General features: G+C 44.9%; 1 protein-coding gene and 1 pseudogene across 3 annotated transcripts; both read right to left on the reverse strand.

Annotated features, from left to right (window-relative positions):
* Positions 1–548: 548 nt before the first annotated feature.
* On the reverse strand, positions 549–109583 carry LOC137766391 (kalirin-like). 3 transcript variants are annotated; one of them, XM_068546595.1, is made up of 27 exons: positions 109421–109583; positions 70080–70360; positions 68581–68685; positions 65096–65191; positions 55215–55345; positions 50664–50730; positions 48758–48861; positions 48507–48576; positions 48103–48189; positions 47170–47262; positions 46351–46401; positions 45403–45480; positions 42042–42227; positions 41499–41670; positions 37779–38017; positions 35674–35927; positions 31968–32091; positions 30807–30866; positions 17064–17091; positions 16385–16556; positions 15079–15200; positions 14264–14395; positions 12582–12746; positions 10715–10793; positions 5103–5303; positions 1686–1824; positions 549–1094 (listed from the first exon to the last, which is right to left on the reverse strand). In XM_068546595.1, the coding sequence occupies exons 1-27, from the start codon at positions 109503–109505 to the stop codon at positions 549–551; spliced, it is 3867 nt and encodes a 1288-aa protein (XP_068402696.1). In that variant the 5' UTR covers positions 109506–109583. The 3 variants fall into 3 exon arrangements, with proteins under 3 accessions (XP_068402696.1, XP_068402698.1, XP_068402697.1); XM_068546597.1 differs by lacking the exons at positions 549–1094; positions 1686–1824; positions 5103–5303; ... (7 more) ...; positions 31968–32091; positions 65096–65191 and having other exon boundaries at positions 35670–35927; positions 68581–68682; XM_068546596.1 differs by lacking the exons at positions 549–1094; positions 1686–1824; positions 5103–5303; ... (7 more) ...; positions 31968–32091; positions 65096–65191 and having other exon boundaries at positions 35670–35927.
* LOC137766657 (protein MEMO1 pseudogene) lies at positions 78742–79329 on the reverse strand (annotated as a pseudogene).
* Positions 109584–144179: the final 34596 nt, after the last annotated feature.

Here is a 144179-nt window from a genome sequence, read left to right on the forward strand (position 1 = left end):
TACTTATGATTGATTTCATATATATCTCTATATTATAAAACTCTGAAAGCTGAATGTGATATATTTTACTGTATGTGTACATGTATCCTATTAAGAAACTATATCTAAGTAATCTAATCCAGTATAGTTGACATACATGACATCTCTGTTAAATAGAACTTTTTGCTTAAAATTTCGGCAAAGGTGGAAACGTTTTATACTCACTTCAGTGAGCTGAAGTTTTGCCCAGTTAACCACTCATTTTGGAACACGCAATTAAAATTTCATAACAGCTGCTATTCTTCTTATCTTTGCCTCTCTTTTGAATACTTTCCATGACTCTTTGCATCTGTATCTCTTCCGGATGACCTTCTGAAAAGTCCCTGGATTTAGGGTGATTTTACTGCTGCTCAGACCCTGAAAAACCACTGAAGGGGTTTAAGAGGTACATCTCTCAATCCAGAAAACCACGTGGAGTGAAATAATGAACAGAATTATTTACAGACACATTCAGTCTTGCTTTGGTTCACACTGCACTTCCATGTGAAACCTCGAGGGCTGGGAGATGGCTACGTCCCTTGGTTTACCCGGTTGACAATGTAGCTCTTGACGTTGGGAATAGGCCGAACGTCGTTCTGGTGCTTGCGGCGCTCTATGAAGCATGCCAGGCGGGAGGTGTCTAGGGGGATTTTGGAGTAGCTGCCGTTGTGGGGCTGCAGCCATGGATGCTGCAGGCAGGTGGCTGCCGTGGGCCGCCTCCGAAAGTCTTCCTGTAGGATCACATTGATGAAATCTCTGGCAGCATTGCTCACGCCACAGAAGTACTCATGGGGGAAGCTGAAATCCACCCTGCATACGTTGATACATGTCTCCTCCTTGCTCTCATCCAAGAAGGGGGAGACCCCGCTCAGCATGACATAAGTCAAAACCCCGATGCTCCAGATATCAGTGCCCAGGGACACAGGGATGCCTTGGATCACTTCTGGGGCAGCAAACTCAGGGTTCCCAAGCAGGTGGTGGATGTGGAAGTGACCTGAGATCTGGACAGCGTCCTCTAAGTCAATGAGCTTCACTCGAGGCACTGGAATCCGAAGGTCAATGAGCAGGTTTTCAGGCTGCGGAGATCCAAGGAGGCGGGGATAAGAGAAGGCAAGTTCAGCTCTCTGTTTTGACTACCAGTAGGACTCCATCCATTCAGACACGGTTCTGCCATTCTTTGATAAAGCCTGTAGTGTATGGGACATTCCCTATGTTCAAACTGAACTAAACTCTGAGGTTAAATGGTGCTTTAGGGAAGTTGTTTGACATTGGAAATCATGTCTTCTTAATTAGCCCTTACTTGCCATTAAATCAAGAAAAGAATAAATTATTTATTTTGCACTAAATCAAGAAAAGAATAAGTTATTTATTTTGGAGAAGAGGGGTTTCTTTTTGAAAAAGATGGTGACATTTAGTGGATTCCTTCTATAAAGTTAGACAAAGTGGTTAAAGCCTCCCTACCTTCTCTAACCCCAGGTGTCATGTGACTCTGGAGTGTTCTCACTAATTCACGAATAACACACTTAAATTGTGACAACCCATTTTGTGTTTAATATTCATAGGGATTCTAATGTAAGTAAATAAAATGAGAATTTACCCCCCTCAAGGGTAATGACTGGCAGGTTAGACTTAACCATTTCCCTGCTAGGGTTGCTGCTTCTTATTACCTTTATGTCCAAATGTGCAACCCTGCAGTTGTGAAGGTACTGCAGGGCTTCCATGATGTCTCGTATGTAGAAAGCTACTTTTTCTTCCATCAGCTCATCATGATTCATAAGGTAGTCTAAGAGTCGGCCGTCATCCATCCTGAAAATAGGGAGGAAAAGACAAAGGAAATATGTTTATAGAGAAAACAGAAAAATAACGCACACAAAAATCTGTAAGTTTGCTAACATTTCTCCTACTCCCTATTATAAATGAAGATCAATGTTGCAACACATGCGTGTTTTAGTTAGAGCCCAAGTTAGTGCAATGTTCAGAACTTATATGAAAAAGATAGATAGATAGATAGATAGATAGATAGATAGATAGATAGATAGATAGATGCATGCATGCTTCAGGGAAGAAATCTGTATAACCTTAAGACACATTATGTTTCGTTAACTTTTGAAACTGCTCACAAGGAAAAAGGTCTGACACCCCTTTAAGAGAGGTTAGATTGCAAAATAGAGAAAGGAGGGAGAGAGAGATCTTGCAATTGTCTGAATAACTGGAATCTGGTGGCTTCAAGGAACCTCATATATGTCTTGCAAATAGCTTTTACTTGTTAATTTTTAGTTGGGGAAAAATAGAAACTAGGCAAAGTTTGATCTTGGCATTCTTGACCCCCCTTTTGAATCCCATCCCTCTTGGGCAACTTTCCAATCTTAAAAACTATATCTGAAAGCCTGGTACAAGGGGCCAGCCAGACCTGGATTCAAATCCTGGTTCTGCCACTAACAGGTTGGCGGCTTGGAGCAAGTCATTTAAACTCTCTGTGTTTTGGTTTCTTCATCCTTAAAGTAAGAGTAACAACAACAACAATAATAATACCTATTTCATTATGAGGACTGTCCAAGGATCAAGTGAGACAATGAGGCATTTAAGCATAATTCTTAGCAATAGTAAGTGCACAATAAATGGCAACTATTTTCAGGTGCTCTGGGCCCTCTTTAGCAGGGAGTGACCAGATGTCAGGCAGCTGGTCTCTAATATGCATTGGGCCATTAAGGCCCATCCCCAGGAAAGGCCCAGGCAGAGGAGCCTGAGCCAGAGTCAGAAACTACTTTTGAACACAGCTGACATCCCCCTGCCAAGTTTCCATTCTCTTTTCTGGCTTGTTCCTTCCCACAAACTTGTTCTCTTCTCCTGCTTTCCTTGACAGGATCAAAGGCTAGGTCCCATGAAGGCCCCCTTTGCCTTCCTCTGACCCTGCCAGGGTGGGATAGGGGTGGTGAGCATGGAGTGGAGTAGGACTGGGCTTGTTAGATGCAGCCCCCTGAACTTCTTAGGGCATTTTAGGGAGAAGTTAACAGTAGCTCTACTCTGAGACCAGAAAGTCTCAGCCACCAAGTTCATCCTTAGAGCTCTTAGATAATGCAGATGCCCAGGTCCCTCCATAGACTAGGGAATCAGAACCTCAGTTGCCTGGTAGAGAAAAGCTCTACCAGCAATTTGGATGGCCACCAAAGGGGTACGCACAGTCATGGCATAACCAGGGTTTAGCTCAGGTACTGCCTCTCCACAAATCTTCCCTGAACCTCAAGTCCAGCCAAGCCCCTCTCTATGTTCTCACACAACTCTCTCCAAAATATGCATTTACCAGACTATGCTGAAATCATTCATTTACCTATGAACTTTCTCATTAGACTTCTAACTCCTCAAGGGCAAGAAATGTAACATTTCATCTTTGTTCCTGCCACCCAGGCCCAGGTCTACACAGTGGGTGGCACATAGTGAGTGCTCAGTAAATGTTTGATAAACTAGTTCAATGCAATATTCATCTCAGTTAACCCCTGCAACATCTCTGAGAAGCGGAAACATCTTCAGAATTCACAGATGAGGACCCTGAGGCCCAGGAAACTAAGTACACTGCCCCAAATCACAGAGCTGGAATTAGAACCCAGGTTCTCCATGCCAAGAACAGCTTCTTTCCATTACTCTGTGGCAGCCTGGTAGTCAACACCTTCCCTCAGAATGGTAATTGACAAGTCTGAAGAGGCAAAGGTTCTGGGTCTGCTGTACCACCTTGGTTGGTACACAAGTGACAATACCTTTTATTGGAACTCAAGTACAACATGTTGTCACTTGTAAACAAACATAGTTCACTGTCAACAGAATGTACCTTTTGAGTTAGGAAGCTCTTAACAAACAGGTTAGGCTCTGAAAGGCTGTTTGTAAATGTATTTATGAAATCCAAAGTGACACTCTTAACTATACTCCAATAAAAATTAAAAAAAAAAAAGAACTGGACTAAATAGCAAAGCATGAGGTCAGAATAAGTGGTTAATGTGCATATAAATTAAACTTATTTTTATCAATTAAAAAAAAGAAACACAAAGTGACAACTTACCAGCTACTACACAGCTATAGAAAGTTAAGTATCACAAAAGGATTACAATTACTAAGTGATGGTTTTGTCTCCTCTTGTTTCTTTTCAACCAGTTAAAAACTGTAGCCTAAGATGTCTGCATTTTGGCTTTCTTTTTTTCATCATAAATAAATTTACAGAAAGTTACTGCTTCGAACCCCTCCCTCCCCCACCACACACACCTAGACTAACAAGCACACAAGGGCAAGACTAAAATGACAGTTGAAAGGTGTAAACGGAGGTGCTTCTCTACGGAACGTAGGTTCATGTGGAGCCAGACACAGCACTGGTCTTCGGTGTAAATGTCTATCTCCTCTCCAGGCACAGGGCCTCATCAACACCAATCAGACAACGTTTCTACGAGGGCTCCATACTTCTGAAAAGATTGTTCTCTTTAGCCTCTGTAAGATCTCCCTAAACCACAGAGCACGATCTCTGTTCTTAGCTTGGGAAAGAAGTGGGAAGGATGTGACCTTACTGGTCTATTCTGGGGCCCAGTATGTGGCCCCAAGTATATGGCTGCCTGAGTCCCTAGAAAATCTGGAATGAGTGGAAGGTTTTGAGGGTAAGATTCTACCCTTAAAGGAATTTCTTGGGTGGTAGATTGAGGATGCTATGGCAGTGGATAGATGCACAAACCCCTCTCTTTCATTTCAACTCCACCCCTGTCAATAAGCCCATTGTCAATAAGCTTTTCCTAAACTCCTGCCCAGCCCAAGAGTCCATAAGAGAAAGAAGATGAAAACTGGAGTGAGAGAGATGTGGGTTCAAGTCCCAGCTTCTCCATTTCCTAGTTTTAAGGAGCTACTTTTAATGATCTTCCTTATCCTTGATTTTCTGATCTATAAAATGGGAATAACATTTTTATACAGTGGAGGGGAGAGTGCATGTTACATACAACACTCTGTAAACTAGAAGACACTGTATGAAATGTAACTGCCATTTCCATTAATTGTGGGCAAGAAATAACCCAAATAGCTGGGGACCACCTTCGAGAGATGACGTCTATACTTACAGTTCCAAAATCAGGATGTAGGAAGTGGGGGACTCATAGGTGTCATGGAGAGTGATGTATTGGGGATGCTGCAGGTGCTGAAGTAGGGCAGCCTCGTGGGCAGCCTGCTCTTTTTTCTTCATTTTTTTGCTAACAAATTTCACAGCAACATCTTTGCGAGTAGCTTTGTGAATGCACTTCTTTACTATGGAGAACCGGCCTCTGGAAAACAAAAGGGAGAAAGTGTTTTGCCAAGATTCCTCAATCAGCTAGGTATAATTTTATTCAAGGATATGAGAAGTTTTATCCGAAGTGGTTAGACAGTAACATTTTATTAGGAATCTACTTTTCTGTATTTTTAATTATAATGTTATCATTCAGAAAAGCCATCTTTCCTTTCTTAGCATTTTAGGGTTCTTTGAGATGCAAAAAACTAAATAATATTTTTAGTCAGTATATTTTTCTGTCATTTTGAACATCAACCACAGGTTCAGTTTTCTCTTCTGAACAGAGTATATTTCTATAAAATATAACAGTGACAATGTTAAATAAGGAGGAATTCTGCTTTATGGTAATTTCAAAACATTTTCTAAAGAGGCAAGTTTTTCATTTTATTTTATATTTATGATCCTTCTGTTACAGAAAATTTCCAATATACACAAAAGTAGAGAGAATAGTAGAACAGATCTTCGGTGCACCCAGCAGCCAGCTTCAACAATTATCAACATTTTGCCAACCTTTCACCTATTCTTTTCCCACCTCCTGCCCTTTTTTTTCTGGAGTGTTTTAAGTGCATGTTATTTCTTGCATAAATACTTGGTTTGCATCTCTAGTTGACAAGGACATTTGAAAATATATAACCACCATGCCATTTTTATATCTAACAAAATTAACTGTAGCTGAAATAGACAGAATGGTTCCCAGACTCACCTGTAGGCCTATGGAAGGTAGTAAGAGAGTGAGATAGATGGAGAAACTGGTCAGCAATGGAAGCAGAGAGAGGGAGGGTCAAAGAGGTGACAAGGCAGCATCATCCAAAGCCTGTTCATGAGGTGCCCTAACCCAAGAGCAGAGGAGTGAGCAGTCCAAAGGGCAGTCCACTCCTCTAGCAGAAACGAATGCATCAGACACCATGGCCACTACTAAGATTGTCCAACAGACTCCTTGACCTGGCTCTGTGTTCACCAAGCAACTTCCTGATAATAATAATTTTTTTTTTTTTTACTATAGATTTTCCCCAAAGAAGAGAAAGCCCTAATTAATAAAGCAAGTATTAGACAAATATTAATCAAATGCCTATTACATGTCAGACATCATTCTTGGCATAGTGAACAAGTATTTGGTCAGACTGGCAGTTCTGTTTTACATCATCCATTAATAAACTGCCATTCTGGGTTTTAACAGCACCCTCTCTTGTTTGTTTATTATAGGTCACCTCCTTCCAGAGGACTTTGGATGCAGGAAAACAATTGATTGCTGAGGAGAGATCTCCTGAATTAGTGGTTATGTCAAGGTACTGCTACCTTAATTTTTAAAATATATTTTGTGTGTATCAAAGTTATGCATCCCCGTGGTTTAAAAAGTCAATTAGCTTTAACAAAGTTTCTTATTAAAAACAATAGTGTCTCATCCTCCACCTGTCCCCATTTTTCTTCCTCTAGAGGCAGTTTAATACATCACTTCAGTATATTTTGCTGATTATTTAGGTACTTACTTCTATGACTCTAAATATAGTATGTCTTGTATGGCTATTTCTTGATTTTTCAGTTTTAGTTATTATCTGTTGACATCCCACTATAGAAGATGAGATTTTAGTCTCTTTCCTTCCTTTGTCCCCATCACATAACCACTTTTCCCATCCCCTGTCCCCCCAAGAGAATTATATTGTAATCAATATTCAGTGTTTCCATTATTGCAACTATGTCAGTGTTGGTCACAGTTAAACCTCTAGTAAACTATGACTATTTTTCCTTTTTGTGGTAAAATGCATTCGTCAATCTTTTCTGAAAAAGAGTGCATGGGAAATAAGTTGTTTGAGATTTGCATATCTAAAACATGCTTATTCTACATTTATACTTGACTGTTAGTTTTGCTGGGTATAATTCTAGGTTGAAAAAAATTTTGAGGAATTATTCTATTGCCTTCTAACTTCTAGTGTGATTGATGATGTTAACTGTTAATGTTCAAAGCATTATTATTCCTAATCCTTTGCATATGATTCTTATGAAAATATTTAGCTCTCTCCTCACTGAGATTTCTCCCACATTCTTTGGCTCAAATGGACACTTTCTATAGTTCCGCTGGCCAGAAATATGGGATTCTGTCAAGAGTTTTAGCCTCTGGCATCCTCATACACTTCCACATGAATGCCCTTGTGGGTAAAAGAGTAAGAGAAAGAAGAAAGGGGAAAAAATAGGAATCCCCCTGCTCTCTTCCTGTCTTTTGGCCATAAAGATGGATTTCTCTTGGAGATTTTGCTCTCTGTGCATGCTGCACAGTTCACTGATTTAGCTCACCCTTGGGTTAAAGCTAAGAGATCAGGAGAAAAACAAAAAACCAAAAACTCCTCAAAACAAAAAACCCCAGAAAACTCACTGCCACTGCCCTTGTCTTTTTTCAGGTGTTAACTTCCCTCCCCAGTCTCTCTGTTACTTACTTTTCAGAATGCTCAGATAGTTGCTATCTGTATTTCATCCACGGATTCTAGTTGTAGCCAGTGGGAGAGAAAGGCTACAATGGGCTTACTCCATCTTGGCCAGCATCAGTGGTTGGCTCATTTTAAAAGCTGGGGACTAAAACGCTGTTTGGAAGCTCTGTGTGTGTGGGTGGAGCCTGTCAACTTGACCTTCACTGTAGGGTGATCTGAACCGACTGTTTTGTCAGGGGAAACTCCAAAGTCAGTATCTTTAAGTCTTTCCTCTTGAGCTGGTCAGATTCCCCAAAGACCCTCCTACTTTCTGCCTGGAAGGTGAAGCCCTGGCTGTCCACCTCTGGAGGCCTGGTGGGTAGGACAGCAGGGGTCCTCAGAATCTAGCATTTATATACTCTCACAGTGGCCCTGTTTGGAGTATGGTTCCATTGCCCTCAGTTGGGCTGGTGTCCCTGAGAACAGAGGCACTCTGTTTCACCCTTTCCAGGGGATAAATCTCCAGTCTTTTCCTTGATTGGGAAGGACAATCACACAGCTACCTGAAGCTGGGGAGGAGGTCTGGAGCCACAACTTCTTCTCACACAAGGTTCAGACAACCCTTCCAATTTTAGCATCTTCTTTACACATATTTCCAGAGGTACTGGATGCTGCCAGCCCCTGAGCCTTCCGGGAATTCTGCTGCAAAAGTTACACTGGCTCTCACTTGACCCCACAACTGACTTGGACTGAGTTTCTCAGGTCTCTCAGTCATTTGTCACTTTCACCTCTTTTTCTGCTTCTAATACTTGCTATCTCTTCTTCCAATGTCCTCATCTTTACGTGCCTGCTTAAAAAAAATCCTTTACTGTAGATTCAGTGAAGTCTCAGGAGGGAATGAAAATGGATGCCTGTGTCCAACCTGCCATCCTTATCTGGAGGCCTGGTACTGCTACCTTTTTGGATCCTGTACAGGTAACCAGGTAGCATTTCCAAGGGATAAGTCTTTGGCTTCTTTAAGCTGCAATGGTGCCTATATAGTTTATTTCTGGTTAAGTATGCCATGCTCAAGTGCTCTTTGCGTCTATGGATGGGCTATAGGAGTGAAGCTATTTCTTTTTTGTTTTTTGTAATACTTAATTACTGGAGAGCTATCTTTAACAAGATAGTCATATAGATCTAGAATTTTAGGTTTAGGTGTGATGGAGAAAGCTGACTCACTTACATGTCCCTGGCACAGATATCTTTTATGTATCTCATGTAAGTATCTATATGTTTTATTTCCATTCTGTTAATATATAGCATTTTAAAGGATCTGCTAAAAATATGAAGACTATACTTGGGAGAGAGGGAAAGCTTCAGGTTATTGGAGATGAAATTAAAAAAAAAAAACATCAATTGCTTTGAACAGATCAGAAAATTGATTTCCCCTTAAGAAATATCAAAATGTCCATCTCTTCTAGGTAAAACATGCCTTAGCCTATGACTATCAACAGCAAATACATGCCTTGGGGAGGAATTAACCGGTACATCCAGGTGGTGGAACCAATTTCATTTAGAACCAGATGGGGATTTGATTTGCTTATTATTGGGGTCATACGTAGCTTCACAATCTTTAATATCATGGAGCAAACTAGATTTCAACTACTAGAACTTACTTTTGACAAAAGTTGCTATGATGAGAAACAACATATATTAGTAAAACAAGCACAGGCTTAAAGTCAGGTAGCCCAGGGTTTGAATCCTGGTTCTACACGTACTAGTTGTGGGACCTTGAGAAAGTTACTTGACCTCCTGAACCTGAGTTTCCTTTACTGGAAATCTACTCAAACACTACCTCATGGTGTTGTAAGGATTAGCTTAAATAACTTTTGTATACTATCTGCATGGTATCCAGAATACTACATTACTCGACGAGCTTCATCATCACCATCATCATCATCATCATCATCATCATCATCATCATCGCCATGTAAATTTCCACTGGCTTTTTTTTTTTTTTTCTGTTTGGCTACACAAAGAAGATAGGAAAGTAGAGCTAAAGCTGGTTTTTGATGAGAGGAGCTGTAACAAAAGGCAGGGAATTACATTGTTACTCCTGCCTAAGAAATGGGAATAATGAACATTTTTGCTCTCTCCACAACCTCTGTCACAACCATGTAGGAAATTTTACCCTTCATTGAGAGACGTCAATCAGAGATGGAGAGGATGCTAATGGCCCGTTGCTAGTGAGTGCTCTTTTATTTACACATCACAGGAGGGTGGGTGACTTGTAAGATCTACCCACATTCTCTCACCTAGACCTCCTGGAGACCAATACATCACAGGCATGTAAAACCTTCCCATCAACGATTTTGTGAGACAGGTGATACATTATTTTTCACTATTCTGTTAAAAGTCACATTTCTATCCTTTTCATTTTTGAGGACACATTCTTCTAACCAAAAGAGAGAGAGACCTGTACCCAACAATTAGTGCTTATATATTCTTCTCAAGAACACATGGAACTTCTTATGAAAATTGACCATATACTACTCATAAAGCAAGTCCCAACAAAAATCAAGGAATCAGTATCATATAGACCAAATTCTCCAATCACAAAGCAATTAAATTAGAAATCAGTAGTAAGAAGACAATTTTTAATCTCATACATTTGGAAGTTTTATAACAGTTCTACAGTTGGGTCAAAGAAAAGAAGCATAGTTGAAAGAAAAATACCTAGAACTGAATTATGAAAACGCCACATATCAGGGCTCAGGATTTAGCTAAAATTGTACTTTGAAGAAAAGATTGAGCCTTAAATTCTTATATTAGAAAAGTAGAAAGGCTGAGAACCTCAGTGCAAGCAGTTAGAAAAAGAACCATAGAAAATACACATAAATATGTTAGTTTTTTCTTAGTATAGAGAAAATGCACCTAGTGAAAGAAACACAAAACAAGAAGTCGCCATTATCATGTGATGTTTTTAAGTGTTCATGAATAAAGGAACAGAAAACTGGGTTATTACCTTCCAATTTCATTCAGCTCCGTATAAGCTGAATCGAAATTTTCCTTCCAAGAAATGGTGGCACCATCAGCAGCAGCATCTTTGGAAGAGAAAGAATCCATGTATCGTATTGAGAAAGCCGTGTAAGAATAACGAAAAGGTTAACAGAAAAGCTCCAGCATCACCCCCAAAGCAATTCTCATGACTAAATATGGAATCTTAACTCAGTGGGAAAATGCCCCAATTCTCTGAAACGTTATCTTAAAAAAATATTATCCAAGGGGAAACTGACATGACAGAGTCAGACTCCCTGTACCATCTCCATAAACCAAGGGAAAACTCCGAACAATCAGAAATGTAACTTCTGGGTGTTGTCAAATAGAAATCTGCTAGAAAAAATTAAAAGGGAGAAAGGAAAACACTTTGAAAGGCCTAGAAAAGCCAGTGAGAATCAGGGCTGTAGGGAGGTTGCAGCAGAGAGGAAAGGGGAAGAGTTATACGGCCAAGGAGAAAAGGAAAGGAACGTGCTCAAAACATTCTAAAAACTGCTTTCTCACCCCTTTGTTCTCAGCATTAATGAGCTTATCTGGTGTATTGAGTGATTTAGCCTAACCCAAAATCTTCGGTGGTATTACCTTGTATGATGCATTAATTCCCTGGCAATGATTTACACACACACACACACACACACACACACACACAAGCACGCACACCAATATCTATCTGTGTTGACTGCTGGGGAGCAAGGCTCACAAAAAGAAGCAAAACAGAAGCAGCAGTCATCCCTGGGCAGGATTTAGGCAGTGGCCTGGGAGCAGAGTAGTCAAGGCTGCAGCATGTCTCTTTTGACCCCGGTCACCTCAGGCTGCCCAGAGCACAGCCGGGCTGAGCCTGGACATGGCTTACCCATATTGAGTTCTCAGGAAATAGAGAACCGGGGCCAAGGTTTCCCAGTGAGTCACAGGCCCCTGGGAGCAGAGCTGAGCCGGGCTGGCAGTGGGGAGAGGCCTGGGGAGCATTTCCGGAGCTAACCATGGGGGCGGGGCTGCAGCCTGGGGCCCTAGAGGGTCCACAGCTCCTCTTGAGACTCCAGGATGCCCTTAACCCAAAGACGCACATTCACTGTCTTTTAACCACAGTGACCTCCTCTCCCTGCCCCAACATACGCAGTCCACTGCCCTGCACTGCCCAAAACCTTGCTATTTGGAGATGTCTTTAGGTTAACAAGTTTCCTCTTACCAAATGTCCCAGGGACCAAGGTGGCTTGATGAGATAATGAATAGGGGGACCACGTTTGTAAAATACTCATGTGCAGCTACTTAAATGCATATCTTAGTTATTCAACACATCTACGTAAAAACATATCCATGTTGAAACAAGACATTCTGGGAGGGTTGGGGGTGGAGAAACTACTGAATACTCATTTTGACTCAAATCCTTCAGGCAGGTTGCTTTCCTCTCCCCGTTTTAAATTGGTGAGTGGGGCTGAGGTACACTTAGGCCGGCAGGGGTTCCCAGGGAAGAGGTGGCTCGGTGTTCCCGTCTCAGAAGAGGGTCGGTAGCATCCATGTGACTCACGGCCCCTGCCTGCCCCTCTTGGTTCCTGGAGACACACACAGGTGCCCGGGAACCTGGCAGGCCCAGGGTAGACATGGGTGGCGGCTCTAACTTGAGCCCTGTACTTTACGGAAACACTCTTCGTGAGGCCTCTGAAATGCTACTTGGCAGAAGCCGACAAGCAAATCCAGGTCACCTCTAGCTCAGTGGCCTATTGACACTGCCAGTGGGCAGTGACACGCCAGTGGGCAGCCAGTGCCATTGAGTATGTGACAGTCGGCCAGGTGTCTTGTCTCTGTCGCCTGGGGTACTGGGCATGGCTGGGACTCACCGTATTCCGGAAGTCGCACGAACTCTGAGGGCTCGCTGGGAAGGCTGATCCCCCAGGGGTTACTGGCACTGACTCTGAACTGATAAGGACTCCCAGGACTGAGGTCCTCAATGACAAGGTAAGTGTCCAAGGTCGACGCGACCGACTGCTGCCAGGCCTGGGAACCTAGGGCACAATTTCCGAGGAGAAGGAAAGAGGAAAGGCCAGAGGCACATTGTTTCAAAGACCTTCAGCAAACAAAGAAAGGAAAAGTGACACATTCCATTCAAGGGACAGTTGTGGTCACTGCCTCGGGCCTTGAGAGCCTGTGGGCTAACTGTGGCAGGTTTGGGTTCAATTTCCTAAAAGACTGAACACGTCCTGAGAGCGGTGCAAGCAGCTGGCCTGTAGAGTCTGTTCATTTTCAAATGGGCACATGGGGGAGTGAAAAGACATAGAGCATGCAGAATTTACAGAAGCACACATGGCAGGCACACTTTTAATAAGGCCAGAAAAGTATATTGTAAATTAATAACAAAGTGAGAGAAAATATGCATTTGGCAATTGAAACAGAAAGGAAATGAACATATATGGAGCATTAGGTACATGTAAAATACTGTGGAAGGAGTCTTCCCATAATTCTCTCATTTAACCTTCTCACTTAAATCCTCAGAAATCCTATGAGGTTGGGAGCATTAATCTCACTTTACAGATAAAGAAACCAAGGCTCAGAATGATTAAATAACTTTCCCGAGAGAACTTAGTTCATCTTATGAACTATGACCTGAATAATGCTAAGGGAAATACAGGCTTGGGGAGATAACGTCTCTCAGCTCAGCATCGATCGATACCTTTGTGCTGCGTTGAGAGACACAGTGAACAGCTAAAGAAAGGGGCAAACATAAATACCTTTATAACTGCAGAGGGCCTGTTTAAGAGAAGATAGAAGGGTTAAAATAAGAAGAGTAACAGAGAGTAAAACAGAGGATTCTGGTTCCAGGTGCAAACAGTTGCTTTCAATTCAGGTGTGTGACTCATCACACGGTTCAGAGAGGTGTTATTAGCAATTAGAGCTACCTGGCAGCTTCTCATTTCAACTAATTCTTCTTGATAATAGTTGCTTCTAACTGCTAAGGAAATGTATGCACTCTTAGCATGTAAATGTAACAAATTTAAAAACTGAACAACTTGAAAAGTCATCATATATATATAGTGGCCTCTAAAGTCTGTCTGGGGGTAAAGTTGGCGGGTGGAGGTGGGGTAGAGCTCTGCTTTTGCCACCTTAGTCACTTCTCTGGGAGAAAGATCACAGATTAGCAAACTAGAGACCTGGGTTCTCATGCCAGCCCTGCCTCTTATGAACCCCAGCCTCGTGTTTCTTAACTTTCTTTAAGCTTTAGCCTCCTCATCTGTAAAATGGGCCCAATGGTCCCTGTCTGGGTGATCGGGCTGGTTAAGTAGAGAAGTGCACGTGAAGGTACTTTGCAACCTGCCATGAGTCGTTGTCATTCTGGCAAGAAACCCTGCTCGGTGTTTGAGATCAAAGGTGGCTGTAGCCCCGCACTGAGGCCTTTGTGCTGAGTTGGGAGACACGAGAAGGAATAGCTGATGAAAGGCATAGAGGCAAATAGTTTTATGACTCTGAGGGCCCTCCTTAAGAGAAAGAGAAGATAGAAAAAGAAGAGCAGGGGGAGACGGCGCACCTTCCTCTCTGTACTCCACGGTGTAACCAGAAATAGTGCAGTTTCCCGTGCTGGATGGGGGCAGCCAGCGGAGAATCACGGAGGTGCAGCTTCTCTCCTGGGCAATGGGGCGGTTAGGGGCCGCTGGAACACCTATGGGGACAGAAATTAGGGTCAAATGCTATTTCTGCAGAACTTGGCATTTTACACCAAGGCTGAAAGTCACCTAGGGAATGCTGACACCTAACCTGTGTCTCAAATGTTTCCTATGACCTTCTCCACCGAGTGGCACACCTTTCCCTAGGCCCGAGGGAGAGCTGGGAGATATACCTTGTTGTCAGAAGTTCTTCCTCGGACTAAATGCTGCACCCTGGAGAGAAAGCTTGGTCAGAGAACTAGGCTTGAGGAGGTGTACAGTAGGGCACGGACAGCTCTTATCAAAGATTCATTCTGTTCCCATTTGCTGGAACTATGCTTTGGAACTTTCACAATGTACCTCTTCCTTCCCAGGTCTCAGGGATCCCTTGTAATGTCCAGTTAAAATGTTTGACTAACACAAATTCATAGAGACAGAAGGTAGAATGGTGGTTGCCAGGAGCCGGGGGTGGGGAGGAATGGAGAGTCATTGTTTAACGGGTGCAGAGTTTCAGCTTTGCAAGATGAAAAGAGTTCCAGAGATGGATTACACAACAGTGTGAATGTACTTGACACTACTGAACTGTACACCTGAAACTGGTTAAGATGGTAAATTTTATGTTATGTGTATTTTACCAGAATTAGAAAATGAATATTAAAAAGAAAGCACAAAAAATGTTTGACTGTCAAAGAGACTGTACCTTGCACTTTAACAGTAGCAGACGTTGATGTGGTGCCGTGGTCATTTGCTGCTATGCAGGTATAAATACCGCTGTCTTGGGGCATCAGATTGCAGATTTTCAGGGTGATTTCCCCGGAATCACTAGGGACACGAAAAGGATGCCCTTCAGACTCCAGTAATGAGACAAGTGACTATAAAAGTATAAGGGGTGCTGAGCTGAGTCCTTAGGACCAAGGTCTAGTCCCTGTTCTGTTACTTTCTTACACACTTGGGTGAACACCTTGCCTCTCCATCTCCCCAATGCCATACAGAGGAAGAAAATTCTTGCCATGCCCATCTCTCAAGTTGGTTGTAAATGAGGCTTAGTAGAGGAGTAAAATGGGATAAGAATCAGAACGTGGTTTGAAATATATCAAGTCCTATGCAAATACTGGTCCCCAATATTACTAGTGTCATTGCCACCTAGCAACTTGGTCCTAAAACATTTTCAGTCCACAATCAATAACAAGTGGTACAAGAAAATGGAAAGAGAATGAAATGTTCAAGTATTTCACATTCTACATGTGGGACCCTCAAAGTAATTAAGTGACTTAAGCAAAGGCAAATTCCTCTACAAAATAACTTCCCCAGTAGTCCCCAGCCTGGGGTCCAGGACATCAAGGGGAAGAACTTCTCTGAAAGGGTTAAATGCAGAGGTCACAGTCAGCCCCACTCCCTTCCCACTGGTCACGACAAAACCTGGTGATCTTCATGAGCCTCACCATGCACTGACTCTCACGCTAAGCTCCCTGGGTCCACTGATATTTCAGGACCTGGCCGGGGAGTCTCTGCTGGGAACACCATTTCACATGCAAAAACATGAAGTTAAAGGATGAAGTGTCTTGATCCTAGCTGTTTCTTCCATAAATGTTTCTTAAGCATCTAGGGCTTGTTACGGCTTTCCTCTGTAAGCAGTACTGTGCAAGAAAGTTCTTAATTAGCCGCAATAAATACTAACAGAATAATTGGGAGGCAGTCAACCAAATTTGTTAAATAGTCTTTGTGAGAAGCATGCTTGTGGCTGGATTTTCTGTTTTCTATTGCACACTTTGGAGTAAGTCATTTTTTTTTTCTTCTAGGAAATTTGTTCTTTAGTTAATGAAGGAATTGAGTATACCACTGTTTCACAAGATTCCGAGGGGCCCAAAGGTTCTGTGCTAGGATAGGCTCCAGGGCAGCTCTTCTCTTGAGAGACCAAGTAACCAGAACAGGAGCTACATGCCAGACCTAGCCTCCGGGTACCGCACTGAGGTGCTGGGGTTGCTGACGTGGAGACGTTAGCTTACCAGGAGGAGACGGTGTACGTAGCTGAGCTGTTGTCAGTGTCAAGGATGTTCTGGTCTGGACCCTTCCAGGTGATGGTGGGCTTTGGCCGCCCACAGACTTTGCACTGCAGTGTCACTGTGTCCCCAAGCAAGCAGGTCACATCCACTAAGGGCACAAGGAATTCTGGCGCCACTGTGGTCAAATCAACATCGACATAAATTTGCATCATTCAGAACAGACAGAATAAAACAGCTATTTTATGACACAGCCCTCTCATTCCCCACCCATGTTGTGTAACGATTCAAATAACCTTCAGCTTAACTCTGTAGAGTCACCTGTGTCCCGTGAAAAAGTATTTTTAAAGTAATAAATGTTTATTTTAGATTAAATTAGGAAATATAGATTAAAAAAGAGAAGAAAAAAGCTCCATGGTGACATCACACAGGGGTTACTGTGAACAGTCTGGTATATATCCTTTTGGACTTTATATAAACACATATTTTCTTACAAAAAGTGGATCCCATTACACACATTACAAGGTGTGGTCTTTTTCACCCTAACAGTGTATCCTAAACATTTTCCTTGTCCGTAAGTAGAGAACTGTATCACCGTTGTTTAAAGGTGTTACCTCAGTGCTGGATTTGCCATAATTTATTTAGCCAATCGCCACGTACTCAGTTCTGTCACTTTTTAACTCACCTTCTTGGATGAAATTTGGATTTAAGATCTGAAAAACACAAAGAAACAGAAAATTGCTTAAATCTTAAACTACTAAAAGAGAATGGGAGACTTCTATCCTAGTGAGTAAAAAGCAAGTACAGTTTGGGGCGAGAAGCGTGGAGCCCAGCTCCTGCGGCTTGTGACTGCATCACTATTGCAGTAACAACAAGGCACCTGGTTTACTTTCCCATCTGCTCTGACTGTTTACATTCCCTCTGGGCAGCCCGGGCCGCAGGCAGGTTTACTGTGACTGCAGAGCTGGGCTGGCCGCAGCCGGCCTCGTTACCCTCCGTCCCCTCGCTTGCTCTTGCTCCCTGCCATGTGCATAAAAACCCATTCTCCCCCACCTCAATATGCACTCAAGCATCGTGATGGCACTGATTCCTCCCAGCATCGGGAATTTCCAAAAACAGAGCAACTGACATCTACAGAGCAACTGACATCTACTAAACTGGAAGAGTCATGGACGTTAACCAGCCCAGTGGTTTCCTTCCAGCAGCTAAATGCAGAGCTTGTCTGGTTGAAGGGGGAAGAGGGGAGTCCCAGCTGTCCATCCTGCCCCCCTGAACTGCTCCTGTAGCCCAGGCCTCCACAGGGCAACTTGAAAAGCACTGCACAGCCCTTTTGGCTGCATGGTTGAGGAAGCAGAGACTTGGGCTGCCCTAGTGACCTATCTGGTCATGTGGCTGGTTGGCAGAGGCCGTGCTGGAGCCCTCTGCACACTACAGTGTCTGCTTTGTGACACCATGGATCTTACAGAAGGGAAAACCTTCCAGCCGACTGGCCATTACCCCTTCTTGAGAAGATGTTGCCTTGGTTTTTCTCCTATCTTTTGTATTACCTCTAATCCTACAGTCTGGGTCATAAAGCTGGGTGGGGTGAACAAAATCTGGGCTTCCCAGTAGGAGAGGCTGGGGCCTACCTCTTTTGCTTAATGTGATTTTATCCTTGTTTTTAAAAACTTACTATCATCACTTTCCTTCACTGTAACATGGTGATAACTAATACCTAGTACAAAGTGTTATCATGAAGATTAAATGAAATATTGTATGTCACACAATGCTTGACAAATAACAAGTATTCAATGACTATTTAAATAAAGATTATCTAATTCTAATCATCTCCCTTCTGCTAAGAGGCCTATTGTTGCAGGGGCTTATCTCTAATAGTTTATCTTGCAAAAATCTTCTTTCCTCCATAATGAAGCTAGGAGGCTCGTGTGCCTTGCAAATCGTCTGTTGGGGCAGTCACACTTATCTCCCCAGTTTACCCAAGTCATAGGTGAACTTGGCTTCTGTGTGGTTTTACCTGACACAGGCATCCATACGAGCCCCTTGGAAAAAGATATTATTTCCTCCTCTGAGTTCCCCTCTGCAAACCGATTGCCTGCATCTACCACCCAGGTTTTTCACGAAGCAGGCTGCAGAAAACTCTTGCAATGCCAAGTCCCAGGGCTGAGCGTCTCAAGACTCTGACCATCACGGTGCCCTATACTAGTCTTCAAAGGCCACTCACACCGCTGCCCGGCCTGCTTTTAAATCAACGGTTCTCAATCCTTGACCCAAGTGGCTTTAAAAACACACACAAAAACCCAGTGCCTGGGCCTCATGCCTGGAAATTCTGTTTTATTGGTGTGAAGTGGGGTTGGGATCAGCAGTTTTAAAAGCTGCCTCAGGTGAATCAACATGCAGCCTGTTGAGCAAAGCTGCTGAAAGTTCCCCTCCATCCAAGGGAACTGATCTCAGATAAACCACCTTCCTGCCCCTGAGTCTTTTCTGGGGGTGGGTGTGGGGGACGCATGGGGCATTTGGTGAAAGCGACTGCTTTTCCCACACCTTAGAAATCGCCTCTGTGTGAAGAGGCCCTGGGCCATGGTAGGCAGAGAAGTGTAAAGAGTTGTTCCAGTTGAAAAATTAAACTACCAGTACACATGGTGGGCAGTCCAGCATCACTTGTAGGGGGTGCTAAGGAGGCCATAAATTGGTCCACCTGACTTAGGTGAGGCGGGAGAATGACATCAAACCAGTCATTTCACGGTCAAAGAAAAGGAAACTAGGAATATTTCTTAAACGTTAATAGTGGTTTTCTCGGGGTGATGAGATGAAGGGTGGCCGTCCACCCACTCAAACAACGTTGCTTCTTCAGGCTGGTGTAAGATTTTGTGGATACAGAGATGCTAAGACATAGGCCCTGACCTCAGGATTTATAAAACATCTGCACATTGGTGATTTTTTTTTTCTTTTTCTTCTTACCTGGGCTTTCCAAATATTCTGCAGTCAGTATGTCTCACTTTTGTAATATTTTTTTTTTTAAGGAAAAAATGGTTCACTTAAGAGCTATTAGACCATAAGTTCTTCAAAAACAGGAACCATTTGTTATTCACCTTTGTACCTCAGGCCTCTAGTCCCCGGTCTGCCACGTAATGTGCATTTAATACATGTTGGTTGAATGAGTATTTGACCTATGTCCACATTTCAGTTCTCCAACGAATTTAGGACTGATTCATACATAGAATCTGGAAGTAGGACCAAAAGATCTATAACATAATTACTCCTGGGTATAATACTATTTGAATAGAGTCTATTTTCAAACACAATGGAATGCAAACGTTTTGGAAAATGATTAAAAAACAATAAAATCCATGGCCTCTGAGAGAGGAGGGTCTTAAGAGTGTGGGTTGCAGGAGGGACTGTAAACTCTGGCAGCAGACAGAGTACGTAGTATCCAGACCCTAAGCCGACATACTCCCTTGCCTTGAACAACATTCTCAAGCACCTGAGGCCTCGGTTTTATCTGTAAACTGGGGACAATAATGCCCACCTGGAAAGTTGTTTGACTGAAGGGCTCAATCTATTTCACGAAGATTTACTGAGCTGACCCTTGGTTAGGTGGTGGTGGCCTGCCCTCACTGGGCCAATGGTCTAGTGGGAAAGATGGAATTAAATGGCTCACAGTGTCCAGGAGGGAGCCTGGCTGATGGCAATAGCCAGCCTCCAGCGAACACGGAGCACTGCCCTCTCCCTCGTCCTACCCCCACTCAATCATAAGGACTCCAGGGTAAAAAAGATTTGGGAATGCTGCCAGCTTTGTTCGATGGCCTGTATTTCCCATCTTGATGGGAATCCACAAGGGAGCAAGACATCGAGTCCATGCCAGGAGACACAGAGAGGAGAAAGATGACAAATGGAAGAGACAAATGGCAGTTTCCTACGTTATAAAAATTTAAGTGGGGTTTCGTAAACATGCACCGTGGCAGTACTTTTATAAACATCCCAAACGGCTGCTTAGAGAATTTCTTACCTTATTCCTCTTTCTCGTCACAACCCCAACCGTGTTAAGTATATTGTTAAACACAGGCACCGTTTAGAAAGAAAATCTTCCTAGCTTCCATGTAGACCTTAGTGGGGACTTTGGAGAGAAAGGCTGCTGATACGGCTTAACTGCAGCTTCTCTCTCTGGAGGCGGCTTGTGGAAGGCACCCGTCTTCATGCCGCTGCCTCTTGGCTGGCCTAGGTGTTGCTGACAATGGTAATACCACCACTGATTTGTTTAACCTCGCATGGCCTGCATAAACTACTCACAAACTCCTTCACTTGCCCCTCCAAAGCCCTGGGAAGAGGTGCCGAGCAGCTGTTACTTATTCCCATTTCCAGAGGAGACAGGGAAGTTAAGTGCAGCCTTACGGAGACAGTGACGGGGGACTGGCCCCCAGAGCTCTTCCCACCTCAGTGCTCAGTGCAGAGGCAAGGTCTGGGGAAAAGCATCGCGAGACTTTGTCATCGATGTCAAAGGCCTGCCTGCTGACCTTTAATCTCCATCCTTGCTCTACATCTCATCTCTACCCAGTCCTCCTCTGCAAACTCCTCCAGCAAGGACCAAGAGCCTGGAAAAAGTCCATACCAATGTTTTTCTGACCGTGACTCTGGATTATGCCCATAGGACATTCTTCCCTCGTTTTTTCTCTTTCTGTTTTGAAGCAAATCAGAGTATGGACTGGAGAAGAGTCATGCCAACCTTCTCACACTGTATCTTGTATTTGCCTACGGCTCTCTATGGACTACAAGGCCCATGCAGGCAAGGGCCATGTTTCATTTCATTGTCATTGCCTCAGAGCCTAGCGTAACACCTAGCACATAAGTGCTCCGTTGATATTTGTTAAATCAATGAAAATGTGAAATGGTGAGGTCCTAATTTGGGGGAGGAGAGTTGAGAAAATGCCTTGCTGTGAACTTGGAGTGTTTCCCGATTTCCATTAATCTGGAACTTGACTTGTTCTGGAATCTCGCTGGTCAGTCAGGGTCTGAGATTTAGCCAACAGTGATCTTCCTCTCCTCTCTGCTCTTCCAGAGGCCGCTCCCTATGGCTCTGATCACGTGCTGCCATCTATCAACACATCTTCCCTGCATGTTAATTGCCCCACCAGACTTGTGAACCCTTCGAAGATAGTAACCTGTTCATCTGTTTTATGTACCGTTTGTCATGTTGCTTAACATAGCACCTTGCACATAGCGAAGATCAAGTAAAATTTGTTAAATCAAGTTAACTGAGGCCAATGAGTAGACTAGAATTTGGGTCTCCTGACCACCTTGTCTTATGATCACCGGTGGTGTGGGCAGGGACCTGAGGCATCAGTCTGGGACCCAAAGGGTTAATCATAAGATGCACCTATTTCTTAAATCCTAACATTTTCCTTCCTTAGAAACAGTCTGGGGGCCATGTAAAGTGGTGGCTGGGCAGGAGGAGAGATCTGGAATCTAAAATGGAAGTGGCCGTGGAGGGAAGAAGACATTTACATAAAAGGCACGCTCTCTCTCTGGGAGACCCAAGTACAGGAGGAGGAGGAGGCTGGTACAGGCCGGGTGGGAAAGAACTGCTGGGAAGCCTGGTTTTATTTGAACAGCAGAGGGCGGCAGGAGGTAGTGCGTCCTCCTAGAACCACCGCGACGCGGTCCATCAGCAACCCAATTTCTTCCTTCCGGAGAGAATTCCATTCGTTTTCTTGATTTTTCTTCAAAATGGCAGGGCAGTGAGGTAACAGGAAAGAATCACAGGCGAAATCAACCAGCAATGAATAACACGCTGAGCTTTGAGGAAATCTGGAGTCTATTTTTCTTGCCACTCAGTGTCTAAGATTCTGACTTCAAGACCTGAGAGTGAGGGTGAAGTCCCATCTGCCTAGAAAAGCAGGTGTCAACTGACTCCAGAAGAAAAATACCTGTTTTTTTCTAAATCCCTCATCACCTGTCACAAAACACAGTTCAAAACTACATATCGAGAGCGCTGAGGGAATAAAAATGGTCAAACGAAACTCAAATGTCCTGAACTCAACTCAGAGCTACCTTGAATAAAACAACATTTCTGTCGTCTGCCTCTTCTTTCTAGTCTCTTTATGCTTGTTTCATATGAATCTGTGTTCAGAGGAGGAAGGAAAGGGATTTTAGATGATGAGATTTGGCAATAAAATGAACAGATACCAGAAAAACACTTTCTAAAAATTGAGGTATGATTTCTGGTTTGGAGGTTTAACCCTTCATGTTTCCAATCTGGCCAAACCAGACACGATTTTCTAATTTTTTAGAAAACATTTCTCTAAAAATTTAGAAAATATTCCTACCTCTGCTCATCTCTTAAGAGAACATAAAATAAATTGCAGTTAAAAAAAATACATAAATGCAGCACAATCCTGAACAGCAATAGAATTCTCTCTTTGAACTAGTTCTGTACCTCCCAAGTATTTTCATTATCATTTAGCTCTAAGTATTTTTCTTCAACCATTTTTCTTTGACCCCATTGTAATAGCATTGTTTTAAAATTTACAAATGTATGAGGTTTAAAAAAAATTATCTTCTTGCTGATTTCTAACTTAATTGCATTGTGGTTGGAGAATTTGGTCTATACAATACTGATTCCTTGATTTTCGATGGGATTTGCTTTATGAGCAGTACATGGTCACATTTCATAAAAAGTTCCATGTGTTCCTGGGAAGAACGTATAAGCACTAATTGCTGCGTAGAGCTATGAATGTCCATGTGTGGAGCACACTGTTTCACGGGGACTTCTAGTCCAACCCCCTCTCCTATTCCTCCTCGGTGTTTTGCTTAAAGAACATTTATTGTGTTCTCAAAAATAAAAAGGATAAAAATGTGACTTTAATAGAATAATGAAAAAAAAATCTATCACCTGTCCCACAAAACAGCAGAGGGGAAAGGAACGGAAAGGGAGTTTACTGCTGTGCATGCATTGGTCTCCCGGGGCTGTCAGCCACAGAGAAGTCTGCCAGGACAGGGCTGGGGTTGCAGGGTGGGATGGTGCAGCAGTGGTGTTATCACCTCCCTTCTATAAGTCACGTTTGCAACTTGGAAGCCAGGATCTTGACTTTGAATATTCAAAGTCTTTATAGATGAATGTTCTGAGGTCTCCTCCCTCAATGATTTGACCTTGATCATACCCCTATCCCCTAAGCTTCTTTTATTGAGTGAAACACCCTCCCAGGGTCTGTGGACCCACGACAGGTTACAGTGTGTTCCGAGGACACGGGAGAGTGGAAGGTTGATTTGTGGGAACTCCCACGCCCGATGCTCCTTCCCTGACATCCCCCGCTGCACTCAGCCGCTGTCATCTCTGCTTCCCCCACTGCTCCTCCTTTGCCTTTCGCTAGCGCTCATTCCTCTCCCTGTCCCGCCCATCAGGGTCAGGTATTTACCACCTTTCATTAGATCGATGGCAACAGCCCTCCAGCGGGCCTGCCTGTCCCCACTGTTCTCAGTCAGGTGCCAGTGATCTTCCTAATGTCCAGAATGAATCACCCTGACTCTGCCTAACAAGCTTCGACTGCTCCCCGCTGTCTACTGGACCAAGTCCAGGCTTCCTAGCAAGTCCCTTGAGGCCTTCAGAGTCTGGTTTCAACGCACCGGCCAGGCTTTATCTCCCACCACTCTTCCCACATACCTAAACCCCAGCTACCCAGACCGTAGTCTCTTCTCAAAATGTGCCAGCCACTGTCATACCTCTGGGCCTTTGCTCAAGCCCTTTTCTGACCCTTCACCCTTTTCCAAGACTGTTTCCATCCCATCAGTCCCTCCAACCCATACCCTGCCATCGTGTGAAGCCAATGACCATGCTCACGGCATCCTCGGAGACAGGCTGTGAATACACAACCTTGGGGAAGTTACTAACCTCTCTGTGCTCTCTCACCTGTAAAACAAAAATAATGATAATAGTACCTACGTCAGGGTGCTGTTGGGAGGAAAGGACTCAGCACGGAGCCAGGTATATAGGAAAGGCTGATAAAGAGTAGCTACTGTTATTAGCCCAGGGCCTGAGTGGGTATCTAAATATTCACTGAATGAGTACATGAATGGCTCCATGCCTCCATTAGAGCAAGTTTCAAAGTCTGCTGTATAACGCAGGCGTTTAATCAGAGCTGCCTCCCTCATGTGACGGTAGTAAGCACTGGGTGGGACCAGATCTTACATAATTCTTTGGCCCTCCATAGTACTCGCTGCAATGCCTTGTCAACTGAGTTTTGTTATATTGAGTTGATTAGGAAAACACGTTGAGTGAGCCAGTAGATGGATCTCGACAGCACGGGGTGTGGGCAACGGAGGTGGTGACCTCTGCCCCGCTGATAGCTGGCTCTGAGAGCGACTTCTCCTGGGTCAGTGGCACCTAGTAATCGTATTGGTGTATGACCTAAATGAAAGGGGCTAGGCCTGCAGACGAGGGTGAGGGTGTGCTGAGTGACTGTGCTGGTCTGAGAAACCAATTCAGACGTTTCCGGCCCTTGAAATTGGACCTCTTTCTTGGCTTTTGTGGCTGGACTCCTGAGTCATTGGGAAAGGGGTGTGGTGAGGCCAAATAATTAGCCCAACTGTCAAGGGATTAAAAAAGTTGTTGAGGAAGAAATTCTCCTCTAACAAGCAAATATGCAACAGGGGAGGGCCTGAAACTGACCCTCCTTAAGGAAAGTACCTGCGCCTCCCTTGGGGAGCAGACGTCCTATCACCTGCCACGTTTGGCATCTCAAAGCACCACAGTCAAGACCTGCCCTTTTTCCTGGTTGTATGACCATGACCTTTCTGAACCTGTTTCTTCTAGGAGGGTAAGAAAACCGAATTTCACCAGGCGGTTGGAAGGAACAGAAAGCATGATAGACAGACTAATGCTGTAGAAGATTTTGTAATTAACCTCCCGGGAGGGAGAAACGCCAGCTCCAGTCTGCTTAGTATCCTTCTCCCAGTGGCAGAATATAAATCAACCTGCATGTGGAGTTAGAACAGAGCTAGGCAAAGCAGAGTCAGTCTCCGGGCCCAACCTATCAGGTCTATTACAAAGAAAATATTTTGTAAAAATAAAACGAGAGGCGTGTGATGCTTCACTTGTTCTCCAAAGAGTTCTTTTCATAAAAAAATTCTTTTTATAAAATGCAGAAACAGGCACCGGTAGAAACACTGGTGATGCCAGGAGGTCAGTCACCCGACTAGGGGTGTAAAAGTTTCCTTCAATCTGTCTGGCCAGGTTATTTTGAAGCTCCGAATCTGGGACAAGGCGCCAAGGCAGCTGAGGTGGGAGCAGCAGCCTAGCTCTTTGAAGACGTGGAAGCTGGGCCTGGGGAATTGTGGGTTTGGGGAGGGAAAGAAAAGTTCAGCTCTGGCCACTCAAGCCCTTCCCAGAGCCGGAAGTGGACGCTCCAGCTGGGTCTCGGGAGGAAATGTACCCAGGCCATTCCCGCCACACCCCCTGCAAAGCAAGTTTCTGGGGCAAAGCACAGAATCTTCTATTTGCTCTCCTGTTGGGGTCTCACTGTTGTCAGAGTCAGACGTTCAGGAGAGCAAAGTCTTTGGATATCACACCTTAGATCTGCACAAGGCTCAAAGGGCTCATGTCCCTTACATAAACACCCGTGCCCGAGGAGCTGTGCGACCTCCCACAGAGAACCCCGAGGCTCAGAAAGGCTGACTGGCCCGAGGTCTCATAGCTGACAGGGCCCAGCCTGCAGTCCAGGTTTTCTGGCTCCCGTCCAGTGTTCTTTCCATGTGATACTGCCTTTGTGTGATTTTTATCTAAGTCCTACTTCAGCCTTGGAGGGCTGGGATGGGCAGAAAAGATATTCCTCTTTGTTGAGCTGGAAAGTTAGGTAACAAATTCACAGAGGAAAATTGGCCCTGGAAGGCACGTCTCCTTGTCTGCCAGAATCTGTGTTTTAGATTAAAACCAACCTGGACTTGGAGGTGGGAGGGGCTCCAAGAGAGGAGCAGGATGGTGTTGGGTGGGGAACAAGGGCTAGGGAAACCAGAAACTGCCTTCAGGGCACCTGCTCACTTTAGAACAGGAAGTTACAACTTCCTCTGCCTCAGTTTCCTCTTCTCAAAGTCTTGGAAGGGGCTGGAGGGATGGAGAGTAAAGGGGAGTTATTGTTTACTGGCTACAGTTTCAGTTTGGGATGATGAAACAGCTCTGGAGTGAATAATGGTGACGGCTGCACAACACTGTGAAAGCATTTAATGCCACTTAAAAAAGGTAAAAATGGTGCATTTTACGTCATGTATATTTTACCGCCATAAAGAGTAAATAAATAAAGGGGATAGGGTTAACTAAAGTTTTCCAAGTTCCCATCAACTCTGAGAGTCTATGCATCTTACCCTAATTGGAAATTTCTTTCCAAATTATGCTTCACCTTTCCAAGTGCCTTCTCTCCCACAGGATCCCAAGCCGGTTCTTACACAGCAAGCACCCCGACCTCCATCCGGAGCTAAATACCTGGGGGCTGGCATCATGACCGCACGCAGCCTGTGCCGTGGGGGAGGCTGGCCCTGCGTCAAATGGCTGGGGCAGAGATGCAGTCTTTTTGGAATCATGACAACCTCTTACTCTGATGGATTGACCATCTCTGCTAAAAGTGGTATTGGGCATTAACAAAACAATTAAGATGCATTTAATTAATTGGACTTGACATAAAAGCTGGGCTGAAGACCGAGGCCCGGGACTGGGAGGCTGGGTCAGGCCTTCCTACTCCAGTGTCTGCTGCGGGCAAGTGGCAGTGCTGGGGTTGGAGGGTAGATGCCAAAACCCAAGCATTGACAGACCACGTTTCAGACGTGGCACGGATGTGGGAACCTTCCTAGCCTGGGTCCTGGGAGAAATCCAGTACAGCTCAGAAAAAATCCATGCTTCTCAGAGATGGGTGTCAGCTAAGAGGGGGGATTCTGAGCCTTGAGCCTCCAGCCCTGGCTCCAGCCTGGGCAGGGCAGGGTGAGAAGCTGGCAGGTGGGCATGTGGCGTCCAGCCCACCATCACGCCTGCCTACCTTGTCAATAAAAGGCAATCAGCAGTCTAAGCTCTACTGGAAAAAATGAATTAATATTCACCCGTTCCCAAGAGAGCCTAGTGTTTGATTTCCAGCCTGATTTGACTCTTCTTCCGTGCAGAGACATTTCTCTCATATAGAATATCCCCCTCCACTGCCACCCCCAAAGTGTAATCAGTGCAGGGTAAAGAAGAAGGCTGAACTGTGCACAGATCTGTGTCATTTTTAGAACGGTCCCCTCTGAGGTGTGCCCACGGATCAGCAGGAGGGAAGGGGGTTGTGGCCACGAGGGGATCGCGTAGACCCAGAGCCAGTCCTGCAGCAGCTGGTGGTGTGGCTTGTGGTGCTGGGAGTGGGAGGTGGGTCTGTACTTGAGAATATTCACGAGCATGTCTCTACAGGGGAAGAAAAAGGATGTACACATTAGAGCAGAATTGCCTCCCTTTATATAACTGGGTGTTCTCGGAAAGCTTTGTAAATCAGATTCCTAGGATTCAAGGTGCTTTATTCTCCTCTTAATTAGCTTTCAAGGATGTGCCTATATATCTCCCTAAAACAGTATGTTGGGACATACGCCAGCCCTGAGGGGAGCAAGCAGCTGGCGTGTAAGCAAAGACCCCAGGAAACTGCTCCTTAAAGGAGCCCTTCAACCCACCAACTGAGAATCAGAATGTTTTGGAAGTGATATTCATGCAGAGGCAGGAGATAAGAGCCTACACACGGCTAGGCTTGGAATCAACGTGCTGGCATCAGGTCAAGGGTGGGCAGTCAGCAGGGCAGGACTTAGCATTCGGAGATCTAACATTGAGCAGTGCGCAGGGTATGTGGCAGGGGTGTCAGCTGGGGGACCAGGCGCAGGGATCTTAGCACAGGCCACAGGAGTTGCAGTTCAGCTCAGCAGGGCACAGGGACATGCTCCCAATGAGACAACACCTATTGCAGTCATCAGGTTCAAAAGACAAGAGTGAGGTTGGGGGCCAAGCTAGGCCTGGTAATAATGCCCAAAGCTATCAGTTTAACAGCAAGAGTCCTTTATGAGGTGGCCATACCACCTATTTCTCAAACCGGGTCTTTAAGGTTTAGCTCTTTTCAGTAGGCACCCCCGGCCATTTTCTTCTACAATGGACATTGCAATAAAGCGCTACCTACCTACCCCTTGAGAAAATTCTCAGTTCATATTGAATAGGTTGACTTTCTATATCTTATTTGTTATCCGTGTCTGAAAATACTAGCAGTGCCAAGATGCCTGCTTCCCCTCAGCACCTGCTTATGTGCTCAGAGTTAATTTCAACATGGCAACACAGTTCAGAAGAGCTTGCTGACCCCTACAAGGATCCATATGGAATATACAAGGGCTGCAGGCACACCTACTACAGAAACCTTGGGTTAACCAGAATATTTGCAGCTTCCAACCACATGACCCCCTCAAGAGTTCCAGTTCTGCCTCAACTTATTATATTTGAAAGCTTTTCAGACACGCATCGATACAGTTTTCGGCTTTCTTCTGTTCAGCACTGACATCCTAACACCTTTCCTTATGCACCCACAGCACCTCCCTGGGACCCATCTCACACAGCTCATGCAAAGGGCAGCAAGCCCTGGCTGAATAAGAACCCTAGAAACGTGTGCAATTCACAAAGCAGGGCTAAGACATGCGCGCGTGCAAGCTTTTGCTTATCTAAATGTTGAATGGAGCGTCGGAGTGCATCAGTTAACCTTCTCAGTGTATGTTGCTCATCTGGTCCCACATCTCCCTGGGCCCAATTCTTCCTTTAAAGAGCAGAGTGGGAAAGTCCACCAGAGCTGAAAAACGTCCCAAATTGCCTTGTGGAACACAGATACCTGGCTTTCCCTCTCCCTCCATGTATTTGCAGATGACATTTTCAGTACATGCCAGCAATACTGAGGTCTGGAGATACAGGTGCCATGAGGCATCTACAGGCTGACAGATGTGGGCTTCCCAGGAGCTGGTGCCTATCCTACGAAATGCAAGGAAAGCAGAGCCAGAAGTTTCCCCCGCCTTCCCCATTCTCTAAGATACATTTAGGCTATGAATGCCATATCCACCTCCTCCCACAGGGGAGCCCTGCCCTGGCCCACATCTGCCAGATTTCGCTCCATGGCAACACCCACAGCCATAGGGGACTATTTAATTCTGCCAGAACTCCCACTTTCAACCACTGGTCTCTGGCCTGATTCAACTCAACTGGTGCCTTCCACCGCTGACTTACCCCTCCTGGAGCCACATGGTCTTCCTTGGGTTTTGTGGTGGTTGTCATAATATGGTGGTGGCTTTCTTTGGGATTAGGTCAAATTAGAATAAGAATAATAAAGGTCCATCTAGTTAAGTGAAAAGCGTAGGGCTATAAAAAGGAAAAAGTTTTAAAAAAATATTCTGTATTTTGTGCACAGAAGAAATCTCTACACTTTTATCCATTATCGGGGATGTGGGTACAGATTTGGAGAAAAGCATTTCAATTTACTCTGAAAGGCAAAATGGCAGGGAAAGCCAAGTTTGCTCCAATTCTCTAGGTGTTGTAAATTTATGATGCTTGTCATTCAGTGGCAAGCCATGTGAGAGTCCTATTTCTATTACCCCAAAGAGTTCCTGGCCTAGAAGGACCTGGAAGTTGACTGGATGTTCTTGTTGGTGGAGGTACTGGTTTCACTTCCACATCTTTGTAACCCTGGAGTATGAGAAAGGCCCCCGGGCAAGGTTTCAGCCTTCTTGTCTCTAGAGAGGCCTCTGCTAGGCCTACAGGAGGGAGGTGGTGCCCAGGGCTCTTTTCCTTCGTGGCAGGAACAGCCACTGCCCAGGAGCCCTGGGGGCTGGAGAAGGGGGGCTTCTGGAGTTGCTGCGGTCACTCCTCATTTGCTATTGGCCAGCTATACACAGTGACTAGGGGCCAGGTCATCCCCCCAAACCATAACCTACTCCATGATTTTACTGGAGCCTTCAGGGAGGAATAAGTCCCAGAAGAAAAAGAACATAAAGGGGAAAGAAAAAAAGAGGGGAAAGGGAGGAAGGAGAAACTAAAACAAATGAGTTCTTATCTTTAGCTGGGAACCAACCACTCTTTATAATGCTATTTTCCATGAAAAAAATGTTTTCTAAGTTTCCAATTACGAAGTTGGATATTTTCTACACAAAGCCAAATCTGCCAAAGAAGAAAATACTAAGCAAGCATTCAAGAGAACCAGAAGTTTTAGATAATGCACCTAGGAAAAGTTTTCTATCAGAATCAAACTGAATTAAGTTTTGTTTTGTTTTCTGTAAGTTGGATGGGACACCGAGAGATGCCCTAATATCACAATGTATCTTTGACTGGCTGGTCACTTTTAGCAAGGTCACTGTTACAGAACACATCAAAAAAGACAATCATTGTAGGAAAGAGGACAACAATAGCTGCTTCTACCTCCATGCTAGTATTAGGGTCAAGATCATCACACTCTGACTCCTCGGAACTGTTCGTCTCCTTGATGGGCAGCATGAGGAAGGGGGAAGAAAGAGAACACAGTTAGAACACAGGCAGCTTTGGCTAGAGGGTGGGGAGAACTTGAAAGAAGCATGGACAATGGGAAATCGGGCAGAGAAAAACCAGGTGCTGCTAAGGTGGGGTGAGGATCACCTAGGGCGGCAGCATGCTCTTTTCAGGGAGAGGAGGTTGGGATCGTGTAAGCTGCTCATCTCACAGGAAATAGCAATGGAAGCAACCAAATGAAGCATGAGCGCTGTCGAATTTAAATTGTTGTCTTCTGTGAGGCTGGACTTCCCAGATGAGGGTGAGGGAGAGAGTACAATTTCTTTTCCCCAAGAAGGACATTAGAATGGGTTTTGATTGTTCTTATTTTGCTCAGGAAGACTCAGGTAGATAATCACACATTATAACGATATTAAACATCAGCGGTCTAATTTCCATTGTCCAGAGCCATGACTTTTCTGAGCACCCAATGTAAAGAAAACAGATCACATTGTTTCAAGATGGGGGACAAGGGTCTGTCAAAGCTTAGAATCAGTGAGTTCACTATAACATTTGGATTGTTACGAAGCAATAACTTGGGCTTCATCAATGTGCCTCCCTTCTCTGCCCATGCATAGGCCTGAAGGTGATGGCATCTGAATTCTGGGGAAAAGAAATGAAACTTCACCAAGGACACAGTAGCCCTTAAATTCCAAACCTCAGACTTCAAAGGGTTGGAGGTTTGGAAAGCATCTCTAATCTCTTTACCCTGCATGTATTTTCAAACCTAGGATACTGAATGGGTGGCTTTGAGTACTTTAATATGAGTCAAGCATCTTGCATTTTTAAGAGAATAAACAATACTGCAGATAATTTTGCTATAAAACATCTGCACAGTATAAGGAGGAAGGTATAAAAGAAAAAAAAAAGAGATACTTACTTATTTGACTCGAAGTTGCCAGGAGAAATAAAAAATAAAAAATAAATTGATCTCGCATGCAAAATCCTACTAAACTACTTCCCCTCTGGTCCCCATCCACCCAAGTTGCCTCGTGAGAATGCTGCAGGGTGGGAGTAGATGAGAGGTCGGACACAGCTCCGGAACACCTTACTCACTTTAACAGAGACTTTGTTGCCCAGAATATCCTTGGGTTTACGAGGCCCTGTGGCTTCATTTTTACCCGTGTTCTCCACTTCCGCCCGCTTTCTCATGCGTAGAGTATGCCATGAACATGACTTCCTGTTGTACCAAAAAATGCACCAATCAAAATGGCAGGTCAGGGCAGAGTGAGGCGGTGGGTGGGCTTGCCACCCTTGGGTGAGTCAGTAGGTGAGGCGCTCCAGTCAAGCCCCTGCTTCAGAGGCCCCAAACCTGCACACCAGCTCCTGTGGTGGCTGGCAGCAGATCTCACCTCCAACAGGAAATGAGTGAGGATGAACTCTGACCCCTCCCAATAGATGTACAATGCTGGTTGTAGCATTTGAGGCAAGTCTGAGTACTAAGTGATTAAACTCTACCGAGGGAAGTTTTCATATACTGATGAGGCCTTATAGGACTCAGGAATTCCTTTCCTGAAGGGTATGATGGATGGGAGAAGACTGTGGGGAGGGGGCGATAAAATAGGAAAGATAAGGGAAGTACATTCTATAGTGTATAAGCTATTGGTACTTTCCCAGGATCAGATATAAAGACCCAACAGGATGCTTTTGAGGTTTTCATCTCATTATTTGTATTTAGGCTGTGGCCACTCCCAAACACCATAGTACAGATAGGAGGTTCTAGGGCATTTGACTTTATAAACTCGTGGGCGCCACTCATTTATCTGGATGACTTAGGATGAAGGGTTTCTTGGTCTATGTTCTCCACATCACTCAGTGTTTGTGAATACAAGGCTTTGTCTGACAACCACTAAGAGGTCCTAGAGTTTTCCTGTTGGGAGAAGACCCAACACGTGCTCTCAGGGAGGTGAGGGTGGCAATGTCCCTTCACATTATCTTAACTTCTTCCTTCTCACAAGAGGGTTGGGAGCTATTTCTTCACAGACCCGAAAGAGAGGCTCAGAGCAGAGCTCTTGAGTTCCACATATGTTAGGACTCAAAGACACCAAAAGCCAAGTCTCAAACAGCATCAGGGACCCTGGGCAGGCAGCATCAGTTTCAGGTGTGGTCACAGAGTTTGGATGAAGTTTTGTCATGTCTGGAGTAAGTGAGGCTGGCTTCCCTTCAGTGTCTCCTTATCAAATTTAGGCCTATGCAGACAGGGCTCAATGAAAAGAGAATCATCAAGGGAGAGAGGGGAGAGAGAGAGGCCTATGAGGTTTAGGAGGAAGGGAGATGCTCCAAAATGCGTAGCATCTCCTCCACAAAACTCCATAAATGTCAGGGATTTTAGGATGCCCTGGGGAAGGTGTTCTCAAGATATTTATCAATAGCATGGAGGTTTAGCAATCAACTTTCTGAGTAGGAAAGAGCGATAATAGTCATGTCCTCAAATTTTTTTTGGAAAGCGGCTCCTTCAAAAGGCAAAAAAGAATCTCTTGGCCAGCCCTTCTCTTGTACCTCCTAAAGAGGCAGGCTCCCTGGGATTCCTTGCATACCAGCTCCTCACTCCAACTGTTGTTTCTGAGTGAGAACGGTCACCGAAATGAACCTCAGATAATATCACTCTTAACTGCAGACTTTCATCCCTTATCTTTACCCCCAAAGCCATGTCCCTGGCTCATTCTGAGAACATCTTGAGTCAGGGAGGTCCCTGCTGAAAAGACTCCTAGGGCAGCCGGCACAGTGTGTGTGTGTGTGTGAGCATGGGGGTGCATTCCTATGTTTATCACAACCCTCTGGGTCATTCAGTATGATTGGTGAGAAACTAGAAATGCTACAAGTAACACTGAGAAGGAGACTCAGACTAGTACAAGTGGCAGGACACGCTCAATTTCGTATTCTTCTTCCCAGAAGAACGCGTCATCATGGTTTGGGGAGCTTCCATCTCTTGGCCACAAGCCTGGGGACTGATGTGGAAACAGGGTATCAGTGACATTTATCCCATAGGCATCACAACCAACTCTGACCCTTGTGGTCATAGCAGCCCTGGGGAGGGTGCGGTGAGTGTCCTTCACTGATAAATAGTGACAACCACTTTTAGTCCATTGCTCTGCTCCACTCCCACCAACCCTTGTGCAAGAGCCACTGACAAGGAACCGAATGACCAATTGGTATTTGAACCTGCTCTCTTCTGCCCAGCCTGACACCCTTCCTACCAGTCCTCCCATGGAAGGTATGAAAAAGTGACCAAAAGATGCAAGGGAGAATGCTGAGTGCCTGGATAATTAGATCACAACTCATTACGAGTTAGCTAGCTCTGTAAGCCATTGATTAATAAGAACCTCAATGCTTTGAGGGCCTTTATATCCAAGGCTTCATAAAAGGTACTGAAACCAAGTGCCTTTAGGATAAAATGAATCAGGCCTGTTGCCATGTAGGGGCCACTGCTGATTTCCAGCTGGGCCTGCGGTTACCTAGAAAGGCCAGGGTGGGGTCAGCAGTCTCTGTCCCTGAGTTAGAGAAAGCTCCAAGGAGGTGCAGCTCTGTTGGTGTCGCTGCTCAGATATCTCATGGGAGCTCCTCCACCCCGGCCGCCGGTGACCACACAGCGTGGAGAGCAGTGGGGGCCGCAAGCCAGCTCACCGCCTTCTACACTAGCCACTGGTTTACGTCAGCACCTCAAGGTCGCCCAGCTGGACAGCATCCGATCTGCATCATCCCTCACCTCGGAGGTTAGAGAGAACCCACACGGGCTGCTTAGAAGGGAAGGCTAGGGTTGGACCTCTGGCCACAAAGGCACTTCTTGTGTAGGAAAGAACTGCCAATGCATTCAACCAACTCTTCAAGAAAAAAAGAAGAAGAATCATTTGTACATTTAGAAGTCCCAGAATAGTGCACTGAGGAAAAAGGGTCAACTAGTCTTTAACCTCATTAAAACATGCTCGCGGTGAAAATTTATTTTACATATTTAAAATAGTACATTTAAAATTATTAGTTACATTACAGGTACAATGATGAACATTGTGACTCTCCATTATATTGCACAGCCTGACTTCATCCATGTGGGTTTCTTTAAATAGTGCAAAATACTTTATACAGGAATGTGTTTGGAAGGGTCTTCGCAACCAAAATAAGGAAAAGAAATATCTTACAAATGACCATGAACATATATTAAAGTGACAGGGGAGGGGGGAAAATCAAAAAAAAAAAAAAAGTTACAATCTGTACAGAGGAATTGCCATAGACAACCAAAAAGTTCCCTCTCTCCTGGGAGAAGCAGCAGGCCTCTGACCTATACAGGTCTGGCATTTATGCTAAGGTAATTTTTTGGTGTCAATCAAAAAAAAAAAAAAAAAATATATATCAGTAACTTAATACAATATAAATAGAAGTCCAGTCCAGTGAATCCTGTGGTGGGTCAAATGGAGCAACAGGAGGCATGCCTTTTGTCACCTAGGGTTTCAGTAGGGTTCTTTTCTTAACAAGGGGGGGGGGGGAGAAAAGAAAAAAAAACAAACAAACAGAAAATTACAAATGAAAAGGAAAGGAACACCACCACTGTTACCACCACCACCAAAAAAAAAAAAAAAAAAATCGGAACGCTCCAGCCCGGTTGCCCCCTGCTGCGTGTGGTTCCAGCACTCAAACCTTGGTTCTGGTGGCACTGTCGAGAATAAGCAGCAGTAATTCCCTACCGTGTGTTTGCATTTTTGTGTTCTTTGCTTTGAATTTTTTTTTAATCCACATACTCCTCTCCCGGGGAAGCCAACGAGGCACTTACTTGATGCTCCCGTCACTATTTTCTGCGGCTGCCGTGGCTTTGGTGAGGGGTGCCAGGATGTTGCCTGGGACCCAGCCCTCGGCGGCGGGGGAGTGGTCGCTGGCGGGCTGGTACACCAGGCACATGTTCTGCTGGTTGATGGCAAGGACCTGGACCACCTCACCTTGGCTCACACAGATTTCGTTCTCCTTCAGTGCATAGTAATCTTTGATCACGGCCATGGATGAGACCCCATTGCAGCCTCCCAGGTCGCTCTGCCAGGAGACAAGGGCGAGAGGGACACAGACACAGGAAGGCTGGTTCACATGGGCTTGCTCTGCATCCTAATGTGTGGTTGAAAGTCAGCCCTCCCGCCAGCAGGGTAAATGGCAGGCAGAAGATTATCTTGAGAAATGGAATTATATTCATAAATGGGCTCTGAAAATGTATTTTATTTATAATGAAAAATTTATAATGAAAATGTGTCATTAATATTATAATTGAGGGTGAAAAGGTGGAGATACTGCCCAGCCTTAGGTAAAGGTGTAAACACGCCTTCCACCTGGGAGTCCCTCCTTAGCATGCATCTGCCCACCAGCATCCTCCAGCTCACGGAAGGAAGAGTGTGGCACAGACACGGGGATACGTAAGCACCTGGGCAGAGTGAGGTCAGGGCAAAGGTCAGGTCAGTGGTCACCATCCCCCAAAGAAAAGAACACAGGCTCTTTGATACATGTTTTTCTTCCTTTTGAAAAAGCATTGGTCTTACTCTACATTCTGACCCTCCTTGAGACAGCAGGAACAATGAGACATTTTCCCAATTCAAAGGCAAGGCCATGACCTACCCTGACCCAACTCCTGTGGGAAGAGAACTCCAGTCCCCCTGTATTCATTAATATGAAGGGTCCTGCCTCCATGACCTTTGCACATGACTCTGCACCAGGGAAGCTGCTTCTAGACAGACTTGTAACTTCCACAGATGCCTGGCTGCCTCATAGAGCATGGTGAGAGCCAGAAATTCTTCAGTAAGTTAATGTGACTTCAACTTATTCACAAGGGCAGGGGATTTTTAAGATGAAAAAATAATTTCCAGCTGATGTGATAAAATAGGTCAGTATAGTTACTCTTACACAGAACTGAACTTAGACAACAATAGTTAATTAAAAAAAAAAAATTAGGAATTCCCTGGCAGTCCAGTGGTTAGGACTTGGCGGTTTCACTGCCATGGCCTGGGTTCAATCCCTGGTCGGGGATCTAAGATTCTGCAAGTTGTGCGGCGTGGCCAAAAAAAAAAAAAAAAAAAAAAAAAAAAATCAACATCACCTAATAATTTGGGTAAGAAAAATAAAACTATAAGGTGGGAACAGGTGGGTAAAAAATGCAGATATTCCCATTCATAGACCCATTGAGTTCTAGAGGAAACAGGCCTGATGAGATTAAGTAAACTGCTGAGGTTCCAGGGCAAGTGGCAAAGTTCTGAGTTGCATAATTTGGAATAGAAACCAGATCGCCTGACTCGGGATCTAGCACTTTTCCCATTCATTGTCATTCCTACTACCTGGTGGGGTCAAAACAGCTGTGTAGACTGGATCTGCAGTTACACTGATGATTCTCCCCATGGCGATGTTTGAATTGTGGATTATCTCGGATAGTCTAATCCAAGGCTAGCTTCCCCCATTCACCCACTGATGGGCAACATCCTCTTGCTTGTTCAGCCAGTGGGCGTGAGCTCGCTTCAGCGGCTCATCGTTAGAAAGGGCAATCTCTTCCAGATGTCAAAGCCTAGAGTTGCGACTTTTAGATGATCCACACCACAGCTCCTCTATTTGCTACAAATCATTAATTGCCACCCCAACATTACCATATTTGTAGAGTGTTTCTGCAGATGACGACAGCCCTTTAACACAGAGTATCTGGACGGCGGGGGAGGAGGGTAGTGGAGAGGTGGGGAACTGGTTTAACTCACTCAACTTGCAGGGGAAGAAAGAGAAATCATTGAGATTAGGCTGTGTTTAGTGGGCTCTTCCTGCTAAAATGATCAGCACAAAAAGATGCTACTTTATAAAGTAAGCCCAGAGGCTGTCCCCTCAAAGTGGTGAGGCTGGCAGTAGTGGGCTGTCACTTACCTTGCTGGCCTCAAACTTGTCCCCAGCCTGGTGGTAGTCAAACCCCGAACTGCCACTGGAGGTAGATATCTTCAGGGGTGGCAGAGGCGGGTTACAGCTGGAGCCCTTTGGGGGCCTCTCGGAGCCCACGGGGATGGAGGAGTAAGGCCTGGGGCTGGCTTGGGGAACCCTAGCAGGCTGGGACCTCATCACAGCTGTGTTCCTTTCTTTCCGCTGATATTCAATGGGCGACTGTAGGGCTGCAGGGGAAGAGGAGACCATTACTCTCAGCTTGGGAAATCCCATAAGCTTTGGAGGCTTATGAGGTACAGGCTTGGTGTGAGGCAGAGTGAGGATACGTGAGGAAGATATTGCCCCGTTTTTAAAGAATGTATACAATCTACCGAGAACTATTCTTATTTTTGTCTAAATGATGAAAATGCAAAAACGAAATGGTGCAAAAGGACGGAGAGAGGGCTCTATAGTACGTGTGTATGTGGGTGGACACAGGGATGGGTAGGGTGGTAGTAAAGAGCTTCAGAAACTGCCAGCCATCAGGCCCCGACATGCAGGCTCTGCAGGATGGAAGCAAATGGGAAGTGGGTCTGGGGAACAGGATGGAGTCCGATTCCCTGGAGCACAGAGCCATGGGTCTCTGTGGAGGAAGAGGAGATGAGACAGGTAAGGGAAGTTGGAGGTGCCATGATGTGAAAGATCTGGAAAGCAGGTGAATGAGTCTGGATTTAATTCTGAAGTTCACGAAAAGTGACTGAATTAAGTAAACATTCGTGTTTTCAATGCAGGTGCTAGCACCAGAGTACACCTGAAGAACATTAACCTTGCTGCGGGTGCAGGGAGGGATCGGCCAGGCTGATTAGGAGCCATGAGATAGTGAAGGGGAGAGGCTGGACCTGAGCAGAGCCACGGGAATGCGGAAGGGGTGCGGTGCGGCAAGCGCTCCAGAGGGAGCTGAGGCTGACACCGCCTAGATGGGAAAAGATGGCAAGAAGCCAGGGTAACTTGGGTTTGGAAGCTGGGAGAAGTGGTGGTCAGTGGAACTCTGGAGAAAGCTGCTTTCAAAGGAAAGAGGTGAGCTTTGTTTTCCTGAGTTTAAGATGATAAAGCTCCAAGGTCTTAGTACGAAAGAGGTACAGCCAGGCAAAAGCCATACAGGTCAAATTCTGTAACAGTGACTTCAAGGCTGGCCCGATTATGCTGTTTCTGTCAGTGTTCACTGTAACAAATATTCAATTGGGTTAACAGCTGGGGCCCTGAGAACTTTCCATTATAAGGATATTTCCATAGTAATAGGTATATACTTTAATAGGACTCAACATATAGTCCACACTTCCTTTCTATTTGAGGTCTCAGGAGGGAAAGGTTGGCTCTGAGGTGCCTGCATGTGTGTCTACAAGCAAAAGCCTGGCCCCAGTCCATCGTCACATCCTTGTCTTTTGAGTGTGTCAAAGTGCTGAACAGGCTGCTGCCAGACCTCAGCCTTTCTCCCTGGAGAGCATTAAATATTTACGTATTGAGAATCTGGTTCATTAATAGCTCCATAATTCACTATAATTAGGCAAAAGGTCTCTTGGAACCATGTACAAGTCTGGATAACTGACTATGCCCAAAGAAGTACCGCTCTAAGTTTGAAGCAGATAGCAGACAGCTGTGAAGCAGGCTGTAGCAAACTGATTTGATGAATCATTACCCATCTCATGGAAGTGGGGTATTACCCGATTATACGCAATAACTGTGCTGAAGTGTTTGAAAATAGTATGTCTTCTTAAATAAGCTGCATAGAAAGTCTGTGCTCTTCCACCAGCCTCAATCTGCATAACTTAGGTCTTAGGATCAGGAAAGCTGTGCATCTTCGGATAGGGTTTGTATCTGGCTGATGGATACAGTGTCTTATACCTGGTCCTGTGTTTTTTGCTCTGTTTGCTGGGGAACACATAGACAAATGTGTGCCTTACCACTAGCAACTATACTGCAGTTTTGGGGTTAGAGCCTAATTTTAAGTTATACAAGTTATACAGTTCTGGGTTCCAGTTCTTGTTTTAGCACCTACTGTTTTTGTGACTTTGGACCAGTTTCTTAACCTCCCTGAGCCTCCTTTTCCTCACTTGAAAAATACAGGATGATATTACTTAGCTTTCCACACTGCTGTGAGGATTAAGTGTGGTAACACATGTGAAATGGTTTGCATCGTGCCTCGCACAGAGAAAGGACTCAATGTATGGGAGCCATTATTGTTACTCAATTATTTCCGGTTTCAACTTATTGTCCTACCTTATTTTTCTTTTGTCCTGAATTGATGAACTCAAAAACCTCATTCCAGCTTAGAATCTATCAGAAATTCCTAATAGAATGTAATTTAATGAATGTATTGTATACATGCACATGTTTTTGCTTAAAATTATTTTATCCATAGAAGCATTAATTCAATGTTGTATACTCAATAACTGTGAACTATGTACAGCTTTCATTACTATCCCTCAGGACTGGGCTGGTGTTTAATTTTAGACTCTTTAGAATGAGAAAGAACTCTAGAAATCACTTAGTTTAGTTTTTTTCACCAAACTGTTCTACAGTTGGGGGACCAGGGGCATGGCCCCCAAATACTCTCGGTAAGTGTGTAATTGCTTTGAAGTCTCGTGTTCTATCTTAAAAAGGCAAGGCATTCTGCTCCATAATCTCTTTTTATTTGTTTTAAAATAAACACAACTGTGTTAAATCCCTTACCATGTAGTACAATTGATACCTGGTAATCTCACAAGGCTCTCTAGTGTTATCTAGAGATAACTTGGGGTTTGGCAGACCAACTCAAATTCCCCTTTGCTCCCAACAGAGGCGATTGCTAACTCTAAATTTCAGTAATACCTTGAAACTTCCCCGAACAGACTGACGAGTACACAGAGAATGACGCTCTCTATGGGAGGTGTGCCATGTTCTCCTGCTTCCAGTGCTGCAGAGTAGGTCTTTCACAAAAAGAGCCAACTGAGGCCCAGAGAAACGTCATGACTTGCCCAAGGTCCATCCCCACAGCACTGAGTTCCATGATAACACCCAGCAAGTGCTCTATTTGCATCATTTGAAAGAGACCAGATTCTAGACTAGAAAAGGTGACACACCCAAGGGTGGACATGTATGCGTAAACATGGGAGCACATATGGCCATACGGTACTCCTTCAGGTCCACAGGGAGCTTCATTCTCTGTGTAATTGACAGTTTGTTCTGGGAAGTTTCAAGGTATTACTGAAATTTAGAGTCCGCAATCCCCTCTGTTGGGAGCAAAGGGGGGATTTGAGCTGATCTGCCAAACTGCCAGTTATTTCTAGATAGCACTGGAGAACCTCTGAGATGACCAGCCATTAGCTACTAAATGGAAAAATACACGTCATTGATAGCTGGCCCCCGAGACAAAGAGGATGTGCCCATTTCAGACTTTTGCCCCAATTATTACCAGCTGGTAATAGTGGCACAAGGCACATCCTCTATGTCAAGGCTGCAAGAGATTATTTCTCCTTTTGGAAAGATGGCCTTCTTTATCATGCCCCATCTGCCCACTTGTGTATTCGGGTTCAGAAAAATTCTACACGAAGTGTTTCTGAAAACTACAAAGTTGGAATGCATATAAATGTGATCGGGGCTCATAACTCACCATGAGCCCAGACCCAAGGAGGCTCAGAGGTGTGGGGTCCCCTGAAAATGGCCCGGCAAGAAGCCAGACCCAGTACTCACCATTTAAGAAGTCTCGCTGTGTTTCTAAGACTTGATTGATGTCCTGCACCCAGGCCTGCTGGATATCAGCGTTGGCGGCTTGCAGGATGACCCTCTCCGAAGTCTCCCTGTTCATGAGTGCAAACTTGCAGGGGTCATTGTCCACGTTCTCCTCCAGGACCAAGTAATTCATCTGGAAGAAACCAAGGTGATCCTTTCCATACGAAGTAGTTTAAAAAAATCAACAACATATTACAGTTCCTCAAAGTTTGTATTTCAGGAAATGTTTCCAAAAATGTGCCCTGAATCTAATAGGTTAAATACTTTGGTTTCTGTCTTTGAGTGGACGACATGATCTTGGAGAACCTGCAGGATCATGTTAGAGACTGGCACCGAGCCTGTCACTTTTTCTCACAGATAATCAACCTTCAATCCCGAAGGTTACTAGGCTGAAAGATCTTCAGTGTTCTGGACCCTCACTCGTGCCACTGTCTCTGTCTTAGGGAAGTGGCTCCCCCAGTGTGACTCTTCCTTGCCCCTTCTCGTCCCCGCCTGGATCCTCACCTTGATGCTCCTTTTGAACATGTAGCCTGGGGTGAGGGATCCCTTCCTGAGCAGTTCACTGAAGATGACAATTTGCTCAAAGAGGAACACACGCCTCTCCTTGGTCCGCGACTGCATGCCGGCATCCAGCTCAATCACGTAGAATGTATCCTGCTGCAGCAGCTTGCCCTGAGCCGTCAGGGTGCCCTGACGGAAAGAAGGACTGGGGTGAAGTAAGTGAAAGACAGGGAGATGACCACAACCCTCTAGGTCACAGAACCTCCCTCTGTGGGGACATGGACAACAGACCTGGCAGCAAAAGCCTCGGGCTCTAGTAAGAGACTGAATCAGGGCCCACCCAGCCATCTAGGGCAGACCGTGGCCACCTTCCCATTCACACAGGGCCCTGGAGGGAAGGGAAAGAAGGCTACGGAACCACTAAGAAGCAGCTCCAGGAACACCAGAAGGAAGGTAAAATTATTAGCTAAAAAAATGTTTGGGGATTATGCTGGCCCTTCTTGTTTTTTATTAAAAGGAGAACAGAAAGTAGATGATGCTGGAGCTGGAAGTGGCCTTTCTGTCCTCGGAACTCTGAGAGTTGTGCCTGTCTGGCCCTTGTGGACAGGACCTGGGGTGCTAGCCATGAACCTAGAACCAACCTGGGGCCACGGGAAGTGATGGAGGCCGGCCCACAAAAAAAAAATCAGACGAGTCAGGCTCCTTTCTTCTATTATTTCAGGATGGGGAAATTCTGAGGTCCTAGTCTCCTGCTACAGATCAGCAGGTACAGTTGAGATACTATCGACAGGTGCCTATATTTCAGTGCCTCCAGTTGCCAGATCACTTGACACTCAGGGTAGGAGGTGGAGCCTATCTGGTTTGCCAGTTCTAACCAGATTTTCAGAAACATCATCACATCTTCGATGGGAATATGGCCTAACCCAGCAAGTCTTCACGGATGCTCTTGCTTTTTCTACTGTTCTGCAACAAGAAGACACTGGCATCTGAGATAGTGGCCAGAGGGCCTCCTCTGAACTGTACTCTCAGGTGACAACTTTTGCCCTTTAGTGCAAATGTGGCCTATTCTCTGTATGTGATGCCTTGTTCCAAACATTACCCAACACACAGGCCATTTTCCTTTCATGTTCCTGAGAAACGCCTGCCCTCTGCTTGGATTGTGGTTCCTTACTGTCAAGCAGCCAAACAGGCTTATCTCTACCCTGGTCCAAAGTTAATATTAAGCCAGTGACCAGCTCTAAAAGCTCTATTAATATTACATAAGAGCCTGACCCATGAGTTATAGCCCTGTCAATGCCAAAGGGAAAGCTAGAGGATTTAAAAGGGAGAGAATCTAAGGGAAGGGGCTAACTTCTCCCTGACCCAAAGCCACGGACTTCAGAAGGAATGGAAGTACGTTCATGGTCCTTCCCAATTAGCTGAAGGAATGCAAAGCATATTCTCTAGGGCTTGATGAAAAAAGGAGATGGTGGTGTTCGATTTAAAAGAGAAAATAATTCCACCCTCCTGTGTGTGGCCTTCCGTGGACACACGAACATGCACAACACAGTTCCTGTGAAGTCTGACTTGGGTCAGAAGGTACATCAGATGCTGTTCCTCCTGTCAGTGGTCAGTTCCTCCAGAGACCAAGAGAAAGTCGGGTCAGACTCCTGCTCAGAAAAACACAGGGACACCAAGGATGAAGAGCAAAAGGAATTACTTTTGTTCAGAATAGGCTCAGATCTGGCATAATTCCAAGGGAACAGGTAAAACGTCATCTAGCATGACTAAAGAAACACTGTGTGAGAACTCGGTGTGAATTTCCGAGCTTAGCCCCGCTAAGCTGCATGACCCTGCTTCTCGAATGCCTCATGTCTACTGTGGAGAACAAGGACCTCATGTCTACTGTGGAGAACAAGGCCTCATGTCTACTGTGGAGAACAAGGACCTGTGAAAAAATGAACAGCAGAAAGGACCCTCCACATAGTTCCTGGTCACAACAAATCAATGGAAATCACACAGGGACACCAGGATGGGCGGCAAGGGCAAAAAGGACAGAAGAATTTGGCTCAAGACCATCATGAATCCAACTCATTAACCCAAACCTGAATATAGCATTTCCTAACTTTACTTGTATACCAGTCTGCCTTATGTCTATTTTATTCTAGTTTGGCCAGAGAAAAAAAATGAATAATGAAATCTTGCAGGATTGCTGGGAAACAGGATTAGAAGATCCACATCTTTCTCTAAGGGGCTCAACAACAACTAAGCACCAGTCAATAACTGCATCAGTTCCAGTTTTATCATATTAATATTTAAAAGAGATTATGTTTAGTTAGAAGTTTGGATATAAATTAATAACAGCCACTTATTAAGTTTAAACCAGGAAAGTCAATTTGCTCTTCTAAGGTTCACTGTTATGGGTTGAACTGAATGCCCTCTCCAACTTGGATATTGAAGTCTTAACCCCCAGCACCTCAGAATGCGACCTTATCAAAAGACAGAGCCTTTACAAAGGGAGTCAAGTTAAAGAGAGGTCATTACGGTGAGCCTTAATCAAACATGATCGGTGTCTTTATAAAAAGGGGAAATTTGGACACAGAGATATGTACAGAAGGAAGGCGATGTGAAGATACAGGAAGAATGCCATGTGAACATGAAAACGGCCATCTACAAGCCAAGGAGAGAGGCCTGGACAGACCCTTTCCTCACAGCACTCAGAAGGAACCACCCTTGCCTACACTTTGATCTCGGACTTCTAACTTCTGGAAATGTGAGATGATAACATTTCTGCTGTTTAAGCCACCCAGTCTGTGGTACTTTGTTATGGCAGCCCTAGCACACTAGCATATTTGTTGAAATCCAAACCTTGGGTACATCTAGCTGTTTCTCCCAAGACTTGATTCTTCTTGTCAAAGAACAGAAATGTGCACTGTGATGTTTTAGAGCTTTAAACATTCGTTCAACTAAAAAGCCAGCCACTATGTAGACCTGTTTACTAGAACCACCCTCTCCAAAAAGTGTTTCATTTTCCCTCTGGTTCTACTCCCATCACGTAGTCCTGCTCTCCCTCACATTCCTGGCATTTCTGCTGCAAGCAAGAAAAGGGAAGAGGTCACTGGCAGGTCCATAGCTATAAAGAATTTGGGGTCTTTCCAAGCCCCTTGCAATCCTGACTGCAGCTTGGTTGACTTCCTCTGACTGCCCTATCACTGGAGGTCCTCAATAGGTGCACCTTCCAGGCCTGTGATTCGGAGGGGCCCGGGCACACGGGCAAACGCGGTGAGTGACAGAGGCAGAGAACACGCGCACAGGACTTCAAAGGGAAGCCTGGGCTCCTGCTGCCCTGAAGGGAGAGGGCTAAGAAGCCTTCTTAAGGGCTCACCTCAAAGCCCTGCAGGCGCCCCAGATTCATCATGTCGTTGCAGCGTTTTGGAACAAGGCACATTAACTCCACTGCTTTCTGTGGGAGAGAACAACAGCAGTCAGGACGGGGAGCGGAACTCAGGTAGGGGGCTCGGCAGCTCCATGCTGGAAGCCAGGGGCCTCCTGGGGGCTCCTTGACCCTAGGAAAGTACACTGGTCCCTGCTGTCCACTTCAGAGGAGGGAGGGCTTTCCTGTTCTAAGTTGGGGGGTGTTGGTCATCCGTGCAGGGGCTCCACGTGAATCAGTGACTACAGGCGGGAAGGATGCTACCCAGCCCATCCTTTTCCTAACCTTCCCACTTCTGTTTATCCATTTGCTTTCCTTCTTGCATTTTCTTTTTTCTCTTTGTTGCTCCCTGGCTGCCGAAGCAACAGCTTAGCCTCGCTTGTGAAATACTGGAGGTTTTAACCTAAAATAACCTGCCAGAATGGTCTGTAACCTCTCTGGCTTAAAATAATCCCCATGGTGACATTGTCTCTAAGGACTTCACTTAGGGAGTAATCCTCGGGGACGGGGGAGGGAGTGAAAATGGAATAATTTATATGTCAGCCTCAAATAGTACCTGGATTCATGGATAAAGCTGCACAATGAAACACCCAATCTCTGCAGGATGTTAGAGGGTTCAAATACCACCCTTTCGCACCACATGTCACTGGGAGCCACAAGGAGGACATGAGCGGGGCTAAGCTCTGGTCTGGCCCAGGACCGGATTCTCAAAAAACGTTCAGTGTGCTCCTTAATACTTGCCACTCCACATCCTGCTGGGCAGCTGTTTGCAAGGGGCTCTTGCTGTCTGAGAGGAGCCAGCCTGGACTCTCCATCGTCCAGAGCCAATCTTTCCCCTTTAGGGGCAGACATCCAATACTGTCCCATAAGAGCCACCAGCATTACAAGCAGAAAACTCACCTCGATATCAGAACACTCCAAACCAGCCTTCTCGCTGTATCTCAGGAAGTCCTAGCAAGTGGGGGAAGCAGGGAGAGTGAAACCAGTTAGGAAAATAGAGCCCTATAAAAAACGTAGCATCGTAAAAACCAAGATGACACCCAGGAGACTTTCCTTCCCCACAGAGATGGCAATGCTTTGTAGTAGCTGAGATATGAAGCTGTGAGTCATGGTGGATGTAATCACACAGAGAAAAGCCCCGGAATATTCAAAGATTCAAAGCTATGGGAAAAGGGCGGGAGGGGTGAAGGGGAGAGAAAGTGTGTGAATAGGGACAAAAGGGGAATGATGACAAGAAGGAAAGGGACAAAGGACTGTCAAATCTCTCATTTGCTTCATATTTCTGTAAGACAAGTCAAACTAAATGATTTTAAAAAGTTAAAAAATGATCAAATTTTAGGTTTTACTCATCTAAGGTTCCTAGGGCTTTGCCTTTCCTTTTCTTTCTCTGTGTATTCTACTCTGATTTTATGCTCTTATTATTTTTTAGTTTTTAAAGGTACCAAGTCAGTCAGTGATGGCAACAAAGTAAGAAAGTGATTTGGAAAAAAGAAAATCAAATAACCACCAACCTTAAGGAAGGAACAACAGGCACGCAATTTATTCAGGGGCAAAGCTGACACAAATAACCAGCCGGTAAAAGGTAAAAACCCACACATGCCCCCAACTAGTTCACAGGGAAAGTGTGGTGGAGACAGAATCTCGAGCTGACCTGCTCCCTAACTCAGAGCCTGATGAAGACCCTGCTCTGGCCCTGAGTGGGGCTCACAGTCCGCTTACCTTGAGGAGCAGCTGATATTTTGTTATTCTCTGAATGGGCTTGATAAGGAAGTCGCTAAGTGTCAGCCTTTGATTTATCTCCTGTTTCACCTCCTGGAACACAAGGGAGCTACATTAGGGGAAAAGGAACCAAAGGATTGGGGTGCTCTGGATAGGGGTTCAAAGGCAAGGACGGCAGGTCTTGGTGTTTGCCAATAAAGGTTTAGAATCTTCAAACCACGCAATGGGTAGAATTGCCTATGCAATAGCTCATTTTGTTATTAACGACAAAGCACACCTCACCATCACCTTCTTACCTATCAAGCTCTGCCACACTCTGTGTCCTTACCCCGGTCCCAGGGACAAGCTAGCATGGGTGTTCTGCTCTCTCTCCCACACCATGGCCAAGTCAGAAATGAAGGACTTCCCCTGGGACACCACAAGCCTACGGGCTGGGCCCTCAACTCAGATCTGCAAACACTCAGGCAAGGGCTCTTTCCAGGTGATGGTGTTGCCTCTCCTCCAGCAAAATAAACACCTCCAGGTTGGGGCAGAACAAACACTTTGAGGTGCCTGCCGGGCCTCAGGGAACGGGAGCAGAGGCTACGTACAAGGTGCTGTGAGCACCTCCGGGAGGAGGGTCCTCAGCAAGCAGCCTCCAGGGCCCGCAGAGGAAGGGCGTGGGCACAGTGGGCTCCGGGGTCACGGAAGGAGGACCGGAGCTTCTGCAGCGGTCTCTGCGTTACAGAGTCGTTCTGCCAGCGGGGGCTCTAAAAGCGGGGAGGAGCTGACCAGAACTTAGCCAAGAAGCTAACGGCTCTGTTGAGGCAGCCCTGCCTGTCCTGAGGGATGGACAGTGCCGTGAGGGGGCCGCGCGCGGACGGATGACGGCTGGTGTTTGTGAATGGGGCGGCCCCGGCCTGAGCGTGGTTCAGCCAAGCCCGAGCAGCTTACTTCAAAGTAGGCGTCGTACTCAGCGACGATGTACTCGGAGCGCGGCTTATTCTGGCAGTACCACACGTAGATGTGCAGCTTCCGCTCCTGCAAAGGCAGAGGGAAAGGCGCTCAGGCAGCTGTGCCTTGCGCTGCATCATCTCAGAGTGCTAAGCTGGTCTACAGGCGGAGAGACAAAGGACAAAGATGTGGCCCATGCTCTGGGGACGCACCAAGGAGGCTAAATATCAAGGACAGAAGAGTAAACACAGGGGGCAAGAGCCCATCTTCCAAACTGCCAGAGAAAAAACCCCAACAGCTCAGAGAGGGATGAGAAGGGAGAGCAGAGGAGGGAAGGGACAGTAAAATGCATGCAAATGAGCCTGGTGGCAGGGGGAGCGGAGGGGCCGCAGGGCAACACTCACATATTTAATAAAGAGCTGTGCCAGTCTGTCTTGCTCCTGGATACATTTTTCCAGTTCACCCAGGAAAACACTATTAAAGGATGGAGAGAAGAGAAGGAAGGCACATTCTTCAGAACTGTATCATTTCTCAATGGTGAGATGAATGACACAAGACTCTCCCCAAACCCCACCCCTAAGGTCAGACACAGGGGGAGGAGAGGAGAGTCCTGGATTCCAAGACCCCCTGATCCTCAGGGCAACGTAGCACTTACTCCTTATGCCAATCATAAATCTGGTGAATATTTCCAAACACGATTTTATCCTTTCCTCGCATGTCCTCAGGGACACCCTTTTCTTCTATTCTCTTCATGAAGCCCTGCGGGGCAGAGGCAATGGTGAGTAAAGCATTTTCACAAGGAGGCTTTCTGGGCCGAGCCCCACCCTGCAGCCCCGTGGAAGCCGCCCCCCCTGTGTGTGAGGAGGAGGGCAAGGGCTTCTGTGGTTTCTCTGCACTCAACCAGGACTTCACCCTTGTGCAGAGGGACAGACAAAACTTCTGTGAAGTTCTGGGTCCCTTTCTTTGTCTCCAGCCCCCGTAAGAAAGCAGGACAAAGAAGAAATAGTTGCCTGTTCTTCTCCCATCTCCCAATCCAATTAATTACATCTTTAAAGGCTTAAAACTAGATGTGTTTGACCTAGAAATAAGTCTTAATATGTGAATACTTTAGATTCTGTAAAGTGCTATCATATATAATCTTATCTCAGTTTTAAAATCAGGTTCTGAGGTTGTACCAGCATTTATCCCCATCGAAAGATGAGAAAGCCAGTGCATGGGGAATTATGTGATTTGTCTAAGTCACACCACTGATGTCTGACTTCCCTGGACCTCAGTCTGCAGATTCCCAAGCCTTCCACTTCCAGGCTAGACTGCTTATGGAGGCTGCTACACCCCTAGCTGCCCCCATCCCACCTTGGAAAAGAGGATAACTTCCCACAAGTTAGAATTCAAGTCTTCTATATGCCAGGTTAGTCTGTGTATCCAAGGTTCAGGACAGGTCAATATGAACCCCTAAATCAGCAGACTGCATAGGATGGGGGCTTACAGGCCCCATGTAAGGAACCAGCAGGTGATTCAGATATCAGGCATTCACTTTTTAGACTTCACATCCTGTCGTTTAAGATGATTAACAGCAGGGCTCTAAGGCATCTAAATTATCCATTTACTTTCTTAGACTTTTTCCTCCAAGTGTCTAAATCCCCCTAAAGTAAACTCCTATGGAGAGAGCTGTTTTATTTACTATCAAGTTGACTTTTAACTGTGCACCTGCCAATCTTGCCTTATTGGTGGTTTTTTCTTTGTCCTCTTGGTAGCAAACTAGGGAAACATAGAAGCCCCAAGGTTTCACCTGCTTGACTTGCTTAGTGCCCATGGTGGCTCATAACTGAAGAATATATGTCTGTATATTCTTATATTTATGGTTAGAGATATATATATATATATATTTATAACTAGTATATATATTGGTTAGACACCAATGAAAAGCTCTGGAGACAATAACTTGGTCACCTAAAACAAGGTGAACTGGATTCAGGTCTAACTAAGAGGCTGCAACATTTGGGGCCCTACCCTCCTCTAAATCTCTCATAATATTTCAAGGGGAAAAGAAAAAAACTTACCTACATATTCTATTTGATCTACTACCATTTTTAGTTTCATCTCTACAAATACCCAGGGAGAGTAAAATACATACTGTCAAGTTAAATCACCATGGGGCCGGGATTTCCGGGGTGGCACAGTGGTTAAGAATCCTCCTGCCAATGCAGGGGACATGGGTTCGAGCCCTGGTCCGGGAAGATCCCACATGCCGCGGAGCAACTAAGCCCGTGTGCCACAACTACTGAGCCTGCGCTCTAGAGCCCGTGCTCTGCAACAAGAGAAGCCACCGCAATGAGAAGCCTGCGCACCGCAACGAAGAGCAGCCCCCGCTCGCTGCAACTAGAGAAAGCCCGCGCGCAGCAACGAAGATCCAATGCAGCCAAAAAGTAAACAAAAATAAATAAATAAACAAACAAACAAATAAATAAAACAAAACCAAAAAAAAACACCAAAGGGCCCAGGTAGGGTTCAATATGCCACTGGTTGGGTGACCACAGACCCGCCCTGGGCCATGTACTCACCTCTACCACAATCCCCAGATCCTTGACATAGTCTTTCTCTGTCTGTACCAGTTCATTCAGGACAAACCTGAGCAGGAGATTAAGAACAGTGAGGGTTCCTCTTCACTGTGAAGCAAGAAATCTTCACACTGAAGTTCACAGGAAAGTTACTTCGGCGTCTCTATGACAAGACCACCCAAACCCACGCTGGGCACCCTGGGGGAGGTGCTGGCTGGTGCCCTCTGGATGAGAGGCCCCCGCTGCTGAGGAGCTGAGGGCACCGGGGCTGAGAAGGCTTTCCCAGATGGCAGCGACAGCCAGAAGAACAATGCTCACAGCCCAGCATCTGTCTTCCTCTTCCTTATGCTTCCTCCTCCCTCACCTATAACTGAATAGTTGTACAGACACAAGGCAGAAGGAATAACAGTCACTTGGGCAAAACTGAGTTATGAGAGCTTCGAAGCCAAGGGATCAGCATGAGGCTTTTCCTCCTTTGTGTCAGCTCTGTTCTTTGCTTAACAAGAAGAGAAAGACATTTGTCTGATAAGCAACCTTTGGGCCTCAGAGACACTGTCATCAAGTGAAGTGCTTGAGATACAGAAGCTACAATTATTCAGATAGGCGTCTATGGTAACTGGCCTGCAAAAATCCCCCGTCAAGGCCAGAAAGGTTCCCTAATCACCCCTTTCAATGCGGCCACATCCCCATCCCCACCAGATGTGGGATTTAATCACGACGAGGACATTTACTTTCTTAATTTCTTTCTTGTTAATGATTTCTTCCTCTTAGAACATTTGCTTTTGTGCCAGTTGCTTCATCTGGCTTTTCTCAAGCTTATGAGAAGGTAAGTACTTAAGCCCTAGTGTATGTAGAAGGAAATACTGAGGCAGTATCGCCCAAGATGACAACGTGAGAAGCAGAGCTGGGATTGGAACCCAGTTGTACAAGAGTCCAAAGACTCTGCTCTTTCACTGTCGCCCGCTGCCTGGTTAAACTACTCAGACTGGCTCTCTGGAGTCCCTGAGGCGTCAAACCCAAACACTTCTTTCTTCCTGTCCAGACAGTAAAGAGCTGGACATAAAACACGTATGGCTGTGCACAGGGGCAGGGTAGGTGTACGCAGCTGAATGGAGTCTGATTTGTATTATCTAAGTTTGAAAGAGTTTAGCCCGGAGCCACACAACTGCATTTTTGACCCGAGTGGCAGAAGGGATCAAGTTCTAGGATGTCAAAGAGGGGCCCCAGCCCAAGGGTAGTAGCCGTTCTGAACCCAGGAAGCAATTCTTCTGAAATTCTTGTCCATACAGCACAGAGAAGCCACCGAATCCCCGGGCCTAGAGCCTCAGGGAGATGGGTTAACACAGGCTTCTTTATCAGCACGCCCAACACTTCCAACCAGCTCCCTCTCTCTGATACACACAATTATGTGTTTCAGGCCACAGGAAGGAACCAGCAAGGCCAAATAAAAGCATTTAAATGTATCTTTAGCATGGTCCGAGTTACCACTTGGAAGAAAGTGGTAGAAGAAAAACCACAGGAAAGTTAGAGTGGGAATTTGGGGCTAGAAGGGCCTTCTGGAGATGAAGTCCAGCTCTCTGCCTCTGGGTGGTATTTCTATGCTAAGCTACCTGCTGACATTGAAGGGTGTCTTGGGATTTCCAGCCTCTAGGGAAGAGAATTAGACTAGGTGCTGCCAGTGGACCTAGCATCTCCTCCCTTGAAGAGCTGATGAAAAACACTTGGAGAGATAATGACACATTAAAAGACATTCTGAAAAGGTACATAAAAGATTTATGCTACAGGCATCTCAAGGCAGTACACGATCAATTGCCAAATAAACTGAACTGACAATAAAGCAATTTTTTTCATGTTCAGTTCTTATGAGTAAAGGTTATTTACAAAGTAAATGTTATTCTTTGGTCCAACTAAACTTCTTCCAGCTACAGGTCAGACCTACTTCTGACCTCTGTCCTTCACAATGGTAGGGAATGGCTGGTCTTCCACAGAAAATCTCTTACAGCCTTTGCACTGGCTGTTGCCTGTGTCGAGAATACTTTTCCTCCATGGCTAAAGGTTAGTTCCTTACCTCCTTCTGGTCTTTGTGCAGACCACTTTGGTCAGAACCATTTAAAGCCGCAACATGGCCTCATCCGTACTCCCGATCTCCCTTACTATTTTTTCCTTTTTTTCCAGCTTCTAACATACTACATGATTTATTTTAAATTTTGTTTATTGTATGATTTCTCCCATTAGAATGTAAACGTGTCATGAGAGCATGGACTTTTCTTTTGTTGTTATTGTTTGTTTTATTCACTGCTGTATGCTAAGCACTTGGTACGTAACAGGTGCTCAACAAATATTTGTTGAATAAATGAGTGGCTAAAACTTGAAGACAATTAAGTCCATTCTTGGCTTTTTTCTTCTCCTGGACAAATAACTGTCTGTTTACATCTTCTCTCCATGGAGCTCTCATTAAACCTTTTGAGGGCTTACTGGGTTGAGTCTCAGTTCTCTATCCCTTCCCAGCCTCCAGCTTCACATGGTGTTTACAATTAAACACCTTCATATCCTCTCTTTCATCGTGACCATAAAGTATAGCAGAATAAGGGCAATATACAGTAAAAGGAATGACTCATTCTAACACCTGGATTTTTGGGACACTGCAGGATGTGGAAATATGTGGAGGAGGGTGAGAGAGTGAGAAGAGGGGGAAGAAATGAGTGAATTGGGTAAAAGAGGCAACAAACCTTTGGCTGTTGGAGCAAAATTAGACAATATCATGTCTGGAAGCAAGACAATGACTTAAATGACTGTTCATAGGCCCTTTTACAAGAGTAGAGATAAGCTTTGCCAAGGAACACCTGTCACCTTAAAGGTTACCTCCCTAATATAAGCTTTCACCTTCCTGGTATAAGTTTTGCTTTGGCTTGACAAGACTGGAACAGCAGCTCCAATCCTGCCTCATCTATGTAAAAACTGAAAAGCTAAGGAGAAGCAGCTTTGTACAAGTCCTAAGAAATTTCCCTTTGGGGATGGTATTTCTTTACCTCTATTCTATTCTTGGGGTTCCCCTGAGCACCCATAAAGTTAAGGGGGTAAATATGGAACCAGAGCACTTACATGACACTTGCTCATTTCCATTAGGAGGTGACAGCCCTGCTCTGGGGCCAGGCCCTAGCTATGATGTTTCCTTGGTAACAGTCATAAGTGGTCACTTTGTCTATCTGCAGGCAACAGAAGGACCTGGCCTCCTTTATTTTTGCTAATCTTCTTGTCTATGACCAGGCTAAAGGAGTGACGAGTTCAAGGCAGAAGGGTAGGCTAATTAGCAACAGGGCGGGACCTTTTCCGCCTGCCTATCCCATTCTCACTGTGCTTACCATCTCTCACACATCAAGCTATGTGCAAGACTCATCAGCAGCTCTGCGTGCAACACAGAGTGAAACCCTAAACAACAAAACTGAAGTTTTGGAGGGATTGCGGTTTTGCAGTAATGGTGTTGCTATCTTCTTGATCAAATCAAGTAACAGAAGATTGACTTAACATCACTGTAGATAACTCAAACCTTGGAAAACATATGGGTTCTTGTGAATGGACTGCAATGTGAATTGTATTTACCCCTAACCATTCGAAAAGTAAAGAGGTTCTCTTGGAACTCAGCCCACAGTGAAATAAGTCAGACAGAGAAAGACAAATACTGTATGATATCACTTATATGTGGAATCTAAAAAATAAAACAAACTAGTGAATATAACAAAAAGGAAACAGACTCACAGATATAGAGAACAAACTAGTGGTTACCAGTGGGGAGAGGGAAGGGGGAGGGGCAAGATAGTAGTAGGGGATTAAGAAGTACAAACTATTATGTGTAAAATAAATAAGCAAGGATATATTGTATAGCACAGGGAAATATAGCCAATATTTTATAATAACTATAAATGAAGTATAACGTTTAAAGTTTGTGAATCACTATGTTGTACACCTGTAACTTATGTGATATTGTACATCAACTGTATCTCAATTAAAAAAAATTGGGCTAAAAAAACCCCCCAAAAACAAATATTACTATATAAAAAAATTTTTTTTAAATAAATAAAACCGCTGGAGAAGGGGTGGAGCTAGAACCCAGTCTGGTAGCCCAACAGCTCCCTTTTCCTATACGTTACTTTCCTACATCTGGGGAAACGTTTCCTCAGATGAAACTCCATCAGACTTTCTAACACGGAGTCTTTGATATGGGGCCACAGTAATGGTCCCATAGTTCCCTGACCTTTGTTGTTTTCTTTTTTAGCAGTCTGTTTTAAATTTCTAACAGACTTGGTTACAACCACACTGTCAGTAACAGCCCCTATCTTACAGAAAATATTTCAGCTGAAAATCCTTAAAGTCAGTGCCAAATAGCTCGTTGTTGATCAATGTCACACTGTATAGACCGGTCACCTTTACTTAGAATGAATGGTGTCAATGGAAACACAGTGTGGGGAATCCTTAATTCTCCCCAAACTTCACAGGACCCCGTCCCTTGTCCATTGCACACACGTGCACCAGGCTGGAGTCTGGGGAAGCACTTACATCCTGCCTCTCAGGGCCTTGGCTTTCTGTTCTTCTTCCAGGTTTCTAGGAGGTGTGGGTGGGGTCATGCCCTCATTCAGGCAGCCTGTGGGGTCTTTCAAGCTCCCCCGGTACGAGCCTCCTTCCAGACTCTGAAAAGAGAAGAATGAATAGCCTCAGAGAAGTGTACATGGGAAAGTGGTCTGGAAGTCCTCGTGTCCCCCCAGCCCAGCCACAGCCAACTTAGTGGATCAGTAACCAAGGCTGTCCTCACCAAACTTCAGGGAAGCACCAGGAGGCCAGAGACTCCCATCTTCCTGCAGCAGGGAGCCCAGAGTCGCCACCTTCTCAGGCAATTAGGATGTGCTTGGTGTCAGGGGCCGCCAATTTCCCAGACATAACGAACACCGTCAAAGTGACTGATCTCTGGGTAAGAGCTCCAGACGTAAAGCTAATCATCGCAATTCTACACCAAACAAGCAGTGAGGAAAGAAAATCCTCACTCGTAGGACCACCAAATGTGAATTGACAAGGGGAGGGCAGTGATAGGAGAATTTCTTCAGTTAAATCATGTCTGTTAAATCAGCTACGATTTTCTTTGAAGAGGCCAATGAGATGTAGACAAGAAGAGGTAAACAGACTTAGCCTTTTCTAAAAACATCTTTGCTAAGGTTATTTACCAAGGGCTTTCTTTCATTTATTAATCCCTTTCATCTCTTTTAATTAAGGTGCTGCAGGACGAAGAAACAAGTTAAAGGGGCACTTCCCTGGTGGCGCAGTGGTTAAGAATCCGCCTGCCAATGCAGGGGACACGGGTTTGAGCCCTGGTCCGGGAAGATGCCACATGCTGCGGAGCAACTAAGCCCGTGTGCCACAACTACTGAACCTGTGCTCTAGAGCCTGTGAGCCACAACTAGTGAGCCTGCACGCCACAACTACTGAAGCCCGCACGCTCTAGGGCCTGTGCTTCACAACAAGAGAAGCCACTGTAATGAGAAGCCCACGCACCGCAATGAAGAGTAGCCCCGGCTCGCCACAGCTAGAGAAAGCCCGCGTGCAGCAACAAAGACCCAACATAGCCAAAAATAAATAAATAAAATAAATAAATTTAAAAAAAAAGAAAGAAAGAAAAGAAACAAGTTAAAGGGATTAATATGTTACTCTCGAAAGAGCTAAGGGTAAAGGATTCTAATCCTAGATCCTGGATGATTTTAAGTGAGACAGATAAAATTGTTCCATGCTTCAGTTTTTCTCAATTTTCAAGTTGGGTCTCTCCTTTCTACAGATTTTTAAGGAAAAGTCAGAGACAATAGGTGTACAACTCCTTGAAAAATTAAAAATGCTCTACAGTGGTGGGTTTCCCCCACTGCCCCCATGGATGGAAGTATTAACAATAAGGATGCTAAAAAATGGGGTCAATCTTAACATTTTTATAAGCGCTGTAGAAGAAAGAGCACGCAGCTTAGCATTTCATTATGCAAACTGGCAGAAACCATGTGGATAAACAGTAAGACTGGAGACCAAGGTCAAGGTGGGCAAATGGAAAACAAATATGGGAGAGGAATCCAAACTATCCACACGAAACGACTGTCTACTACAGCCACTGTTGTAGGAAAAGGAAAGGCTTTACTTTAGCAGTCTTTGAAAACATCAGCCCTAAGGTTAAAGTCACAAAGATCAAGAAGTGCCCCCAAAGGTAGTAGGAGCAAAAGGCTTCAGCATGGTCTTAAACAACCCATGCTTGGAGTATCTGTCATAAACTAACTTAGCTGCTGTATTTCAACATAGGCTGAATAGAGGTAGGAAAAGTCCAGGTAAACAAAACAAAAAGTGAATGAGGTGACCAATGGGCCATTATATGAGAACAGGTGGGGATTATTAGAATTGGAGGCTGAAAAACTTAAAGCTGAGATGTCAACCTTCTTTTCCCCCACTCCATCCCCAAATCAACAGCCTGTGCCAAGGGCCAAACATGAATTTGTTACCAACACTAGAACCCAGCATTAAGAGGACAGGGTCTTCAAGCTCGAGAGAGAGAATTTCTTTTAACTTGACATGAAGGTATCTCACAGAACAAGTAATCAACCGTGGAAGCTGTCATCCAGAGAAGCAGCCTAGGCTAAAAATATAGAAAAGTCAAGAAGAGTTTAGCTAAATTTATAGATTCAGGATCTGCAACCAGTTATTAAGGAAGTGAGTGTTTGGTGCTGAGGTTTGACAAGCCACCGGACAGACAGGCTTTCCAACGACATGTGACATGTCCCCTGGTGCCATCACCAGAGACAGGCTCCCCAGGCAGATGGACCCAGCTGGGGACTGATCCAATTACAAGCCTTTTACTTCCCCTCCCACTGTCCCCACTGTCCTTTTCTAGTCTTTGTTCTGTAGCTTGTTGGCTGGCAGGGTGCTGGCTGCAAGGCGTGGGAAACAGGCTTACATCTCTGCTACAAGGCCCTTCCGTGGACCATCCATCTTGGCGTGGTCCACTCTCAACTCTTCTACAGAATGAAGGACATCTGAGGAGTCCAAAGTGTCACACAGGGAGATATGTTCCATCTCCTCTTGCCCAACCTGTTATATGAGCAAAGAAGCCCAAGTTATCTCTGGGGAAGGACTCTCTGGGATGGAGTTGAGGAAGGCAGAGGCAGTGAGAGAGGAAGAAGAGGGAAATATAGGGTTTGGCTAAGCTGTATGTTAGCTGTCCCAAATAATGGCATTGGCTATAAATACTTATAATAATTCAAGAGTGATTCCTTCTGAGGACCTGGCTACCTGTGCTAGAGTTGGGATACGAGGTCCCAGCCAAGGGCAACTATGGGTGACCTGCAATTGTCTGTGCTGCTCCTTGGGGGACATGGGCAGTGATGGCTGGTTGATGAGTGGTGGGCTGTGCTGCCCAGGGAGGACTTCTGCCCTGTCTGGCGCTCAGGGCCACAGCAGTCTCAGCAGACAAAGGAAAAGGTGTGCAAAGGGGGAAGCAACAAATGTTGCAAGTGGGTGCTCCTAGAGCTGGTGCCACGTCAGGCAACAGAAATGCAAATAGGATTCAAAAAAGAAGATGAAGTGTGGAGGAAGGCTACTGCCACAATAAAAATGAACACACTTCCTGTCAGCTCGATCTTGGACCACATACCCATAAAATGCCCTTCCTCTGGGCTCCTATAAGCACCCTTTACACACCCCCTGAACAGCATTTATTACATAGCGTTATGACTGATTTGCTTGTACTTAAGCAAATATTTACTGCGTTTCTACCATGTGCTGAATACTTACAAAGTGCTGGAGAAATGAAGATGGATAAGACATGGTTCCCTGCCCACCAAAATCTAAGCTACAATGGGTGTTCTTCTAGGTAGGAGGGGTACTATGGGGAGGATGGAAAAAAGGAGCAGGCAGCTCTATGATGGGACAGGGAGGGAAGGGAAAGGCTTAATGCAAGAGGCAATGCTTGAACTGAGTACTGAGAAATGGGAAGGATTTCACTGGATACACCAATGGAAGGGTGATCCAGGCAGGAGGAGCACTGTAGCTAAAGGATCAAGTTGAGAAGCTACACAGGGCAGCCCGGGAAGCTGAAGGCCACCTGGTATAGGTAGGATGCAGAGTGTGAAGTAGGGGGAGAGGGGGATTAGCAAGTAACTGTGTGTTATGTGAGCTGGGGGGAGTGGGTACTAGGGAAAGAAGAAGTAGGGAGTGAAATAGATGACGCTGGAGAAGGATGCAGAGATCAGATCATCAGAAGGCTTGTGTGTAGCATATAATCTGCAAAAAACCCAAATCATTATGCTGAACACCTGAGACTAACACAAGATTGTAAATCAACTATATTTCAATTAAAAAAAAAAAAAAGAAGTAGAGACTTTACCTTCTAAGACCAATGATGGGAGAATTTTAAGCAGGAAAGTAACATGATTGGATTTAAGTTTTAGAAAGATCAGTCTTAATGCTCCTAAGAGCTTTTCATGACCTGGGAAAATGTATCTGATATGACAGTAAAGGAAAACAGGACTTAAGTTTTATATACTCTATGATTAACTACCTTATTTTAAAAATATCTAAATTTCAACACTGACTATGTCTAGATGATATTATGAGATACAATTTGTGTTTAAATTCTTGTCATTTTTCCAATTTTTCTTAAACGAGCATATAACGCTTTTATTACAGAAAAGAACTATTAAAAGTTTTTTTAAAAAGGAAAAACGAAAGAAAAGCAAGATCCCTCCAGCAGTCATGTGAAGAGACGTCAGGCTGAAATCAGGGAGGAAATGTTGCAACAGTGCAGGCAGGAGAGGATTTTAGAGCATCAACCCTTGACTGTGAGCTCCATTAAGGAAGGTTCTGTGCTGGCAGGACTGGCACATAGTAGGACTCCAAGAATTTATTGAATGAAACTCAAAGAGTTTTATATGAAACTTTTATATGAAACCTCTCGGTCAAAGCTCATCTGATAAAACAACAGTCAGGGTGCTGATCCAGCACCACCTACCACAACCAACCCCTTACCTGTCCCACCCTTTTACACAAATTAGCATAAAATCTCTTGACAAAAAGTATTAGATCTTAGTCATTCCCAGGCAACTTGGGGGTAAGTGTAGGGAAGACATTTTATAGTAGAAAAACTGAAATCTGGATTTTCCAGGCAAATGACATTACAGGTTTGTGACTTTGGGTTAAAATTTTTTGTTGGATATCTAAACTATTCCATTTTAACAAGCTCAGGAATCTTTTCCACAGAGGGATGCCAGAGGAACTCAGTTCCTGAAAGCATACATCTACATATTGGATATGATGGGGGGTCATTATTTCCTCCCGTCTGGACAATGAACTTCTGTTAACTCTACTTTACCTTTGACAGAGCAAGCTGATTCATCTAAAGGAGAGCAAAACACACACACAAATGCAGCCTTGCCCTAGCCATGTTCTGTGGCCCACAGGCTGACCTAGGGAGGTGAATGCTGTCAAAGTAGGAGAACCAGAGGGCAGGAAGTCTTGCTGAAGCAGGTAGGACTAATTCTCAGGATGCCAGGCCAGCAGGTAGAATGAACAAGAGCTCAGTCCTGGCCAGTCCCTTCCCTAAAGATTTTCAGGATTTTCAGCCAAGGGTCTGTAAGTGCCATCCTGAGCCCAGTAAACTACTGTGATGTGCCACCTGAGGACCAGAGCTCAGGGAGGAGGCTTTCTTTTTAGAGGCCTAAACATTCATCTCAGGCAGGTGATGGAATCCTGGGCTGTTTAGAAACACACTAGATTCCCATACGTCCAGGAATCTCTTGCTTCTCAAACTTGAGGAATAAAGCCAAATTACATAGATTGCGAAGCTATTATCCTGCAACATTCACCCAACCACGGATCTATTGACTGACAAATACTGTGTCCCTGTGTTAAGGGTGTGACTACAGAAGATAAAGTATGACTGGTTCCCTTTCCCTGTTCTTCACAATGCAAATGAGCTAAGAGCTAACACTTGTGGTATGCTCACATATCAGTTTACAAAGTGCATTCACACCTTACTCAGTCTTCAACATAACTCTCGAGATAAGATTCAGGTGGACAGAATCATCGTTGATAAGTGAGATAAAAGAGAGGCCCAAGTAGGTGAAGTAACTTGCCCAGGGCTACACAGTAAGTAGCAGAGGCAGGACTAACATCTAGGTCTTCTGATTCCTTATACACTCAGCACCACCACCGCCAGTTCCCATGTCTAGGAAAAACTTTATTAAAAATCACACGGGAAAAGCAGGGGGAGCCTTAGTCCTGGCTTAGAGTTAAAGACAATACCTTAATACAAAACCCAGAAAAAGGGCTTCCCTGGTGGCGCAGTGGTTGAGAATCTGCCTGCCGATGCAGGGGACACGGGTTCGAGCCCTGGTCTCGGAAGATCCCACATGCCGCAGAGCAACTAGGCCCGTGAGCCACAACTACTGAGCCTGCGCGTCTGGAGCCTGTGCTCCGCAACAAGAGAGGCCGCGATAGTGAGAGGCCCGCGCACCGCGATGAAGAGTCGCCCCTGCTTGCCGCAACTAGAGAAAAGCCTTCGCACAGAAACAAAGACCCAACACAGCCAAAAATAAATAAATAAATAATTAAAAAAAAAAAAAACCCAGAAAAAGTATTTGAGCTCTCTTTGGGGGGAGGTGGGTGGGCATGCTCTCTTGGCAAACAAAAGCACTGATTAAAGACCAAGGCTGGCAGGTGAGACCTCAGAAGTATCCATTAATGCCCAGAGGGACTCGCCAAAGGAGTTTCCGGGGGTCTTCGGGGTTTTCTCTGCACTGCAGGTGAGTGGGGAACCGCTGTCCTGGTTGCCTTAATAGCAGCTTTCCAGCAGGAGAGATCACAACTGCTGGAGGCCACAGCCTTGGCACAGTCATAACCACGTGACCATACAGCACCAAGGGCAGCTTTGGGACTCAGGGACACAAGGGATCTTATGGCTTCTGGGTGGAGCCGGGGGGCCAAATGATTTATGTTTTCTTTCTTTTATTTTTGCTGACAAAGCAAGAGACTTTATTGGAAAGGTGCACCCAGGCAGAGAGCAGCAGGGTAACGGAACCCAGGAGAACTGCTCTGCCACGTGACTTGAAGTCTCAGGTTTTATGGTAATGGGATTAGTTTTCGGGTTGTCTCTGGCCAATCATTTTGACTCAGGGTCCTTCCTGGAAATGATTTCTAACTACAGCATTTAGTGCCATCTCTTGAGCAACCAAAATAGAAATCAGAAAGAATCTAAGCCCTAGATATAAAAGTCCAAGTATGCCAGATGCTCCTGTAACATTTCCAGATTCTGTAAATTGGGAAGGACCTTATTAGCTCTTCTTATACTGAACTAATTTCCACCCACAGGTTCTGCCCTCTGGAGCAACCAAGAGTGAGACCAGCCCTTCTTTTCCACAGCAGTGCTCAATTATTAGAAGACAGCTCTCGTGTGTCTTCTCTCTCCTAACTTCTTCTCCCCATTCTTAACCCCAGTTTCTGCAACTCTCCATCAAATTACATGGACCACATGGTATTGGTTTCCTCCTCCAGGGAGGGCCCTTCCACTGAGTTCAAGAGCATTTTAGAACGCCAAGTTCAGAACCCAATACATGACTCCACACAACTCATGACAGGCATGGTCTGAAGAGCTTTGAGTACAATGGGGCTATTACACCCCTGGATCTGTACGTTGTACTTTCATTAATCCAGCCTGTGACCACACTGGCTATTCGGGCAGCTGGAACACTCTTGTACTTACAGTCAAATAAAAACTCCAGAACTTTTACAGGCTCTAGATCTTATCCTCTTCTAAGCTAGAGAGCTCATGAGAAATAGGCATACCAGTCTCGGAGGTGAAGACGGAACTCCGTATTCTCAAACACGGCTGAGGAAACAACCAACTACTGGTGCTCCGTCACTACCCCACAGTGGGTACGTATTGAGATGGGAAGACAGAGAAAGTAGAGGAAAGGAGAAAGGATCGAATTTTGGTTAGAAGATTATGAGAAATCAGACTACTGCTCTTGCGTTCCTTTCCGTGACATACACTTGGTTTTTTACGTTTGGCCAAAGAAATCTCTATAATTCTGGGTTCACTGCAGGTCCTCAAGAAGTAGCTAGTGGTGGAAGAAAAAGTTAAAGCCCTTATTATGGTAAAACCACCACCGAAAGGCCATTCATCCAATAGCCATTTGTAAAGAGCCTGTTACAGGGCCGATCAGCTCCAGCATTATCCTACACTCCCTCTACTCTGGGACATTGGCTCTAATGGGACTTCTCAACACCTGTACTCACATGTTTAACACCTGACCCATGGATCACACAAACTAGAGGCCCACTGAGGTGCCCAACAGTAGCAGTAAGTGAGTAGTAGCAGGAGGAAAATGGTAATCCAAAATATGAAAAATATAGACTTCTAGAAACAAGTGTTTACTGATGTAAACACTTCCCTGGGCTGGCCAGGGAAGCTCTTGTGGAGACATGAGGTCTGAGTGGGACCTTGAGGGGCTGTTATACTTTAGACAAGCAAAACTAAGAAGGAGAACATTCCAGAGAATTGGGGTGGTATGAACAGAAACTTGGGGGGAGGAAAACCAAATGCACGTTTGGGGACAGTGAAGAAAACAATTTAGTTGGAGCTGAGTTCATCGCCCAGAATAATACATGGATGTTGGGAAGGTAAGTTGGAGAATAGGCTGCAGAACATTAGACTACTAGGTAAGTGTGGACTTTATGGGCTGGGGATTTCCAAACTTTGATTATATACTTCAATTAGTAAACACAATTTTGGTCATCCACTCCCCAAACATGTAATTTATTTATAAATTATATTTCTGTACTCCTGTATTACCCTTATGTACATAATAAAACATACACAAAACCATTTTAAAATGATGAGTTAAAGAGATTCTAATATTTTGTTCCAGCACCTCAAAAAACCATCTTGGGTACTTCGAGTCTCCCCCACATTGGAGACCATCGTCGTGTAGGCAAGAGGGAGACAGGAAGCCCTCACCGAGGAGGGAGCCAATCATGGGAGCCTGAGGCCGGGAGGCAGATGGTGGGGAGAAGGATTAAGCAATGGCTACTCTGGGCATGAGGTCAGGGCCCATGCTCAGGTGGTGAAAGAGAAAATGCAAAAAAAAGGGATGATTTTTTAAGGAAAAACAATTTTAATGGTTATTTGCAGAATGAAGAGGGTGTACGGGTCAGTGTGGAGAGGGATGGAGAGGTAGTGAGGAGTGGTCAGGGAGATAGGCTTCGAGAAGTCAATGCAGCACCCATGAGAGCACTCAACTCCCTGCCGTGGGACAGGGAAAGATGGAAGGAAAAGGCATGACCTTCAGGAGTTTGACACTAGCACTAAAAATACCAGCTAACTTTTTTTTTTTTTTAATTAGTAAGAAACATTAGAAAGAAAAGAAGAAGGTCATATGTGTGAAATTTCATTGGTCCTCTATAAGCTAGGATATTTGAAAAGAGAGTTACTGTAATCAAAATTATGATCAGGCAGCTTTCCCTAGAGAGTATCCATCATTTTCAAGTGGAGAAGGGTTTAAACGGCGCTGATGGACAGGACTGCCCAACAGAAGTCTGGCAGAAGCACAGACATTTATCCTAACGAGAGCTGCAGGAAAAACCAGATGAGTGACATGGATGAGAGCAAAGGAAAGGAAAATGCTTCAGATTGTCATCCTGTAGTGATACACTCAAATGTAAAAATATGGGAGGGGAGGAACAGCCCTATTCAAATGAGCTAGCCAAAAAGGAGCTCTTTCACCAGCATGATGCCAAAACCCTGAACGAGCTCAGACTCATAACCCTTCCCTCCAATGGTCTGATTTGTCCAGGAGACAGTCACAAGCTAGACCAGTTTTCACTGACGTACGTTCAGGATGGGGATATGCACCATCTCCCTTAATTTCTTGTGATGAGGTGTCCACACACTTTTGCCCATCGCCCTTTATCATCAGCAACCTCCTTTTGCAAGACTTTGCAAGCTAGAAGACTATCTGAGGTCCCCGAATAAAATTACCCAGTGCTTTCAAAGATCCAATCCATGTTCTGTGTCTTGGCAGCAAAGTCAGCTTCAGGGCTAACCGGACACACATCAGCCACTGCCCAGAGGCCATTGTCCCGTAGGCCAGTGGACCAGGCTTATAAGGAGGCTATTTTGTTTTGGATACTTTTCACCTTTCATCAATGTCACAAACCCAAAAGGACCTGTTAATTGCCCATGCTCATCCCCAAACAAAGCCAAAAAGGACTTTGGGGTGTAGCTTTTTAGAAGCCATCACTAGCTGAAAACAATCCTACAGGAGGAATGAGGACAGGTGCAAAGGAGAACATGGCAGATAGAGGTCAGGCCCAGGGAGCCGCATGGAGGTGAAACACGCAGAACTGCCTCCAGGACCCACACTTACCAGCTTGCTTTTGACCAACTGTTCTATTGCACTGACAAGGTCTGCAGCAGTAGGTACTTCGGTGGAAGCCTGCCGGGCTGCTAGCAAAGAGGAGGACTGCAAGACATTGAGCAGCAAAGGAAAAGCAGATTAGCGAGGAATGAGGAACAGCAGTTAGGAAGCAACACAGCAAGTCCACAGCTTAAGGCAGGCAAGGGAGGCAAAGCTCTCTGTTTAGAGGGAAGAGATGACAGAGGGAGATGGGGGTAGTGTGGGCGTGGGGCAGCGAAGCAGGGGTGGGACGAAGCTCTTTTTAGTCAGAGGAGCTAAAGGAGCTGAGGGGAGGGGTCACTGAGTTCCCAGGAGGCCAACAGGGAAGGGCGGCAGCCACTGACAGCAAGGGGGGAGGGGGCAGACAGGATTCTGGCCACTACAGGGCTGCCCACTGCTGTTCCAGGAAATGAGGGGGTCAATAAACCGAGCCTCGAGTGTGTCCAAAGAAGAGAAACTGTCCTTACTTGACTTAGATGTAGATCTTCAGCATAGATTGTCACCATGTGTCAAGCAGAAATGCTAGGAGCAGGGCACTTGGAGACCAGAAACCGCCACCCCATTCACACACTCGCACACACACACACACTCACACACTCACACACACTCACACACTCACACACACACACACTCCTCCACAAACACTGCTGCTTCTGGTAAGGCCCCCGAACTGCAGCACTAGGGACATAACAAAGGGCTTCAGCAGGGCTTGTGCGGCTCATGCTGGAGCAACCAGGCACTACCCTGTTCACAGTGAAAGGAGGCTCAAGCCCAGGGCCTTCCTCCTTCCCTCACACCAGCAAGAAGGACTGGTCCAGGGCACTGTTTGGTCAACGGTTTGGGCATTCCTGCTCATGGAGGGGCAGTGTTTTGTTTTTTTTCTTCCTACTCCTACTTGAGAAGAAATTGGAAGAGAAACAGTTGACCCTGTGTAAGCTTTAACCCACCCCAGGCTTCAAAACAGAGGACAATGGAGTACCCAGGGCCCAGGACGCATGGGCACAGTGACCGTGGGAGTAGAACGCTGGACATCCTGGCCAGGCTCAGGCTTCAAGTCTGTCCCTTAAGTTATGGGGAAGAATTTCTAAAAGGAAGCTTCTTGTTGTCTAATCTAAGACTTACTTTAGGTAAGTCTTTGCTTCTGAAATGGGCTAAAAAAAATCAAATGAATGTAAGTAAGAGAAAGCAACACTTTTCCTCTCCTGGGGAAAGCAGGAAAATAACTTAAATCTCTTTGGAAATCCAAGTTATCTACTTTTTGGATCTAGTAATTCTACCTCTGGGCACTTATTCCAAGGACAGAAGTCAAAAGAACAAATGCTGTATGTACCAAGTGATCTGTAGCAGTATTACCCAGAGTAGCAAAAATTGGAAACAATCCAGGATATCCCCAAACAGGCTGGTCAAGCAAATTACGATACATCACATAAGTGAAATACTCCTCAGTTATTAAAATTATAGTTATGAAGGTAAAATTAATAAGATTTTAGGAAATATGAAACATTATTAATATTTAATTTATAAATATTAAAAATATAAAACAATGAACACATCATATGCCTATTATAATTATAAAAATAAAACATACATGCATATGAACAAATAGAAGGAAACAGAATTAAAGTAATTGCACAACACTAGAATGGGTGAACTTTTAGAAATTCCTTTTACACCACTGTAAAAATTATTTTAATGAATCCCAACTCCATTTGCTAGAAATTCTGAAGCTCATCCCACTCCCAAATATTCCAGAAAAACACATGTTCAGAAACCAAACAGCAGGACTGAGGAGGTTCACGTGTCTAAAAAGGGGCCAATGCCATCTGCCCTAACCCTGGCCAAGCAAAGGGCTACACAGATGTCTGGGGGTGAATCCGCATTCTCGGTTAAAAATTATCCAGAAACAACATAACATCCTTTCCCCAAAACAAACCGTGCTTGAGGGACTTGAGGGGGAGGGTTCGTGACCTCTCCTTATCTTATGTAAGCTGGCACTTCCATGCGAAGGGCGGTGTGGGATGGCAGATAATGTGACCTGAGTGCCCTGCTCCCCACACACACTATCACTGTTTCTAGAACATTTTACAACAGGCCTCTGGGAACACAGCAGGTTGGTCCTCGTTCCCACCTCAAGGCGAAGCACAGGCATTTCTGCCTCTGGGGATCCAGGATGGGCATCATGCCATGCTTCCTCTACTTCTCTTCCCAGCAGTCCAGAGACAGAGCCTTAGGAGGGGCCGTAACCATGTGCTTCTCTGGGTGAGTCACAGAAGGGGCAGCGACCACATCTTAGTCATGGACCTGTTCCTGGAAAATGTCCCTCTAGCTTAGCACAGAGGAAGACCTCAACTAATGTCTGGGGGCCACCGATCCAAAATGCAAAGCAGAGAGAATTCAAACAAGATGTGGGATATCACCAGAAACACTGAAGCAACTGCATCAGTACTTCCTGAGTTGTATCCCGGGTGGCGCTGTGAAGGTTTGCTCCCTGCCCGTGCGTGCTGGGCCCACCGCCTCGGAAGGGGCTGCTGACTGCAGGGCAGAGCACTGGAGAGCACAAGGAGACCCCAGGGGGACAGCTAACCACCGCTAGCAGCACAATAAAACGACACTCCGGAAAGCAAATGGGAAGGACAATCAAAAACTGAAACCACCACCTCAGCCTCCAGAGTCCTCCAGGACAGCGACGCTGAGAGAAGCAAGAGAAACACAATGAAGTGACAGCACAGTTAGGAAGGCCAGTGATGGAGCACACAACGAAAGCAGGGACCTACCCGAGCCTCAGCTCAGTACCAGGAAGCACATTCAACCTGAGCCTCTGCTCCAGAGCAATCGGGGTGATGACCGTGCACTCAGAGCCTTGGTGGACATTCACATTTCAGACACCAGAGAGTCTCTGCAGGCCAGTGAGCCAGACAATTTTGCAAATCAAAGTACTGAGGCAACCTGGCATGTTAGGTTTGTCCAACTTTGACAAAACCTCCCCTTAGCAGCCATCTCCATCCCTCATGCTTTGTTTGCACTGGGCTTGACTGGAAGTTACCATGATTTGGATTTTAGAGTTGAGGATGAGGAAAACAATCAACTAAAACATCGGTTGAACAACAAAATGATCATGACCTAGAACCACCTTGGATTCCTCTTCGAGACAATAGTTCTTTTTGGGATCTGCTGCTTCCAAAGACAGAGCCATTACCCTTCATCAACAGGACGAGATACTAGGCAGATTTCCACTTTGAGTATTTTACACCCACCCCTGTACTGCCCAGAATGAAGTCAGACCTCCAGGGTTGGGGGAGGGGACCCCTCACCGACACAGATGGAATCTACATCACCTCGGGTTCATGCGGCATAAGAGATAACAAGGGAGAGAGAGTGTTACTACCCCTGACACACACAAAAAACGAAATCACGTGTTTCACACATGGCTCTTCCAAGTGAGAAAGAAGTCCTACCATCTCGTCCTGCGTGGGGTCGTTGTCAAAGATCTTCATAGGTGGAGGGAGGGGTGTGTGTGACTCTTCATCTGGCTCATCTTCACCCCAACCTTTCTTGCTCTTCTAGAACAAAAGAGCAGCATTAGTCACTGTTTCCTATAGTTAAAGATGCCAGTTGGTTCAGGACGTGGGATTTTTAGAAAAGAAACATATAAGATACCCTCCTCTCTCAACACACTCCTATTTTTTTCAGTTTCAGGGTCCTCCTTTGTGGAATGGGCACACCTACTTATCTCAAAAGGACAATGAGGTCCAGATGGTGGAAAACACACACACACACACACACACACACACACACACGAAAAACATCTACTTTATCGATTAGCCACGAAAAGCGAAAGCTGAGAGAGTGGTTGGAGAGAAACTAACTTTTAAGTTTACGAAGGACTCAAACCACAATCTAAATATCACCAGGCTCTACTGCCATTCAGAGGGAGAAAAGGCAGACAGTATAAAACTACAAAGAGAGTCCGGTTTCACATCAAGAAGAATTTCTTAGCCATGTCAGTGACTAGAGTAGGTTAGTTTGCCAGATAAAAGAATTATCTCATTCCCCAACCAAATACCCACTATATTTTGATCACAGAATCCCAGTTTTGGAAGGGATATAAGAGGTCGTTGCCCAGTCTGACCTCTCAGCCAACACAGGTCTCTCCAACTGTTATGTGAGGTCATACAGTCTCCCAAACCTTTCCAGTACGGGTGTTCGTTTTCATGAAGCCCCATTTCATCACTGGTTGAGCTCTCATTAAAGGCTGCAACCTTGGCTACTGTAAACCTTCACCCGTTAATCATAATTCTCCCTTCTGGAGCAACCAGGAGTTGTCTACTCCCTTTATAAACGCCACTGCTCAACATACTCGAAAACAGCCCTCATCTCCCAAGATAGTCTTCTGTTTTCTAGGCCTAGCAGGTTTAATGCAGTCTTTAGTAGAGGCTGGGGACTTGGTGACCAGCTGGCTCCCCATGGGCCCAGACATGCATCTCCAAATCTGGCAGAATGGTGTCTGTCTGCTGGATACTCTAGGTGCCAGTCTCTAAACCGGTCACAAATCAAACTGGCAATGTCTTTTTTTTTTCCCTATTGTTTTGATTTGTTTTTAATTTTCTTTTTAGATTGAACTAAACAGATTCATAGACACAGAGAACAGACTTGTGGTTGCCAAGGGGGAGGAGGGGAGGGAGAGGGACGGACTGGGAGTTTGGGGTTGGTAGATGCAAACTATTACATTTAGAATGGATAAACAACAAGGTCCTACCGTATAACACAGGGAACTATATTCAAACTGGCAATGTCTTGAGAATACAAAGATCACCTAGGCCCAAGAAGACCAACTACTGGGAACCAGAGTCTGTCTAGTTTACAAACCCCGGGGAAGGATGCCTCTCGAGGCTCCAGGAAGGAGGTACATCAGAAACCCCTCCCGATGGAAGGCTCCGGAGCCTCGAGTAAGTACCTCGTCAGCGCTGTCTCCCTGAGGGGTCGTCTCATCCCCAGGCTTGGGAGATCCCAGGTCGAAGCTCTTCCGACCATCTCGTACTTTCTTCTGCTTCTTGATGTTTCCGTCTGCCTTCCCGCTGTTGAGCCGCCGCACGGGACTCGTCAGCCACTTCTTCAGGGTGTTGGTGGAGCGCTTGGGCCCAGGGGAACTGTGGATGGAGTTCAGGGAGGGCTGGGCCTGCAGGTTGGCCACCGACTCGGACTTGCCTCCATTTTCACTTGAATGAGAGTACGCATCTGAGGAAAAAGAATAGACAGACATGGCCGTGTCAGGGGCAGTTAAGGCAGGCTGCCAGCCTGGGAGAAAGACAGCTCCAACCCCAGGAAGCTAGGGCACCAGGCAGAATGTCAAGGCCAGCTGCAGAGCCTGGTCAAGGAAACCCTGTCTAGAGGGTAATAGCTGACACTCACTCAATCCACAGGTGCTATGGATACAGGAGTAGACAGAAGACAAAGACTCCTGCAAAATCAAGATTCTAAGCAAGAACCATCAACCAATAACAATGTCATAGAGCACCTATGAGTATTCTAAAGTTGTATAAGACACAGATTTTATTTTCATAGATGCCTTTCTAGCTACACACACACACACACACACACACACACACACACACACAAAGAGGGAAAGAGAAGAGCCAAAGAGCAAGACAGAGCACGCAAAATAAAGATAAATGCACAAAGCAGTATGCGGTTAATTGCCAAAGGGCTGGCGTGGACTCTAGACCATAAGGAAGCAGAGCTGAGAGGAGGGTCAGATCAGCGGAGGCAGGACTGGTCTGAAAAGCTTTAACGGAAGAGATATGTCTGAGTAGAAGGGAAGGGAGAAGGAATTCCAAAAGCGGGAGGTGGCAGGAACAAAGGCACAGAGGCAGGAAAATGGAAAAACAAGTTAACACAGCCCTTAAGCAGATCCTTTCAATGAAATAAAGGTGAACAGAGAAGGAGAAACTGGACAGAAAGAAGAGTGAAAACATTTAATAGTAAACTAGAGGAGTATGAACTTTATTGTGAGACGCTAATGGGAAAGGGGGCAAAAAGGGCTTTTGTTTGCTTGTTTGTTTTTTAATTAATCTGGTAACTACAGACAACATAGCCCTGGGAAGAGGGATTGGAATCCAGAAGGCCACACTAGGAAGACATGGGGAGGACAAAGGAATGAATGTGAGGCATTTCAAAGCAAGAAGTGATACGGTTAGTATCTGGATGACACATCACAGGTGAGCTGTCTCTCTTACGCTGCTTCTTCTCATTGCCAAGGAGGTCTTGGGAGAATACCTGACCAGATTCACCTCAACCCCTGATGGGCCCTGTGGCCCTGGTACCAGTTTGCATACTGGTAGTTAAACCAAACACATGACTAGGTATTTACACAAAGTACTGCCGTGGCTTTTTACACCCACTGGTCTCAAAGACCGAATCATCTTTTCCTATACAGTAATGACTTTATCCTAGACCGAGACTAGAGGTCTAACCTGGCCTTGGAGGCCCGACGGCCTAGACCTGTCCAATACATTAGAAACCAAATCTTAAAATAAAGAGAATAAATGTTTTTGCCAGTAGAGAGCTGCCTCCAGCTTCTATAACCGGCTGATCTCACAGGCACCAAGCTCAGGCTCTTGACACTGCGGGAATTTTCTTAGATATGGTTAGAGTTCTGTGCATACTTTAGAAAACAAGAACAGAATATCTGCATGTACAACCATTAAAAATTGAGCTTCTAAAGCCCCCTGGTATGAAGGATAACTCATAGGGTTGCTCGGCTCAGGGAATATTTAGGGATCGACCTACTTGGTTGACGTCCCTTTAAGGACAAAGCTGTAATCTTATCTCAGAGAATTCTGTGCTGGCTGTGGTCTTGGGTGTGTTGACATTATTTCTAAAGTGTTTGGTATGGGTCAAACTCCTGTTCTCAGAAGCCCGGGTGATAAACATCTCAGCAGCACCACTGCAGCACTAGTAGTGGGACCAGGGCCTCTTATCTCTCTGCTGATAAGCTGCAGAGGCTTTTCATTCACCAGGCCCCTGTGATACCACAAGTCTCTGTTAAATCCAAGCCTTCAAAACTTAGATTTATCAGCATATGTTGTGTCAGCAGAGCTAGAGGCCCAGCCACATTAACTGTGCCTTGTGTTACTAAATAAGACAGATGACTGCCTAAGTTTTCTGTTCCATGACAAACCACAGCCTGGCTTTGAGATTCAAGAATGCAAATTTTGACTGACCATTCTGCTCCTCTCTCTATCATCTGATTCTGCTTTGGTGCATTCTGTACAAATTAATGGCAAGTGTACAGATTATAAAGTACAAATTAAAAATCAAGAGTATTCTCAACTTTGTTTCAAGTTTATTCTGTGTAAACAATCAGGGTCATTCAACCACAGCCCACATAAAAGACAACTGAAGAGTTGGAAGCAATCTTTAACTTGTCATCTAGTTAGGGTCCCGTATTGAGACAGGACTATTTCTAAATCACTTTGAATGCATAGTTACAAAAAGATGTGGCATCATTTAGTCTAGAAAATGTGTACTTAGTTTATTGCTACTTCAAAGAATAATTGGCATGTGATGCTCATCCCATCTTTGGAAGATGGCTGCAATGAGCGGTTTGAGAATTTATTCTAGACCTTTCCGGGCACAACAGTTAACTGACTGATTTGTAACAACTACAACAGTAATACTGTTATCTCATCAAATCTTTCCAAGCTGAGACAGGTACTAAGTATGAGTATCATCTTAGGAAATAGAGTGTACCAGGAAACCGAGGGTCATCATTAGTGTGGCAGAGAGGCAAAATTTAAACCCAGATCTGACTCCACTGCACATATATTTAATCTTATTCCCACATCTGTGTCTACTCCATGAATTCTGTTAGCCTCTATAATTACTGTAAAAAGGAACATCAAGTTGTTAGTCTATGTGACATTTCAAATAGACATTTATATATAATTTATATGTTATTAAATTTCAATGCTGAAAACAATCTCAGTCTCACTAATTTTACAGATAAGGCAATGAAAGCTTATATATGGGAAATCCATGGTCACAAATTAGTTAGTCATAAAGCTAGGACCAGAATCCAGGCACCTCTACATCTCTCCAGGGTTCTGAACCAATGCTTTCTCTTCAGCCCTGAGGCATTAAAAACTGCCCATAAGATTGGTATCTGGTTTTAAGTCACTGGGAAGACAAATGTGTCCTTGGACACTGCAGGAATAAAGTTCCCTGGTATGTCCAACTTGCTTCCTAGATCAGAAAAAATAATATTCTGAGGCTGATTTTACTATGAGATATTTTTATTTTTTTCATTTTGTTTTGGCTGCACCACGCAGCATGTGGGATCTTAGTTCCCCGACCAGGGATCGAACCCTCACCCCCTGCAGTGGAAGCATGGAGTCTTAACGACTGGACCGCCGGGGAAGTCCCACTATGAGATATTTTTTAAATAGAAAAAAATACAGAAAAAATGTAACAGCCAAATACCCACCACCTAGATATGAAAAGTGTAGACATTTTTGCCATATTTGCTTCAGTTTTTTTTTTAAATCTTTCTTTTAATTGAACTATAGTTGATTTACAAAGTTGTATTGGTTTCAGATGTACAGCAAAGTGATTCAGTTATACATACATATGTGTGTATATATACATATATACATTCTTTTTCAGATTCTTTGCCATTATAGGTTATTATAAGATATTGAATATAGTTCCCTGTGCTACACAGTAGGTCCTTATTGTTTATCTAATTGATATACAGTAGAGTGTATATGTTAATCCCAAACTCCCAATTTATCGTCCCCCATCACTTTCCCCTTTGGTAATCATAAGTTTGTTTTCCAAGTCTGTGAGTCTGTTTCTGTTTTGTAAATAAGTTCATTTGTATCATATTTTTTAGATTCCACATATAAGTGATATCCTTTGATATTTGTCTTTCTCTGTCCGACTTACTTCACTTAATATGATAATCTCTAGGTCCATCCATGTTGCTGCAAATGGCACTGTCATTCTTTTTTATGGCTGAGTAATATTCCATTGTGTGTGTGTATACACACACACACACACACACACACACACACACACACACACCCCATCTTCTTTATCCATTCATCTGTCGATGGATATTTAGGTTGCTTCCATGTCTTGGCTATTGTAAATAGTGCTGCTATGAACACTGCGGTGCATGTATCTTTTCAAATTAGAGTTTTCTCTGGATATATGCCCAGGAGAGAGATCACTGGATCATATGATAATTCTATTTTTAGTTTTTAAAGGGATCTCCATATTGTTCTCCATAGTGGCTGCACTAATGTACATTCCCACCAACAGTGTAAGAGGGTTCCATTTTCTCCACATCTTCTGTAGCATTTGTTATTTGTAGACTTTTTCATGATGGCCATTCTGACCAGTGTGAGGTGATACCTCACTGTAGTTTTAATTTGCATTTCTCTAATGATCAGCGATATTGAACACCTTTTCATGTGCCTGTTGGCCATCTGTATGTCTTTGGAGAAATGTCTATTTAGGTCTTCTGGACATTTTTTGACTGGGTTGTTTGGTTTTCTGATATTAAGCTGTATGAGCTATTTGTATATTTTGGATATTAATCCCTTGTTGGTAGCATCGTTCGCAGTATTTTCTCCCAGTCCATGGTTGTCTTTTAATTTTGTTTATGGTTTCCTTTGCTGTGCAAAAGCTTTTACATTTAATTAGGTTCCATTTGTTTATTTTTGCTTTTGTTTCTGTTATTCTAGGGGAGAGATCCAAAAAAATATTGCTGTGATTTATGTCAAAGAGTATTCTGCGCCTATGTTTTTCTCTAAGAGTTTTATAGTATCCAGTCTTATGTTTAGGTTTTTAATCCATTTTGAGTTTATTTTTGTATATGGTGTTAGAGAATGTTCTAATTTTGTTCTTTTACGTGTAGCTGTCCAGTTTTTCCAGTACCACTTATTGAAGAGACTGTCTTTTCTCCATTGTATATTCTTGCCTTTGTTGTAGATTAATTGACCATAAGTGCATGGGTTTATCTATGGGCTTTCTATCCTGTTCCAGAAAAGGCTCTTGATAAAATTCAACATCCCTTTATGATAAACCTCTCTCCAGAAAATGGGCGTAGAGGGAACATACCTCAACATAATAAAGGCCATATATGACAAACCCACAGCCAACATCATACTCAACAGTAAAAAGCTGAAAGCATTTCCTCTAAGATCAGGAACAAGATAAGGATGCCCATTTTCACCACTTTTATTCAACATAGTTTTGGAAGTGCGAGCCACAGCAATCAGAGAAGAAAAAGAAATAAAAGGAATCCAAATTGGAAATGACATGATGCTTATATATAGACAATGCTAAAGACACTACCAGAAAACTGCTAGAGGGGCTTCCCTGGTGGCACAGTGGTTGAGAGTCTGCCTGCCAATGCAGGGGACATGGGTTTGAGCCCTGGTCTGGGAAGATCCCACATGCCGCGGAGCAGCTGGGCCTGTGAGCCACAACTACTGAGCCTGCACTTCTGGAGCCTGTGCTCCGCAACAAGAGAGGCCGCGATAGTGAGAGGCCCACGCACCGCGATGAAGAGTGGCCCCCGCTCGCCGCAACTGGAGAAAGCCCTCGCACAGAAACGAAGACCCAACACAGCCAAAAATAAATAAATTAATTAAAAAAAAAAAAAAAAAGAAAACTGCTAGAGCTCATCAATGAATTCGGTAAAGTTGTAGGATATGAAATTAATATACAGAAATCTGTTGCATTTCTATACACTAATAACAAAATATCAGAAAGAGAAATTAAGGAAACAATCCCATTTATCATTGCATCAAAAAGAATAAAATAAATGCCTAGGAATCAACCTACCTAAGGAGGCAAAAGACCTGTACTCTGAAAATTATAAGATGCTGATGAAAGAAACTGAAGACAACACAAACAGATGGAAAGATATACCGTGTTTTTGGATTGGAAGTATCAATACTGTTAAAATGACCATACTATCCAAGGCAATCTACAGATTCAATGCAATCCATATCAATGGCATTTTTCACAGAACTAGAACAAAAAAAATTTTTAATTTGAATGGAAACACAAAAGACTCCGAATAGCCAAAGCAATCTGGAGAAAGAAGAATGAAGCTGGAAGAATCACACTCCCAGACTTCAGACTATACTACAAAGCTACAGTATCAAACACAGTATAGTAAATGCTTACTCTCATTTTCTGTACTTATCTCCCTGTGGACTGGAAACATCGCTCACAAACCTTCACCATCTGTAGATTGCACATTGAGTAGCACAGCTCTCAACTCTAAAGCATGTATTTCAAGGTGGAACTGCTGGGTTTTAGTGACTACACATCACTCACTAGCTTCACTAGGTACTGCCAAATTGCTCTCTGATTTACTCCCACCAACCGTGTGCAAAAGTTCTCATCTTCCTGTATTCTCCTAGGTGTTTCAATATGCACCATTAGTACATAATTTTCCTCTGGAAAAATTAAATGTGCTCTCCCTAACCCAAAACATCTACTTCAAAGAATGAAGTTGAGATGAAATAGAATGTTTCAAGGAGAAGAAATAAAAAGGTAAAATCCAGTGCCTCTAGACCAATAGGAAATGCATCCTATAGTTGATTTCTCAGCCACAAACTGAAAAAATAGGAAGCTTGGCAGGGTAATCCATGAGGTTGGAGGTCCAACTTCATAGACTCTGAATTGCATGAGTTGAATGAATTCCCATGATTGGTCATGGGAATATGAAGATACTAATGAAATCAAGAAAATCTAAATAAATAAGCCAACAAACAACAAACTCTTATCCACCAGCAGACTTCCATACTATTTTTTATCCATGCTTCCTTCAATTCCCAAGCCACCTCTCTAAACTACCCAATTTCTTCCTTAATACCTAAGAATAGAAGACATGATGCATGGTCACAGAACACATTCCAAAGCTTTACCAATGACTAGAGAATTCTTGACACCAACACTCATCTTTTAATGATATTTTGTTCAAGTTGATTAAAAGAGAAAACTCTGCTGGTATAATTTTCCTGCCCTGATTATATGATTCAAGAATCATCTACTGGTGCCTACTCTATGGATTGCAACAGAGAGATGGCAGCACTGGACAGACACTCAGGCCTCTGTTTCTTCATCTACAAAATGGACAGATTAGACAGAGTGCATTCAAAGCCTTGCTCTACCACTGGCTAGCTCTGTGACTCTGGACCAATTACTTGATCTCTGTGTATCTTCGTTTTCTCATCAGTAAATGAAGATAATATTAGTATCTATCCTATAGGGTTGTTATTAGGATTAAGGAGTTAATATTTGTGAAGTGCTTATAACAGTGTCTAATTCCACTGGAAGTACCATCTAAGTTAAATAAAAATCAATAAAACCATAACTATCTCCCCTAGTTCCATGTCTGTGATTCTATTCTGTATCTTCCTTCACTCCAACTGTATGTTCCTCTAAAGGCTAGACTAGATAATGTAAGCCATTTTTAGCCTCAAAGCACCTCATGAAAACAAAGAAAAACTTAAGGCTACCAGTTGCCATTCTGCGTTACTCTCCCATCCCACTTCAAATAACCACTCCTACGATCAATGCCTGAAATCTCATTGGAGAATAAGGTAGTCACATCCTTGGGCTACCATGTCATTGTTGTCCACCCTCCCACCATTAAGAAGTTTAGGTAGCACAGGTTATTCCCTGGAGATGACATGTGTCTCTTTATCTACAGGATATCTATCCCTCAGAATGCGAGCTTCTGATGGGCTTGATGACCAAGCCACTAAACAGCTGTTGATATTAGGGTCTCAGATACCATCATGGGGTTAGAATAAACATGTCAATGTTATTGGCCTAAGACTTGGGACAAAGGCTCCATAATTCTAGGTATTTTAATCACAGTAGCACATTTCTAAGCAGCACAGGAGATGAGAGCTGTCTGCTTGACATAAAGATGAAAACTGGAATAAAGCCCATGAGAGTTTACACACTGAACACATCCTAGTAAGTCCATTGTCTATGTCAAACATTCTTTTAGTTGGGAAGCCCTTCATTAGCAACCAAAATATAAGATATTTGTGTACCACATGCATAGTAACTGAATATACTAGAAATTTTTTTTTCCTTCCACAGTGGCATATTGTTTATGAAAACTTTCTTTCTTTTGAAATGTATTTTTTAATTAAACATACTGCTTTTACAACAATCTACAATTTGTATTTAGGTGAGGAATTCCTGAAACCTCTTCATGATGTGCATGAATATACTAGAAATTTTGCTCATTTATAAATTCAATTTTCTTTCTAAAATGTTTTGTCTCATATTTCTTTCACTTTTTATGTTACCTCTACAAAAAGGCTTCTACCCTTTTTGGTTTCATGTAAATTTTGTAAAACTATGCTGAAAGAATACATTGTGTACAAGTCACCACAGAATGCAAATTTAGGATATGGCAAATGCCTATGGCTGCATCCACAGGACTGATATCTATTATTTTTTCTAATCACAAAATATTGGTTCTGCTTTCTTTCCACTGACCTCAAAGTGAGTTGAAAGTAAAGAAGGACCACATGTCATAGACAAAAAGAGAAAACAATTCTATTAGTTTTGTGGGTTTAATAGCCCCAAAGACCAGGAGTGGTGGCTGGGACCCCATAGAGTTCACATATGCACAGGTGGCATCCAAGGGTTTGGTGGATTATGAGTACCCCAGATGCATAACTCACTAAGCTGGCCCACCATTTTCTACACTGACTTCAAAGGCACAACTCAAGAAGGAAAACTCATTTCAATCCGTTCTTCTGGAGTTCAGTGATGGTATTCAATCACACCCCAAAGGCATGTCTTCCACATACTGTATTATGTAATTGCTAAAAGATAGGGGGTCTAGTTGTTCTTTATTGGTCATACCTCATCATCCACCATCTAGTTGGACAATAGGTCTATAAAAGTCTCCCTGGTATTCATCATAATATTGTATTGGAAGCTTTGACTCCAGTAGCTGATATCAGAAGAAATCACAAAAATTCCTAACATCACTAGATATTTACAGAAAAGTCCTTTAAACTCCTGTTCTTTTGTCTTGCTTTAGCTCCAATGATACAAGAATCATTGTAAACATCTTTATTGCTCTCCATGGCTTGAGCTATATAAGGTAAATGCATTTCAATACATCTGTCTGAATAGATTATATACCCAAACATTCTTGTTTCCTTTGGCTTTCTATAAATAATTTACTTAATATAAAAATCATAGAAGTATGGCACATACATTTTTTTCACACTGGAAATTGCACATCTAGAGAAGGGTGTATGATGGGAAGGTCAGGGTGAAAATTCCCTGGGTAATAAATCCATAAATTCAATTGTTTGTAAGCATGGAGAGCACAAAACCTACAGTAAGTATTAGTACATCTTTCATGATGTAGGAGAAGGGCCCTGGCAGGCCTTTTAGCAGAATGCTTAGCAAAGCCAATCTCCTGGTTGCACTTTCAGCTGAGGTCCTGAGGCTATGTACCACCAGTTACCTCGCATGGCTGGCTTCCCTGAAAACCACTTGGTTGCCCATCTTGGTGTCTGGGTCACTTGGTGCCAGAAGAAGGATGCTATGGTGACAGCAATAGGACATGGGGGAGGGGGAGAATCAGCCTGGTCCAGAAACACTGTCTCTTAACACTAGGAAACTTGTTGCCCTTGCAATTGCTCCTACCACAATGTTAGACTAAAGCTGGCAAACATCTTGCCTCAGGATATTCCTTCCCCCATCCCTTAGCCAGATTCAAGTCTCAAATGCATAGTGGAAGCCCTTGCCTCCTGCTTACTGAGCCATAGCTTTTACACACTTAGTTCAGGAATTTCTTCTCCAATGAGTCCTTTGCCAACTCACCATTCTTTTTTTTTTTTTTTTAATAGATCTTTATTGGAGTATAATTGCTTCACAATACCGTGTTAGTTTCTGTTGCACAACAAAGTGAATCAGCCATATGCATACACATGTCCCCATATCCCCTCGCTCTTGTGCCTCCCTCCCACCCTCCCTATCCCACCCCTCTAGGTTATCGCAAAGCACCGAGCTGATCTCCCTGTGCTATGCTGCTTCTCACCAGCCAACTATTTTACATCCGGTAGTGTATATATGTCGATGCTACTCTCACTTCACCCGAGCTTTGCCCTCCCACCCCATGTCATCAAGTCCATTTCTCTACGCCTACTTCTTTATTCCTGCCCTGCAACTAGGTTCACTCTACTCAGGCTTTATGGGTTTTTTATACATTTTTTAACATCTAAATCTCTACGATTTATAATGTCTGTGTCTGATTTTTCCCATTAAACTAAGAACACAAAATGAAGGACCACTCTGAGTCCCAAAAGCACATTGCATTAGGCTCTATCTTACTTTATTCCTACTTATTGGTCCCCTTCTCTTCCCTATGCTGCTGTTCCTATCCTGGTAGCATGTGCACAGAAATCTGAACCACAGGGACAATTCCAAATCCAGCGGCATCCATATAGGGCAAAAAGCCTTTTCATCTTCAGAGCCCATGGACATAAGCTCTTCACATCAAGATCTTTTCCAACAGACAAAACAGTCTCCATGAGGGTTAAAAGTCAGCACCTCTGGCTTTAATCTAAATGAACGCTTCAGAATTCTGTTCTAATTCAGTCCAGATCTCCCTTAACTACTGCTGGCTCCTTCAGTGCCCTGTCCCCACCCTCCCTGCTTTGCCTTCCATCAGGATGCCACTGGATGCAGAGAGTAAAATGAAGTTTCCAACTGCTTGTCCTCAGGTCTCCTTGGCCTCAGCTTCCCCTGTGTAATCTTCTCTCTGAGCCAGAGACAGAGGGAGGAGCAACCTCAAAGGGCACTGAGTCCGTGCCCTCCCCCCACCCCAGACAAGCACATCCTAAACACGCAAGGCCAGTGCTATGACAGGCTGTCACATTGGATCACGTGATTCACTAGTCCCCCTAGTTGGCTTTAGAAGTTAAGGGCTAAAAATTCTCTCTCTACGTTCCAGGGGTAGATTCTGCAGCTTGACATGTCAGATCAGGAAAAAGTCAGTGAAAGCAGCTCTGTCGCCCTTCGGAGAGCAAATACTCCAGATACTATTTCCATCGATATGCTGGTTTCATTCTCTCAGACTTGTCCACAGCCTCTGGAGAGGAAATGCACATTGTTTCCTAAACTGTGGAGTAGGGAACTCTCCTAAAAGGCTTCTGAACTGTTCAAAACATCACCACCAGAAGAGTGTGGTAAAACTTTCCAAACTGAGACTGAAGAAAGGACACGTCATATTAGTATAAAACCTAAAAACAGAATTTTTATTTAAGTGATGGGCTTGTAATAGGGCTACAAGAATCAGTGGATCAGTAGGAACTGAGGTCACCGGGGATCTGTTTTCTTCTATAAAGATATCATGAGCACAGGGAGGTCTTCTAATCATGACACACGGTAACTGTCAAGTCCCAAGGCTGGGGAAGGTGTCTTCTTCTGCCCTCTCCTCATATGCCATCCTCCCAAGCGCATGCCTGGCAGGGAAGTCAAATTTCCATGGTAAAATAGGGCCACTCCTGAGTCCAGGATGTATCCACACTGGAGCTTTCCCCTAGGCCTTCAAATAAGCCCTCAAGTGGGTTAAATGTAAGCTCTCTAAAATAACTTACCCTACTACCTTACCTGGTAACATTTTCCACTTTTCAGAATGTGTGAACATAAACAAGTTCAGCTCCAGTAATACCCACAAAGCCTCAAAATAACATTACACAAGTTACTGTATATAATTGAAGACTCTCTCAGAGAATGACCAAGACTATCTTTCAGTTTTTCTGTCCTGCAAGCTAATTCTTCATTCACAAAGATTTCTGCAAGAATATTTCTCTTTCCATTCCTGCTGTCACTGCCCTAATTCAGAGCTTTTAAATCCACTTGCTTTAACTATGTAAAAACCTCCAAGTTGGTTTCTCTGCAGCTAGTCTTTTTCTCTTATCCATTCGACATCTCTCTGCTACCAGAACAATTCTACTGCTTTGGGCAAGTCCCTGTTCAAAACTTGATTAACAAAGTCTAACTTGTCAGCCTGCCATTTAAGGTACTCCGTGGTCAGGCCTGAGCTCACCTTTCCAGCTCTCTGAGCTTCCACTCTTTGATAATCCAAGGTTCTCAAACTGTGGTCCTCAGACCAGCAATGTGACCATCATCTGGGCCCTTGTTAGAAATGCATATTCTTGGGTCCCACTCCAGAGGTACCGGATGAGAAACTATGGGGGTGGCCCAGCACTGTGTTCTAACGAGCCCTCCAAGTGAATCTGATGTACGTTAAAGTTTGGACACAACTATTCTATTTGAACCACCTGCTTTAGGCTAATTATTCAGTTCACTGCACCACCCATGTTGCATTTCTCATTGCTCAAACCATTCTGCAGCCTCTCGGCTTGTCTAAAGCCTACCTAGGACTTCTTAGATGGCTAAGCCCAGCATGTTCTCCTATTTCTCTGGGAGTACCTCTCGTACCATTCACTTGGCACTGATAAATGCTTGTTTATCTACCTTACCTCCCTAACTCTAAGGAAAGTCCTTGAGGACAGAGATGTCCTCCATCTTTGTATCCCCAGCACAAACTCTTCAGTCATAGAGGAGCTCATTAAATGGCTGGTGATGAATAGCTAAGGACAAAGCAAGAGAAATCACTGGAGTCTGACTATTTTTAGGCCCAGAGACCTCTAAGAAAAAGTCAATGTTGCTGAGGCGCTCATCTCTAAAACTTAGCAACGTGAATATCAATATAGGCTCGTGCTTCCTGTTCCTTAAGATGTTCAAACTGTCGCCCAGTCAATTAAGATGGGTTACAGAAGTTACCTGTTTCTTTTCTGCAGGACTTCTAGGAACCTTTAATATGCTAATTAACATGCTCATGTAGATGATGACTCTCCAAAGGGAACATTTACCAAATTCTATTAATATGTTGTAGAAAGCAGTGTGGCTAGCTAGCATCGTTCTTGGCTATTTTTCCATCTCAGTCTGGAATACAAAAGGTGAATCGACTAATGAGTATGGTATCCTGACAGCAGGGTTGACAGTCAAACTCAACCTCTTATGAACACCAAAGTAGGAGATGAGTTTATAGTCCAGGACAGTTATTTTTGGCTATGTGCTATCACATCAGAGTCTACCCAGGAGCCAGTGGGAAGCCTGACCTGGATTCAACTTATAATGTGCCCTTCAGTAGTAACCTTAACCAAAGGTAACCATGCCAGGCTTAATTATAGAGGTGGAGGGAAAGAGTTAAGCAGGGTGTCACAGGAACATTTAAGCCTGTAATTAAGTGCTACTTAACTGAAAATGTCACAATGGAAATTCTCCTAGAGAACCTGAGGGAAGAAGAAAGAGGAGGAAACTGCGTATCTGGAGAAAGAAACAGGTTATCAGTGACTGGGTTTTCAGGGTCCTCTTTTAGGAGACTACATTTTTTTGTGTGGGGGGTAGGAAAGAAAGTGTTAAGATTTAGGGTCTCCAGGACTTAAGGCAGCTTGAGACCCTGCAGTCTTAGCCTGGCCCTGCCTCTCCTAAGGACCTGGGCCAAGTGAGTTTGCCTCTAGGGCCTTGCTGCCTGGCTTGGGAAAAGCAGCAGGCAAACATGACTGTGTTCAGTCTGGGCCTCCCAACCAAGCCCAGGCTCTCCTTCTACATTCCCGCCTGTGTTCTTCATTCAGCAGCGCCCTCGTGGTCCTCTCTGGCCTCTCTGGACCCAGAGCACAGATGTACACTAAGGGTACACTAAGGGAATTCATCCCCAGGTTGATGGGGATAGGAAAAACCACTGTCTGGGTTCTTCCTATCCCCATCAACCTGGGGATGAGTTCACGAGTATGATCCCGTTGGCATCATTTCTTATAAATTTTTTATTTTGACATAATCTCAGATTTAGAGAAAAGTGCCAAGATTTGTACAAAGAATTCTTACATCTCCTTCACCGAGATTTCCCAACTATTAACATTTTACCACTTGCTTTTTCTTTTCTTTCTCTTTCTGAACGGTCTGAGAATAAGTTACAGAGAAGATTCCCCTATATCTCTATATACTTCAGTGTATGGCCCCTAAAAACAAGGGCGTTCTCTTACATAACCACTGTATAGTTAGCAAAATCAGGAATTTAACATTGATCCTCTACTTTGTTCAAATGTTGCCAATCATTCCTATAACGTCCTTTACAGAAAAAGGTCTTATCTTTCATGACTTGGACATCTTTTATGAGTACAGGGTAGCTATTGTGTAGAATATTCTCTCAATTTGGGTTTGCTGGATGTTTAGTTTTTTGTGTGTTTTTTGTTTTAAATTTCTTTTGGCTGCGTGGGGTCTACATTGCTGTGCACGGACCTTCTTCAGTTGTGGCGAGCAGGGGCTACTACTCTTCGTTGTGGTGGGTGGGCTTATCATTGCGGTGGCTTCTCTTGTTACGGAGCACGGGCTCCAGGCGCGCAGGCTTCAGCAGTTGTGGCACACGGGCTCTAGAGCGCAGGCTCAGTAGTTGTGGTGCACGGGCTTAGCCGTTCCGCAGCATGTGGGATCTACCCAGACCAGGGATCGAACCTATGTCCCCTGCATTGGCAGGCGGATTCCTAACCACTGCGCCACCAGGGAAGCCCCTTGCTGGATGTTTAACATCCAGCAAATTAGAATGTACATTTTTGCAGGAATATCCCTGAACACAATGTACTCTATCAGGAGGCACATAATATCAATTTGATCCAATTCTAGTGATGTTAGCTCCGACCCCCTGGTTATGGTGGGATCTGGTCCTGGCACAATTTTCTCATCCATCAAGTTAAACTGCATACATGCTTACTACTGGTGTTTTCGAAGTCTGGTATAAACCAACTGTAAATGATGTTTGAACATAATTCCTAGGTAAAATACCCAATTCCATTCATGAAACAATTTCCTGATCACAAATATGAGAGAATAATTTTCTGTTCCACTGAAAACAGACTGAACAATGTATAATTAAAATAGTGATTATGCTAAAGGCTAGAACTAGATTTTGTTAAAATTTTGTAAGTTGTGCTTTATTTGACATGCTATTTAAAGTTGATTTTAGCCTTGTGGGTATATAAAATCAGTCAAGTTGAAGTTTCCCAGGAGTTCCTTCTACAGATCTTGAAATTGTCACTGAAAATGATACTGGAGGTTTTGGGGGAGGCATAAAATTCTGACTAGCTCTGTTAATTGTTTCCAATATTTTACTAATAAGTACAGAAATATCATCATGACAAAGAGCGCTGGTTGTTCTAGTTTGAGCATGTTGGCTGACCAGCTAAGAAGGCCAAAGGCTGAAGAATGGAAACATGATTCTAAGATATTGGTAGACAGTGAGGCGTCTCCTGTCTCACAAGTCAGAGTAAGAGTGTTAAAGGTGGGAGAAATGGCAAGTAAGTGATAAGGGAGTAACCAGTGAGAACCTTAGCTGGCCCCTAGGGCACAGGAAAAGCTAGGTATAGAGGCTCGGTTGGGACCATACAGCAGGGACCCGGGAAGGGTCATTTCCTAATTATACCCCATAGGTTATTTGCATAATTGGGACCAAGAACTCCCTTTAGCAGGCATTCACTGCCTTTGGGGCAGGTGAGACAAGCTGACACCTTGTCCTCTAGCCATAAGCTGGTTCTTGAGACTTACCAGTAGTAATTCAACTTCCCTTCAATCAGTGAAAACATCCAAAGTGCCCACTGGGTTGCTAGGGAACAGAGCACTTATTCACACAGGGCAGGGGTCAAAGCTCAGACGTTCTTGGGGATGAACAGGGAAGGTAAACATGAGAAGAGTTTGGATATAGGACAAACAGGAGAGGCATGGAGTGGCAAAATGGAGAGTGCAGGTCTGCTAAAGACATTCATATTCATGTTTTAAGAAAGAATCCAAACACTGCTGCCAAATACCACACACCTGGGACCAAAGGCCCAAGGGCTGCTACTCCGCCAAGGCCATCTCCTCATTACTAGAGCTGGAACCCCCAGCTCCCTGATCAGCAATGATTGGGCTGGGGTACCGTCCAGCGCCCCAGATATCCTAGAGATATCCTTTGCAAGAAAAATATACAATTAGACTATTTCCATAAGAATGCCTCTTTCCTAGAAGACTGCCTAGACCCTGCCCCACTATGATGGCTCTCTTATTTCTTAAGTGCTGGGTCCTGCAGGCTCGATTTATGTTTTATATTTGAAGACATTGTATTATTACTCATTCATTCAACAAATGTCTGAGTGCTGTCTACGTGCCCAGTGCTGTTCCCAGTGCTGGGCTACAGCAGTAAAGGAGACAAAGTCCCTGACATTTGGAAGTTGACATTCTAGTTAGGGTGGCCGTGGGGCCAGATAATAAACTAAGAAATGAGTTAGAAAAATTTCCAGTACTATTGAGCAGCATTTGGAGAAATAAACTGGCTAATGGGCTGGAGAGGGCCTGTATAACTTCAGCATGAGCAGCTGGTGACAGTCTGTCTGTGAAGTAGGCTGAGACCTGAATGATAAGCCAGAACCAGCCATGTAAAGACGGGGAGAAGGCCTTCAGCCAAGGTCACAGCCTGTGCAGAAGTCCTAAGGCAGAAAGGAGTCTGGGATGCTCAAGCTACCCGCAGGAAGTTCTTGTGGCTGCAGCACAGTTGGTGGGTAGACAGATGTAAAATGAAGTTGGAAAGGTAGGCAGCGGCTAGACTCCAAGCCTTGCAGGCCATGGCAGGGAGTTGGAACTTTATCCTAAATGCAGCGGCAAACCTTCTGGAGGGATAGGTGATAAGACCTGATTTACTTTAATTGACAATTTTTAACTTCTGTTTGGTCCATGTTGTATGGTTTCTCATGAATTCGAATCACCTTTCCACCAAAAATCACCTTTTCTTCCAAGAGGATTTGGGGAGAAACATCTGACCAAATATGGATGAATGGGAAATATCAAGATATTCAAATCTGGCCTATGGACAAAATACTCCGTATTCAGCTCACACACATAAGGCCATCCCAAACCTTCCTGCTGTCAGTTTGTGTTTCTGATACCTACATATCCCCTGATCTTTGAATTATATTCTTCCTGCTATGATCTAAGGCATACTGATACAGCTGTAGGTGATATTATCAATGAGATACGTTCCCCCCTCTGATCTTACTGATCTCTCTGCCTAGAAAGTTCCTCCCCCAGATCCCACTTGGCTCATTCCCTCTCTGCCTTCAGGTCTTACTGAAATGCTACCTTCCCTGTCTTCCCTGACCACTCTCTTTAAAACAACATCCCACCCTTTCATGCTGACACTCTCTATCCCCTTTCTCTTTAATTTTCCCTGTAGCACTTATTCTCATCTAGCCTACTGTATTAACTTTCTTTTAATTTTCTGTATTCTGATGCTTTGATACCTGGGGCCTTGTTGACCCTGGAGGAAAAGCCCCTCTCAGGGTGGGTTAATTCCTAGAGATAGGAAACAACTTGCTTTTGATTGTGCATTTCATATGCAAACCCACCAATCCAGAGCCCATACCTCCAGCCAGCTTCTTTAGCAGGCTCTCATTTCAGGCCACTATCCACCTGCCCTAATCATCCCAGGGCCAGGTACCAGAACACTAGGACAGCCCCTACACTCCAGAGCCTGCTGAAATTATTCAAACTAGCCAATCCAAAACCTGATTACCCTGATTCACCTCTTAAAGGCTTCAGCCCTCTAGTTCCTTCTCTCTCTCCCTGCAACCAATCTCAGTGTTTTCTCCCATGGCCCCATGTGATGTGCTGCCTTCCTCTTGGGAACTGTGAGTGACAGAGTATCTTTTCAGGGTAATCACTCCTGATCTCTTGGCCTCACTGAACCTCAAAATTTTCTATTAATACACTACATTTAAAAATACCTACTGTAGAACTTATTTATTTTCTGTCTCTCTTACTCCCCTCACTAGAGTATAAGCTCCCTGAGGGCAGGGAATTTTTGTCTGCTTTTGTTCACTGTTGAGGTTCTAGCACCTAGAAGAGTGCCTGACACAGAACTAAAACACTCAATAAACATTTGTGGGAAAAAGATTTCATAGAAAGTGCTCAATAAATATGTTCTAAATATTAAATGACTAGAAAGGAAGCCAAGGTGCCTGTCTGTGTGTGCATGGATAAATACGGAGCCAAGCGGGAGAGGGACACGTCCTGGGAGCTGATTTCCAGTTCTACCTCTTAACCTTTCTGAACCTTGATTTCGTCATCTATAAAATGGGGATAACCAACACCTACCTCTGAGATCATAATACTTACTTAAATAATGAAAGGTTATTATATAACAATAAACAGTAATGACAGTGACTGTTGAATGACAATAAACAGTATTGTGTTGTAATACAGTAATGCCCAGTGAGCCTAAGGCCTGCCAGATAGGCCAGCCCTGATCCTGTGCCATCAGACTGCTGTGCTTTGAGTCAACTGATGAACGAACTCTCTCTCACTTTCCTTCCCAGGACAGCAGCAAAGGGAAAATGCACTTCCTTCTTCCAAGCAGCTCCATTACCCCTTATTCCCTTCTGTAAAACGGGCTGCTCCTCATCAGTCACAGATGCAGAAGCAGATCCCAGCAGGTGCAATCCCACATATGCACTCACAGACATGCACGACAAGTATGAATGGGTGAGTGGCATGACACACTTAGCACTTCCACCAACTCAGGTTGGAGACCCCAGAACTATCAGATTCTTTTCCCTCCCATTTCTCACTTCAAAGTTAGGAAGTATGTCATGACTTCAACAATAAAAATGCTTAGATGAACAAGAGGACCTGAAAAAAAAAATTCAAGCCTTCAAAAGTAATATTTAGTCATTATAGGAAAAAAATACAAGAAAATGAAAAGTTTCTGTAAGCCCACCACCATGTGATAACTCCACCTTTATCTTTAGAACATTTCCCCCCTCTTTGAGCATGTGTTAGACGAGGATATTTGCTGAATGAATGAACTAAAACTTAAGCCCTTAAGAAGATGACCTTTCTTCATCCCACTGTCCCTTTGGCTAAGTCTCAGCGCTTCAGGCAGCCTGAATGCTGTTTGGAACCCTTTTATGGTAACTTCACCGTCCTAGGTCAGGCCCCAAGCTCCCAACTCCCTAAGAGAAGGAAAGTGCAGTATAGTAAAAAGAGCACTGGCCATACCAAGAGCCCCAGGGAGAGGATTCCAGCTTTACTGCTAACTTGCTGCATGGTCTTAGACAAATCCCAATCTTACCAATCTGCCATTTGGAAGCACAACTCTAGATCCTCTTTACCAGCCCTTTCACCTTTAAAACTCAGAGATATAAAAGACCGCAGTTTGTATTCTAAGCTGACTTTCAGATGCCTTATTTCAGAGGAGGGCAACATTTCAAATCCTCAATTGAAATGAGGCCTCAATTCGTAGGCAGGCCTGCAGCAGAGAAGGCAGCTCCCAGAAGCCAGAGTTAGAACCTGGGCTGGGGAGAAGCAGAAGCATAAAGTTGTTGATGACCACACACAAGAGAAGGCGAGAGGGGAGGCAGGATGCTGTGTGGCTTCTGCAGACTTCCGGTGACTGGTCCTTGAGCCTGACTCAGCCACCCTCCACTTACCACTCCCACTGGGCAGGTCGTGGCAGGGGCTCAGTCTCCAGGTACCCTCTCCTCGTGGCCCTTGAAAACCCTGCCATCTATTCTTCAGCCTTAAAGTGTCTGAATTTATAATAAACATTTAAAGGTAGCATGAGAGACTATGAATTTGTAAAACTGGGGGGAAATGCTTAGACAACATTAAGTGAAAGAAGCAGAATACAGTATTGAGTACAAAAACTGAACCGGCTGTGATTATATACATATATAGATAGGTAGTTCATACAGAAAAAAGACTGAGCGATAAGTAACTAAAGTCAAAGTGTCTTGGACTACAGGTGATATTATTTTCCTATGTTTTCCAAGTTATCTGCTATAAATATATATTACTTTTAAGAGCACATCAAATATAAAAACGTGCTCATGAAATTTCAAATGATACTGTAGAAGATTATAGGGCAAAATGTCCTCCATCTCTAATTCCTTCCCAGCTACTACCCCCATACCCCAATTCCACTCTCCTACCTGTTTAGTAACCTTGGCTGTTTAGTGTGTAACTCTCAGACTATTATCCATGTATACACACAAACGCACAGACTTTGTTCTTACGCAAAGCAGTTCATACTATATCGTTGACTGTTTCTATATATTTTTTAAAATTTAACAAGTGGGAGATCTTCCCATGTCTGTGTTTTCTTTTTTGTTTTAGTGGTTGCAGAGTGTTCCACAATAAAACTGTACCATAACCGGTCCTCTATTGGAAATAATGCTACTGCCCATCTTCTTGTTAGCTATTAACAAAACTGCCACTTGAGCATCCTGGGACAAATGGAGAACTTCTTTAGGGTATACTCCTAGAAGTAGGTCAAAACACATATACATGTTCAATTTTTGAAGATGCTGTGAAATGGTTCTCCAGAAAGACTATATCAATTTATATTCTCACCAGTGTATGATTGTCTATTTCTCCCCACCCTTACCACTAATTTTGCTCATCTGAAGGGTTAAAAGTTCTTATTTTTATTTGTATTTCTCTGCTTTCTACTGATATTATCTTTTCCAAAAGTTTACTGCTTTTTTTTTTTTTTTTTAAGTCCTGCTTCTTTTTAACTTTTGCCCATTTTCCCGGTTGTTGCCTTTTTTCTTATTGATTTCTAAGAACTCTTTATACATTCTGGATATTAATTTTTGTCTATTATGTAGGTTGCCAGTATTTTCTCTCAGTCTATCATTTGCCTTACTTCCTTTAGGGTGCTCATTACATTTGCCTGAAATCCATCTGGAATTTATTTTTATGTATAATGTTATTTGAGGACATAATTTACCTTACTCTAATGTCAGGAAAAATATTTTAAACTTCAAAAGAACCTCTGTTTTCCATTTGTCTTATAAGCTTCCCATATTTTATAAATCAGAATCATGGAACTTTTAAGGAGACAGGACTGTGAGGAAGGATGAAGCAGCAGCCCTGCCCCCCATCTCACAGCCTGGGTGTCTTCATGCCCAGTGGATACACCACACTGTGCAGGCACCAAGCTTGCCAGACCCACGAGAAGCAGAGCTCAGGCTCTGGCTCCAGGGGCAGTTCCCATGCTCCGCTCCTCTGGGTCGCACGTCACCAGTGAGGGTCCCCATCTAAGAGAGGATACGCTCCAGTCTGAATATGGCATAAGGCCCAAGTTTAAGGACCTCGGAATGCCCCACATGAGGACAATGTAGTAATTACTCCAAAGCATAACTCCCCTCGTGCAAAAACTCCAATAAATGTGATTTTATTTCTCTGTTTTATGTTTCAGAATATTTAGGTTCAGTAAGTATTTGCTGAATGAATGCATGAACATAATAAGTGAAATCTTTAAATCATTCATGATGGGGATAATCAGGAGTCGGCTGGACATTGAGATGATAAAGGGGGTTAAAGTCAACAAGAAGTAGATTTTCCAATAAAGCCTCAGGAGAGATGCTAGAAGCTGTGGCAAGAATAACATGCTAGGGGTGTGTGTTTGGAGGAGGGGGGAATCCCAGTCATGTGTAACGGAAAGCTGGGGTGGAAGGGTAGGGGGGTGATGGAGGCAGGGCCGACTGCCACTCTGCTCTTGGGTGTTCTGACACATCACACTGTCATGTGTGAAGCACAGAGGCTGAAAAACACCTGTGAGTGCATATGCATCTTTATTAAATACATGAACACCAAAACCCTAAGATACTGAAACTCCGCAATTGGGAGTCAAAAACTGATGTGGCACCTGTAGTCACTGCAGCTCAGTGGGTTGGGCCACAAGGAATCGTCCCACCCGATCCTCCCAGTGACCGCGGCCATGGATATGGTAGACAGCTGACTAGGTTAGAGGTCAGGTAGGGCCAGGACAGAGAGGGGTTGCACTTGCCACCCAGCCCCCATCAACCCCAAGAACCAGTAGGGCAGGTGGAAAACAGAGTCCAGGAACCTGCTTGAAAATGTGGGTGGCCTGTCATTCCTTGACTTAGCTATGCTTTTGTTCACTTAGACTTCTGTTGTAACAATATTTTCTAGTTGTAGAAGTAAATAATGATATTGTAGGAATTTTCAAAAATCAAAAAGTTTTAAAGAAGAAAATTAAAAAATCACCCAGAATCCTTCCAGATAGCAGGTTTTGGTAAATTACTTTCCATTCTTTTATACATTAATAAATTGCTCTCTTTCACACATACATCTACCTTTTTGGGAGTATGGCTTAAAAATTCCTTTTATTGTGATAAAATATATATAATATAAAATTTACCATTTTAACCACTTAAGTGCACAACAGTGTTGTGCAACCATCACCATCCTCTACATTTACGTTTTACATGTTGTTCTTTACTGAGATCTTACAACATGACAGATATGCTAGTCATTTTACTTGCAGTCTCGTGTAATGTTTGCAACACTGCATGTGCATAGGTGCTATTAGGATGCCCATTTGATACCGAGAATGTGGCATAGAGAGGTTAAGTCCCTTCTGGCAGGTTGCAGAAGTGGTAAATGACAGAGCCAGTGTTTAGGGCAGGTACGCAGGACTCTAAAATCTACACTCATAGTTTTGAGCCTCATCTGGATGAAGGACCACAGTAGGGTCCTAGGTTAAGTAGAAAGTGCCTTAATGCACCCTATTATTTGCACACACAAAAATGAATTTAAAAATTTCTAGTTCAAATTTCAAGTGCGGAAAATCTGAACTATTTCTAACCCAGAAGAATGGAAATTGCACAGTCCTCATTCTATTTAGCGGGATAATTTAAGGATCATAAAAATATTTATAGGGCTTTCATGAGCTCATCTGCAACCTACATCTCCCAAACCTATTTTCTACCATTAAGCACCTCACCTTTCAACTCTACTATCACAAGGTTATGCAGAAACAACTTCTGTGGTTCGGGATGAGCAATACAGCCCAACAATGGCACCAGGAGTAGCTCTTCTCAGAGCCTAGATGGTGACCTCCATGCCCCCACTCTGGAAAACACACTGTTCAAAGCATAGAGCAAGCCTGAAAAACGGAAAAGCAATCCTGATAAACTATGGTTTTTTCAGTCCTTACCCGTGGGTTTTTGTGTTTGCCACCCACATGTCCCCTTGACTGTTTCAGAAAAGGGATCTCTTAGCGATGGGATCCAAGTCCAGAGCACACCACCCCGAATCACACATGTGAACTGATGTTGTTCATTTTCTTTATCCTGATGATGCTGTGAGAAAGACCCGCTCAAAGACCACCACCGGGTCCCGTCTGAGAGCAGGTTTTTCTGGCTTGGTATGATGTATTATTCCAGGGGATGGGGGACGGTGGGGAGAGGGTGATTCGTAGATAGAAACTGTGAGGTAAAACAACACCTTCATCCCCCTCTAACTCTCTTCAAGTTCAAAGTCAAAATGAAGCAACTTTTATCTTAAAGCAAAGGAACCCGACAGGCTAGCAGAGGGGGATACTGACTTTCTCTAAGACAGAATCCCAAAGCAAGGACACACATTTTTAATATCCATGCTGAGGAACAGGGGGAAGGTATATTCCATTTCAAAAATTGGCTGGGTCCACCCACAGGTCAGACACAGCTGGGCCTGTAGGCGGCTCTCCTCTGGGGAAGTTGACCCCTGCAGAGTGGCATGGCCTGTGGGCAGAGGCAGGGACAGGAAGGAAGAAGGGCTGATGGACATTGCAGGGAGAGCTACACTTTCAGTTACTTGAGTCAACAGGTGGGCTCTGGAGGTGAAATCTAATCCTCTCGCTAGGAGAGGTCTGTGAACCCTAAGGAAGAATTCAGGAGTGTCAACACAAGGGAGCAGGGAAATTAATCACAGTCAATCACGGCTGTCCCGGCTACCAGGAGAAGGCAGGTGGAACACACAGGGCTCTGGGAGGGCTGTGTTGACTAGAAACAGCCTCCCTGGGAGAGTCAATACTATTTTAAGAGACAAACAAGTGTGACTGTGGTTAAAGATAATCATAGTCAGATGTTGGCAAAAGTAGACAAACATTTCTAGGCCTCTGCTATTTAGGGTATGAAAGTGTGTGTGTGTATGCCAGGCAATGCTTATGTTAAGAGCTTTGGCGGCACAGGGTTTACATATGCAAATAAAAGTAATATCTCGCAAGAAAAAGCTGCTTCTGGAACTGCTAACACATCCCATAGTTTCAGTGACACAATGTGGAACTGTACCAAATTCCATTACAGTAATAAAAAAATACAGAAATTGATAAAAGGATCAGAATCAAGCTGGGCAGCAGGGTAAGTGGGAGAGACAGTAGAATATTGAGAAGAGACCAGGACTCAATTTATTAACCACATGCTCTTGGGGGAATCGCTTCATCTGTCTGAGCCTCTGTCTTCTCACATGTGAAATGTGTAGGCTGACTCCCCAAAGAAGAACAAAGGGGAGACTGTAGTACCACATGGTAAGTCATATCCATAGATACTCCACTCCCATCCACGACCCCACGTCCTTTCCCCATGCTGTTTCCTTTGCCCGACTTCTAAGATGAAGAGTATCCCGCCTGACCCTTCAAGATACACTCCCCATGTTACCTCCTCACAAGGCCTCCCCAGCACACAACTTCCTTACCCCTCCAGAAGAGCTGGCCGTGCTGTCCCCTGAGCGCATGCATCAGAAGAGGCAGGAGGACTTCAGGTGTCCTTAAACTCAGTGCCGTTTCTCATTAGACCAAGGGGCCTATGGGTCAACAGGGACGAGGCCTGCTGGCTGGCCTCCCCAGCACAGGAGCACCCCAGATTTCCCAGCTTTGTGAGCTGACACGCCGTCTCTGCTCAATCTCTAGCCTCACCCCCACCCCAGGAGTGGGTCCTAAAATAACTGGAATATTTTATTCCCTGGGCCACGGGGATTAAGTCAAGGACGGTCACATGGCCTGACTCCACACAGGTCCCAAGAGAGTCAATTTGGGGGACTTTTGACTTCCTCCGACCCGCTGAATATGAAGGTCTATAAGTGAGTTTCACTCTTGGAAAAAGTTATCTAAAATCTAACCAATAATATGTTTAACCAAAATGTCAAGTTTCTTTGTTTTTGTCTAATAGTGATAAATGCGGTTTCTGAATACAAGAAGCTCTGATTGGTTGCTAAGGACAGAAGAGAAATTTCTAAGCCATAAATGGAAGATCAGATATTTACCAGAGCATATCAGGTAACTGTAGTAATTAAAGGAACATATCCAAGATGATCAACTTTGGACATGAATATAGAATAATGGCACAAACTATACAAATAAATATAAAGGTCTTCAGTGGTGACCTGCTGAGAAATTGCTTAAGAATTCAACACGCTAGTCAGGTGTAGGCAGGAGACCTTTTACCTCTTTCTTAAGAAAAACTGTCATCCTGAATCAGCCCTAGGACCCACCAGATCAGCAACTTGTTTTGAACAAGGACACTCCCAGGGATCAAAAATTGGGCAAAAGGCCAGTAATTAGAGGTCTAATAAGTTACAAGTCTGTTTTCCTGCAAAGCTTTGAAAAATATTCACTAATCCTCCACCCCACTTAATGGTCCATCTCAAATTACTGCCCTGTAAGTCGGAGAAATATCTGATAATGAGAAAGAATATTATTGTTCATAATAATAATGGCATTTATGGAGTGCATTCTATGTGCCAGAAAGCTAAGACTATACTAGGTGATACACACACACTCCAGTAAATACCTGTATTTTGCCAAGTATAAGGATGAGGAAATTAATATAAAGAAGCTAAGTAACTAGACTAATGTAATTTAGTAAATTCTAATGCCAGGATGGGAACTCAGTCTGACCCTCTCTAACCCACAGTCTTCCCTTAGAGACCTGAGCTCAAGAGAGAATTGCCCTCAAAAATCCTGTTCATTTACTTACAGAAAATGACAGATGAGCACAAGAGAGCTAAATGTCCCATGTTCCCTTCTTAGACAAGTCCCTGTTTGTAAGACTAACCTGGACACTGTCACAAAGTGCTAGAATCCCAGCTCTAAAGCTTTGTGATCTGGTTCTCCTCTCAAGTGCATGCCAGGGCATTTTGGAAAGACACATACGCTCCACATGGCCTCTCCAAACCTGCCTCTGTTTGTTAGAGAGCAAATAGAAAAATAAGATTGTCCTATCTGAGTCACAATCTGATACCATTCTAAAAATGTCACATATGTATGTATGAATTTTATGGTGTAGGATGCTAATTATGACTATAAACACAAATTGGAGGTGTGACTAAGTTATAATAAGAAATATATTACAAACTAAACCGGTTTCAATCCTTTGCATTTGCATATTTTTATACTAAAATTTTTTTTTAGTATAAAAATGTGCAAAGCTATTCTACCAACAGAATTACAGACACTGTCTCTGTCCTGTCTCTGAGATATGTACACATTGAAAGAGAAAAAGATGCAAACCCAACAAAGATGTACCCCAGACAATGAAACAAGGGCTGAAATCTATACAATACAATGTGCAGATTGTATCTCATGAACCTGGGATTGGTGACTTTGGAATAAGAGGCAAGAGTGAGCACATAATTGTGGCATAATGCTTGGCAGGAAGCCACGGTAATTACAAAGCCAGGTGAGCTATGTCGCTGATACCTTACAGTGGGAGGAAACGAGAGGGTGGAGAATTTGGCTGACTTTCTCCCAGGGACCCAGCCAAGCTAGGATAAACCCCAATCATCCTTTGGGATGACTATACTTCTCCCCACCCTAAACTCCTCCACTTCTCCCCCCAGGGCTGATCTGGCCTTTTGGGGAGACTTGCCCAGCTACTTTTCTAACTCCTACAACACACACACACACACACACACACACACCCCTGAGAACAGACCAGCTCTGATTTTGCACTTGCAGCCCTCGCTTGTGTATGCTGGCAGAAGGTCACAGTTAAACTTAGACCTGACCACCTCACCGGGAAGGAGCTGGGAAAGTGGCTGTTTGAGGAGATCCACAGACACTCTGGGAGAGGTAGCTGATTACACTCCAAGTGGAAGCACTATTTGGTAGTCAGGGTGTCAGTTAAATCGGGAAGGGGATATAATTTCCAAACCAAAGCACAAAGAAACAGGGACTTAAAAATCAGAAAGGCTGGGAAAAACCCCAGAAGGTTACTGAGGTCTTTGCCCACTTTCACACAGAATCCAAGTAAACAAATAGGATTGTCTGTTTTTTAAACCCTTTGTGGAATGGGAACCGGAAAAGGTCTCAGAAGACCACTGAGTACACTGTCCCGCATGCTGTAGAGTCAAGTCTACAGCACTGCTGAAGAAGTTCAGTCTGACTCAGCTGAAACCTGTCCTCATGCATGATTGGGGGTGTATCCCTACAGGAGGTGGCAGCTGTGGATGGCAACACCTCAGAGCGGAAACTAGAGCCCGGGAGGAAGCCCAAGGTGGGTAATGGTGAATGGGAATCTGGCCCTTTTCATCTGGATCCCAGTGTCAAGATATGTAGGAACACGACAGCTCCTTAGGACTCAGGTCATGAATTAGGAAGTGAGGGCCTCGGCAATGATCCCTTATGGACACAGTACAGGTTCCCCAGGTGCTTGTGGACCAAAGAATGGTGCATGAACTCTTGAAGCAAGCCAGTGTCAAGCAAGGTGACCTCCATAAACTGTCTTGCTTTATGCTTCTTTTACTCTACTTCCCTGTGTTCTCCCATGATATTTAGCAAAACCTTCTGGAAAGACCCTTTAAATGTGGCCCACTTGGGGACCAGAAGAATGGCAGTAACAGACTTTCAGTACTTACGTCAGTTCCTCACACAAGGTCCCTTTTGCCCCAGTGTAAATTCTACCTCCTCCCTCCAACAGATACTCTTACGGTGCCCTTTGGGAGCACTTATAAAGATCTGTGTGTGTGTGAGACAGAGAGATCTGCTGCCCTCTCTAAACTGTAAATTTACAAGGGCAATGTCACACCCATTTTGTTCACTGGCTGTGACTGCCAATGATCCCCCAGTGTTGGAGGAGTCAGAGATGACCAGCCCAGGAAACTTCGAGTAAGGCACCCAGAATACTGTGGCAGCCACAAACCTCCCTGGGTTGTCTGGGAGGGCTTCATGGGACCCTGATTAGACTGGAGCACACTGGCTATCCAGGCCTGGCTTCGGATCAACCTTGACCTTCCATAAGGCCTGGACGGTCATAGGAAGACTCCATGACATGTCTAAGGAAGCTCCCCCGTATAGCCTGGCCTCACTTGGAGACTCCATGCCAGTGGAACAGATCCTGGTTTTGTCAGGACCTGTGGGACCTAGCCCTCAGCTCTAGGTTCTGGGAACCCAGCTGTGATTTCAGAGTGGTAAAGTTCCCCCAGAATCCGTCTAGACATTTAGAAACACCAGATGCAAGTGGCCACTGTAGGACAGATTCCTATGGGAGCAGATCTAGAGCAGGTGGCTAGGACATAGTTTCAGGAACCTGAGAGCGCTTTCTGATTCACTGGGATCCCTGCCCCCTCAGATTCCTTCCAAAGAGCTGGATTTCCCAGAAGACTTGATCCAGCGCATCTACCCTCTCCATCCCCCCCCACAACCAAGAAAAAGGGCAGGACTATTCTACGTTTCACTGTCTTCTCTGTAAAGGTATAAGCAATGTGCTACAGACAGAATGATACCATTTTACTCATTACCAGCTGAGACTTCAGGCAAGTCTTTTCTCTTTTCCAAAGTGCTCTTCTCATGGATAAAACTGAGATCTTTATGTTCTGCGATGCTGTAAAATTCTAGTGTTCTATGGTGACATACAAGCAAGGCGTGCTATATATACAACTTTCCCTACACAAATAGGGAGATGGTCCCAATAGCCTGTATAGCACTGCACTCTGCCAGGCACTCGGTCATGCTTCAGGAGGACAAAAATGGGATGAGAAATGCTGTTCAGAATGAATCAAACACTCAAACGTCATTCAACTAAATGGCAAAACGAAACTTGCCCGAGTTCAACCAGGAGCTGCGTGCACCCACCTAGTCATGCCTTCTCTGGACCTCGGTCCTGAGTCAGAGCAGCGGGCTCCCTCCGCCCCATCTTACCCCTGAGACCCTGGGGACATGCAGGCCAGCCACACTTCTTATGTCATATGAAGAGGCAGGACTGGAGTGAAGTCCGTCAGCTGGGGGATAGACAGCTGGGAGATGGTAGCACGCTGCCGGTCTTCCTGTTCACTATTCTTTTCAGGACTTCCCCACATTACGTTCCTAAAAACTGGCTAATCTGAGCTCCATGAGGAGAACTCGCAATTTCAGTCCTGTTTGTTTCCTCACAAACTACGTTGCTCAGAAAGGAAAATGTATAACTGCTTTGCTTGAAATTTTCAGTGGAGAACGCCTATGGGCATCTTTAAGCATCAGAGAGACTGCCATCCTCCTGGAATTATGGAGGGGCTGCAGGACGGCCTTGGATTGGCCCTGGAATGGGGTGAAAGTTTCTAACTCTATATCCTTTCTACTCTGGCACATCAATGTATCATGGACTATAAAGTCTAGGACAGCTCCATCTGAAGGAAATATAATGCAAGCCACAAATGTGAGCCACGTATTTTATATTATATAAAAAATAAAATTATATAATTTTATATCATTTAAAATCTTCTAGTAGTCACAGTAAAAAAGTAAAAACAAACAGGTACAATTAAGTTTAATATATTGTATTTTACCCACTATGTCCAAAATATGATCATTTCAATATGTAATCAATATAAAGATTACTGAGCTACTTTACATTTTCTGTACTAAATCTTTGAAATCTGGTATGTAATTTATACTTACAGTACAGCTCCACTTGGACCATGCTCATTTCAAGTCTGCAATAGCCACATATGGCTAGTGGCTACAGAATTAGACAGCACAGCTTGAGAAGGCAGGTCTCACCTCTCCTCTGTGGTCCCCTGCACATCCCTGCTGCTTTGCTCACACTATATACTCAGCCCTTTAAAAGCCCCTGTAGGGCCCAGAGAGAACCCTACATCTCCTGAGAAGTCCTCCCAGATCACCCCAGGCACTGTGCTCTCATCAGCTTCTGCATAACTATTTTAGTCAGAAATCAGGCAAGACCTTGAAGCATCTTTCCTCTTATTGTCTTCAGCAACTATTTTCCTTTTTTTGGTCATTATTTACTGTTTTATGCTTATGGGGTAGCTCCCACGTTGGACTGCAAGATCCTCAGGGGCGTGGAAACATCTTAAATTCTCTGTGGTTGCTAGTCTAATACCTGCCACATGGTACTCAAATATTTGGGGATGAATACAAAATATGCTCAGCTCAATTTCTCGTATGATTAAGGAACTAATGAAATCATTTGAATGTGACAGTTGGCACAATTCCACAGAGACTTCTATATACTCATTAATGCTAACAATAATCCAACGCTTACATAGCACTCACCATGTGCCAGTTCTAGGTGATTTACGTATGTCAACCCATCTAAGCCTTGTAAAAACTCCATGACTAGATTCCATCATCCTTTCCATCTTCCAGACGAGGAAACCGAGGCAGAGTTTATGTAACTTGCACAAAGTCACACAGGTAACTGGCAGAACTGGGATTCAAACTCGTTCTGGCCCCAGAGTGCAAGCTCTTAATCACCATTATATATTGCCTCTCAATCCAGAACAACCACAAGATGAATTTTTCTACACCCTGCTTATCAGTACGCAGCTTAAGAATCACAGGCTTTCAGCCAGCGTATTTCCTTATATAAAAAGAATTAAGTTAATTCAGAAAATGTAAACAGAAGTAAACAATAGGAGAGACATGAAATTCCTGGTCCCAGAGGATGTTTCTCATAAATCCTCTTTAAACAAAGAACAGTACACTCTTCCTTTCAAAGGGTATAAAATGGGGGATAACTGGCAACAACTAAGTCTTGAAGTTTGGGATGTCCTTTCATTTAGGACCTCCACTTCAAGGGATTTATCCTAAGGAATTATAGGTGTGTGTTAAGACTTAACTATAAGAACGCTCATTACAATATTGTTGATAATAGCAAAATTAGAAATAACCAAAAATAGGGCGGTTGAAAATAAAAACAAACCATATTTACACATGATAAAATGAGCACCTAGTAGTATGTTGATAAACCAGCTCTCTGAATAAAACAGAAGACCTTGATTTGTGGTGTCTGGTAACATTCTTAGTATAACTACTCCCACCATGGCTGATTTCAAGCTACCAATGGCTTAACCATTGAATATTTAACAATCCCAACCTGAGCTGAGCTGGCATATCACTGAATGCATCCACAGAAACATCGTGGAAGTTGTTTAGTATGTTATGAGAAAAAAGTCTGTAACACTACTATACCCTATTTCTGGAAAAAATACACACATGGAAAAAAATTAAAAGGATATATTTAAAATGTTAACAGAGCTCTCTCTAGGTAATGGGATTTTATTTTCATTTATCTGTATTTTCAAATGTTTTCCCAATGTTTATGTATAATTTTGCTAGGCAGATAAAAAAAAAAAATCAAGGCTCTCTTTCCCAGTAACAATAATTTTGAAATGACCTATCTTTGGAGGCATGTCTCAAAAAGAGAAAAAGAGAAATCCCTGGACCTACTCATGAAAGCAACTGCACAATTAGAAGCCTCAGAAGTGAGGAGATTCCTAACACCACATAAACAAGAAAAGGCTGAGGGGGTAAAACATGCAGCTCTAGCCCCGTGCACACTGGTCTCACGGGGGAGAAGGGTAAGTCATACCCCTCCCGTGGGGTGAAATATACCTCGCGGAAAGGAAAGGTGGGATGTAGGGAGTGGAGATTCATAAACTCCAGGACAAGAATCTGTCTGTACAGTCTGATTCTGGAAAGATCTATTTCTTAACCCAGGGCTCTTCCTCATTCCTTCTCACCAAATTTTAGCCATTATATTAAATCAGTACCAACAATTGTCAAGTTCAATTCTTGTCTACAGCGAAACCCTTTGTAGCCACTAAAAAGATCCTGGAAATGCATCTCCATGGAAAGACGTTCCAAAGATTAAGTGAAATCATGTTTTAAGGCAGAATATATTTATAAATATGAACCCATTTATTTTAAAAGGGGTAAACATATAGAAAAGGATACATTAAGTGATTAAGTAGTTGTTACGAGGTAGTTAGGATTATGCTACAAAGTTATGCTTTTATGGTCTTTTTTGTTTGCCTAACTTTTGATTTTTTTCTGAAGTAAGCATAGTTACCTTTTAAGAGTCTGAGGAAAATGAACATAAGAAGGAAGGAGTCTTAAATGGGAAGAAGGATGCCACAACTACCCTTACTCGCCCCTGGGGGCTGAAGGGCTCAGGGAAGATGTAGGTGATTCCTAATTCCAACCTCGTTCCCGTCACCCCCGACCCTCCTGGCAAGTAACAGTGAGTGGTAAGGGCCTCCCCCACTTCTCAAAGCAGAATCCCCAGGAAGCAGGTCACAGACGCCCTTGCTGGAGCCGGGGGAGAGGAGGAGGAAGGTGGGGAGGGTGGAGAGGAGAGAAAAGAGCAAACCAAAAATATTAAGCCTCCTGGACGGCTTGTTAAAACACAGACTGCTGGGGCTCACTCCGGAGTTTGAGTCAATGGGGCCGAGAATCTGCATTTCCAACATTTTCTCCAGTGGTAACCACTCTTGGAGAACTTCTACTCTAAGCAAAGAAAGAAGATGAGGAGGCAGCACACAGGTGTGAGCCTGACATCCGAAATCTGTGCAGAAGTGGACTGTTTGCAATTCTTTTTAACAGTGAGGCTTGGTTCCCTGTTGGATGGGGAAAGATAATATCCCTTTCTCCCTCGGGGCAATAATGGAGATGCTAATGGTGGGAGAGCAGAAACTGCGACTGTCCTGAGAGCCTGTTACACACCAGGTGCTGTAAGAGACCAAACAGATGCCTACAACTGATCCCACCCCAAGGAGAGCAAGTACCTGCATACAGAGATGTTTTATGAGGTACTGTTTCAACCGAGCAGCGGAAGGGATTTCCTTTCCTTTCAATTTGCCAGTTTCCTCACTATGGTCTCCAGGAAAGCAAGAATGTGAAAGGACCTGTTGCATAACTCTGATCTTTGTTTGCTCTTTTACCTGGCTAAAGCCAACCTGGCAGCCTCTTGGCTGCCCTGCAGGTGTAACCAGGGCTCACCTCCTTGCAGGAAGTATAACACAGAAGGTTCTGTCAACCTCAAAAGAGGAACTCCATTAGTCACTGAATAGACAAAGCAGGGGGACCAAGCTACCCATATCTCCCAACCACAAGGAATACAAAAGATACTGGCCAAACCTCAGAGAATGTCTAGAACTCGGGGGCTGCTGTGGGCAGGTCATGATTTTTACCTAGGCAAAAACAGCCTGAAGAGGACCTGCAAAGCTTTGCAGATGAAGGGTGTGCAACAAATGTTGGCTGATGGGATCAGAAAAATGGCTCTCAATTAGATTGTTAGCCAAAGTCAAGGGGCAGGCAGGAAGTGATGTCTTTTTACATAACATAGGTTTTCAGGACCTAAACTTCAATCCTGGTGTAGCCATGTTCCAATTCTTGTACATTGTGTTTCCCCTCAGAGAAGAATAACTCGAGGATGCTTCGGGTATCTTGCCAGTACCTTCTCTCAGATGTTCTTTTACATAACCACAGTGATTATAATACTAGAAGCATTGTATCTTTTTAAAATTTTTAATTGGTTTAATTAAAAAAAAAGGAAATCCCTATCATACTTATAGATCACAAGCTTTCTTTCCCCACAGTGGCAACTCTACAGCACTGAGGCACAGCTGACAATGGTTTGAACCAAGACCATTAAATTGCTTAGGAATGTAGATTTGCAGCATTACCACCTAGAAGACCCACAGATATTTAGCTGTGAGTTCCCTGAGTATGGGTTCTATGTTTAGTATTCCAACTACTGTTACCATTAGTAGCTAACCTTTTTATAGCACTTTATATGCCTGGTGCTACGCTAAGCCCTTTACATACATTGTCTTAACTAATCCTCACAGCAGCCCAATGGGGTCAGTGCCATTATGATTCCCATCCATTCTCCCCCAGTATCCAGCGCAGGGCTGGCAGGCAGTCAGCACATAAACATTTGTCAAATGGATTAGAACACTGTGTTACATAAAAACCAGTGACTTTCAAAAATGGAATGATAGGAATGTATTTCATTGATTCATTTCCACCTGAAAGGGTACACTTCATGAAAAGAGACAAGAAAGAAAGGGGGGGAAAGGGACCTTTGGAATTAAATTGAACCAGAGGGGAAAACATGGACAGATATTTACTAAGAACAATGTGCAGAAGCTGCTCTGGGAGAGACAGAGGTGTGACTGTGGTCTCTGCCTTCTGTGGTCTTGGGACAGAACAGCCACTGAAGGCAGAACAGGGAGGTCCAGATCCCAGTGGCTCCAGGCAATGCAATCACCCCCCAGAACCACAAATCATTCCACAGTTAACACCCAAGTTCCAGCTTGGGGTCAGCCTCTACCCTTCTAAGTTGGGCCAGCCGTGCCTTTGTCTAGAGTAAGAGAAACCACATGCCCAAGAAGACAAAAATGGAGTTGCAGAAAGAACACTGGAAAAGGGCTCTAGGTCTGACTCTGCTACTAAATGGCTGGATCTCAGTTTCCTCCTGTAGAAAAAAAGATCTATTAAATAATCTCTAAGATTGCTTCCAGTTCTAACTTCCCATGGTATAGGACCTTCTGCTTGAGAAGCCCCCCTCAGCTTTTAGACCCATGCTCTTTCTAGGGCATGGAAAAGCTGGGCCTTGGTCTGAAGGAGAGGGCAGGCTGTGCAGCCACTCACATTCACTGAAAAGGAGAAGCACTTCAAAAGGATGGGGAGTCTTTTTAGGGCAGAAGAGAAGCACCAAGACTCAAGAGGAACTTCACTAAGGAGAATACCAAAAACACTGCTCCAGACTAAGGTAGGCTTACAGCATTGTTTGGGCTCCGAAGTGAATCCCCCATGTTCACTTTAGAAAAAACAAAACCAAACCAAAAACCTTTTATTTTGAATAAAAACACAGAGTCTGAGTTTTTTTCTTTTTATCTCAGGTTAGGACTTACCAACCTGTAGCACGTGGAACCCCTGGGGTGACATGCCTACAGCATGATCAGTGATTGTTGGACCCACAGTTGTACCAAAAGAAGACGTTTGGCTTCCGCTTCCAATCTCCTCCACCCCAACCAAATCCATATACTCCTATTTCTACTAGGCTACGTTATGACTGGAAGGCAGGGAATAATTGATATCCTTGTTACTACCCACTAGTCAGAGAATCAGGAATGGGAAGAAAACCATAAGATCTAGGTTGGCAACAGTACGTATGTGTGGAAATTCTCCCCAGATTAAGGTATATCCCTGGGAGGCAGAGAAAATCGAGAGATATAATGGACAAACATACATGCTAAATGGTCAATTCAATTTTCATAGTGGTAAAGGCACTTCCTGGAAGATAAAGAAATAAAAAGGGATGTATACCTCAAGGCCCCAAGGCTTCTCTGACCCTTGGGTGGTTAACTAAAGTAAACAAAAGTGAATGTCACTTTTGTTCCCCTCTGAGGTTACCAACACCTTTCTAAAGGAACTTGGTGTCATGGTTTCACACATTAAATTCAGTTTATAAAATGAGCTGTATTAATTCATGGGCCAAAGAAGGAATATTCACACCCAATCATAAGATTCCTGCTTAGTGATTCTGGGGGAACGTAGGGGGAAAAATAGAAATTATAGATAAGGATGGCTCGGGATGCCCTGTAAACCCCCATAACTCTTACCCATACCCTGTGATGTCAGCCCCAATCGCCCCTGTGGTGAAAGAGCCATGGGATTGTGATCCCAGCACCTCTCCTGTGAGCTTACTCGGCCTGGATTAGTCGCCACCCTTTCCTCTCTTCACTTCTGAGACAGTCTTCTGAACCAGGTACTGTCTCACAGTACAAATGGGGAGATGTGATGGCACATGGGCTCAAGGGGCAAGGACAATGATACAACAGTAAGCAAGTATAAATAAATGCCATGCACACTGTGGAGAAGCAGAGGAGGGCAGCAGTCAGGAAAGGTTTCCAAGAAGGGACTTTTGTCCGTATACCCAAAGTTAATTGACTAGAAACTTAAAGGCTCTAAAACTGGCTTCCAACTTTCAAGGTCTGAAAAATCTCTAGGCTCCATGATCTAAGAAGTCACAAATTCTGGTCTGCAGCACATGACTTAGCAACCCTCCAGGTGACTTGAAATCCCTTTTGTCACTCGGAAACAAGTTGCTCTTTAAAATTGTAAGATCACTAAAGAAGAATCCAGAATGGACCCACTTCTTCAGGTATAGAGGAAAGTCGAAGTAGCCAGAAATCCTGAAACTTCCCACAGAGAGCAACATCAGTGATTAATCACCCTTCAGACACACACATGCCATTACGTTTGGCTATTTTTCACTTCCAAAAAGGCAGTTATAAATGATTTGCTGTCCTTCTTCCGTCTCACCCATCTCTATTTCTGTTCTACCCTTGGTTTTCAGTTTTCCTGCCCTTCAATACTTATTTCAAGGTACGGAAGGAAGGTCATCTTTCATCAAACCCCTTTGCCATACCCATACTTAACAGAACCAAAAACTGGAACAGAAGAACACAAGAGAGTTGCCTTCCTCACTTTTCCAAATCCAAAGACAAGCTCCACTGACTTCGTCCATATTTTTCTCAAATATGATCTTTAAAGGCCACAAAGGTACGTCACTAAATCCTTGACTCTTACCCTAGTGTTAACAATTGCAACCACTTAGGATTCACCAGAGCAAGTCCAGGATAGCTTAGCTTTGTGTCAAAAATAACCAGAACATTCCACTTCCCCTTGGTTCCTTTGTCCCAGACTTTAGAAGGAGGTGTCCTTTAAAAGCTGAGTGACTGGAAGCCAGTTAGTCAAGACCCCTTGACTCAGGAACCGTAGTAGTGAGTTCTAAACCATTAGCTTCACAGTCATCTGTACAACCAGAGGAACTGGTTTAACTGAAAAGGGAGGCCAACCGTCCCTGGTGTAGATGCCCTGCACTCCCATTAGCCTCTCAGACTCTCGCCCGAGCCCTTCTCTGTGTTGCAGTTGGGCAAGCTTCTTCCTATGGAGTTCTGGGGCTCTGGACAATGCATTCAAGCTCAGTACAAGACATTATCTTTTCAGTCTGCTTCGAATATATGCCTTCGGGCTGGGTGGGGACTCTGAGCTCTCCTTGCTGTTAGAGCAGACTCAGAGAGCCCCCGGGCAGTGCCCAACACCTCAGACACATCATCCTGCCCAGCGGCCGCCAGGGGCTCTTGGAAGGGTGGCTAAATCACGTCCCCCACCATCTTCCTCAGATTGGAGCCCCGGTTTTCCATCTTCACATGTTTCAGATGTGGCAAAGAATAAGGACTGAAGAGGGAGAAGGCGAGAGGCACCCACCTTTGTTACCCTCCTTTTCCCTTTTAAGCTGCTTTCACTGCTTGGGCCTTTTGCCTCCCTCTGTCTTCAGCTGAGAGGCGATGGTCTCCTCCAGCTCTGGCTCCAGCACCGCCCCCCCTCCCCCCACTGGCAAGCCACAGAGCCTGCAGCCGCCGCTTTCCCAGTCCTGCAGACAGGAGGTGACCCAGCAGGCACCCCAAGGGGGCTCCCAGCCCCCTCCTCTCACCACCACACGGAGGGCCCGCCAGGGCAATTCACAAACAAAGCAAAGGCTGAGAGACCCCTGGAGAATTACTCTGTAAGGAAGCTGCGGCTGCCACACATCTGGACTCAAGGAGGCAGCTGCAGGGCCTTTAGATAAGCACCGCCCACGTTCCCAAATTCTGCCTTTGGACAGGAAATGGACTCCCAAGAAATCCTGCTTGGAAACCCTTCACCATGAAAGCAGCCCAGCCTTCAGCGCAAACCCACCCACTCGGATTCCCTTTGGCCATTTCCTGCTTCCTCTCCCTTTTAATACCCCCTTGCTTCAATTCCCAGCCTTGGTTTTGAACGTTTCTGAACTAGGCTTGGATTTTTGTGAGGGTCCCTGGCCTCCTAAAATTCCTTCTCCCTCTGAATTCTGATTTTTAGAGTTAGCTACTATTCAGTTCCAAGCTGTTCTAATTAAATGCAGGATTGAGAGAATCTGACGCTGAGATTATGAACCCTAATGACTTGGGGAAAGGTCCTTCAGATTTAATTAGTTTTTGTAGTCTCCTATCTGCTTAGCATGGAGAATTTGTCAGGGTTATGTGTGGGGTGGGCACAGAGGATGCGGTGGTCACTTGGATGAAGTTTATTCACCAGTAACTCCCAGAGAGTTCCATCAGGACTCGTTAGGCGAGGATGGGTAAGGAGACTGGGGCATTGCAAATAAGGGTGGAGGCGAGACACCCAACAGGTGAAATTTTAAAAGGGCTTATGTCAAGTGAGAGCCTATATTCTCACTTCTAACCACACAGAAACAGAATCTCCCCGACCCTCCAAGCTGAGGCGTTAAAGTGACATGAACTGTGTTAGGAACATCTGTTAACTCTGTCTAGGAAGGGCTCGATTTCTTTTTCAGGATAGGCTACACGTTGATAACTTTCCTTCTGTCATCCTTCTCACCATCGTGTTTTGCAGGCTGATTTTGGGGAAATTAGTTGCTTCCTGCAAGTCTCCTCGACAACACTAAAATTAGCAGAATAATTAAATACAGTCCTAATTGGGTACATAGAGAGTTCTTGGTTAATTAATGAGCCAAGCTCCGGCCCAGAGCTGCAGACCCACGCTGACCTGCCAAAGCCCAGGCAGAGAAAAGCCCGCTCTAGTCCCCAAAGAAAGTTGTCACTTGGCAAAAATAGTTCCTGGTGTAGAGACAAGTGTCAGACACATTCCTATAGCTAAGAGTCATCTGTTAACCCCGCGGCTGAGGTCCATATGTAAATGAGAGCAGGAAAGTGTAACTCTGCCACTACAGGGACGCGCAGAGCTCCGAGTGGCCTCTCCCTCTCCCCCGCATCCGCGCCCCAAGCCCTCTGCAGGCTGGAGCCCAGCATCCAAAGTCGCCGGTAAGTAACTGAGTTCCCAAACTTCAGCTCCGCATCCAAGTCAGAAGCTCCTTGAGAGTGGAGAGGGAGCGAACCGCTTCGCGCCGCAGAAACTGCAATGAACACAGTTGGGAGCAAACCCTCCCTTTGCCGTGCTCCCCTCCCCACCCCCATTTTCCCCAGACCACGGTCTGCTCCCCGCCACCCCGCCACCCCGCCACCCCATACTCAGCTGCCCCGGTCTCTGCCTAAAAAGAAGGCGCAGCGCCGACAGCCACTCACCTCTGCACGGGAAGCAACAGCAGCACTTCGCCAAGAGCCACCCCAAAGAGGGACCTCGGGTGTACGCGCGGTCGCCGCCCTTCATGCTGCCGCGCGGCCCCAGCGCTCCCGCATGGCCCGGGGTGCCCGTCGCCGTGGGAGCGCAGCAGGCAGGCCACCGCGGCCCCGCGGCCCCGGAGCCAGCTCGCAACCTCGGCCGTCCCTCCCCGCCCTCCCGTCCCGCACCGCGGCAACGACTCCGACTTTCTGGGAGCCAGGGCCACCTTGGGGAGAAGGGGAGGGGCCGGCGGGGAGGGCGGCGCTGGGGGCGGAGTTCCAAAGTCCAGCTGTTTGCCCGAGTCCCGCCGGCAGCGTGGCCCAGAGCCTTATGCAAGGCCGCTCTGGCCGCCGGCACGGGGCACGCGAGGGGAGGAGGCGCGTACACAACCCTCGGCGCAAAACAGGTGCTTCCCCTTTCGTGCAGCGTCCTCTCCTCAAAGGCCGCCACAGTCAGCTCTGGCTTAAAATCCGCAATCCGATGAGGCCAAAGGGGTGGCAGAGAAGCAGACTTAGAAGGTTCAGGACTCAATAGTGCCTTTTCTCTGACAGGTTCACCCCCTCCTTGTCCTCAGCCTCCGAACATGAACAGCTCCCTCTGTGTTGAAAACACCTTCACCTACGCTTTTCGTTCCTTCTTTTTAATATTTAAGGCTAATAATGATAATCGTGCCTCCCCTTTTCATCGGCTCCGGGGTGGTAATGATGTTGTGGGAAAGCTCAGTATTGCAAAGAAACCATAAGACGGAAGTTCAAAGCTGTTTTGTCACCTAGTAGCTGTCTGACTTTAGGCCAGTCATTTCACTTTTTTGATCCTCAGTTTCCTCATTTAAAAAATAAAAGAAGGAAAAAGAATTCCCATGTTACAGGATTGCTAAGAGAATTTTAAAACATATCCATGAAGTAGCTGTTAGAGAGATGTTTTATAGTTCCAGTTGAGTGAGTGCCTACAGAGAAAGTGCAGACACCTTACTCATGGTGGAAGATGTCCATTCACCCCCCCCAAACACACCCACTGGGTCTATCATCCCTTTACTTAAATCCCTATCTGTTTCCTTTTTAAGACTTTTCATATTTCAAGGTCAAGCTCACATCCCCCCTACCCCCCCCCAAGAAGCCCACCTGCACCACACCAACTGGACCTTCCCATGAACCACTGTGTTTATCACTCACAAAGCATCTCTCCCATTCCTTTGTGTCCAGATTTAGGAAAAGAGATGGCTGGAAACATACAGCACTCAAAGTAGAGAGAGCCCATTCATCAGGAAAAAAAAAAGGGGGGGGAAGCTTGTGAGAGGGATAAAAAACAGAAGCTTGATCACTCAATTCCCACCTGGAAGAAAGATAGCCACAGGACAAGACTTTTAGGAGTTACCAGGATTTGGGGCTTCCTTTCTCAGTTTGAACCATGCTTAGGTTTTGGCCTTATTTATTTGTGTTGCAGCACCTGCCACATGGTTGGAACACAGTCGATGCTCAGTAAACACAGTAGCACAACTTCATGAGTAACAAAAGCTAGCATTTATTGAGCATTTGTTTGTGCCAAGCAGTTTCCTAGTTGCCTTCTATACATTAGCTCATTTATCCACACCAAAAAACCTTATAAGGTAGGGTCCTCTTTTAAATCTGAAGAAACTAAATGAATGAATGCTGATGAGGCTTCGATGATTTAACTCTAAAGAGAAACTCTAAAAAGCTTCACCATGTAGGAAGAGCAGAACCCATAGTCAAAATCTAACTTCTAGGTCTACCACTGCCATGTCCCTGATGGCCCCTCCTGGCAAGTGTTATATAAGAATCTCACTGTCGAGCAGGAAATGTACCCCTGGTGCTCCACATACGAAAACAGCGAAATGAAAGTTCAAATTGCTCATGCAGCCCACACCCCAGATTCCTGAATTCACTGATCATCCTATTGGTCAGTCTCATCTTGACAGCTTGAATTACTGCAGGATGTGGCAACCGGTACTGCTGTCTAGTTCTCTCTTCTATATCACCAAATATAACACCCATTTTGCTGTCCTTGCAAGCCCAGAGCAGAAAATGGCCAGTACCTTCAGCCCTTGGAAAAGCGAACTTGGTTTGCTTGTGATCCACTGTCTGGATGCTATGATACAAGAGTCCATATTTGGTCTACCCACCCAATCCACCTCCTTGAATACTTTTGGGGCACTCTGATAGGAATTCAAAAATGCTTCAAAATTGCTTGGTGAGTAACCAGTTCCTTTTTTACTTAAACCTTCCTGTTGGGCCTTTGTGTTTAAGTGACACTGGGTCATCTTTGAATCATAATCTTTTGCAAGAGGCTGACAACATCATCGTGTAGAAACTGGCTTGAATTAGATGTCTGAGGAAGATTCAGCCCTTGCTTCAGAAATCAGAGTACTGTAAACTATTAGGTAAAAAATAAGCTACAAGGATATATTGTACAACAAAGAGAATATAGCAAATATTTTATAACAACTATAAATGGAGTACAGCCTTTAAAAATTGTGAATCGGGCTTCCCCGGTGGCGCAGTGGTTGAGAATCTGCCTGCCAATGCAGGGGACATGCGTTCGAGCCCTGGTCTGGGAAGATCCCACATGCCGCGGAGCAACTAGGCCCGTGAGCCACAACTACTGAGCCTGCGCGTCTGGAGCCTGTGCTCCGCAACAAGAGAGGCCGCGATAGTGAGAGGCCCGTGCACCGCGATGAAGAGTGGCCCCCACTCGCCGCAACTAGAGAAAGCCCTCGCACAGAAACGAAGACCCAACACAGCCAAAAATAAATAAATAAAAAATAAATAAATTTTTAAAAAAATTGTGAATCGCTGTGTTGTACACCTGTGATTTATATAATATTGTATAACTATACTTCAAAAAAATCAGAGTACAAGTAGACCCTAAAGTAGTCTTAGTCTCCATGAAAAGGATCCATCAGGCATGTTTCCATTGGTCCTTATTATAACCCAGGAATCCATCCTACTGTCAACTTAAAGGCATAAAACCATTAGGAACACCTACCCATCTTGAATTGATATGGTCAGCACATTTTGGAGACTCGTTAGGCATCCATAACCCAAGAGTCCCACTGCCGTCCTCGTGTGCCTTCCAGAATGATACCAGTGATGTCTGCAACCCAGCGAGGAAGTCTTGAACACTACTGGGACACTGACTGATTTCAGACCAATTCATTAACTCAGCAAACACTTACTGAGTGCCTACTATATGCCAGGCTCTGTTCTAGGCACTGGGTCTACATTCACGAACAAAAACAATCCCAGTCCTTGTGGAGCTAGCCACTAGGACAGATTCAACGTGAACGTGAAAGAGAAGGGAATCAATGTCAGATATTTGACCAAGTTTTGAGTTGAGGGATTTAAGAAAATAGGTGCCTGAATCCTCTAACTTACATCTAGATGTTTTAATTGTCCTCAGGACCATTTGGAGGGGATGGTAGGGAAATGGTTTTTAAACACAGATGCTTATTAGAATCATCAGGGAAGATTTTCTAAATTCTAGGTATTAGAATTTTTTTTTTAAGGTTCTCCAGGTGATTCCAGGGTGGAACCAAGTTTAAGAGCCATTGATGCCTGGGTCTTCCTCCCTCCAACCCTCTCAAGATTCAGAGTAATTCCCCTTTGGGTGAGGCTGGGCATCAGTATTTTTTAAAGTTCCTCAGGTGTTTGTAAGATGCAGCACAGTTTGAGAACCACTGGTGTGGTGTGCTGGTTCTCAAACTTGAGTGTGCATCAGAATTACCTGGATAGTGAGTTCAAACACAGATTACTGGGCCTGCTCCCAGACTTTCTGATTAAGTAGGTCTGGGGTGGGGCCTGAGGATTTGCATTTCTACAAGTTTCCAGGTGACGTTGATGTTGTTGGTGCAGGGGCCACACTTTGAGAACCACTAGTTAGCGGTCTCTCCCATCTGTTTGTAATCCACACCCCCTTCTTTTTGTAATAGCACCTGATTTTTCTTTGAGGAACCAGCTCTCGTCCATTCTCAGATCATGTTCGTGGATGTAGTTGACATCCTCCCTCTGTCCACCCTCCACTCTAAGGATGGGCCCATGACCTGGGCTTGGCCAGCCAGCTACAAGGACTGGTTAAGATTTAGCACATGACCCAATTTCAGCCAATGAGAATAAACCAGAAGACCTTAGCAAGAACTACTGGGAAAGCAGAAACACCCTCCCAGAAGATTTCTAAGTTGGTGGAATGTTAATGTAAAGCAGCTGGAGGCCATCCTGCCGTAACTACATAAGCAGAAGCTGCCTGAGAATAAAGCCAACATGGAGGAAAGAGATGAAATGAGAGAGAGGTAGCGGGTTGTGTGTGAGGTTTGATGCCATCACCTGAATACACTTTTCCTCCAAAGTCTTATCTATCCCTGGACCTTATCGGAGCCCAAGTAAACATCTTTTTTTGTATGAGGCAGTTGAAACTCTATAATCTCAAGGTTTGCAAACTCCACTCCACCCACTCCCAAAGTTCAGGTTAAGAACCTCTGAGCTATAGCAATATTTTTGGAGTGTTCCTAATTTCCAAACAGATGGTTGAATCTTATTCTTATTTTTGGCAGTTTGTCTTTAGTTATGCTTCTGGTCAAAGTCTATCTTACATGAATTAGTCTCTCTGCCTACCGATGTGTCCATTTTATCTCATCTCCATTTCCCACAACAGTGAACCCCAAAGAATTCCTGCTGGTCTCAGCCTGCACACACACTGGGCCCGGTATACCACAATGCTGGGCTTGGTACCAGGGACTAGTGGGTCTGCCCTCTCCCCCCAAGTTAGCCACAGGCTTCAGGAACGCTGGACCATGCCCTAAGGCATCTGCCCTTTTCACCAACAGACATGTGTCCAATTTTGTCCTTTAGACTTATTCTCCTCAGATTTACAGGAACTGAGTTTTTCAAAATCACATTTATCCAGATTTCTTATTGAGAGCTCAGCCCAGAGACAGAAGGCAATAGCAACTGTGCCGCAACTCAGGCCTAGAGATTCCTGTGAGAATCTTCCTACAGCGACAAGTACAGTACACGCCTTCTCCGGAACATGCCAGGTGAGGGCTGTGGGCGTGGTTTCTGGGGACTGTGGGCAGCTCCACCCCAACCAGTCACTTTACCTGCCTTTTCCTCCAGCAGTACATCTCTCTTCCAGCACCCACTCCCAGATTCTGATCCAGATTCCCTTCTAGAGTTTGTAAAAAGCTCTGCAGGTGATTTCAGTAAGAAGTCAGGGCAAAGGACCATGGACCTTGGGACTCTGGGATTACTTCCTGCATGGTACCTACAGAGTTTAGGGAGCACCTGGACTCAAATGTTTTCACTTTCTCAGACTCTGACATCCTCCCACGACCCGCGACACTCTCTAGTTACTGACCGCATGCTCCTTGACCCTCATCTTCCCTGTGTAGATTTCTGGCCTGTGAACTGCCTGATGGCTGATACCAGGGTGGTTCATAATTTTCCCCATATTATCCTGTCCTGGCCTCTGTTTCTGACTGTGGCTTAAAACTCCGAGGTTCTTGTCAAGTACTGATCATTTATACAACGAAGAGCTGGATTTTGAATATCTACTATCTGCAAGTCACTAAGTTAACCTGTATATGGGAATTTATAATGGGAAAATGATATGAGAAACAGAAATTGAATAAGACTGTTCCCTGAGCAAAGACAAAGAAGAACATGGTGAGTTCTAGGAAAGCAGTTGGTTCAATTTTTTTGTGGCAGAAAAGGGAAACTGGAGGCAGACCAAGACTGGACATAAAGTAGAGGTTTCATCCTTGTGTGAAGAAGAATAATTATCAGTGACCAGAAACACTTATTAAAACAAAGGAGGTGCAATTTGTACATTGCTTCTATATTTAATTAGAACTCCAAATACGTCTTTCAAAATTGTATAACGTCCATGTGGACAACCATTCCCAGGTTATATGTGTTATTTTAATAGTAATGTCTACAGGAAAGCATGATTGCCAGCATTATGCATAGTAATCTCTTCTCCTAACTATACCTGTTTAGTGTGGTCTAACAACTGCACGCCTGCTGGCCCCGTGGGTGCCTCCATCCACATAGCGACAGCTCCCAGAATCCAAGGACTAAACCACCACTGAGCTCGTCCTATCTGTCTTCAACTATGCCCTGTAAAGGTGTCCCTCGCTCCCTCTCTGCCTGCCCAGCTGACAAGTGTCTGCCTCCTTCTGGTTGTCTCACTTATGCTCAAAAAGCTTAGCCTCGGCTCGCCCTGCCAACAAACCTCTGTTTTTCAGGAAGGAAGTATGCCCGATCACCCTCTGGACTGAACCAAGCCCCAGGTAAGGGTAGTCCAGGCGATGCTGAAAAGGCTGTGGGGCTTCACACAGGACCCGGGTGTCTCCCCCAGAACAACCAGTGCTCATGCCCTTCTGGGGTGGAGCTGCGGACCGCCAGGACGGGCTCCTGGAGATCCGAGCTCAGGAGGAGACAAGCTATTTATCAAAGTGAGAGATGACTGCAGTTGGAGTTGCTAAAAACAAACCACTCCAGGTTTATCTACTTCCAAAAACGTTCACTTCTAAGTAGGTCAAAGTGTTCCCAAACTCGGACAGTAAGAAGTGCCCGTCTATCACTCTGAGTTCCAATTTGGGAAGGCTTGCCGTTGCTAAGTGTCCACTATGAGGGATGGTATTTTCATTCCAACCGTCAGTGCCCCCTCCCCTCCCACAGGCAGAAGTAGCAGCTGCGGCAGCATGTAGATTCCTGGGTGCAATGAAGAGGTTTCTGACACATTAAATGCAAAGTGGATTTTGCCTTGATGTAACTCAGGTCAGTTTATGGAAGATTTCATTAATAGGAGGGAATGTGGAAGACACTGCCCATCCTTATATTTCTGAGTTTTCAACCATTCCAGATAAATGAGAGGTGCTTAACCCATGTGTCCCCAGAGAAGATTTCCCAGGAAGCAGGATTTCAAAGACTTTCTCACTCAGAACTCCTAGCATCAGAACATCATTCCCTATCCCCATCCTCAGGCTCCCCTGGTAAAGCTTTGGCCGGTTTCCTCTCCAGTTCTCAGGGGATGGAGGACACGCTGAGCCTCGCCCTTCACACATGAACTCTCTCAGGGGTCCTTGATTCATGGTCCTTTCTCTTCCCCTCCCTCCCTCCTTCTTCCTTCCTTCTTCTTCCCTCTCTCCCTTCCTTCCTATAAATATTTACAGTAACTTCTTTTATGCCAGCTACTGTTCTTGATACCAGGGACAGAGTAATGAACAAAATAGACAAAAATCCCTGCACTTGTACAGGAAATCTGGGGGGGGGCAGTATGGGGAATTAGATAATAAACGTTAATAAATACGTCATGTAGTGCCATAACTGCAATGAGGAAAAGTAAAACAGGAAAAGGGGTACACAGTGGGATGGAAGAGGGTGGGAGTGAGCAAAGACCTCTCTAATCAGGTGACATTCAAGCAGAGATGTGAAGGAACTGTGGTGACAGCCGTCCAGGTATCTGAGGACCTGGAGTGTTCCAGGCAGAGGGAACGGAAGGGGTGGGTGCTGGGTAGCAGAGTGTCTGGCTCAACTGGGGAAGAGTTCAGTCAGGCAGGCTGGTCAGGAGGTGGTAGGATTTGGTAGGAAAAATATGCCCCTCCCCACAAGGATGTCCGCACCCTAATCCTCAGAAACTGTAAATATGTCACCTTACACAGCAAAAGGGACTTTGCAGATGTGATTAAGGACCTTGGGATGGGGAGGGTATCCTGGATTATGCAGGTGAGCACGACGTAATCACACGAGGCCTTAAGAGCAGAGAACCTTTCCCACTGTTGTCAGAAGGAGATGTGACTTTGGAAGAAAGACCAGAGGGATGCAACGTTGCTGGCTTTGAAGATGGAGGAAGGGGCCATGAGCCGAGGAATGCAGGTGGCCTCTAGAAGCTGGAAAAGGTGAGGAAACAGCCTCTCCCCTAGAGCCCATGTTGGACTTCTAACCTACACAGCTATAAGAGAATAAACGTGTGTTGTTTGAAGCCACTAAGTCTGTGGTAATTTATTATAGCAGCAGAAGGAAACTAAGACAGAGGAGATGAAGTCAGAGAACAGGCTCTGGGGCAGGTTCTGCAGGAGCCTCCTTGCAGCCACAGAAGGGACTTTGTTATTACTTGAAGTGAGACAGGAGCCATGGACTGTTTGAGCTGAGCCCAGGCCTCCCCCTGCAGCCGGGAGCCAGCAATGGTAATTATCTATGTGCCCACCTGTGTACAAAAGTAGGCACCCATACCTCCTGTGGCCTTCAAGGCCTTGTGGAGAGTAAGGCAAGTGGACGTGGTATCAGAATCAGCGTTCCTGGCTGGGGCTGGGGGACAAAGGTGAGGAAACTAGGCAGCCCAGTCCTATCCCAAAGGCAAGTACAAGAAAAGGAGCCGGCTGGTCCATGAGTGGACAGCCTCTCTGCTGCTGGCAGGCAGGGAGCTGGTATTAAACATGGCAAGACTTGCAAACAGAAGCACTCCTCATACATGCTGCCGAGTTTGGGTTCAGACTGCAGGTTCAATCCTACAAGGGTCCTGGAGGAGGCGTAGTTGTTTTCAAGGTCTGAGTGACACAGGGGAAGGCACTGAGGTGGCCTCAGCAGGATGCTGACACTGTCCGGCCAAGCAGCATCAGAATCCCGCCGCTGAGAGCTCCTCAGGCCTAGGCCTGCAAGGGCTGCTCCTCACGACCTCCACGATCCTCTCCCCTGTGACCTTCCCTAAGCAGATAGGGTGGGCACGCCCCCAGCTATGAGACCACTATCGCTCCTTCTCTGCTTCCCAGGCCACATCCAGTGCATGTCATTTCTGGGTCCCCTGCTCTTTTGGGGGGAAAGTGGTTTCAGCTTAGCTAGCTCTAGTAAGAGACAACTGCATCATCTTCTCTTTGGGGAAAGTTCTGTTTTCTGGAGTGACCTCCTCTCCGTCATCTATCCCCAGCTTCTCCTAGGCAAGCACCATCAGCGGCAACCTCTCCTCTCTAGGACTGAATCCGAGGCTCTCATTTTAGCTCTGAGCTCCACCAGCTCTGAGCTTGCTCACGAGGCTCCAAGGAGCAAAGATGCTATTTAAGCCTCACCCTCCCTCCGCTCTGGATGATAAGAGGCTTCATCCTCGTGCAGACTTCACAGATTTACAGAGGACACCAGGAGGCATGAAAGTGCTGTTGAAACAGGTGTTTGGCATGAGCTAAGTCTCAGCAGGCCAGCTACAAAAAGGAGAGGGGCAGGATCTCTGCAGGGGGCCCCAGAGACATCAGTTCCTTCTCTTGATAATGCAACATCTCCTCCTGTGCCAGTCCCTCTTGGAGGCAGCACTGCACTGGGGTGTACTTAAAGGAGGATGTGGCCTGGCCTGACATTTTCCTATTTGAGGCCTTGATTCCAAGCCCTTTGATGTCCTAAATAGTATCAGAAAGATGGTAGCTGGTCCTAGGCAGGACATCTCACCTAGAACAAAGTAGTCTCGGGGCAGTTTCTAATTGTCTTTGTTGCTCCTTTAGTCTTAAATGGAAAAAAGGAGGGAAGAGCGTGGACTGGATGGCACCTATATCTCCCTCTTCCTGAAACTGTCCTGGGAGGGCTTCCAGCTGGTCAATAACTATTGAGCCATCTCTGGCCCATCCTAACATAGACAGGTAAGTGGAAGAAATTCAGTTAAAAATAAAATAAGGCAGTTTTTACAAAACTGCCCTATGCCCTTCTCCTCTTTGAATTGAGGAAGGACACCTTCATGCCCAGCCCCACATTCAACATCTCAGCACAGCCCTCCTCACATAGGTTGGCCCATCTCTATGGTGTGGTCAGAATGTTACCTTTAACAACCAGAGTTAATCACTGAAAGAACAGGGCATTGAGAGGTACAAGCCAGGGAATAAGTTGAATTTTCAGCTTAAATATGTCGTATATAATCTCTACCCACTGGGTAGAAGGCAAAAGAAAGTTAGAAGAGAGGAGTAAACCATTATTTCTCGGGAAATCATAGAGCCAGATGGACCTGCTGTTGGTAGACTGTACAAAGGGCCCGGAGTAGGCCAGGAATGGAAACTGAGAGAGAGGGGAGGGTGCAGAGTAGAGACAATGTCAGGCCTTTGCAAAACCTATGGGTGGAACTAGAAACAGAACCTTGACCCCTTGACCCCTGGAGAAGATTCAGGCTGGAAATACTCTAGACGCCTCCCTACAGAGGTATCAGAACTAGAACAAAGGGCAGGCAGGGAAATTAACATTAATTGACTGCCTCTAGGGTGGTACGCATAGGCTAGAAGTCTAACTCAAGGGAAGTGGGCATTATTGCCCATTTTATAGATTTTAAGTATCTTGTCCAAGGTTATCAACTAGTCAGTATCTGAGCCAGGATTCAGACCCCTCAGGTCTTCTACCCCAAGACTCTTAGTTACTCCATGCCTCTCATCATGTCATTGTATGGTCTACCACATACCATTGTAAAACCTTGTACATAGCAGGGTCACTTTTGTTTTATTCTAAACAATTAGCCTGCACACATAACAAAAAGACCAACTTCACGGTTTAAAATCACTTTTCCTTAACATTGCCTCCTCTGAGCTTCCCAGCAGCTCTGAGAGATGGGTAATTTTTATCAGCTTCCCTTATAGATGCAGAAACTAAGATGAAGTGAGTTTCTACTCATTCCACACCCTGTCCTCTTCCTGGCCCATCTGACACCCTGAGTACAAAGCCCTCCCCTGTTTTCTCAAAGATTTGCAAGTACACTTCTATGAAAGAGATAGGCTGATTGTAACGTATTAGATTGAACCATTTAAAATTGCTGATTTCAACCAGTTTTGACTACCAAAATGGCAATTTCATGTGGTTCAACCTAATAAATTGGACCTCAAAATGAGGATATTTATGCTATGCTTGGATGAATTAAACATAGGATACTTAGGTTAATCACTTTAGGTTGCTAAAGTGATTCTCTCCTGATGTGGAGAGAAAAAAAGCAGACGTTTTAGAACTGGAAGGGATTCTAGAGGTAAATCAGGAGGATATGGATAAAAGGTAATAAAAATGCTACTTTAGAGCAAGTAACAATATGAATGACTGCAGGGAATAACCAAAAAAAAAAAAAGACCAGCCCATAGAGAGCCTCAGAGTGGAAGGCAGTTACCACTAAGCCTGAGCCCAGAGAAAAGGAGATGAGATCAGAGGTGTGTGAAAGACCGAGGCACCGATGTGCAGGGGTAAACAGTATGGAGGTTCCTTTAAAAACTAAACACAGAGTTATCATATGATCCAGCAATCCCACTCCTGGGCGTATATCCGGAAAAGATGAAAACTCTAATTTGAAAAGATACATGCACCCCAATGTTCACAGCAGCACTATTCACAACAGCCAAGACATGGAAGCAACCTAACTGTCCATTGACAAATGAATGGATAAAGAAGATGTGGTATACACACACACACACACACACACACACACACACACACACACACATACATACACACACATACAGTGGAATACTACTCAGCCATAAAAGGAATGAAATAATGCCATTTGCAGCAACACGGGTGAACACAGAGATTATCATACTAAGTGAAGTAAGTCAGGCAGGGAAAGACAAATGCCATATGATATCACTTATATGTGGAATCTAAAATATGACACAAATGAACTTATTTATGAAACATAAATAGACTCACATACATAGAAAACAAACTTATGGTTACCAAAGGGGAAAGGGGGTGGGGAAGGGATAAATTAGGAGTTTGGGATTCACAGATACACACTTCTATATATAAATTAGATAAATAACAAGGATCCTGTATAGCACAGAAAACTGTATTCAATATCTTGTAATAACCTATAATAGAAAAGAATCTGGAAAAGAACATGTATACCTGAAACTAACACAACATTGTAAATCAACTATACTTCAATAAAAAACCACACACACAAATAATCACCTTAAACAAGCTAGGATTGTTGAATTTAATCCATAATGGTTTTTTCTGCTCTAAGGATTTAATAAAAGATGTATGGAGGAATTGATAGGCTCTAATGAAATTCTCCCCAAGGAAAGAAGGGTCTATCATTTTAGATGCAAATCAAATTACTTTGTTCTAGATGAAGATCAGGAGATGGAGAATGAGAATTAGGACTGGTGGGTTTCAAGTGGGGGCCTGGGGAGGAGAGAATAGGAGGAGAATGAGCAGAAAGTATCTGGATTTCAGCACTAAGTAAGAGGAATTTCCAACCATTAGCATTGTACTAAAATACAACAGGCTTCCTCTAGAAGTAATGAGCTCCCCATCCCTGGGAGTGCTCAAGTAATGCTTGGCTGACCACCCAACAGAGACATTTTAAGAGGGGGTCCTATATTAGGGGAGAGAGTGAACCAGAAGACTTTCAGGGTGCTTTTCAATTCTACGATTCTAAGAACCCATAAAATTCAATGTTCTGAAGTAAAATGAAATCCAATCAAGGACCACTTCTACTCAATTATAAAAAGAGAAATTTTAAATTCTAACCTTTTATAATTCTGAAAAATGACTAGGAGCTCCTTTTAGAGTCTCTACAAATACATCTCCATCCATCTTAAAACACACTTTTCTTCAAGAAGTGTCAGCACTCAAGTTAATTACATTTCTCATTCAAATGTATTAATTTTTGGTTTTAGTTATTCTTATTCAATAGTGACTTTTAAAAACCTTACCACTATTTTTCATTGCAAACATACTATATTCAGTTATGTTACTCCTAAATAAAATTTTGTAGGCTAGCATGGAAACTTATTCCCATCCTCATTCATCACACTTTCATAGATAATTTTGTCCTATGGGGTGGGGGTGAGTCCTGGATTTCAAAGTGGCTTCCTCACAGCTGGTCAATTACAGATGTGGTCCTCTGCGAATGGAGTAGGAGTGGAGACCAGCAAGCCATAGCTTTAACATGTCACTTCATTCTTGAAAGGCAATGTTTGGGGACTATTCATCCTTCAATTTTTTTTCTCAGCTTCCCGTGGTACAGCCCCATGGGTGGCATTATGGAGTAAACAAAAACCGTGAGAGTTTAGTTGTTGACTAGTTGCTCCTAATGCAGAATTACACTGAAAAGCAAGAGAGAGAGACTTGTAGTAGACCCTCCAGAGTCAGTAGACAGGAGGAGCCTTTAAGTGTCTGCATTTGATAGCAGAGGAGATAGGAAAGGCACATTTTGGCCCCTGGAAGCAGAAAGTGCAGGGGGTTCCCATCCTGCAGTGAATCTGCTGGACAGCCTGGACCAGCTCCAGCGGTTGGCTGGCCCCTAGCAGAGCTGGACCCCATTCAGCCTGCTGGCCAGAGTGCTGCTCAGGGCCATTCTGCTCCAGCCAGGGACACCAGGCTCTTTCTAGTGGGCAAAGCACACACAGGATGAAATCTGTCTGCCACCACTGCCACATAGGGAAGGGAGCACAGGAGGCCAGAGGGGAGAGAGAGAGTGGGAGGGCAGTATGTGCTTCCATGTGTATGGGGCTCACGCTCTCTCAACCTTCACCCAGCGAGACTGGTTAAATCCAAGGGAGCCGAGTCAGAGTGAAAGATAATAAACTAAAGTAGCTGTCTCAAACGCCTTCAGACTTGGGAGGTCGTAGAGCATTGTGAAGAGTGAGACCTTGGGGAATAGACAGACCTGAGTTCAAATCTAGATCCACCACTAGTAAGCTATGTGACTCTGGGCAAGTTACCTGATCTTTCTAAGACCTGGTTTCCCTGTCTGTAAAATGAGGAAAACATTAAAGCATGAACCCAGAACCTGGCCCATAGTAAGACTCAATAAATGTCAGGTATTTTTACGAGTTGACGTCACACTTAATATAAGTCCACAGTATCACAGACTCGCTCAGCATCTTCAGGCTGTTGGTGGTACATGCCTCCAGAGCCCATTGTTCTCCACTGCTCTGTACCTTCACACCTTCCCCAGCCTGGGTAAGCTGTTCCTAAGGCCATCTAGGTGATAACAGGAGAAATCATCAGGAGACCCCATAAGAGAGGACTCCCTGTAAACAAGCCGGGGTCACCATGGGCACTGCCCCTCTCCTCCAGGACATGTGCCCCAGGGCTCACCTGGCCCTGGTTTAGTTTGGCTAAGCAACAGGCGTTTCCTTGTAGCTTCTCCAGGTGCTCAGCTGGAGCCAGGGCAAAAACTGTACAGGAAAAGAAAAGGAACACAGGTATCCTATAGAGCTGGGTGGAGAAGAACCTAGACTGTTTTTTGGAACCTGGGGCAGAAGTACCCAGGACCAATGCTTTTATAAAAAAGCATTTTTGGGCTTCCCTGGTGGCACAGTGGTTGAGAATCTGCCTGCCAATGCAGGGTACACAGGTTCGAGCCCTGGTCTGGGAAGATCCCACATGCCGTGGAGCAACTAAGCCCATGTGCCACAGCTACTGAGCCTGCGTGTCTGGAGCCTGTGCTCCGCAACAAGACAGGCCGCGATAGTGAGAGGCCCATGCACTGCGATGAAGAGTGGCCCCCACTTGCCGCAACTAGAGAAAGCCCTCCCACAGAAATGAAGACCCAACACAGCCAAAAATTAATTAATTAATTAATTAAAAAAAAAACATTTTTAAGGGTACAGTTCAGTGGCATTAAGTACATTCACAATGTTGTATTACCATCACCATCATCCATCTCCAAAACTTTTTTCGTCTTGCAAAACCGAAACTCTGTACCCGTTAAACACTAACTCCACATTCCTCCCCTTCCCCTAGCCCCTGGCAACCACCATTCCACTTTCTATGAATTTGACTGCTGTAGTTACCTTACATAGTGGAATCATACAGTATTTGTCCTCTTGTGTCTGGCTTATTTCACCTAGCATAATGTCTTCAAAGTTCATCCATGTTGCAGCATGTGTCAGATTTTCCTTCCTTTTAAAGACTATATAATATTCCATTACATGTATATACCACATTTTTGTTTACCCATGCATCCCTTGGACACCTGGGTTGCTTCTACCTTTGCTATGAACATGGGTGTACAAACAATACCTCTCTGAGTCCCTGCTTTCAATTCTTTGGGGTATACACCCAGCAGTGGAATTGCTGGATCATATGGTAATTCTATGTTTAATTTTTTGAGGAACCCCATACTGTTTTCCATAGCAATTCACCATTTTACTTTTCCACGAGCAGGGCACGAGGGTTCCAATTTCTCTACAACCTCACTAACACCTGTTATTTTCTATGGTTTGTGAAAAAAAATAATAGCCTTCCTGATGGGTATGAAGCGGTTTCTCATCGCCATACTGACTTGCAGTTCCCTCATGATCAGTGATGTTGCCCATCTTTTCATGGGCTTATTGGCCATTTGTATACCTTCTTTGGAGAAATGTGTATTCAGGTCCTTTGTCCATTTTAAAATCTAATTGTATTTTTTTGTTGTTGTTGAGTTGTAGGAGTTCTTTATATAACTGCATATTGACCCCTACCAATGGATCTTTAAGTCCCTCCTAAGCCTGACTCTTGGGGGGTGGCAAACCCCTAAAGCAGCGACTCTCAGCCCATTAGAATTACCAAGGAACTTAAACAATACTGATGCCCAGGCCCTTGGTGGCTCTGAATTAATTGGTCTGGGGTGGTGTGTGAGGCATCAATAATTTTTAAAGTCTCCTCCAGGTGGTTCTAAGATGCACCCAGAACTGAAACCACCGCTACAAAATCTTTGTCCCTTGGGAGGTGCTGCCCTCGCCACTTACTGCTGAGAAAGTGAGAGGGGATTAGGAAGAGAATGATTAGGTCCACAGGGCCCAACCCCGGGGAGAAGCTCTACGATGTCAGGGGGGCATTAAAATAAGAGGAAAGGCAGGCTGCTCTACTTTGTCACACAATTCCACCAACAGTGCTGCCACAGATATATCAAGAGGAAACATGCAACCACTGTCTCCTGAGAAAGCACAGGAGGGAAAGATTGGAGAAAGGGCCTCCGGCCTCTAGGAAGCCCAGCAGGCAGCGTGCGGGGTGCAGGGCAAGGAGGCGGGAGCCCTGGGTCTCCTCCAGCTCTGCCACCAACTCTCCCTGTGACTTCAGGGAAGTCACTTTGCTTTCCTGTGCCCAAAGGTGCCCCTACAAGAGAGGAAACTGGCCAGTGCAGTGGTTCTCAACCCTGCTGTCCCTTGGATTCACCCGAGGAGCACTTAAACAACCCTGGCCCACTCTGGAGATTCTGACCCCACGTGTTGTAGGTGGGGTCTGAGCCTTGTCATTTGGTAAAGCTTCCAGGGGATGCTAGGTGGCCAGGGCTGAGAGCCCCGCTCTAGTGGTTCTCCAAATCCCCTCCTCGTGCTGACACCCCAGGGCTCTTCTGCCTCTTCTTCTGCAGTCACGGCCTGAGCACTCAGCACATCACACGGACACCCCCTGCTTCTCACGGCCCGTAGGAGCACTGGCCTGACGCTCTCTCGAAGGTTAAGGGCACCAGTTGCCTTCTAAGGACTGAACAGGAAATGGATTCGGACTTCCAGCGACACCGGAGGAGGCCCTGTCCTATTCCACAACCCCCAGAACGTCTCATCCGCAGTCCCGCTGGGCATAACTTAGAAGGTGGAGCATCTGCTGGAGACAAATCACTCTGAGAGGAGAGAAGGCCAGGTGGCCAGCAGGCAGCCAGCTGGACGGGAGAAGGAACAGCTTACTGAATTTCTGCTAAGAGGCCAGCGCTCTGGGCAGGCCCTGGAGAGAGAGGGAGGGGCTTTTCCAAGCCGAGGCGTGTGCATCAGCGCACATACTTCCAGCCGAGGTCTTGTTAGGGCCACAGCTATGCTCCGTGGAGAACAGAGACTTAAGCCTGACTGCCGGGAGTCCACGCAGGTGAGAGGCCAGTGAGAGCTCACAGGCTGTCGTTGGAAGGCCCCGCCTAATGGACTTACGCTGGGAGACAGCAAACAGACTGCCAACAGGAAGAGCCAAGGAAATGGGCGATAGGCGCTGGGAGTGGTGCTTGTAAGAAGCCATGACGGCGGCTGAGGCAGCTGGAAAGTTCTGTGACACACTCCCTGTGTTCTCTCTGACCTCTAGCTTGCACCCCGCATCCTCAGCTCCATTTTCAATGAACTCTCTGCTAACTCCCCTCCCTCTGCACTTCTTACCCTGAGTGCCCCCACGTCCCCAGCTGAGCCGGGGCAGGGAGGGATGCACTCAGCCAGGCACCAGGGAGGCCAGACCTAGGGCAAGAAGCCTCCGGTCTCCCCTTGTAGCCAAGCCCTTCCTGACGGACCACCCCACACTTGGACATGAGTGACCAGTTAGCCTTTCCCAGCAAATAAATCACTGTCCTTGCTTTTGTCTCTGGAGATGGGAGTTTTTAGTCATTTTGCTGAATAATCTACGGAAGTGATATAAAAACTGTAACTTATCATGACACCTAGGATGTACTGAGTGCCAGGCACTGTTCTAAGTGTCTTGTATATCTTATTTCATTTCACCTGCACGATTCTAGCCTCTTTGTGCCCACGTTTTCCCCACGGTCAGACTTCAAGAAGAACCGTACTCCCGAGATCCCCTGCTTTTCCCTTCCCTGGTCCCGCGAGTTGCTCTAGGGGCTACTTCAGAGGGCTGAGGGGTTGCACCTGCAATCACAGATGCCACACAACTTCCTGACACAGAGAAAAGGCGGAGAAGCGGGTGGTGGCTAAGCCGGAGGAGGGGAGCACAGGTGCGTGTGGAGGGAGGAGAATCAGGTTTTAGTTGCCATCCTCCAGATGGAGCCCCCGCCCCCCGCCCCCCGCGAGGCCCCTGGAAGAGCCAGGCAGCGCCAGTAATGCAACCTGCTAGAGCCACCTTGTGGAGGAGAGGAGGAGGTCAGGCTTTTGAGATGGACCCGATGAATTCCAGCAAGGAAAACATTTCACAACGTAATTAGTCCGTAGCATCAACAGGTCTTCGTGGTGACCCTTGTCCCTTCCTCCCAACAGAACCAGGTCCCTCCCTCTTCCCATCCCATAGATACCTAGCACACGTCTGCATGGAAACCCTGACGCAGGTTATCTGACCAGTGACAAAAAGAAGCTCAGAACTAAGAGAACTCTGGGTCTGTCCCTCTCTGGGCCTCCGTCTCCTCCATGTAAGACGAGTGACTTCAAGGCCGCTGCCAGCCTTGACTTCTGAAGTCAGTGGCTGTCGTACTCGAGTGTGCATCAGAATTCCCTGGGGACTTCTTAAGACGCAGACCGCAGGGCCCCCCCCAGCCCCCCGCCGCCGCGTTCCTGGCCCAGAAGGTCTGGAGAGGGGTCTGAGAATTCGCATTTCTAAAAGTTCCCAGGGGATGCGGATGCTGCCAGCCCAGAGACACCCCTCACACTGGAGAAGCAGTGTTTTCAGTGGCTCAGTCTGCCCGACGTGAGAAGAAGCGAATAAACAAGCACGTGGAAGGAACACGGAGCTTATATTAAACAGAAGCCAAGGCTCCAGTAATTTGTCTGTCAAAGGCACATAAATGAGTGTCTCAGGCCCTGGCAGGGCTGAGGGGAAGGTCAAACCTGACGCGGTTGTGCTGTGTGTTCCCCTGCAGTTTGCTCGGTCCTGTGTGAAGCATGAGCAGCTGGGTAGGGGTGAGGGGGCCGGGGAGCCTGCAGTAGCTGTGGAGGGGGAGGGGGTCAGCAGAGAAAGGAGGAGTCTAGGCTTTGGGCCATGGGTAGAAGAGGGCTTTTCTGGAGGTTGGGTGATACAATAGGAGAGTTTGAAGAGATCTTAGGGGTCATCTAAGTCAACCTTCATTTTTAAGATGAAACTGACTCAGAAAGGTTAAATGACTTTTCCAAAGTCACATGGCCATTCCATAGCTCTTTCCCTTTAAGCTCCCAACCCACTTTCTTCATAAGCGGGTCCCAGAGAAACCCCACAAGGTCAGAATGGGTTCCTGAGACAAGTGAGTGCCATATGATGCTCTTCTAACAAGCAGGTCACGTCCCCAGCGACCTCTGGTCCACATCCCTCCCCGCCCCCCCACCCCCCGCCCCTACCTTTCACCAAGGGGAAGAAGCAGTCCATCTCCACGCTGCTTCGGGAGTGGGAGATGCACAGGGCGCTGCTGGGGACCAGGCCCTCCTGCGGGGGACTCCGTTCCGTGGTGCGGACCAGACACCAGCCCGGCCGTTCGCTCGGCCGCTCCAGCAGTTCCACTGTCTGTCCCACCTGGATGCTCAGCTCGCTGCTGTGGCCTGCGTTGAAGTCCTGGAGGACCACGGTCAACTCACAGCCGCCAGAGAGCTTGGGGGCGGGGTGGGGGTAGAGTAAAACATGAAGGCATGGGGGGAGGAGATGGGTGGGCAGGAGGAAGTGAAGGGGGAAGGTGCCAAGTGTGCATGAGAGCAGAGGAGAGGGGGAAGGAAAATAGAAAAGATGGGATTCAGGGTGCAGAGAAGGCAGAAGATGGGAAAGGGAGTTGGGAACAGAAAAGGAAACAAGAAAAAAACATGAAATTAACACAGTGCCATTCAATTACTCAGCTGTTCTCCCTGCAGCAACAGTCTAGAGCCTGCCCAGAACGGGGCTTTGCTTCTAATTCCTTCTTGTTCCACTGGAGTTCTTTTCATTATTCCTTTACCAAGCTTCCAGCTAACTGTGTCCTCCATCCCCTTCCCCAGTAGTCCCTTTACTTCTTCCAAGGGCTCCGCCCCGTGCCCCACGCCCCACGCCCGCCTGCACTCCCAGGCCTCGGACTGTTCTGGGCATCATTTCTAACTCGCTCACTCTCACTTGACTCTAGTTGATATTGGGAATAATGGAAGAGACGACCTCCCTTCCTTCTCACCCCTTCAACCCTCCCCATCCCCACCCCGCGCTGGAGCCTTCAGCATAAACAGGAGGCACTGGTGACATAAAAAAGAATGAGCCCTCAACTCAAAGGCAGAAGAAGAAGACTGTTTATCTGGAAGGGGAATAGAACTGTTTTACACTAGTTCAGCCACTGGGGACCAGGAGGAAGATGGGCAGGGAAGAAGTGCCAGGCCTGGCACTGCTCCTGGGGCAGAACCAATAAAACTGGGCAGAGAGACCCCGAGATAGGAACACCCTCTACTAGCTGAACACTGAGACTTTCACTCTTACCACGAGAAACCATTGGTTATTCATTTGTCTTCTAGAACTCAGCATAAAGCCTCCCTCTTGGAAGAGCTGCTGCACTTAGGGGCAGGGTGACAAGGAGGGAAGGGGAGGAAAGGGAGGCCCAGGGGCCCGGATCGGCAGCCTGTTCCTAAGGTTTGGGGGAAAGCCCCCGACCACCTCCAGGTAACTCGCCTTCAGTCTGCACAACTCTGATTCAAGCCTTTAGGGCCTGCGCTGTCTGCGCCAGCAGCTGCAGTAATGCACTAGTCCAGATATGTTGGGTAGTTATTTCACCCATGTTCAGGGAGGCTTCTGCTGAACACTAAGCAGTGTAAGTAAGCACAGTGAGTAGGGAATCAACAAGCTCAGCATTCAGGACTGTGAGAATTTTCTATTAAAGGAAGCTGAACGTTACGGTGGGCTTGAAAAGGTTAACATGACGCATCAGACTGACGGTTGCGATATGCACCATCAACCAACCATAAAGCACGGAGCCCACTCTAAACACATTTCCACGGATGGGCACGGTACTGCCGTTGGGCTTAGATCAAGAAGAGGAAATTTAGGACAGAAGGTGGGAGATGGAAAGAGACAGAAGGAGAAATAAACATGGGTTAGGTTCATTTTTTTTCCGTTTAACTTTCCTGGTCCCATTAAGTGCACAGACCCCACTACCCCACTCTCCTGGTGCTATCTTCCCTGAAGTGTCATTTAGAGAAGGATGTCATGGGATGGGAATACCTCAAGTCTGATGAGTGCTTTTACAGTGTGTAAAGTACCTTCACATACATTATCCACTCCATCTCTACCTCTTGTATCAAGAAATTTAAGCTCAGAAATGTCAAGATCAGTGGTTGGAACATTGAGTGTGCATAACAATCACACTCAATGGGAGGTTATTGAAAATGCAGATACTCTAGCTGGGCCCTCCCTTGCCCAGGCCCCCAATTACAGATTATGATTCAGGAGGCCTGGGTTAGGGTCCAGAAATGCATATTTTTAACAAGGAACCTCCCCTCCCCTTGAAACTCATGATTCTGAAAAGGGGGTCCTTGGGATACTGTTTGAGAAACACTGCTAGATGGTTTCCCACAGTCACCCAGCTAGGCTTGAACCCAGACCTCGACTACAAATCCCAGGCTCCTTAAACCACACACCACAGGGCAAATTACATATTTTCAGGTATGTTTGTGGTTGGAGAGGGTGGGAGGCACGTAGAGAGAAGAAGACATCGGTGGCTTGAGCTACTGAGCCTCTCAGTTTGCTTTAAGAGACCTCCATCAGGTCTCTTAAGCTTTTTGGATTGCAATTCTTGACGAGTCTACACTACGTATGAAAAACTGTATCACTGGGCTTCCCTGGTGGCGCAGTGGTTGAGAGTCTGCCTGCCAATGCAGGGGACACGGGTTCGCGCCCTGGTCTGGGAGGATCCCACATGCCGCGGAGCAACTGGGCCCGTGAGCCACAATTACTGAGCCTGCGCGTCCGGAGCCTGTGCTCAGCAACAAGAGAGGCCGCGATAGTGAGAGGCCCGCGCACCGCGATGAAGAATGGCCCCCACTTGCCGCAACTGGAGAAAGCCCTCACGCAGAAACGAAGACTCAACACAGCCATAAATAAATAAATAAATAAAATATTAAAAAAAAAAAAACTGTATCACTGAAACACAAATTGCACTCTGATATTCTGTTTAACTTTTTTCGCAATTGCTGGTGGCATCCCACTAAATTGATTCCACTTTCTACGAATGGACCATCTGTAGGGTGCTAGGCTAGATGACCACGAAATTTCCTTAAGTCTGAGAAGCTCTGTTGCTGAGCTTCTATGCCTCCGTGAAGGTCTCCTCTGTGCCACCCTCAGGTACTCAGGTTCTTTCCCGGGGTCAAGGGTGCACAGGGCCTGAGATGTAACCTGCAGCCTTTTCAGGGCCGGATGTGGCCCTCTGCAGACTGCTGAGGCAAAGCAGAGAGGGCCTGAGGCTCTGGCTGCAAAAAGCCTGGCGGGTTCCCAGACACAAGGTTCACCGCCCCCTAGGGCAAGGTACAGCCAGACCCAGCCATGGGCAGGTAGGGGGCCAGGGTTGGTTGGGGTAGGAGAGCATAGAGCCAGGCTGTGTGCTTGTACAATTCAAAGATCCAGGTCCTGGAGAGAAGCCTGGAAACACCACGAGGTGCTGCTGTCAGGCTGCCCCATCCAGAGACACAGGAGGAAGTGGAAGATGATGGATGGGCATTTCTGTGGTGCTCAAGCTCTAGATCCAGCCAAACCCACTATGAGTCAAATAAAGGGTGGATGTCCCGGTTCCCCTCACTTCAAGGGCTTGGTCAAAGAGATTACTACTCTGGGTCCCCACCCAATGGCAATAAGGGAATTCCAAAGAGTGGCAGTTGAGGGGATTAGGAGAAATGGATGAGGCAATGGTCAGGCACAGCCGCCCACCGAACAATCCCTTATCCTCTCCCCAGAGCAACGGGGAAGTTTTAGGGTACACGGGGGACTTGGGCTTCCTACTTGAGAAACACTGCTTCAGAGGGCCCACAACAGAAACAGTACTGGGAAGTTCTAAGAGTCCCTGCTGCTAGGGGAAGGGTCAAGGGCAGAGGGGCCAAGAGATCTTTGAGGAATCTTGGCACACTTGAGGCTTTTCCTAGCAATCCTTAAAGTAATTCATTCAGGCTTCGTGCTTTGTGCCTTCTGGAAGGCAATGCATCATACCACCTACTGAACGTTAGTTACACAGAATGTGCCCCTCATTAACCGATAAACCCAAATCCCTCACAAATCCTGAGCTAGCAGTTTCATAGAAAAGTACACGTGTTTCTTTTTTCTTTCTGTCCGATTCTGGCGTGTGTCTCACAGAGCCCCAGGACCATTATTTTCTCTCCTTCCTCTTCCCATTTCCAAAGGACCAGTGGGTGTGTCCCCACCCTCATGGCTTCTCATTGCCTTTGTAGTGAGTGGCACCTTCAGGAAGTTCCCACCTCCCTCCTTGAGCTAAATCTCTGGTCCCAGGAACTTAAATAGGTTTATCCAAACAGCCGGTTGTAGAAAATGCTGCAAAAAACATTTCTTGTCTTCACCTAATTCTTTTCTCCTCCACAGCCATTTAAGAACTGTTTTAATGTCCTCCTTTGCAAATCTTTAGATTTTAAGTTTATGTTTCTTGGCATATTCATTTTCTAATTTTCCCTTTTAGGCCTGCAGATTATTTTTCACATCTGGCTTCATTTTCTACACTCCCTTGTCAGAGATGACCCCTTTTGTGCTTTCCCAACAAAAAGCTGCCGCATATAACCTGTCTCTCAGCTGTTCCCCTGCTTGACTAACTAACCATGGAGACATGGATGGAGCTGGAAAACCATTGCCCATTTACCCTCTTTGCGTCCCTGCTGGGCTTGTCTTTTGGCCACTGGACCCCTCCCTGTAGAGCCATTCACAGCTGCGGCAGCACAGAAGCCCCTCCGTCTTAACACTTTCTCTCTCTGTCTAGCAATGGCTATCTCTCCCACATACTGACTTAAAGATGACTTTTAAAAATCGTCAGTTCCTTGAATAGCTGCTTCCTCCTGCTTTCCCCTAACCAGCCTCCACTCCTACCTCTCTGATGCATCTTTCCTCCCCTCCCCTTGCCCCGTCCTCCCATTTCATGGCTCTAAACTTCGACTACTGTCATAATTTCCTCAGTACCCCTGGCCCCTCTTTGCCTGCTTTAACTACCTGCTCTCCCCGCTGCTGCCAGCCATCTGTCCGCAAATCCTGTGTTACCTCAGCCTCACCCTTCTTCACCTGCAGGCTTCACTCTGAAATTACCCCATGTAGATCTCTCATCAGGCAACTTGCTGACTTTCCCGGCACTTCAGATGCCCTGCTCTCCTCTGAGCTGAGTTATGCTCGTCCTCAAAGAAGACAAAGCTACTACGATCAGGTCCTCTCTTTAACTAGTTCTCAAGACAAAAGCAAACCTTGTTGTGTAGACCCTTTTTACTGACTGAAATGTAAGCACTTGACTTTTCTCTCCATTAGCAGAGTCCCTGATTTCTCTAAGAGGACCCCTCAGTAGCCTATTTTCTGTCTTTTCATGATGTACGTTGGGTCTTTTCTATAAGCTCGTTGGTTATTCTCTCAATGAACAACATTCCCATTTGATGGGTGTCCTTAGCCCCATCTCTCACCACCACAGAGGTCAGAGGTGACTCGGGCACCAGGAAGGGCTATCATGCCCTGTTCAAAACTCCGATGCCGCATCGTGGTTTTGGATGGATGCTTCACTTCCAAACATTGATCCTATTCCAGATTCTAAGACCAAACTTATTCCTGCTAGAGAAACGTTGGGAGCCTTGAACTGATAGCACAGACTCAGCATGGAGTCAGGTGTGTTGGAGTCTTCTCTGATTGTACCCCAGTTTCTGTAATCTCCCATCTTTCTCCCTTCACAGTGACCCCCAGCCCCCAGTGAGGCCCAGTCTGGCCTTGGCACGAGTCTTTGGGTGAGGCCTGCTAAGCTCTTTGATGCTAATTGCCACTTGGATCTCCTCCCATTGCCCCTGAGTCATCATCTGATTCTTTCGCTTCCCTTCCCAGTCTCCCTCCTTCCTGGGTCCAGCCTTCCTTGGTGGGGCCTGTTCCCCTCTTGCCCAGGCCCTGGGTGGACATCATTCTCCACCCTCTGCGAGGCTTCCCAGACGGCAGAAGGAGCACCCGTCCCTCACGTTCCTCCTGCTCCTCAGGGACAGCCATTGGCCTTCTTCCCAGCGTACAACGCTATACGCCAGAGGAGACTTCATAACCACCCCTGGTTCTTGCTCATATTCGCCAGAAACTATTGCTTTCATGTAGGTCTATTTTTGCTTGGTTACTATTTGGAGATTAACTGAACCTCCTTCTTGTATAAACAGTGGGAGCTAGATCACCCCTGTGAGCTTCCCCATGTTTCACAGAAAGAACATGATTACTCCCTGTGGGGTTTCCAGTGACATTCAGAAACATAGCACCGTACCCCTCCCCACTCTTGTCATTTCAGGTCCTCAGCTTCTGTGTGCTCTGGTAACCTGATTCTCCCAAGGCAGCACAGCCTAGTGGTAAGGCACATACTCTGGAGCCCCTCACCAGCTGTGTGACCAGGGGCAAGTTATTTAACCTCTTGGTCTCAGTTTGCTCATCTGTAGCATGGGGATAAATCACAGTACCTAGTTCATAGGTTGCTATGAGGATTAAATGAGATAACACTTTTAAAGCATCAAATGAGATAATACTTTTAAATACTTTTAAAGCACTTAGGACAGTGCCTTGAGCAGAGTTAGCTCTCTAAATGTTTAAAAATAAATTCCAGAGGTATTAATTAATTATTATTTAAATTTGAAGGGAAAGTTAGGAGTAGAGAAGAAATGGAAAAGATAAATCAATTTGATGGTACATTTGTCTGGAAATAGACTGTACCAGATGTATATAGATGTATTTATGTATTAATTATGTCATAAATTATTATGTAAATGAATATTTTTTTTCCCCTTTTAAAAATCTTAATGGAGTCTTGCCCTAACCCTGGCCAAGTAGAAGAACTGACCCTAGCTGTCTAGGGAAGGTGACACAGACACCTTTAAGGGTTCCCCAAGTCAGCACGTGCTTTTCCTATTAAAAACAAGGGAATGGTGGGACCCCAGACCCCTTTACGGAAAATGAGGATTCACCACTTCCTTTTCATTCTGCACTGCTTTCCATGAACCTTCCATCTGAAGAAGCTCTCCTTTCCCATGAATCTAACTGGGCACAGTACCTGCCACCTGACTCTACTGCTAGCTGTGATCATCAGCTCCTGACACAGCCTCGCCAAGCACTAGGATCTGATGCTCCGACAGATAGGGCATCATGCTCAGGAGTGCCCATCAGGTAAGTCAGATTTCCTCTCCTGGCTGCCTGCGCTCCGACTCCCGCGTCTAATTCTTCCACAACGCTTAGGCAGTGCCAGGCATAGAGTTCTGTGAACTAACGCCTACATGTGAATGGCAATGCAGGAGGCCAGGGCTGGCCCAGAAAAATGTGAGGTTGGAAGGTGTCTACTTGCTGCGGTTGAAAGGACACAGAGAAGGCCTGCCAACTCCTGTTCAAAACTGTCGTTCTCTCCCCCAACACCCCCTGTGCCTGCTGCTAATACCTGGAATCCCACCATCAGAGATTAATCTCATTTCATTAAGTAATGTCCCTTTCCACAAAACACCTCAAAGCAGAGTGTGTTTATGACTCCCTTCCAAGCAAAAAGATGAGAAGTAGTATACGGGTAACAGGCTGCTGTACTCATATGGCTTTAAGCATGAAGATGTTCATAATAGCATTTTTTAATGAGAAAAACTTCACAACTACAACATTGAAAAGCCCCTAAAACTAGAATATAAAACTCTAAAAGGAAGGAAATGGTTATGTTATTATGATACATCCACTAGGTGAATGCTTGATTGTGCAGCCATTAGATATTCATAAAGCTTTATAATAGCTTACAAATTGCTTATCACATACAAAGTGAAAAAGAAAAAAGGACAGGATGTAAAGTTGCTTATATAACTATGTAAAGAACATCAACAACTTAACAACTCTATTCATAGGAAACTAACAAGAAGGAAATTCAACAAAATGTTAAGATTGGGTTGAGACCTTCAAGATGGCGGAAGAGTAAGACGTGGAGATCACCTTCCTCCCCACAAATACATCAGAAATACATCTACATGTGGAACAACTCCTACAGAACACCTACTGAACGCTGGCAGAAGACCTCAGACTTCCCAAAAGGCAAGAAACTCCCCATGTACCTGGGTAGGGCAAAAGAAAAAAGAAAAAAACAGAGACAAAAGAATAGGGACGGGACCTGCACCAGTGGGAGGGAGCTGTGAAGGAGGAAAGGTTTTCACACACTAGAAGCCCCTTCATGGGCGGAGACTGAGGTGGGCGGAGGGGGGAAGCTTCGGAGCCATGGGGGAGAGAGCAGCAACAGGGGTGTGGAGGGCAAAGCGGAGAGATTCCTGCACAGAGGATCGGTGCCGACCAGCACTCACCAGCCCGAGAGGCTTGTCTGCTCACCTGCCGGGGCGGGTGGGGGCTGGAAGCTGAGGCTCGGGCTTCGGTCGGATCCCAGGGAGAGGATTGGGGTTGGCTGTGTGAACACAGACTGAAGGGGCTAGTGCACCACAGCTAGCTGGGAGGGAGGCCAGGAAAAAGTCTAGAGCTGATGAAGAGGCAACAGACCATTGTTTCGGGGTGTGTGAGGAGAGGGGATTCAGAGCACCGCCTAAACTAAGCTCCAGAGACGGGCGCGAGCCGTGGCTATCAGTGTGGACCCCAGAGATGGGCATGAGACGCTACGCTAAGGCTCCTGCTGCAGCCACCAAGAAGCCTCTGTGCAAGCACAGGTCACTCTCCACACCGCCCCTCCTGGGAGCCTGTGCAGCCCGCCACTGCCAGGGTCCCGTGATCCAGGGACAACTTCCCCAGGAGAACACACGGCCGCCTCAGGCTGGTGCAACGTCACACCGGCCTCTGCCGCCACAGGCTCGCCCCGCATCCGTACCCCTCCCTCCCCCCGGCCTGAGTGAGCCAGAGCCCCCGAAGCAGCTGCTCCTTTAGCCCCGTCCTGTCTGGGCGGGAACAGATGCCCTCAGGCGACCTACACGCAGAGGTGGGTCCACATCCAAAGCTGAACCCCGGGAGCTGTGCGAACAAAGAAGAGAAAAGGAAATCTCTCCCAGCAGCCTCAGGAGCAGCGGATTAAATCTCCACAGTCAACTTGATGTACCCTGCATCTGTGGAATACTTGACTAGACAACGAATCATCCCAAATTGAGGAGGTGGACTTTGGGAGCAACGATATATATATATTTCCCCCTTTTTCTCTTTTTTTTGAGTGTGTATGTGTATGCTTCTCTGTGTGATTTTGTCTGTATAGCTTTGCTTTTACCATTTGTCCTAGGGTTCTGTCTGTATTTTTGTTTTTTGTTTTGTTTTCTTTTTTGTGTTTTTGGTTTGGTTGCTCTCTTCTTTCTTTCTTTTTTTTCTTTTTTTATGACTTTTTAATTTTTTATTTTTAATAATTATTTTTTATTTTAATAACTTTATTTTATTTTATTTTTTTCTTTCTTTTTTTCTCCCTTTTCTTCTGGGCCATGTGGCTGACAGGGTCCTGGTGCTCCGGCCGGGTGTCAGGCCTGTGCCTCTGAGGTGGGAGAGCCAAGTTCAGGACATTGGTCCACCAGAGCCCTCCCGGCTCCCACATAATATCAAACAGCGAAAGTTCTCCCAGAGATCTCCATCTCAACACTGAGACCCAGCTCCACTCAGCAACCAGCAAGCTACAGTGCTGGACATCCTATGCCAAACAACTAGCAAGGCAGGAACGCAACCCCACCCATTAGCAGAGAGGCTGCCTAAAATCATAAAAAAGTCACAGACACCCCAAAACACACCACCAGACGTGGTCCTGCCCACCAGAAAGACAAGATCCAGCCTCATCCACCAGAACACAGGCACTAGTCCCCTCCACCAGGAAGCCTACACAACCCACTGAACCAACCTTAGCCACTGGGGCCAGACACCAAAAACAATGGGAACTACGAACCCACGGCCTGCATAAAGGAGACCCCAAACACAATAACTTAAGCAAAATGAGAAGACAAACACACAGCAGATGAAGGAGCAAGGTAAAAACCCACCAGACCAAACAAATGAAGAGGAAATAGGCAGTCTACCTGAAAAACAATTCAGAGTAATGATAGTAAAAGTGATCCAAAATCTTGGAAATAGAATGGAGAAAATACAAGAAACGTTTAACAAGGACCTAGAAGAACTAAAGAGCAAACAAACAATGATGAACAATGCAATAAATGAAATTAAAAATTCTCTAGAAGGAATCAATAGCAGAATAACTGAGGCAGAAGAATGGATAAGTGACCTGGAAGATAAAGTAGTGGAAATAGCTACTGCAGAGCAGAATAAAGAAAAAAGAATGAAAGAATTGAGGACAGTCTCAGAGACCTCTGGGACAATATTAAACACACCAACATTTGAATTATAGGGGTCCCAGAAGAAGAAAAGAAAAAGAAAGGGACTGAGAAAATATTTGAAGAGATTATAGCTGAAAGCTTCCCTAACATGGGAAAAGAAATAGTTAATCAACTCCAGGAAGCTCAGAGAGTCCCATACAGGATAAATCCAAGGAGAAACATGCCAAGACACATATTAATCAAACTATCAAAAATTAAATAAAAGAAAAAATACTAAAAGCAGCAAGGGAAAAACAACAAATAACATACAAGGGAATCCCTATAAGGTTAACAGCTGATCTTTCAGCAGAAACTCTGCAAGCCAGAAGGGAGTGGCAGGACATATTTAAAGTGATGAAAGGGAAAAACCTACAACCAAGATTACTCTACCCAGCAAGGATCTCATTCAGATTCGACAGAGAAATTAAAACATTTACAGACAAGCAAAAGCTAAGAGAATTCAGAACCACCAAACCAGCTTTACAACAAATGCTAAAGGAAGTTCTCTAGGCAGGAAACACAAAAGAAGGAAAAGACCTACAGTAAAAAACCCAAAATAATTAAGAAAATGGTAATAGGAACAGATAGATCGATAATTACCTTAAACGTGAATGGATTAAATGCTCCAACCAAAAGACATAGACTGGCTGAATGGATACAAAATCAAGACCCATATATATGCTGTCTACAAGAGACCCACTTCAGACCTAGGGACACATACAGACTGAAAGTGAGGGGATGGAAAAAGATATTCCATGCAAATGGAAATCAAAAGAAAGCTGGAGTAGCAATTCTCATATCAGACAAAATAGACTTTAAAATAAAGACTATTACAAGAGACAAAGAAGGACACTACATAATGATCAAGGGATCAATCCAAGAAGAAGATATTTCAATTGTAAATATTTATGCACCCAACATAGGAGCACCTCAGTACATAAGGCAAATGCTAACAGCCAAAAAAGGGGAAATCGACAGTAACACAATCATAGTAGGGGACTTTAACACCCCACTTTCACCAGTGGACAGATCATACAAAATGAAAATAAATAAGGAAACACAAGCTTTAAATGATACATTAAACAAGATGGACTTAATTGATATTTATAGGACATTCCATCCAAAAACAACAGAATACACTTTCTTCTCAAGTGCTCATGGAACATTCTCCAGGATCGATCATATCTTGGGTCACAAATGAAGCCTTGGTAAATTTAAGAAAATTGAGGGCTTCCCTGGTGGCGCAGTGGTTGGGAGTCTGCCTGCCAATGCAGGGGACATGGGTTCGAGCCCTGGTCTGGGAAGATCCCACATGCTGTGGAGCGGCTGGGCCTGTGAGCCACAATTACTGAGCCTGCGCGTCTGGAGCCTGTGCTCCGCAGCAAGAGAGGCCACGATGGTGAGAGGCCCGCGCACCGCGATGAAGAGTGGCCTCCACTTGCCGCAATTAGAGAAAGCCCTCACACAGAAACGAAGACCCAACACAGCCATAAATAAATAAATAAAATTAAAAAAAAAAAAGAAAATTGAAAAAATATCAAGTATTTTTTCCAACCACAACACTATGAGACTAGATATCAATTACAGGAAAAAAATCTGTAAAAATTACAAACACACGGAGGCTAAACAATACACTACCAAATAACCAAGAGATCACTGAAGAAATAAAAAAATACTTAGAAACAAATGACAATGAAAACACGATGATCCAAGACCTATGGGATGCAGCAAAAGCAGTTCTAAGAGGGAAGTTTATAGCAATACAATCCTACCTCAAGAAATAAGAAACATCTCAAATAAACAACCTAACCTTACACCTAAAGCAATTAGAGAAAGAAGAACAAAAAAACCCCAGAGTTAGCAGAAGGAAAGAAATCATAAAGATCAGATCAGAAATAAATGAAAAAGAAATGAAGGAAACAATAGCAAAGATAAATAAAACTAAAAGCTGGTTCTTTGAGAACATAAACAAAATTGATAAACCATTAGCCAGACTCATCAAGAAGAATAGGGAGAAGACTCAAATCAATAGCATTAGAAATGAAAAAGGAGAAGTAACAACTGACACTGCAGAATTACAAAGGATCATGAGAGATTACTACAATTAACTATATGCCAATCAAATGGACAACCTGGAAGAAATGGACAGATTCTTAGAAAAGCACAACCTTCCGAGACTGAACCAGGAAGAAATAGAAAATATAAACAGACCAATCACAAGCACTGAAATTGAGACTGTGATTAAAAATCTTCCAACAAACAAAAGCCCAGGACCAGATGGCTTCACAGAAGAATTCTATCAAACATTTAGAGAAGAGCTAACACCTATCCTTCTCAAACTCTTGCAAAATATAGCAGAGGGAGGAACACTCCCAAACTCATTCTACGAGGCCACCATCACCCTGATACCAAAACCAGACAAAGATGTCACAAAGAAAGAAAACTACAGGCCAATATCACTGATGAACACAGATTCTACTCCTACTAGATAATAACAAATATATAATTGAGACCTCTACCTGTATTGATATATATAGGTTAAAGCTCACAAATGAAAGCTACCCATTTGTAAATTGATCATTTTTATGAATTGGATAAAATAATACTGATATCCTTGTATAATGTAAAAAGTAGTGTGAACTTTGAAAATTTAGAAATGACATCATCTTTTTTAGACCACCCTTAATAAATGTACAAAAATGAAAAAAAAAAAAAAAAAAGAAAAACCACTGGTAGTGCAGTGGTTAAGAATCCGCCTGCCAATGCAGGGGACACAGGTTCGAGCCCTGGTTGGGGAAGATCCCACATGCCGCGGAGTAACTAAGCCCGTGTGCCACAACTACTGAGCCTGCGCTCTAGAGCCTACAAGCCACAACTACTGAGCTCACGTGCCACAACTACTGAAGCTCATGTGCCTAGAGCCCATGCTCTGCAACAAGAGAAGCCACTGCATTGAGAAGCCTGTGCACCGCAATGAAGAGTAACCCCCCGCTCACTGCAACTAGAGAAAGCCCGCACACAGCAACAAAGACCCAACAGCCAAAAATAAATAAATAAATAAATTTATTTAAAAAAAATCCTCAAAAATCCTCAACAAAATACTAGCAAACAGAATCCAACAGCACATTAAAAGGACCATACACCACGATCAAGTGGGGTTTATCCCAGGAATGCAAGGATTCTTCAATATACGCAAATCAATCAATGTGATACACCATATTAACAAATTGAAGGAGAAAAACCATATGATCATCTCAATAGATGCAGAAAAAGCTTTTGACAAAATTCAACACCCATTTATGATAAAAACTCTCCAGAAAGTGGGCATAGAGGGAACCTACCTCAACATAATAAAGGCCATATATGACAAACCCACAGCCAACATCGTTCTCAATGGTGAAAAAAATGAAACCATTTCCACTAAGATCAGGAACAAGGCAAGGCTGCCCACTCTCACCACTATTATTCAACATAGTTTTGGAAGTTTTAGCCACAGCAAAACTTTCAGAGAAGAAAAAGAAATAAAAGGAATCCAAGTTGGAAAAGAAGAAGTAAAGCTGTCACTGTTTGCAGATGACATGATACTATACATAGAGAATCCTAAAGACACTACCAGAAAACTACTAGAGCTAATCAATGAATTTGGTAAAGTAGCAGGATACAAAATTAATGCACAGAAATCTCTTGCATTCCTATACACTAATGATGAAAAATCTGAAAGAGAAATTAAGGAAACACTCCCATTTACCACTGCAACAAAAAGAATAAAATACCTAGGAATAAACCTACCTAAGGAGACAAAAGACCTGTATGCAGAAAACTATAAGACACTTTTGAAAGAAATTAAAGATGATACCAACAGATGGAGAGATATACCATGTTCCTGGATTGTAAGAATCAATATTGTGAAAATGACTATACTACCCAAAGTAATCTATAGATTCAATGCAATCCCTATCAAATTACCAGTGGCACTTTTTACAGAACTAGAACAAAAAAATCTTAAAATCTGTATGGAGACACAAAAGACCCCGAATAGCCAAAGCAGTCTTGAGGGAAAAAAATGGAGCTGGAGGAATCAGACTCCCTGACTTCAGACTATATTACAAAGCTACAGTAATCAAGACAATATGGTACTGGCACAAAAACAGAAATATAGATCAATGGAACAGGATAGAAAGCCCAGAGATAAACCTATGCACCTATGGTCAACTAATCTATGACAAAGGAGGCAAGGATATATAATGGACAAAAGACAGCCTCTTCAATAAGTGTTGCTGGGAAAACTGGACAGCTACATGTAAAAGAATGAAATTAGAACACTCCCTAACACCATACACAAAAATAAACTCAAATGGATTAAAGACCTAAATGTAAGGCCAGACACTATCAAACTCTTAGAGGAAAACATAGGAAGAACACTCTATGATATAAATCACAGCAAGATCCTTTTTGACCCACCTCCTAGAGAAATGAAAATAAAACAAAAATAAACAAATGGGACCTAATGAAACTTAAAAGGTTTTGCACAGCAAAGGAAACCATAAACAAGATGAAAAGACAACCCTCAGAATGGGAGAAAATATTTGCAAATGAATCAACTGACAAAGGATTAATCTCCAAAATTTACAAGCAGCTCATGCAGCTCAATATCAAAAAAACAAACAACCCAATCCAAAAATGGGCAGAAGACCTAAATAGACATTTCTCCAAAGAAGATATACAGATTGCCAACAAACACATGAAAGAATGCTCAACATCACTAATCATTAGAGAAATGCAAATCAAAAGTACAATGAGGTATCACCTCACACCAGTCAGAATGGCCATCTTCAAAAAATCTACAAACAATAAATGCTGGAGAGAGTGTGGAGAAAAGGGAACCCTCTTGCACTGTTGGTGGGGATGTAAATTAATACAGCCACTATGGAGAACAGTATGGAGGTTCCTTAAAAAACTAAAAATAGAACTACCATACGAACCAGCAATCCCACTTACTGGGCATATACCCTGAGAAAACCATAATTCAAAAAGAGTCATGTACCACAATGTTCATTGCAGCTCTATTTACAATAGCCAGGACATGGAAGCAACCTAAGTGTCCACTGACAGATGAATGGATAAAGAAGATGTGGCACATATATACAATGGAATATCACTCGGCCATAAAAAGAAACGAAATTGAGTTATTTGTAGTGAGGTGGATGGACCTAGAATCTGTCATACAGAGTGAAGTAAGTCAGAAAGAGTAAAACAAATACCATATGCTAACATATATATATGGAATCTAAATTAAAAAAAAATGGGTATGAAGAACCTAGGGGCAAGACAGGAATAAAGACACAGACATAGAGGATGGACTTGAGGACATGGGGAGGGGGAAGGGTGAGCTGGGATGAAGTGAGAGAGTGGCAAGGACTTATATATACTACCGAATGTAAGATAGATAGCTAGTGGGAAGCAGCTGCATAGCACAGGGAGATCAGCTCGGTGCTTTGTGACCACCTAGAGGAGTCGGATAGGGAGGGTGGGAGGGAGGTGCAAGAGGGAGGAGATATGGGGATATATGTATATGTATAGCTGATTCACTTTGTTATAGAGCAGAAACTAACGCACCACTGTGAAGCAATTATACTCCAACAAGGATGTTAAAA

Source organism: Eschrichtius robustus, chromosome 6, assembly GCF_028021215.1.
Source record: "Eschrichtius robustus isolate mEscRob2 chromosome 6, mEscRob2.pri, whole genome shotgun sequence".
Taxonomy (NCBI): domain Eukaryota; kingdom Metazoa; phylum Chordata; class Mammalia; order Artiodactyla; family Eschrichtiidae; genus Eschrichtius; species Eschrichtius robustus.

What these genes read in the sequence shown, in the direction of transcription:
- LOC137766391 (XM_068546595.1), bottom strand. Translation starts at nt 109,505, where the DNA reads ATGAAGGGCGGCGACCGCGCGTACACCCGAGGTCCCTCTTTGGGGTGG. An exon ending in TGCTACTGTTAAAGTGCAAG is followed by an intron (nt 14,396 to 15,078) that starts GTACAGTCTCTT and finishes CTGTCCCCATAG; the next exon opens with GTGTTCCAGCGGCCCCTAAC. An exon ending in TACATCCTGATTTTGGAACT is followed by an intron (nt 1,825 to 5,102) that starts GTAAGTATAGAC and finishes CCCTATTTTCAG; the next exon opens with GATGGATGACGGCCGACTCT.